We start from the raw sequence: 137013 nt of genomic DNA on the forward strand, positions 1-137013 counted from the left end.
TGGGCTTTGGGCCGGTTCCATCTCACCCCAACACCATTTGTGTGCCTTGCCTAAAAAATCCTCTCCTGCCCAAGAGCACAAAACTGCCCTCCCCTGTCCCCTTTTGCCCCCTGTCCGGCTTTCTTCCTACCCCCGAATCTCTGAGCCAGCGTGGAATGGAGGGGACGGGACTTTTCAGTAACATTTTCCCCTGTGGACAGCCAATTGTCCAAGATCTTGCATTCAACTTTCCCTGCTTGTTGGAGAGGCCACCCTTACCAACGACAAACTCTCCACCCTATAGGGACTCTGTCCGGGGTCTCCGCACGGGCAGGGGTCGGAGGGGTGCTTCGGGTCTTTTTCCCGGTGCTGACTGTGGCTCCAGCCCGCACCGGGTCTCCAGGCGCTGAGCAGGGCCTGGCTGGGGGACGAGCAGCCAAATGGCAGCCTCGGGCCCTCCCATGGGGGTTCCCAGCCGGCAGTCCCTTCTCGACTGTCTCTGTTCCTCAGGCCACCAGGCCAGTGGGTGGAGGGGCCGCTGACGGAAGGAGGCAGCAGGAAATGTGGGCACATGGAGTTGCTTCGTCTTTCAAGGCGTTTTTCTGCTACAGGGGGGTAATTGTCTGAAAGGAGCTGCCGCAGGCCAGTGCCTCGATTTGGACACCTGTTTTCCTGGTTATGACCTTCACTTGACTTCCTGCTCACCGTGGCGGACCACGGCACTTCCATCTTCTGTCACCAGCCCCACCGCGGTGACAGTAGAAAGGGGGAAGTGAGGCTGTGCGTCCCACCCAGCACAGAAGCGGGGGCTGCACCATCTCTCTGAAGACGCAGGGGCGGGCGTCACGTCCATGCAGAGTCCAGTCCGCGGGGAGGCCCAGGCTGCAGCACAGGCTTGGGAGCAAGGTGGCCTGGCTTTCCCTGAGGGGCCACAGCAGACACTCTTGAGTGGGGACATTCGTGGCTTTGATGAGGCTTGGCACAATGGCATCAGAGACCCAAGAAACGCAAGGGTGATGCCAAGGCCACAGCCTCTGGCAAGGACCTGGCGGGGGTTGTGCCAGCCACAGATATGAAAGGCACCACCCTCCCAGGTGACAAAGGAGGGGCCACCTCCAGGGACACTGCCCAAGCAGGGACAGACTCATGCCTCGCCTTGGCCCTGGGCAGCCATCCACCTCCACCAGAGAGAGTTTGGGAATCGGGACCCAGGCCCACACCCCTCCCGACTCACTCCCCGGCGATGTGGTTCTTAAAAGCCTCTGGCCTCCAGATGTGTGCCTGCGAGCGATTCCCTGGGTTATTTCGGGCTCGGGGCCTTGATCTTCTGCCACTTTGGAAGAAGCGGAGAAACAAAGGGGTCTGCGCTGTTGCTTAATCGCGAGGCTGCTGCCCTCGTGCTGAGCCAGCACTCCCCCGCCCCTCGCAGGGGCCGCTCCGCCCCTCCAACGGTCCAGGCAGGACCCGGAGCTCCCTCTCCTGTCCCCTGCTGGCCAGCTCTCCGCTGTCCTCCTGCTAACAGTGGCCTCCAGAAAACAAGAGGCAAATAACCGCTAGCCTCGTGGTGCCGGCAACAGGTCGCAGCCGGGTGGGGGCCTGGAGCAGCTGGGGCTGCTGGGCCCTGACCCCACTGCCCTCCCTCGAGCTGAAGGTGCAGACTGCGCCCCCACCCCGGGGCCATGCAGCCCTCGTCCCTCCAGAGCTGGCGGCTGAGACCCCAGCTCAGCACACGGACACCTGCTGCCCGGAGGAATCCCAGCTCTGCCTCAGGAAGCCTGCGCCACCCTGTGCGCCCGGCCTATGCATTCACCCCTGCCCCACTCACTCACATGCCCAGCAAACACCCGGAGAGCCACTCTGGCCCGAGCTGTCCCTGGGGAAGAGAGGGCTGTGACAGACTCTGACGGCAGGATGCTGGGGACGTGTGTTCCAACAGGCACAGAGCAGGCTGCTTGCAGACTGACCTCCAAACCGGCCGAGCCTGAAGGACAGAGAAGCCCCTCCAGTGAAGGAAGGGAAGACCAGTCCGGGTGAAGGGCGGGGCCCATGGGGGCCTGGAAGGAGTCCCCTGTGGTCAGAGCAAAACCTGCAACAGGCAGAGGAAAAGATGCAGTGAAGGGGTATCGAGACCCACAGCCCCACGAGGGGGTGGTGTGGTCCTTCGAGCCCAGGGCCACCCGGCCCCTGTGCCTGGGTGCAGCTTCCCTTGGGGGGCCTTAGAGAGCAGGTGCACTCCCAAAGCCCGAGAGGACTGTGAGAACGCCCCCCGTGCCCCCTTATTTCCTTTGCTCCCTCGGAATTAGCCGCACTGTGTGATTCTTCTCAGTACCCTGGTGACCAAAGAATCGCCACAGGTGCCTGGGGTGGGCGCTGAGCCGGGTGGCGAGCAGCTCCCGGCCAGCCCACCCCCCAGTCAGACCTCTGGGTGCTGAGCCCCTCTGTAAAAACGATCCTCTTTGGCACAGCGAGGAGGGAGGGGTGGGGTGCGCCCCACAGCTGTGGGTGTGGGTGTGCACGCGTGCACCAGTGTGAGGGAACGCAGCGACAGACGTGAAATGCGCTTTAGCACCGGAGAGGCAATCGGGGAGGCCTTGCTCAGGGCGGCCAGTCCAACCCTACGAAGCGGCTTCCTCCCGCCCCCTGCCCCCCGCCTCGGGGACTGGGTGGCCCTGCAGACTCAGAGGCTCTCGAAGGAGCCACGTGTGGGCATTAAACTCAACACGTTTCCATTTAAACCTCCCGTGGCTGCAAGGGGCTCTCACACTGTGACAGGCATGGACACCCTGCCGGCCGCTGAGGAGCGGTCACTGATCCAGGCCAGGCCCGCCTGCCCCGCCCACCATCGAGGCCAGGTGCTTCCCCGAAGCGTCTGTGGCTCCAGAGCTGGACCAGCTTTTGGAAGCAGCCACAGCGGTGATGAGAGCGAGCAGGCGCCCTGAGCGGGCAGAGGCGCCGCCCCAGGCACGACCGGCAGGGACCAGCCCTGCTCGTCGGCGCCGACAAACTCCAGGGCGAGCAGGGCTGGTCCACACTGAACAGCGAAAGCAAGAAAAATGGCATCATGAAGCGCTTTATAAAGGATACCATATGTCCTCCCACAAATCATGTCCCCAAACACCCTCTCTCTTATCCGCTCCCACAAAAAAAAAGGGGAAAAGAAAAGATCAAGGACTCAGAAATCAGGAAAACCTGCAACCCCTGAGGGGTGCTCCTTGGGGGCGGGGCGGGGCAGCTGAAGTGCTGAGAGGCCTCCGGGGGCAGAAGGGCGGGCTGAGGGGGGGGGGCACCAGGACGAGGGTTTTGTTCTCGCCGATTTGGGGCAAATGGAAAACCTGGGGAACTGCTGTCTCTCCGAGAGAACAGAAGAACTCCAGCACCTTAACCTGAGACAAATCCAAAATCCAAACCAAATACAGCAGAAAGCAGGTGACAAGAACACTGCCAAAACACTGTCCGAAAAAGTTAAGGTTCATGAGAAAACTAGAAATAAAAAGAAAAAAGAAAACTGCCTCACCTTCTCAAGTAAGTGAAAGAAAATAGGCAAAAACACGTCCGTCTCACTGCCTTTTTTCAAGTGACCTTTTTAGGTCTCCGTCACCGAGCTACCCAACCCTCACATCCCGTGTCATTTCCATTTCACAGAAAAGGAAACCAAGGCCCAAAGGAGCTGACTGGTAATTACGTTAACAACAAATGTAGAGGAGACAGAGTCACTGCTCCGGTGGCCATCTGCTGTGCAACAAGTCACCCTGAGGTCAGGGCGGGCACAGAACCCAGGGCGCCACTCTCTAGTACAGCAGGCGGGGCGTGACCAGGGTGGCCCAGCCACAGTCCTCCGCCGATGCCTGTGTCAAGGCGCGCAGAGCCAGGGGGGAGTTTCCTCCTTCCCCTCCAACACGGCTGCCTTCGGGTCCTGGCTCGCCGTCCACCGGCGCAGGAGGCTTGGCTCCTGGAGGTGGCCTGCCCTCCTTGTCGTCACCCTTCCCCTGGGGCCCCAGCCAGCCCCTACACCTCGAGGTCTCTGACTCCCTGCTGGGGGAGCCAGGAAACAGGCCCCCAGACCCCCAACCACAGGGTCACCACCCTGAACGGGCCGGCAGGCGATTCTGCTCAGCAGAGCGCAGCCGGCCTGCAGCCGAACCTCAGACCAATCTCGACCAGAGAACCACTGTGCCAGACCTGACCTCCAACGACAGGCCCATGAGCCCGAGGCTTTTCAGGGTCGTGAGGAGCTGTACACTCTCTCCCTGCAGGACCCTGCCTGGGGCGTGGGGGTGGGGACAAGAGAGGGTCCCGCAGGGCACGTCCCTGCTCTCCAAGGAGCCCCAGGACATAGCCCGGACAAGGAGGGTGAAGACACAGAAGCAAGACACCAACCCGCACGACCAAGTCAGGGACCCCCCAAACCTCCGGTCACTTTTGGGAGAGGAGGCAGTCCTGTGTGAAACGCGTTTGAGCGGCGGGAAGGAGAGGGATGGCGTCCACTCCCACCCCTGCCTCGAAGGTGCAGCCAAGCAGAAAATAACCCGAGCAAGGGGGTTCAAGGTCAGGACTCATGAAGGGCAGGGGCAGGGTGAGGGCACTTCATTCAGGTTTCAAAGGAAAAGGTGACCCCAGAGGCCAGGGGAGCTTGGGACATGCAGGAGGCAAATATTTGGGTCATTTTTTAGCTCATTCTTGCTTTAGAAATGTTTGGTTTTTTAATAATGTCCTGTTCTGTAGATATATCTTTTTAAATATATTTTATTGATTATGCTATTACAGTTGTCCCATTTTCCCCTCTTCACTCCCCTCCACCCTGCACACCCTCTCCCACCCCCACATCCCCTCCGCCCCTGCCTTTAGTTCATGTCCATGTGTCATAAGTTCTTTGGCTTCACATTTCCCATACTATTCTTGCCCCCCCCCCCACCTATTTTCTACCTACTGTCTCTGCTACTTATTCTCTGTGCCTTTTCCTCATTTCTCCCCCTCCCACTCCCCTATTGCTGGCCCTCCATGGGATCTCCATTTCTGTGATTCTGTTCCTGTTCTAGTTGTTTGCTTAGTTTGTTTCTGTTTTAGGTGTGGTTGTTAATAGTTGTGAGTTTGCTGTCATTTTACTGTCCGCATTTTTATCTTCTTTTTCTCAGATAAGTCCCTTTAACATTTCATATAATAAGGGCTTGGTGATGATGAGCTCCTTGAACTTGACCTTATCTGAGAAGCGCTTTACCTGCCCTTTCCCTTTCGGGCAAGCTGGTCTCAGAGACTCCAAGAGAAGCCACGCGCTAAGGCTGGTGTGGGGCTGACCCCTGGGGCCGTCCCTCTGAGGCCAGACTGGGTCGCCTGCGGGCACCACAGCACATGGGGGACCCAGGGGGTGGACTGCCAGCACTCTGGGCCTGAGATCACCCCCGCGACCGGCCCCACGGCGCTCTGCGGAGCGAAGGCCAGAAGACAAAGAGACAGGTTCCCACCTCATTCTTCACACCAGGCTGTGAAACGGGCTGGGGTGGGGGGGGGCGGCGTTCGGAAGGTGCAACCTGTCTGCATGAGACCCGGGCTCGTGGTTAACAGGTCCCCTGGAACTCGGGGTCACATGCGGCTCCCTGCCCGGCGTGTCTGGACTCTACCACCACCTCCTCCCTGCACCCCGGCCCCTTCACGGCCCCGCGCGCCACGGCCCTGCAGAAAACGCCTTAATAGACTGTGAGTGTTAATGCCCTGCGCAATAAATAAGAGGCAGTTGAATTTTACACAGGGGAGAGAAGTAGGCACTTCAGAGTCGTAAAGATGTAGCTTTTCCACAAGGCCGTCGGCATCAGACACAAGTGGGGAATGACACGGCGCTCGGGTGTGCTCAGTGCATGTGCGCCGGGTGCACACAACGTAACACCCACCTGCGGAGGTTTAGAGTCGATGTGAGGGGCTTTCTTAACACTCTGCCCACTCTGTGGCTCCCCATTCTGTGGGGAGGGGACACAAGGCTTTGTAAGTACCTAGATTCCTCACCCTGCCCCCCAAAAAGTTCAGAGAAAATGCACAAAGGAGGGCAGCCTGGAAGGGGGCCCTGGGACCCTGTGACCCGACCTCCAGGAGGGCGGGGCTGCCCTCCAGGGGGGTCCGACAGCACAGCCCCCCATCCCACCCGCCCTGGTACCCCTTTCTAATTAGGCAGGGGTGCTCACACCGACCACCCTCCCCAGCAGGAACCCCTGGGGGACACTGGGCCGACACACCACCTCTGTGGGTAGAAATTGCAGACAGAGGGTGCACAGTCCCACCCACAGGGCTGAATGAAGAGCCCCCCGCCAAGGCTCGGGTGCAAGGCCAAGGGCAGGGCCCAGCCCTGCCCACTCTCCAGCAGGGGAGGCGAGAGGAGGGGAGTCACGGGGAGGTGGCCCAGTGCCCAGGGCCGCGCCTGGCACCTCGAGGCAGTCCCATCTGACGAGGGGCTGCACTGCAGCTTTGCAGACACAGCTGAGAAAACGCACTGGCTGCAAGAGGGGCGTCATTGGTCTGGAAGCGGAACGGGGTGGGCGTCGGCCCAGACGATGGCAGGCCTTCGACTGGCTCCTCGGAAGCCACTGTCCCTCTGGCTGGCCCCGGTCAACACGCTGGCCTGCGTGTTGGGCTGAAGGTGGTCAGTGAAGGGAACTGGTGGCCACAGCCACAGGCTCTCAGCCAGGAGAGGACCGTGGAAAGGCAAAGCCCCGGACAGAGGCGCCCGGGGCCGGTCCCTGTCTGCGGGAGCCTGGAGGCGGCCAGTCCCAGGACAGTCTCGGCACTTTCACACCGGCTCCACGAGCCTGGAGCACAGGCGGTGACCGGCTGCGGCAGAGGGAGAGTTACGACTTGCGAGTTTGGAAAGCGAGAAGCAGCCGGGCTCCCCCGCCCCCAGAGACACCGGGGTGGGAAGTTCAGGATCAGTTTCAACTGCAAAGACCAAGGTGATTTAGGAGGTAAAACATTGCGTTTGTGTCGGATTTCCACACCTTCCCCTCAGCCCGGCACACAGGGCCTCACCGCATCGCTCACCCTGGCCGACGACAGCCGGCCTCGGGGGCTCCCGTCTGCAGGTTAGAGCCCACGGCCTGCCCTCGCCCGGAGCCTTCCTCAGCCTCGACCCCCCGCCTGTGGTCTCGAGCCCCCACAGGGCCCGGAGCACACACTGCCCCATTGTGCACGAGCCGGGCTGGCCCGAGGCCAGGTGCACTGCTAATACATGTTTCTTAAATCCCCCGTTGATGCGTTTGCCTTGGTGGCTTTGGGCTGACACTGTGCTTAAGTTCACCACCACACTGAGTCTGAGCAAACGGAAAGGAAAACGCACAAACACGGAACAAAGCCTGGCCAGGCTCACGCCTGGGAACAGGTGTTTCCCATCTTCCACACCCTGAGCGCTCCCCCAGGACCAGCCGGGCCCGAGGCATCTCGGCAACAGCTCGGAGGGAACGGGCAGGCCAGGCCCAGCTGGACGGCCCTCGGGGCAGCTGTCTCTTGGGCACCGTAAACCCAGCAGATTGAAGCCAGGCTTTCCACACAGCGACCGTCGAGTCTGCCCGCCACCCCCTGCAGGGGATGGGTAGGGGCCCCGAGGCCACCGGTGGTCCCAGCGAGAGTCTAGACACACTTCGCCGCCCCTCGCCGGGGCTGCTTGCCGCCCCCCATGCCAGAATTGCTCAACAACAGGCGTTTTGGAGGAAGGCGCCGAAAGGGCTCAGTGGCCCAACAAGCAGATCTGCCGGCAAACCCACGGGTTTGGAGCAACTGCTTTCCCTTGGGGCCACGGCAGGGCTGGCCCTGCTCGGGCCAGTGACGGACGCCTGCCAGCAGGTCAGTGTCTCACGTCCTCCCTCCAGATACGAGGAGGGAGGACTCAGGCCAACATCCTAGTCCACCAGGGTGTCACCAGACGGCCGGAGCCCCTCAGGGAGGTGTCCTGCCTCAGGCACCGACCGGCTCCCTGAGTGTGTGACCAGCGAAGCCCCACAGCCAGGTCCCTAAACTCCGAAGGGGACCTGTGCCTGTTAGTCAGGGCTCCACCGTCACTGTCTAGAAACCAGTAACAGTTTCTCTGACTTCGTGATTTGTGAGCCCAGTCTGATGGGACAACAAATCATGGTGCCAGTGAGGGCGGGAGGGCCACACGGGGACAGGGGCCAAGTCCCAGGGTCGGCCCAGGCCCGCGAGGGTCTGCACTTGGGCTGCGTTGAATGGCAAATAAAAAAACACAGCAATGGGTCAAGAAACCACAGGAAAAGCCCTCTTCCTGCTTTTTGAACAAGGGGTCTGTGTTCTCACTTGGCACTGAGGCCCGCAAAGGTGCAGCCGGCCGGGCTCAGCAAGCCAGTGCACGCTGGATGCAGGGGAAAGGTGCCTCGTTGTGGGTGCCGGCGTCAGGGTCCAGGAGAGACCCTGCTGCCTGCCAGCCAGTGTGCGAAGAAAGGCAGGGGAAGGGGGTTGGGGCGGCCACCGGAGAGCCCGGACAGAGGGCGCCAGGCCCGCCCCCAGGCTGCGCAGGGAGGGGCGATGCCGTCCTGGACGATGGGCACGTGGCAGACCCCCTGGGAGAGCAGGGCCCTCTGAGGGCGGGCGCAGCACCAGCACCAGGCACTCGAGGGTCTGCGGGAGCCACCGTGTGAGTGCACGCCCCCAGGGGCTAGGGGAGAGGAGACTCACTTGCTCACGGCGTCTCCCCAGGGCGGGAAACGGGACCTTTGCATGTGTCCTGCACAGTTTCCGAGTCTGCCAGGTCTTCTGCAGGGACGGGCATGGCACTCACTCTCGGGAAAATGAAGTCCCATCCGCGCATGTGTGGTGTGTGTGCATGCAGATCACACACACCTGTGAGACGCACACACTCCCAGTCTGAAGGCTAGCATCCTGGCAGCCCTCCGTCCACACGGGCTCCCAAGTGTGGGCTTGGCACCGGGCTCTGCGTGCGCTGCAGTTGGGGGCTGACCCCCGTGCGTCTGTGTAAGTGGCAACGGGCAGGCACCCTGAGGGCAGGAAGTGGCGGCCACAAGGAGGTGTCTAGTGGGGCTTCTGGAGGACGGCAGCAGCAGGCTCTGCCCGTCTCCCATCCGCCTCTGTGGCCTCCGCCCCTGCGGGCCAAAGGTGGGGCTAAGCACGAGCAACTCTGGGAAGGACTCGGACTGACTGGGTCGGGAAGGGCTCGGCGCCTGGGGCCCTGCAATGCGAACTGGCCCCCCAGGGGCACAGGGGCAGTGGTCCAGACCACAGCCAGGACACTGTCATTACTAAACTTGGACCTTAAACGGTGCCCTTTTACCCCACACACAGCCAGCCCTCTGTCCACCCTCCCCCATCCCAGGTTTTCTAGACTGTTCTCCTCATGAGGGCCATGGGCCCTGGGACACACAGCCAAGTAGGCTGGAATCCGTGTGAACATGTGGCTGAGCCCCTCCGGGGGCCCATATGACAACCAGCGAGACATCCCCGCTGTGTCTTGTCATCTCTTTGCAAGTGACCAGGCTGAACATCCCAGGAGGATGGGTCGGGTCCATCCTGTTTGCCAGGCACTGAGAGCAGCGGCTGGTGACACACTTGTGGGGTTGTCCTTGTCCCCCGGGGCTGCTGTAACACAGGACCACAGGCAGGGGGTGCCCAACAGCAGACTCAGACTGTCTCCGAGGTCAGGAGTCCCGACACCCTGAAGTGAGGCCTCAGCAGGGCTGGGACCTGTCCCGGCCTCCAGTGCCGCCAGGGCCCTTGGGCCCTCAGCACTGCGTCAGGCCCATCCCCACCTCTGCGTCCTGTGTGTCCCAGGTCCAAGTCTCCTACCCCTTCCTCTTCTTCTTCGAAGGACCCCCTGCTGAGCCGTGGGCCCTCAGGCGACCAGGTCCCGGCTCGGACGCCCCTGGAAGCCTGGGCCACGAGTCTCACTTCGGGCTGGGCTAGGTGACAGGGCCTTCCTCGTCATTGTCCCCTTCATCAGGACAACTCCTACTCACCTGCTCCATGGGTGGCCCTTTGCCTTTTACTCCGTGACTTATTTTAGGCAGAAGGACCCCAAGACTCTTCTCCCCAAAGCCCCTGTGTCTCAGTGCCACCGGCACTTCACTCTCTCCTCAATGGCCAGGCCATATCTCCGGGACCTTCCCCAGGGCTCCAGGCCTGGGACCGCCGGAGCAGCACAGGACAAAGCCAGGCCCCGCCCCGGAGGATGAGACGCCAGCCCTCACAGGGCCTGTTCCCTACATGTTCCTCAGGTCAGAGAGGGGTGACAGGTCAAGGTGACGCCAATGTGAACAGCCTTTGAGGGAAAACACATCGTTTCTAGAGTCAAACCAGACACGGGCAATGACCTGTGACCACTGACCCCCACGCCTCCCTCTGGCCCCTTCCTCGTCACAGCTGCATCCAATTCCCACCCCACCTCCCGAGGCTCAGCCCAGAGCCCAGCACCCCCCTCCTGTGAGCCGCCCTGTTGCCTTTGGCCACCCCAGACAAGAGTGGGGGCTGTGTGAGGTGTGCAGCCAGACCCTCCCCGATTTGCAAATGAGGGAAACAGGACCCAGAGCAGACCACCAGTGACCCGCCGGGGCAGTAGGCTCCACAGCGGGGTCTCTGGCCGGCCGGTGCCAGGCTGTGGGTCTCACCCACCGCAGGTGAGCAGGCCCTCCTGTCTGCCTCCACTCGGCTGCCCCTGGTGCTTCCCCCAGCTCCCGCCCCTCGCACCTTCCTCCTGCTTCCGAGCCCCAGGCACTTGCAGGGGCCCGGGGCACCTGCCCCCACCCCTGCTCCTGTGGCTGGGAGAGAACTCACACCCTCTGGCTGTCCTGCCTCCCCTCACGGCGTCGCTCCCTCCATGTCCGAGTTGCTCCCATCCATCTGTTTTCTGGTGAGGTTCTAAAACTACGTTTTCTAACAGTCATCTCAGTGGGTTCACGCTTTTTAAGTGAGAATCCCGGGTCTTTGTGGGGTTTCAGGAAGAGCCCGGCAGCAGCCCCATCGGCCTGTTGGAGGCGGGAGGCGATGACCATGTGGGTTTGCTGTCAGAATGGGGACAGGTGGCATGGGAGCCAAGGCAGGGTCACAGCCGCCACACCGGGGCCACTGAGGCAGGAAGGCCACCTTTTCGGTGGGAGGGCGGCAGAGGGGGCAATGAAGGAGACACCTGAGACAGCAGATACAGAGATGCGCTGGGAGCCACTGGGAAAGGAATGAACATCTTTATTTAGCTTGTCCATCCTGGGTTCACCCCAAAGCTTCACGCCCCCTCCCTGACCCTGTCAAAGTCAGTCATGTGACTGCCAGGCCCAGAACAAGGGGCCCCGCCCGCGGTCCCCTGCCTCCCACCCCACAGGGCACAGCAGGGCAGTCATCTGGCCGGGAAGCGTGGGTTTCGAACACCGAGGAGCTCACACTCCGCAGACCAGAGCCCCACGGTGTGCAACGGCTCTCCCAGCTGCTGACATCCGTGCAGCCTACCAGGCACCTCCACAGAGCAGGTGACACGCCTATTCCAAATGAGACCTTCTCTGGATCGGCGGGCACTGCCCAGAGAGCCGAGGCTCCCACCTGAACCGCGGACATGGACGTTTTACCTAACCAGCTGTATGAAATAAACAGCCCACGAAATGAAGGCACAGGGGGGCGTCCTGGGGGAGCAAGCATTTAGCAAAGTCACGGCAGCACACAGAAGGCCGTCCAGCGTACGTCTGCGAACTCCTGGCCAGGTGCAAGTACAAGAACAAGAACAGCGGGTCCCCGCACCTGCGCCCCCCGACAGGACAGAGCCAAGGAAGTCGCCGAGGCCGCGCACCCCTCCTGCTTGGCCCGCCCCAGGCGCCGAGCCCACAATGGGCCGAGGACGCTGCTGGCCCCGCCCCCGCAGCGTGCTGCTGTGTGGCACCACGCCGACAGGGGCGGGGTTTCGGCACATCGGTACACTACTTGGTGGGGATCCGAAATCAAAGCCACTGACACTGACGCCCCCCCCATGCCCCCAGACAGGAAGCAATCCATCCCACAGCAGCCGAGGCCACCCTGTGCCCCGCCCACTTCACCCTATGACCCAACCAGGCCATATGGGACCCAGTCCGCCATCACTGCACCTCAAAACTGGCACGTCCCTCCGTTCCTCCCACGGAGGTCTCCTGAATGTGCTCCCATGAACCACGTGTGTGCGTGTCAACTCTATTCCACACCACGGGAGCCGGTGGGGGGGGGCTCCTCCAGGAGGGAGAGTGGAGCTGGCAGAGAACCCAGGACACCCAGGACTGGCCACCGACCACCAGGGCGGTGCCCAAGGACCGAACCCCCGGGGACCGAAGGCCCCTGTACCCAGGCCGGGGCTCAGGCCGCGCCTCTCAGAGAAGCCGCACCAGCTGCCTGGGAGAGTCTCACGGATTCGGATTCGCCAGCAGGCCAACCTGCCGGGACACCGGCTCTGTCCTCACCGGGACACGCGCACACCTCCCAGCTCGCACGCGGGGTCCCAATCGGCGCTCCTTCGCGGCCGACTAGCAGCAGCGGCCCCGTGACGAGGCCCTGCGACGGCGTCCAGGCTGACTCTAGAACCCGGGAGGAACCCCGCCCCATCACGTCAACACCCACAGGAGCCAGACGGGGAAGCCCAACTGCAGGGCCCGGAGACGGCAGACCGGAGACGGCAGACCTGACAGCAGGCAGCCGAGTCTGTTTCGCTACCAAGATCTCCTTCAGAAAATAAAAATGGTGGCCTCTATCACCCCCTTCACTAAAGGGCACGTGTCACCACATCAGGAAGGAGATAATCTCACAATAAGAGACAGCGCTGTGGGCGGAGCAGACGCAACTTCCTCAGTTACTTAAGGAGTGTCCTCTGACCTGGGACCTGCGGAGGGCCCGCTGTGCCAGGTCTGTGCCGCTGTCCCGGGGGCACAGGTCAAGCCTGATCCCGGAGGTTACAGGCTGCTGCGGCACCACCCTCAATCACCTTGAGTGCACGTCCACTGAGAGGAGGGACAGTGGTCCCGGGACAGCAGGTGACCTGCCCCAGGCACTGCTCAAGGACTGAGTACTTCCCACGAGTCCTGCGTGTCCCCCACAAGCCCCGTGGGACAGGGGCCTCCCAACCAGGCCCCGTGTCCAGGCCTCCCGACCTGGACCTGCCCGGCACAGCACCCCTGACGGGCGCCCCGCCCTCGGCTCAGTCCTGGGCTGGGCCCTTCTCTCCCTGAGCCTTCGGGAAGCATTCGTCCGAGAGCCAGTGTGCGGAAGATGGAGATGGACCCGCAGGCTGGGTCACAGACACGCCCACTGCGCGGGGACATCGCCAACCGCCCTCCTCCCAAAAGCGCCCGATGAGTGAGTGCACTCGCTCACTGCGACCGAGCAGGTGTCCGACGGAGCATCACGACTAAAGCGTCGCCGCCTCAGCCCCTGCCCCAGACAGAGCAGGGCGCAGACGAATACGTGAAAGTGTCAATAAATAGGGGAAAGGCACAAACACGCAACAACAAGCAACACGGACAGGTTTGGAGTCTAAACCCTACCCAGGAAGCCAAAGCTGAGTGCTCAGCGGTGCAGCCCCCCGCCCGGCCCCCCGCCCGGCCCCCTGCCCGGCCCATCTGTCCACAACGGTCTAGGGCCCGAGCCCGGGTCTGTGTTCAACTGCCAGCAGATGGCCCGGCCTGGGACCCGCCTGGGACCAGGCTCCCTTCCCATTGGTCCTGGGAGCCCTGAGGGGAGGCTCCGGGACCAGCAGGGCGCAGCCCCAGCCAGCCCAGCCACATGGCCTCACCGCGTGGGGCTCGTGCACAGCGCTCTGTGGGCCCCCCAACTCCTGCTCTGTGGCCCGCCCTGGCGGCAGAGGAGAATGAAGCTCCAGTCGACTGCCCCTCCAACGCTGTCTTCAGACTCCCGCTGGCAGCTACGAAGTTCCCACGCGGGGGAGCCTCAGCGCTGCCGGGACCCTGAAGAAAACTGCCAGAGGAGCCACCTGTGCTCCGCAAGGACACGCTGAGGCCCCAGCCCCGAGCAGCCTGGAGGCTGAGTTGCCCACCTGGGGCTCCGGGACTGGCAGTGTCCCCAGGGGCTGCTGTCCAGAAGGTCCTAGAGCAGAGCCACCCTCCGCCCGGGTGGGGCTGGGGAGGCACCATCCTTGGTAGGCGGGCCAAGCGGAGAGCGCCTGGCGGGCGGATGTTGGCGCGTGTGGGTCTACACCAAGGCTCTCCCAAGGAAGGCCTGTGCCGATGAATAGGCAGCCGGGGAGGGGGGGCCAGAACTGGAGAAGCTCCCCTCAGCCCCACCCAGCGCCGATGACGTGAAGCCCACCCAGTGCCGGCATCCACCCGTTGACACTCTGAATTCTCTATGGCCCCTGCCGACGTCCAGGCAAGGCCTGCCTCCCACTGTCCCTGCCTAGTCACAGCCCAGCTTCAATCCCGTCCCCCAAGAACACACCTAGGCCCCGGCCCAGCCAAAGCCGCTGGAGCCACTGCAGCCGAAACGGAACAGCCTCCACCAGCACCCACCACCGCAGGGCCTCCCCTCTCACAGACTCCTGATCTGCAAGACCAGACCCAAGCTCGGCCAACAAGGCCCGCGCCCCTCAGGAGCAGTGCACGGCCCGACCTCAGGCCACATCTGGTGACAGCACCAGGCCTGCAACAACTGTGTCCCTCCTGAAACACAGAGGGGCTCCCCTCAGACCCCAGGCAGGGCAGCCCGGCTCCCCAGCTCAGAACCCACCCGGGACACAGGTGGTGGCTTGGAATCCTACCCTCGGGCCCCAGAAGGCCAGGGCCAGACACTGCCTGGGTGGCAAAACCCACAGTGACGTCAGGGCAATTGTTACTGATCACGCTCCTCCTGCTACAGAAAACCAACCAGGTGTGACATCCGCCATCTCTCAACACTTCCAAAGGTCAGAATAACAGGGGTCCACACCACGGCCCTGAGGCCTCGCATGACCAGACGTGGTTTTCCCAGCAACAACAGCACCTGGAGGGGCAGCCCACGCCTGGCTGTTTGGCCCAGGTGTGAGGGAGCCCCACCCACAGCCCCAGATGTCAGGTGCCAACTGCTCAGCTCTCTTCCCAACCCCTGCCCTAGATGGGGAAGACCTGCCTTCACCGACACCCATTTCTTAGGTCCCAGGAGCAACTACAAAGACATCGGGTCCAAAAAGGACAAGCAACTGGCAACCACAGGTGTTTGGTCCACTGATCACAGGCAAGTGACAGCTGGGCAGGTGGTGTCTGCGCCATGTGCAGGGACTGACCAAGAGGCCAGCTGCAGGCCTCCTCACTGGGTCCGGGAGTGAATGCTTCTGGGCAGCCTGGGCCAGGTGGGCGAGCACGGCCAGGCCTCAAGTCACTGGTGTCTTTGAGCCCCCCAGAACGGAGCAGTGGTGAACCCAAGCCCTGTGGGCTACAGGCCAGGCACAGTCGGTACCAGACCAGGAAGAGCCCTGGGGAGCGTCACCTCCTGGCTGTGAACATACTCGGGCCCTCACTGGAGACATGCGGCCTGGAAACCCTCCCGGACCACCCACCCCGGGAGGGAGCGAGGGCCTGGTGAGGAAGGGTGTGCATGTGACAGACGTCTCAGGTCAACCCTGGCACACAGGAAAAACCAGCAAGTCCATGAAATGTGTATCTGTACTCCATGGTTCTTTGCCGAGAACCCCCCTCCACTCGGTGTCAGGAGGAGGAACCCGCCAATCACGGTGGGAAGGGAAGGCGCAGACAGAAGCTCTGGGATGTGCCGGAGTCTCCCCGGGCCCAGCACAGCCCGTACCTGCTCTCGGGCAGAGGCCGCTCACTCACAGGCGGCTGCGAAGACCCAAGACAGACACTTGGGCAGAACGAAGCCCCGGCTGGAGATTTCTGAGGGGGTTACACGCAGAGAACAGGGCCGCCGGCCCCGCCGAGCACCCGGCGAGAGCGAGTCGGCACAGGGCAGGGCTCGCGGGGCAGAACGCGGGCCGACCTCACTGCAGACCACCTCCTGGGCTGCGGCCGGCCGCTGCCCTTGGCTTCTACTCGTACAGCAGGAACTTCTTGATGGGGTCCGGCAGCGGCAGCGAGGGGATCAGATGCAGGCGGTGTTTGCCGAGAGCTCTTCTCACGGCCACGCGGCACAGGTTCAGCAAGGCCCTGGGGACACCTGGACACCAGGGGGAGAAAGGGGGGACAGAAGCAAGGGGTTAACTCCCCTCCTCACTCTGCGACCAACAGGCACGGATGGCTGTGTGGTTTCAGAGCGCGGCGCACGAGCCCCGCTGAGAAACCCCCCTCGCCCGAGGCGCCAGGTCGCAGTGACAGCGTCTCCTCGCCCACATCCTGCCCCAGAGAGAGCAGAGATGGCCCATGAGGAGGACAGGCTGACGGTCTCGCTCCGGGCGGCCCGGCTGCGCCGTGTCAGCGCCTCGTGCAGCAGGCGTGAGCCCAGGCAGCGCGGCCCCAGCGGCTCCGCTCCGACCACCCACTGACCAGGGCCTCTGGGGGAGGCAGCCACTGGCTACGGGGCCACTGGCTGCTCCAGGCCAAGGTGCCAAGGGACACCCCAACTACACTCTGCGGGAGGGGCCATGCACTGTCTGTCCCCTCGGACGCGCTCCAAAGGCAGGTGGCAGCAAGCCCCGGGGCAGGACAGAGGGGCCTTGACGTCTACATCGGAGAGCGAGCCCCCACCAGGACCCGGCCCACCAGCTGCAGCCTCACTGCCTGTCCTGTGTGAGGCCTTCACTCGCGAACGAGCAGACTGTAGACTTTCTAACGGAGAGGGGTCCTCTCACCCAGTCCCAAGCCAAGGGGAGAAGTGGGGGACCCGAGAAAACGGGCCTGTGACTTGCTTAAGGCAAGCATTCAAGACTCAGACAAGAGTGAAAGAATTTGGGGCCGAAGAGCAGAGACTGCGACTTCCAGAACCTGGAGGACACATGCTTTCCTCCATTTCCTGGTAGCGACTACTGGTACCCAGGGTTATTTTCAAAGAGAAGACCAACCCAGAAGACTGTTCTGGAAGGTTCCTGGCCCTAACTGTGGATGCTGACCAGGTGCTTGGCCGCACCGTGGTTCACCGCACTGACCCGGCCGAGTGCAGGCCAGGGTGGACTCAGGTCCTTACTTCTGGCCTCTTCGAAGAGCTGCAGGGCCTCCGGGTCCACCTTCCTCCGGCCTCGGGCCTCCGGGCCCAGGGACTCCCACCGGACCAGGCTCAGGTTGGCTCCGAAGTCTATGAGCAGGCTCACGAAGGCAGCCTCGCAGCCGTGCCGCAGGACGGCATCCATGACGCAGCCAGGCGCACCCCTGGAGAAGCCCTGCGTGTTGACGGGCCCATTGCAGTTGAAGTCGGGGTTCGCCCCCGCCTGCAGCAGCAGCCGGAAGCACTGCAGGTTGTGGTAGGCCGCGCTGATGTACAGCGGGCAGACCACCAGGGAGGTGAGGCGCCGGGAGAAGGGGGGCCGGAGGTCAGGGATCACGTGGTGGTTGATGTCGACATCCGCCCCATACCTGCAGGGAGCACAGGGACAGTCAGACCTCGAAGTGGCTCACGGAGCACGACAGCTCGCCCCGGCCAGCAGGCAGCAGTGGTTCGGGACCTGTGAACCAGGTGCAGAGCCGGCGAGGGGCTCTTCCGAACCCTTCCGGGCTCGACAGCCCACAGCCACTTGGACACCTGAAAGGACGGCGTCCAAATTCATCACCAAACCAGCAATCCCAAAACCCACAAAAGGCCACACACACCATAAAGAAAACGACCAACTAACGTCACTTCCGCACATCAACTTAGCCCCCAGCAAAACGTCAGCAAAGACAACCCAATCACTAAGGACGTGCCGAGCCCCAGCCTCACGGGAGCAGGTGGCCACCCCAACATCAGAGACTCTATGAGCGTCTCCTGTCGAGTGCAGGGGTCTAAGGAACGAGCGTGACCGTCTCCACAGACGCGAATGCAGGCGTGTGATGGAACCCAGTACTCACGCTCGTTCAAAAATACTCAGAAAAAGAGTAGGTGACAGGTATCTCCTAGACACGAAAAAATACATCCTCAACCCAGAAGTTAGCATCTTGCCCATCGTGAGCCACTGGGCTATCCTGCTAAGCCAGGCGCAACACACACCCCCACCTGCTGACTCCCTATTTTAAAGGTGTTTTAAATAAAGTAACTGTTAGTGCAATTAGACAATTAACTGAGAGAGAAGGCAAAGAAAGGTAAAACTTCCCACTTTCAGAGGCTGTGCCCATGTCTGGAAAACCCTAAATCAACAAAAATACAACTACCAAGCAATGAGAGGTTTACTGAAGGAACACAAAATCAGCCCTGGCTGGTGTAGCTCAGTGGACTGAGCATCCACAGTTCCGCGTGTCCCGGGGAGCCAGCGCTGCTGCTCAGAGCGGCGCGGGTGGGGAGACGCCACCAGCCCCCTCACTGACACCACAGTGGGCACCATCCAACACTCGAACGCCAAGATGGCCCTCCGAGGCAGGTATGCCTCCCCCTGGGAGGGACGAGGGAGACATTCTGGAACACACACTAACCCAGCAAACTTGTTTCACCTCCCACACTCGACCACCTACGGGAAGGAGAACTGCTCTGCAAGCACTAGCATTTTCCCTCATTCTTAGGGTCTGTCTCCCGAAGTGTTTGCAATTTTGGGCAATATGACAGCCCCGCATCCACTCATAAAAATACACTGGATGCGATCCAGTTCATTTTAATCCTGAAGAGTTTCCAAAATTCTCCCCCGCTTTTAATATCACTGGCAAGGATCCCTGGGGAAAGCTCAGTAAATCAACATAACGTTTGCACACAGAGAAACACTGCCCCTCACCTTTTTTAAAAAAACCTGAGCAGCCCCTATCAAGGCAGTCTGTAAGAAACAAGATGGAGTTTACTTGCAGATGCAGTGGTTAAACATGTAAGAAAAATGAGAGGGGGGCGCTGCACGGCGCACGGCACACTGCACAGCACACGGTGACGGAGAGCCCTGCGGGGAGGGGATGCACAGGAGGCAGGGGCGTGCACTCTGCGCCCCCTTCCCCGCCAGTCAGCTGCCCCTTCAGAGGACACCGCATTCCCTGACAGAGCAGTGCGTACAGCCACGCTGTGCCCCTGCAGCCGGGAGGGACAGAGGTCTCGACGACTGTCCTCCAAAGGGACGCCGTGCGCCCTCTCAAAGTCAGGCCTGACCCCTCGCACAGCAGCGGCACGCCGCAAGCCGACGGGGACGCCCCAGAAGCCCCAGGCGGTTTCTGGAACGGAGGTGGAATCTCCCAGACAGACCCACTGGGAACATTCTGAGTGAGTGATAACTCGCATCCCCCACGAGGCAGCTGCGTGGGGCTCAGGCTGCTCTGCCCTTGCCCCACCCCCCAACAGGACAGCCACACCCCCACACTCACCTTTCCAGAAGCCAACCTCACAGCCAGGCAGACACAGAGCCTCTGACGGCACAAGTACGGTCCCAGGGCCTCGTTTCAAACCCACATTCTCTGCTGGGCGGGGGGACACCAGGTCCCTGCCTTCGAACCGCCCACCCCACTGCGGCCCATCACCACGGAACCCTTGCCTGGTCCCTGGACACGGAGAACCCGCTCCCTGCACTGCACTCTGACCCCCTCTGTGGGGGGGCGGCCTCTGGAGCCAGGGAGTGGGATGGGCACCCTGGGCAGAAAGGGGCCACCGGGTGGGCAACGGGAACTTGGTCCGGCTCCCCATGGAGAAAGGTCACCCGAAGTCCAATCAAAGGAAGACCCCAAACCACTCCAACCCAGAGGAAGGCAAGCAAAGGAAGCACAGGGCGTGAAACACGGACACAAAAGGAGCAATTAAGAAACAAAAAGAGACCTACCAGCAGCTACAGCAAAATTCTTTTTTTTTAAAAGAAAAAGCATCCCAGACAGCCAAATAACAAAGGTTGACCCAGGGAACGACTCCAACCCAGGAAGAGTAGGGCTGCAGCCGTGACACCGTACGGAGCTTCCAGGAAGCCAGTAGGTTTCTCACTCAACAAAACCTTTCGTGTTGATAAAGATCAGTAAGCAAGCACTTTTATGAGCTAAATCAGCACCCAGTACAGAACACAGAATCTACCAGAAATACCGGGGAGCCACACCCCACAGCTGAGACCAGTGCTCACAGTCTCTGAGGTCCGGGCCAGCCCCCTGGTTAGAAACGTCAGAGAATAGTAACCTGACCGAGGCCACCCAACTGCACCCCGTGGACAGAAACCCCACGGCCACGCAGCCAGGACGTGCGTCCACGACGACGGAAACGAGATGGTTGCTCTATCCAAACACAACACAGTAAAGTTAGATGCAACTTTCTCCTCCGTGACGACTTCACCTGTTTAAAAGTGAGGAAAGCGCTTAGTGGCTACGGCCAAGGCTATAAACAAAGACAAATTAATAACCTTGAATATTCACATTGCTACAGAAAACAATGAATAACCACTCAACTCAAAAGTTATGAAGAAAATTTTAAAAAGTATTTTTAAAAGAGAAAAAAGTAGCAGTTAGTAAAAATAACAAAAGGACTGAAAAACCTAAGTAGTACCTCTTTTCAATGACCAATAAACTAAACAAACCCTCTGACAAGTCTGACTGGAGAGAGAAAAGGCAACGCAGACCACAAGGAGCCAGGCCCCGGCTGACACGCCACGTGCCCCGCCACCTGAGGAAGGCCCCAGGACCACGGTGGCCCGGCCGTGGTACTGACCTGATGAGGGCCTGCAGGATGTCGGCCCTGCCCACCCGAGAGGCGTGGTAGACAGGGGTGCTGCGGTGGTGCCGGCTGCCGTTGGGGTCGGCACCAGCCTCCAGGAGAATCTGGGTGCTCTCCAGGTGCCCGTTCACTACGGCCACGTACAGGGCCGTCTGTCCCTTCACGTCCACCAGGTCCACCTCGGCCCCCTTCCGGATCAGGAAGTCCACGCAGTTCCCGTGGCCGGCAGTGGCCGCGATGCGCAGCGGGGTGCAGGGCAGCCAGCCACAGCACCAGACGGACTTCTCGTTGATACGGCTGGGAGAGAGCACAGGGCGGCCGGCGCTGAGGGCGGCACCGGGAGACCAACGAGAGGCCCCGCCTGCCCTGGGACGGGGCCCGGGAAGCGGAGGGCAGGGCTGGCCCATCAGCCGGCTGCCCGGGGCTGCGACCGTGCTCCAGGGAGCGTTCTCTGTGCACATCCTCACCATGCTGGGCCCGGGCCCGAGGCAGGACGGCAACTACAGGCCCATTCTACGAAGAAGCAACCCCACCCTGGCTGGCGTGGCTCAGTGGATTGAGAACCAGCCTGCCAACCAAAAGGCTACCCGTTGGATTCCCAGTCAGGGCACATGCCTGGGTTTCGGGCCAGGTCCCCAGTTTCGGGCACACAAGAGGCAGCCACACACTGATGTTTCTCTCTCTCCCCTCTTCCCTTCCCCTTGGTCTAAAACTAAACAAAATCTGAGAAAGAAGAAAAGAGGGAAGGAAAGAAACCCCTTCGGGAGCCACCCAGAGGTACAATGAGACACAGCATCGGCACCGGGGCAAGCAGGAAGACAGGAAAAGCAGGGGCAGCCCTGGGGGCGGGGCCTCACATCTGGCTGGGCCCCCACAAGAGAAGACTGTGAGCTCTCCCTGGTGCCCCAGGCGGGGAGAAGGGACAGCAGGCTCTTCTTCGGGGAAGGAAGGGCTGGAGCCACCCTGGAAGGACCGGAGGACTGGGCAGGCAAGCGGCAACAAAATGGAGCAAGGATCGGAGCCCCCGGCACACACACAGGCCAGCACGACGGACAGCGTCCATCGGAGACAGATGACTGGGGACCTAAGAAGCCAGACAAGAGTACACCAGGAATGATGCCACATATGGGCCACTAGGGGGTTGGGACCCCAGGCCAAGGAGGCCAAATTCAGGCGCACAGCCTCGGATACAGAGCCACAAGAGCCCTTCAAAGGGGCGAGGCCACCCACTAATGAAGAGGGTGATGGTGCCACCTCAGTACTGTCAAGGAAGCCAACCCAGAGAGGCCAGAAGCCACCAGAAAACATAAAGGTCAAATGACAGTGGTGGCGGTGGACTTGAACTCAGTCCTGACTGCACCACCTGGCCGTGCACTACGAGTCTGGCCGTTCTCCTTCGGCTCCTTCGCTCCCTGCCCTCTAAGATGGGAAAGCCTCCACCACAGGCTGGGCAGAGCACCCCCCATCCAGGGCACGGGCCTCAGCCTCGGGCGGCCCGGGGCAGCCAGGCCCACCTGCGGTAGCCCTCCTCCTGCAGCAGGCTCCGGAGGGTCTGCAGGTCCCCCACGTAGGCGGCGTCATGGAGCCTGGTGTCCTCACAGCGCTCCAGTGGGTGGTCGCAGAACTGCTCCCTCAGCCACTCCTTCAGATTGGGACCTGCGCTGGAGAGAGGGGCTCCTGTCAGCCAGAAGGGGGTGCCACCCGCAGCCACCCCCCACCCCCACCCACAAAGAAATCGCTCCCATGCTCTAGACTTCCAGAGCACAGAAAAATATAGCAAGTTCCCTTAATGAAAGTAGCGCATTCCTGACACCGAACCTGACGTGAACAGTACTTTCAGACATGTTGGTGGGATGGGGGACCATGAACCAAACCCACTTAACACAGACAATCCCAACCAAACAAGGGATCTGTGAGCAGGAAAGACACCAACCCCAGGCTGCCTTCGACCAGGTTTGGGGGTAAAGCTCGCCCCTCCCAGGCACCGTCCCCAGCACTGAAGTCGCTTTTCACATTCTAGTCAGACCTGGCGGAGGCGAACACAGAAGGCCACAGGCCACTGCACAGGCTGCAGGGCTCACAGATGCACGGGCCACACACCCAGGCCTGCGGGTCAGCAGGCTGGCATCGAGGACCCTGTGGGACCACCACCCAGGGCCCCACTCCAGCCACGCCGTAGTTTCACCCCAGGACAAGTTCGAGGAGGGGGTGAGACTGAGAGCGTGGAGGGTGAAGACAGACAGGTGAGCGGGAGCCGTGGTGTCTGCTGGGCCTCCCTGGGCCTCGCACCACCCCACCATCCGGGGCAGCCCCTCTTCGCCAGCTGCAGGCCAACGGCCACTGCAGTCTGTGTTTTGCCGCTCAGTTTCTCCAGTGACAGCTGTCACCCCACGGGCGTGCCAGTGCCAGGTGGGCTTCTTTGGGGTAACTCCCAGGCCTGCAACCCACTAGGTGACGAGACAGCGCCTGCGTGGAGCAGGGCAGCGCCGACCTGCCTTCCACAGGATTCCCCTCCTGACTGAGAGGTGGCTGCCGTCCTTTGTCCAGTCGACACCTCTCGTTCCATCCCTCACCCACATGGGATCACCTCCCGAACCCCCAGGTCCTGGCTGTCCCTGGTGTCAAAGCCAGTACCAGCCAAACCCCAGGACGCAAGGGGCTTTGGCTTGTTCACTGGGGTGTCCCAGCTTCAGCCAAGTCCAGCCAATCCTGGGTCCTTGGTGACCGCTTGCTGGAGCGAGGGAAGGAGGGTTCCAAAGTGTTACTTGCCAGGGTCTCCAAGTCAACATCATATCTTAAATCAAGGCGCACTTAAGAGTAACAAGCTTCTTGGTATACTAGTCAAGACGAATCATCTCTTTGGAGGGATATCCCTCCAAAGATACCCAGGAGCAGGGAAGGCCCAGGGCACAGAGAAGCGGTTGGTACACAGGCAGATTTAGACGAAAGGCGAGGGAATCCCACCGCAGGTTCAAAGGGAGGCGATCCCGCACCCCAGGGAAGGAGGCTCGACCCCTGCATAGCCACTCGTGCGGAGCAGGGACATTTCGAAGGGAGACCCTACGTCTCATGGCGACTTTGGGTGGTGGGCGTGAGCCCTTCCAGCCGCCTAAACAAAGTGCCAGAGCCGCCGCCTCTGCCGGCGGGGCGGGGCCAGGCCTGCTGTGTCACTGACTGCGCTACAGTCGTCTGCGGGGGCAGGTGGACAAGAGGTCCCTGCGTGCCCGGGGGTCCAGTTCTGGGGCTTTCCTGACCGGCGCCCGCAAGAGCCGGAGGGCGGCCCGTGTCCCATGTTTACAGTCGAGTCCTAACGGGCTGACAGTTAAAACGCAGGTTCCCTAGGAACGGAAACCAGCACGAGGGCTTCGCGCGAGCCCTAGGAGCGCGGTGACCGCAGCGGCCGGCCAGACAGACCCCCGGACGAAGACACAGCGGCCTGGCCCCCGCCGCCGCGCCCCGGCGGCGGCGCGTACGTTACCTGCGGGCCCCGGTCCGGCCCGACCGTCGGGACCGCCGCCCTCCGCCATGCGCGACCCCACCTCCGGCCGGTCCGCTGCCGGCCTCCCAGGTCCGAGAGCGCCCCGCAGACCGGAACCCGCGCGACAGCGACCACTTCCGGCGCCGCGGCAGGTGGGTCGCGCCGGAGGAGCGACTTCCGGGAGCGCGCCCGTCCCGCTCGGGCGTCCGCAGCGCCGCGCAGGGCTCCGGGGCCACGTCTCGCCTCGCTTCCTGAGGGGAGCGCGAGCGAGCCCCGAAACCGGGGCGCGCTGTCGGTCCGGGGTGCAGGGCCAGAGCACCGTGGCGGCGGGGGCGGCTGGGAAAACAAGCTCGCCGGGGGCGGAGCCGGATTCGCCTGCCCTGGGAGCCCCGGTTGGTCAGGCCGGTCCCCGCCCCCGGGGGGAGGGCGTGACCTCCCCTGGAGGTTGTGGGCGGGGCCGGGGGCCGAAGTCCAGCTGGAGGTCGTCCTCGCCCAGTGGCTGGTGCCCAAGAGTGACTGTGGGGTGAGGCGTGCGCCCACAGCGGCGGCCCGGCTCTACGTGTCCACGCTCAGCTGTGGGCTCGGAGCAGCCCCCAGAGCGTGGACCTGAAGCTACGGGACGCCCAGCTCTGTTCCCCTCAGCAGGCTGGGTTGGAGGGGTACCGCAGCGCGGGGCTTCTTTAATGGGGTATTCGGCGCATGCTTCCCCGAAACTCTTTGCACGAACTGCTGTTAAACCACGCGTATTGAGTTGGTGCTTGAGCAGGGGTTCCCTGTGGCTCCTTCCACGACCCCCAGCCGCCCCCGCAAACCAGACAGCGTGCATGGTTTCTGCGGGAGGAGGAGCCTGGGGCCCCAGGGGATAGATGGACAGGGAGGGAGCGCGGACAGTCGAAGGGCGGCTCTGGGTTTCAGAGGCGAAGTGGGAGATAGTGCGGGGGGCGGGGCCCTGACTAGTGTGAGGCCAGACCCCCCAAAAACTGTGCATGTGACTCGCTGGCCTTTCTTGCGTTGCAGTAACAAGGCCAGGCTGGAATAAGGGGAGCCACAAAGGGGAACTGGTGTCCCGGCGATGAGCCGGCCCAGATGCCCTGGGTGGCACCACCCAAGCTGTAGACCCGGCAGGCCGGGCTGGGTGTTGGTGGGGAAAGGGTGCTTCGTGCATCGCTGTGTGGGCTTGATAAGAACAGAGTGCACCCTTGGCACCAGGACCAGGGTGACGCCCACGGTCCCACCCTGCAAGGGGGCCAGGCAGCCCCCACTGAGCTGCACACAGAAACATCTGGTATCTTTGAAAACAGGGGAGCCTGGCCCTGGCTGGGCAGCTCAGCTGCCTGGAGCATCATCCCCATACACTGAAAGATTGTGGGTTGGATTCCCAGTCAGGACACATATCCAGGCGGCAGGTGCTCCGTCCATACAGGGGGCTAGTGCTCAGCCTGGGAAAGGACGACATCCTGCTGCAACACGGGCGACCCTTGGGGACATTGTGCAGGATGAAACCCGTCACAAAAAGGACAAGTGCACAGAGGTTCCTAACGCAGTCAGATTCACAGAAGGGTGGGTGCCTGGGGCTGGGTGGGAATGAGGAATTTTTAAAGATTGTATTTATTTTTAGAGAGAGGGAGAGAAAATAACTGGTTGCCTCTCAAACACCCCCAGACGGGAGGTGGAACCCGCAACCCAGGCATGTGCCCTGAGCAGGAATCAAACCAGTAACCTTTCGGTTCACAGGCTGATGTTCAATCCACCGAGCCGAACCAGCCAGGGCGAGTCATTGTTTAATGAACAGTTTCAGGACAGGGAGATGATCAAGTTCCGGAGTTCAGTCGCACTGCAGTGTGAATGTGCTTAACACTACAGAACGGTACACTTTACAAAGGGAAGACAGTGTTTATTATGTTTACATTACTACAACAGAGAAAGGGGAGCCTGGCCCCCGTGCCCCCACCCCCGTGGTGCTGGCCCAGCCCTGGACTCGGAGGTCTCCGAGGCTTTCGGGTGACTCTCACACGCAGCCCTGCTGGGAACCCACCCCCGGCTGCAGCTGCGAGGCCTGCCCTCAGCACCTTTGCTCAGAGTGGGCTCCGTGGCCTGAGTAGGGGGTCATTGGGCCATTCCTGGCTCTGAAGCAGCCTGGGGGATCCTGTCTGTTGGGGAAGAACCTGCAGCTCCAGTGGGTCTATGACATCCCCCCTTCCTAAGTGCCCAGTGGGCTCAGGGCAGTGCCCTCAACACCAGCAGGTGCTGAGAGTGGCACTAACCCCTCCCCATTGTGAGGTCAGGGGGCACCCGCTGTGCCCAGAATGCACAGTGGCAGAGAAGGAACTCAAACTGCGGCCAGTCCAGCCCTGTGGTGTCTCTCCTCAAGCCTCACCTTCTATCCAGGCTCCCACCACCTCCTCTGGGCCCTGTGAGCCCCAAACACCCAGCAACTACCCGGCTGCCCGGTGAGCGCTGCACGTGGGCCACATTCCGATCACGTGACCTGCAGCCAATAGGAATGTGCCCCAGTTATCACGGCCGTGAAGGGCCCGGCCCCAACAGATGCAGGGCACATGCTGCCTCAGGCAAAGTGGGGGTGGCCCCGGCCCCCCACATCCCACTGGCACCCTCGCCTTTGCCCAGTTGCCCCATCGCTTCCTCCTTGAAACGCCCCCTAGTCCTGTTGCCATCTGACAGCTCAAGCATCTCCTGCTTGTCTGTATCCCCAAAATAAAAAGCCCAGCACCCCCTAACGACCCCCTTGGAGTCCAGCCCAATCTTTCTGGAGCATAGCTTGGCATAAAGTGCTCATAATCCTTCATTAGAAATTCCTCTTCTAAACATTTATTTTAAGGCAGCCGCCCACCGTGTGAGAGATTCAGCTGCAGTGACGCTTGTTAAACACAACTTTTACAGCAATGACGCTCAGCGGCTGTTCTCTGGCTCAGGTCTGAGAAGGAGTCAGGAGCCCTCGTCCATAGGGCTCCTCCTGTGGCTCCCAGCCGGGGACCCCTTCTGCTGGCAGCACGGTGTGCAGGGCGGCAGGAGGCCTGAGCTGCGGGAGGCAAGGGCCTGGCCCAGAGCCTGGGCTGCTGGCGCCACCTGCAGTGGACCCCACAGCCCAGCCCCAGGGATCAGGCATTTCCGTCCAGCCACCCTGCAGGACGGAAGCAGGCAGCTCTCTGGCCCACGGCCCCTGCATTTGGGGCAGCTCCTCCCAGGACACCCCGGGCCTCCCTCCTTTTCAGAGGTCTCTCCTTTCCCCCATCCCGTTCCTCTTCTGCCCTCGGCCTCCCAGGAGGGAGCTGGGGGGCCCCAATGTTCAGGTTCACCCCAAGGAGGCCACGAAGCCAGGGCAACCAGTGCTCCAGGCTTCGCCTTCCTCCAAGCCTCGGTCAACTCCTCCAGGCCTCTGTCTCTCGTCTGTGAAATGGAACCAGGGACAGCTGCTCACAGGGTTGCTGAGACGAAGGCACCCCTTGGAAGGTGCCACGTGCTTCGTGGCATGAGAGAGCCTCAGACCAAAATGGGCATCTGCTGAGTGGGGCTGCCAGAAGCTAAATGGGCTGGTGCCACCCCCTCTTGCGCCTCATCCCCCAGTGGGAAGACACCTCCCCTCCACTGCCCCACCGGGGGAGAGGCAGCGACCGAAGCCAGGGAGGTGAGTGGGCATCGTGGCCCGAGAAGCTTCCCACGCCAGCCACCCCAGCCAGAGCCAGGAAACGTGCAGCCCACAGGCTGACTTGCAGGGCTGCTGAGGACATCCCTGGCATTCGGCACCCTCTGTGTGTGCCCCACAGGTACCTACCGGGAGGCCATAGACCAGGCTGAGACCTGTGTGGGTGCCTACTGTGCACTGTGACTGGGGAGTGGGGGCAGGCATTCGGAATCGGAGGAGGGGACGCCTGACCCCACATCTGTTGCTCACAGGGAAGTGGCAGGTTCTTTGGGACCGACCCCCACCTCAGGTGACCACCCACCTCAGTGCACCTGGGACAGAGGGGGCTCCAGAATGCAGGACTCCCTGTTCAAAACCAGCATGGGTGGGACCCTGCCCTGCCCCTTGGGGTAGCGCCCCACCCCTCCGGCCTTGCCCCTGCCCCGCCCTTCACCACCAGGTTAGTTTTTTCCTGCCAGTTAACACACACCATCTCTGCCACTCAGGCAGACAGCTCCTGAAGCAGCCTGGAACACCCTGTGTCCTTCAGCTGGGCGTTGGGTCCTTTGCACAGACGCACACCCCAGCCTCCCCACCCCACCGCTCCCTGCACCCTGTTCTAGAGCCTCCGTCTGCACCCACGAGGCCCCTCGGCCCCTCGGCCCGACACCCCAGCCCTGGACCGACCAAGCTCCTCCCCGCCAGCCTCCCCCCACCAGCCTCCAGTATCGGCCTATCACCCCAATTTCCTTCCGCAGGGGCTGTCCCACCCTGTCTGCCCTGGCAGACGTGTCCCTTCCTAGAAAGACAATTCTGGTCACACAGATAGTTCGATTCTGCCTGGAATCACCAGGGCTCATGACTGCACAAACAGGCCCAGTCACTGGACAGCCCCACATGCGGGCACCGTGCCTGGTCTGGGGTGCAGGGGTGGCCCAGGGTCTGGTGGGGGGGCAACTGTCCCCAGAGGAGCCTGTTCCCCAGCCTCTGCAGGCATATTTAGGGGCCTCCGCCCTCCTCTCTGTTCCCCTAAGCTTGGCTCTCTCCCTCCGTGACTCCTGAGCGCTGTGCCGTTCTGTCCGCCACTCTTGGCTCACCAGCGTCACCCCTACCTGTTCCAGTGCGAGCCCGCGCCCACCCCCTCTGAGCTCCTGCCCCTGTGACGGGTCACGCCAAGTGGCCATGGTCAGCTTCCCCCAGCCCAGGGGCCCGTGTGCAGCCCAGACTGCAGGCTGCATGTGCAGCAGACGTTTGGCCCCAGGGCGCCTCACAGACCTGCATTTCCATCAGCATCCAGGCGCGACCCTCCCCCCGCAGGAAGATTGAGCCTTGCTGAAGGCCCAGGTGAGGGTCAGCGTTTCCTAGTTAACGACAGCATGTTAAGGTCAAGGTGCATGCAGGCAGCCCTCGCAGGTGTTGCGAGTTGGGCTGCAGACCATGGCAGGAAAGCACACAGCACAATAATGCAAGTCACTCGGTTCCCTTTTGTTCCCCGTGGGTATGAAAGTCACGTTCACGTGCTCCAGGAAGTCTGCAAGAGTGTTCTCCGCCCAACGCAGTGGGCACACCGTTATCCAAGAGGCCCGGGTGCCTGGGACAGCGGGCGAGTCTGAAACCCAGCCTGAAAGCTCCACGAGTTGATGTCAGTCTGGAGTCGGTCGAAAAGCCTGCTGGCAGACTGGCAGCCCAGACGGAGGCGGGTCTGCATTGCAGCTGGGCGGTGAGCTGTTTATGTCCTTGCGGCCTCAGGTGACCAGGCAGGGCCCGCCCAGATGGTTAGGGCAAGAGCCTCAGTTCAGAGCTGCCAGCCTGCAGAGGTCAGTCCCATCTACGAAGCAGCCTCCCAGCAGCACGGTGCGGGCCTGGCCGAGCAACCAGCACTGAGGTCAAGTGCAACCATCCTGCCCGCTAAGACATCTGCAGAACCGGGCTGTCCAGGACGGGTGGTCTTCAGGCACGGCTGGACCCAGGGGCTCAAAGTCTGGCCCTAGGTCTCATCCATCTCCAGACCCGCTGGCCTCGGTGTGCGGCTGCTGCTGGGACAGTGACCTCCGTGTGGCCTGGCACTGCCACAGGGGCCCTGGTGGGCGGGACGGGTCCCCAACACGGACCAGAGGGGAACAAGTAGAGGTGGAAGGACAAGGCCCAGCCACGTGGCCACTCCAGGCTGTGCTGCCTGAAAGCACGTGGCTTTGGGAACTTTTTTCCCCCAGAAATTAACTTTTCTGATGTTTGAAGACCGAATAAGTTTATTTTTTTATTTTCTCAAAGGTCATAAGCCAGAAAAGCACCAGCCATTCCACCCTGGATGGAAGTTGCGACGGTGGCCTCCATGCAGGCTTGGCACACAGGGCCACCTCCTTGGGGTTCCGAAGCAGCGGTCACCCTGGGGTCGGGCCCCGGGCCCAAGGAACGGCTGCTTCTGCGAGCACACCCGCGGTAACCGAATGCCCGGGGTCACACTTAATAAAGATCATTGTTACCAGCCACGAACAAAGCCAGCCTTCATTCCTTTACTGGTGGCCCATTTGCTGAAGCGCTTAAGAGGCGCCCAGGCCAACATACACATCGAGTGGTTTTAATTACATCCTGTGAATTTATTTTTCCAGAGAGAAATATTTCTTGGGGAAATGTCCATAAAAGCGGAGCAGTGGCCGTGGGAGGGCGCGCATTTCCTGGAGGAAGTCTGTTGAGTTTACCCCCAGCCCGAGCACACCTTCCACGAAGACAGGGGTAGGGCCCCCCAGGTGGCGATGGCACAGTGCCGGCCACAGGTGGGGGCAGGGGCAGGGCATCATGGGACAGCCTCTCCCGCTAACAGTCCAGCAGTGTGAGGGCGGGTCGCCCAGCAGACCACCACCCGGTGACCTTCTGTGGGTGTGCGGTGTGTCGGGGGGCCCATGCCAGCTGCCTCTGGGTCCCAGAGAACCACTTCTACAAGGCCCATTTTAGAAAGAAAGAAAGGACCCCAGATAGGGCCGAGGTAGAAACAGCAATAAGCAGGTGTGTTAAGCATGTGAATAAATTTGAACAAAGCTTGGCCGCCTAAACAGCAGCACAAGCTGTAAGTCGAGAGCTAAGAACCAGGTAAAACTCCAGATACTAAAGTGTATCAGTTGGGGCTGTATTATTGAGCAAAAACCAGAGGTCTGGATTAATCTCAGACTTTGTGAACCATCAGTATTAAAGTTGGCAGCCACCAAAATAACAACCGTGTAAGGCACAGGTGGCAGACACGAGGCCGTCGGGGCAGCCCTCCGCCTTGTTTCATCCGGCCCAGCGCCTTGTTTCTACCCGGCGGCAGCACCGAGCTCCCGTGAGTTAAGGAGCAGTCACATTCATTCAGTCCTAAAATTCCATTCGGCCCTTCGAGGGCAACTGCAAGGCTGATGAGGCCCCCGGTGACAATGAGTCCACACCCCCAGATAATGCATCCTTTCCAAACCAGACAGATCTAAAAACAGACAGAAAATGAATAGGAAAAAATGTTTTCTTTTTCCAAAACAAGGCCCAACAAAGTGAGTCTGAGAAAAGCAGACAGCGGGGAGCACAAGGGTCAATCAGGAAGACAGAACAACAAAGCCACAGGGAATGAACTCTCCGAGTTGGGACAGAGACCCAGTGTCTACAAGACACAACTGAAGTACAAGGATTCAGGGAGATCTCAAGACCAAGGATGGAAACATTCATCGAGGAGAAGTGAACGAACCTTCACAGGGGCAGGGAGGTGCTGACACCCCCTCGCTGGGTGATGGCCCCAGGAGGACGGCGCGTGGCCTGGCAACCCACGAGGCCATGAGCCAGGGCGACACAGACCTCGCGGGCTGCCCCAGCATCGGAAAGTACGGATTTAAAGAGAAATCACATGGAACACAAAGGTAGCAAGTGTGGCAGGGGGCAACAGGCCCCTCGTGCACGGCTGTGGGGAACGAAGAAGGGAAGGCGGGGACGCACGGAGCTGTGCACTCACCCTGTCCATAGCGGCGTCCGCTGCAGCGGCCTGAGGTGAGCACGGCCAGGGCTGGTGGGTGGGGAAGGGGACCCACAGGCAGTGCGGCTTGGAAGGAAGACAGTTCCAGAGCTCGCGCCCACGGGAACGGCCCTCGAAGTAGCTGCCACACTGAACTAGGCCCTGGAGACAAATACCGAGTGGGAGGGCCTCACAGCAGCCAGAGCCATCAAGAGCAAGAGCGAGAAAGGAGATGGCCTGGGGCTGCAGGGTGGGGGGGGGGGGGTTTCAGGGACAGAGGCTCTGTGTGGGAGGGTGGAACTGTGCACTGAACGGTGGTTAGAATGACACCTTAGGTCGTGTCTATTTCACCACGACAAAAACGGGGGCCGGGGGGGGAAATGACATGTCCCAATATTAACAGCCCAATAAAGTGGTAACATTGTGAAATAAATTCTATGGGCCTCTCATGAAAGGGACAGCGTGCTAGGCCACAGTGGGGGTGGGGGGCAGGGGCACCTTCAATGGCCGAAGCAGGAACCATTACAGAACAAGAATTCATTTGCAGCCGAAGCAACGCAAGGCGCCAGTTCGGTGACCTTGCATGCCCCTGTCCGAGTTGTGCCAAGAGAACAGAGCACATGCGCGTGTGTGCACAGGGACAAGATCACAGGGAAGCCTGCGGGATGAGAAAACACGCACACCCGTGGGCAGCGTGTAAACTGCAGCTGAGTCAGGAAGGGCCCTGCGGGTCACACTTATTCCTGGGTCGGGTCCCTTTTCTCGGTGGGCGAGCCGGGGAGCCGGGAGCCAGAACGGAGGTCACTGATGCGGAGGTCACTGAGGAGATGCAGCCATCTTGGGCGGGCGGGGGATGGGGAACCACCAGCCCTTCGACCCCACCATTGGGTCCACTCCATCAGGACCAACCACAGGGCACTGGGTGTGGGGGGGAGGCCGAGACCGCCGCCTTTGTCCCCCGGGTGAGGGGTGCCGCCGCCCGGGAGGACCTTGGGGGGCAGCCTGGCTCTGCCCGGCCAGCACCAGCCCTCCTCCCCACCCACCCCTCCCCCAGTCTGCGGGCTCCAGACGTGCGAACCCCCCAGCACCTCAGTGCCCTGAAGCCACTAAATTGAGGGGACCCAGCCCTTTCTGAAGCCCCTAAATGCACCCATTCTAGAAAACAGCCTGAAGGAGCCGTAACCTCAAGTGGCTGTTCTGTCGGGAAGGGGGACAGGTGTGGTCCCTTGGAAAGCGGGGCCCTCCCTGGTGCCACACACCTGCCCCCACAGGGGCCTGGGGACTCAGGGGAAACTCCACAGGCTGCCAAGGAAGGAGACCGTCTTAGAAGGGGGGACAAAGCCCCAGCAACGAGACAGGAACACCAGGGCTGCCCTGGCGTAAGGGGAGGGCAGGCTTCTCCAGGGTGGGCTGAGCACCCCCCCGGGACACTGGGGACACCCCCCCGGCCCCAGCAGGCGCCTCCTGCTCCGTCCAGGGGAGGTGGGTCATCCACATTCTCAATGACCCAACACATAATGTACTCTGAAAATATTCGTGATGTAAAGATGTGTAGCCTGCACTTCCCACACCATCAGCTAGAGGGCGCTCTTTCCTGTGCCACGTGCACAGAAATTACTCCTGGCTTCTGCCAGCCTGGGCTGACCTCCTGGGTCCTCGCCGCCCAAAGGGCCAGCTCTGACCGCTATGACGGGTAATCCCGCCAATCCCTCACTTGCTTTAACAAGTAAGAGGAGAGCGGGAGCCAAGGAGACTTCACTTGCTTGTCCACAGCGAGTGGCTTCTCTGCTGGACGGTTGTGACCCCTGGGAGGAATTTCCTCAGCTTTCAGGGTGACATCGCTCCACACCCTCTCCCAGCCTCCGGGGTGGGAACACTCCCTCTGGCCACAAGTGACTGAGCTGCCCTGTGTGGGGAGGATGGGCACGAAGGATTTCCACCCTGGGACACAAGACACCGATGACCTCAAGGGAGTAGGTAACAGTAAGATTAATTTTGAAAATAGTGATGACTTTTCAGTATCCATTGCTTTTAACATAATGGCTTGAAAAATCCCTGGAAGTTAAAGTTGCTGGTCTGAGCACTGTGATAGGGGTCCCGGGCACAGGCCCAGGGAGCCACGGTCTGGGGCGGGGCCTGGGGCTCGGTCACAGGGGCGGGGCAAGCATGGACTTGAGGTGCCCCACAGGGTGGGCACTGGGGGGCCATGATGAGGGGACCCCCCAGCACTGTCCCACTCACCCAGGGACCACTTTGCTCGTTATGAATCGTGACCTTGTTCGTTGGTGGGGGTCCAAGAATTCACTCTAATCCCACAAACGGTTGTTTTGGCAGGTGCGGCAGGAGGGGTGTGCAGTTTTACGGGCGGCAGGGGCGGCAGGAGCGGCTCTCGGCTGGGGCGCCGTGGCTGCCGGCGCCAAGTGCCCGCGCACCACCCACATGAGCTTAGTGCTCCAAACCCCTGGTTTAGGGGTTTTATTTGGAAATTCTATTTTTAATGCATCCCAGTGTTAGTACTGAAGCTGCCCCAAAGACGCCTTCCTTCTGAGTCCTGAGCCCTGAGCCCTGGAAACGAGAAACCCGCCGGAAGTTCTCGGGCTCGGCTCTGCTGCCTTGGCCCCGGTTGCAGAGCACGGTGAGGTCACCTCCATGGTGGGTCCTGCCCAGGGACAGGCTTGGGTTGCATGATGGCCCGGGTCACCTGTGCCCATGCTCCGAAGAGAGTGTGAAAAATTCACTTCTCAACTGCGTTGACAGAAAGGCAGATATAGTAACATTACATCCTAAAACATTTACTTTGAGCTAAAAGTTTGCTTTTTCCTGCTGAGTTTACACTTTCACGAGCCCCCAAAGTGCCATGGGCGCTGCCACTGCGCTCATCCATCCACATGAGGGGTGGCAGAGGCAGAACAAGCAGGGTGGGTGCAGACCTGGGGCAGGCGGGGGGGGTCCATTCCTTGTGGGGGCGGGCAGCCTCAGCAGGACCCCACTGGCCTCCCGAGAGGCGGTTGGCCAGCCCCTGCCAGTGCTCCTCCCGTGACGGCGAGCTCCCGTGCTACTAGGCCGTCCACGTGCCTCCGGAGCGTTCTGTCTGCGTGGGGACCCAGAGCCAGAGTCTCAGGTCCCCCTATCTCACCCATGGCCAGTTCCTGGCCACAGAGGCAGGTCCACCCCACCTCTGCCTACCTTTGTGTGAGGACAGTGGTCACGTCCCAGCTTCAGCTGTCACTTCTGTCAACAAAATAGCCCCGTTTTCCGCCATGAGAAGCACTCCCGAAACACCCTCCCAACCACCGAACTCACACCACATCCGCATCACTCAGTGTGTTACCATCTCCTTTACGTCTGCCAGTCGGAAACATGGGCTCAGGACTTAGTTCACGAACTGTGACAAGTGGCCAGTCCTTACACACGGGGCATCTCAGAGCCAGTTACTGATCCTGGTATTTATTTATTTTTAAGGATTTTATTTATTTATTTTTAGAGACAGGAAAGAGGGAGGAGAGAGGGAGAGAAATATCAACGTGTGGTTGGTTGCCTCTCACACATCCCCTATTGGGGACCTGGCCTGCAACCCAGGCAAGTGCCCTGACTGGGAATCGAACCAGCGACCTTGCGGTTTGCAGCCCATGCTCAATCCACTAAGCCACCCGAGCCAGGGCTGACCTTGGTATTCATAACCGGTGAGGCACTCCCACACTCTGCCCCGTTCTACTTGGTTTTCATGTGCTGCCTGACACATCTTTCCTCTGCCACTCAGTGGCTTGTATTTCCTCCTCCATTAAAAATCAGGGGTGGAAACGGGAGGGAGGTGGGGAGGGCTGGGGTGTTGGCCTGTGGTGGGGGAAAAGGCAAAAAACTGTACTTGAACAATTTTTAAAAAAGAACTCAAAGAAAAAATCTTTGTCTCTTCGTTAGAGACGTTGCAAATAGTTCTTTTGGTGGTTGTTCACTTGTTCACTTTTGCTTGGCTATATAGAAAAGTTTAAATTTCTATAAAGCAAGTATTCATCTTTTTCATCTACAATCTCTGAAAAATCTCTTTCAGGAAGTTCTTCACCCCAAAGGGATTCAGCTCTTACTACACTATCTTCTGCGTGCTCCCTGCCCATACACTCCACTGCCTCAGAGGTGTTCTGGCTGGTGTGGCTCAGTGGCCTGAGCGCGGGCCTGCGAACCAAAGGGTCACTGGTTTGATTCCCAGTCAGGGCACTTGCCAGGGCTGTGGGCCAGGTCCCCAGTAGGGGGCGTGCAAGAGGCAACCACACACTGATGTTTCTTTTCCTCTCTCCCTCCCTTCCCCTCTGTCTAAAAACAAAAAACAAAAAAATACTTCAAACCCCACTTCTCACCTGAAAGACGGACTTGCTCAGCTTAAGAAGCTGATGATTTGGAACTCAGCTCTAAATGTGGACTTTAGAATTTGTTTTATAGTTTAAAAAGCCATTTAATTGTCTTTTTTCTTGCCGCATTAAAGTCAAGTCCTTTCCAATCGCCCTTTATGAAAACACACAGAACAGGCGAGACGGGACCTTCTGGGGGCCGCTTAAGCCCCTGTAGGGCTCATGTGAACTCCACTTCCCAGAGGCCTGTTAGAAAGACACAAAACCGTTCTGCTGGCAAAGCCGTCACAGTGGGGATCAACCCGGAGCCCACCTCAAGTCTCTGGGGTGGGGCCGGGGGACCCTGGAGGGAGGCAGGAGGCGGTCTGCTCTCCGTCCTCTGGGTGTGGGCGGGGACTCCAGGGCCCGCAGCGCAGTGCGGCTGCTGGGATTCCCCCGCTGGTGGGCACACCTGGGCCCAGACCGTGTGCACCCGCCTCATTCTGCAGCCGAGTCTGGTGGAAGCTCAAGCAAATGGCTTGTCCTGAGCCTGGGACCGTGGACAGCGGGCTGTTATCCAAAAGCTGGTAAAGGGCAGGCCATCTTTCTGTTTTTAAATTGACTTTAGAGAGAGAGGAAGGGGGAGAGACAGAAACACCCACTTGTTGTTCCTCTTGTGCACGTATTCATTGGTTGATGCTCGGACATGCCCTAAGCAGGGATCGAACCCACAGTGCTCTAACCCACCGAGCGACCCTGCTGGGGCCGCCCTGGGCCAGCTTGTCCCTCCTGGAAGGTCAGGCTCAGTCGGGTCAGGGCACCTTGGACAAGAAGTCCGGCGATGCATTGGGGGCCGCTGCCAACACGCTGGACAGAGCGCCAGACCCCTGAGACCCGGCCTACTCTCAGCTCACCGAGGGTGAGGGACTGCATCTCTCTTCGTAGATGTCAGCCATTGTTATTTTGAAGTTCTTTGTTGAAAAGAAAAAGTACAAATACCACCAAGTGGAAAGCTTAATTTTTTTAGTCTTGAATCATTTGTTCCAAAGGTTTACACATCTCCTTTGAATATGTTAGCATCAGCTCCACTTTTAAACTAAAATTTCTGATGACTCCAGTACTTCCTAAAAACCTAGAAACCGACATAGAGAAAACAGTGCATAATCGCATCTGTGTATTTTATCAAAATAGTAAGTAGCCCTGGTGGGACTCGTCTGCAATCACATCAGAGGCTCCCACAGCCCCACAGACGGCCTTACAGTTTGACGAGTGCTTACCTGCCTCAGAAGGATCCCATTTAGACGAAACAGGGACAGGTGTCCCTTCCCTGAACTTCCTTTGGAGAAACACAAAATGCACCTTCAAAAATGAAAAAACCCAAATGCTACAAATTTTTTCCAGGTGTGAACTGAATTGTACAACCCATACACTTATAGAAAAAATATGTGAATATTTTTAATGATTTATGTATAAAAGAAAAAATAAACTTTATGATACAATTTGATAGACTACTTCATACAAAATTTTACCCACATACAATAATTTTTGCAACATAAAATTTCTAGCTGTGTATACAAATTCCAAAAAGGCAGACACATTAACCTGAAGCAAAGCGGCGCCATTTGGGTCGCGGCTAAGCACACGAAGGACCAGCTGACTAAAACACCTCCCTTCCTCCAGTAAGGGGCCCAGTGCAACCTGACCAGGCAGGACCACAGCGCAGGCAGAAAGACCGGTGTTTCTAAACGGTGGGTCTCAGTGATTGGATCCTGAGCTCAGCTTCAAAAAGCATGTAGCTCCCCCAGGGAAAGGCTGACTGTAGAAGCCACACTAAGGGAACCCCAGCCGTGCAAGGCGAGCTGACCCGCACAGACACACAACTCCCACAGGCAGCCCTGACACTGCACACGGCGCCCTTGGTTACGTAACAGACACACCATCCAGAATTTATAGTATGCGGACCGGCAGGTGTGTCTCCCAATGGAATCCGTACACACACGACTGGAGACTTAAGTATGCAGAGTTATGTGTACGTGAAAAACTAAATATAAACCATGTTTTTTTATAAAAAATGTTTTAAATAATCTCCTCCCCAAAATGGCAACATCACACACTGTCGTGAATCAGCGCTTCCCTTCCTCAGCAACTGAGGAAGGGGACCACCTCAGTTGTCCCCTTCGGGGACACCTGAGGGCAGGTGCACAGGTCGGGCAGGTGCACAGGTGCGAAGCTCTGCGAAGCGGAGGGCCAGCCAGGGAGGGGAGGGCAAGGCCCCCTCAGACTCTCAGGAGCACCCACCAGGGCACTGGACAGACGCCAAACAAAAGCGAGGGCAGCCAGGATGAGCTCACGTCCAGACGGTGCCGTGAGGGCCGCACAGAACCTCCTGAAACTTGTGAACTTGAAGGGTGAGGAACACGAGCCACCGACAGCAGGACTGCTGAGAAAACCACACCCAGAAGCGTGCACAGCTACGGAGGGTGACCACAAGCGCCCATCCCCCCTTATAAGACACAGGCTGCAATCTCCCCTTTTCAAGAGCAAATGAACCAAAAATGGAATCCGTTCCTGCTCAGGCTTCGCTCCCTGGACTAAGTGCCTCCACAGGCAGTCCTCTGCATTCAGGGCCGACCCCGGGAACGTCTGTGCCTGCTGCTCACCTGGCGGCCCAGCGGCAGGGTGCAAGGGTTCGGGAAGAGAATAGACGGGACAGGCCCCTGCAGGCACACGGAACAGGCTGCAAGGAGTCCCCAGAGGGCGTTCGGAAGCAAGTCCTCCTGCCAGGGGACTCTCCACACCTGAGCAGGCCCACAGCTTTACGGCGCGGGACCCTGGCTGCATGAGGTTCGTTGTTAACCGTTCACTTTCTCTGCAAACTGACACTCAGAGTGATGCTGCTCCACCCTCCTTTTTATTTTCAGACTCTGAATCACTGAAACCAGAGGTTCACCGTCTCGAACTCAAATTGAGACCGTACACCATTTTCTGGATTTTCTCCTCGTTCCTCAGAATGGCGGCCTTGACGGCGCAGATCCTGTCCTGCTGGTCCCTGATCAGCTGCTCCAGCTCCGCCAGCTCCGCCCGCAGGGGCTCCACGGCGCCCTCGGTGATGCTGAGGAGAGAAGGCAGCAGCCGTGAGGGGCTGCCCTGTCTCAGACGTGCCGCCGTTGCTCCGTCTGGAATCCACCTACTTTTAGTCAGGACAGCTGTCCCTTCTCATCCCTCTGCACCTCCAGCCACTCCGCCCCTCTCCCAGGGTGTGCCCTTTCCACAGTCGAGTCCAAAGGGAGGGGCGGGGACACGGGCGTGTACCACGGTGCTGACGGGACAAACACCTCCCATCTGGTTAAGTGTGCGGGGCTCATCCCCCATCACAGCCCAAGGGCAGCTGAACGTGAAACTGACACAAAGGAAGCTAATATTCCCCAAAGCCCTGGAATCGCTGGTGTTGCCCAAGGCTGGGGGCACCGCAGGGAGCTGAGCAGTAAGGCCTGCCACCACCCAGAAGCGCCCCCGGGACAGCCTGGCACAGCCTGGCACAGCCCCACCTGCCTCGGTGTGGGGCCCCAGCCTCCAGGACAGGCTCACCCTCCTCAGTGGTCCCCACTGAGGCCCATCCCACTCCCTGTTCAAGGCGGCGGCGGGGGGGGGGGGGGGGGNGGGGGGGGGGGGGGGCCTCTCACTAGGGGTCAGACTCTGGGGTAGCAGGGGTCGGTGGGAGGGCCAATCCGACCTGCCTTTCCCTGTGGGGGTCTGCGCGCAGGGGCGCACAGGGACACAGTGCGCAGCCGCCCCACCGCAAAGTGGAGTGGGGCATCTTCAGGAAGAAAAGTCTGGATGATGGTTTCAGCATATTAAGCCAAAACATAACAAGGGCCAGGCCGAGCCAGGCTCTGTCGCTTCTGGAAAACTCCTGTTCCAACCTTCGCGTTCACCCAGGGCTGAGTTAGTGCCTGCTCGCTGACCTGAAGGCATCCAAAGAGGGTTCTCGCTTTTCCAAAAAGAGGCAAAGAGCAAGCCGGCGGCGCCCCGAGCAGGCCGCCACACTCGGGGCCCAGCATCAGCCACTAGCACTCTGGCCTGTGTCTGAGTCCGGGGCCTCAGCTCGCCTCCCCCTGCAGGGCCCAGAGACAGCGGGTCCTCGGTGTATCAGGACAGCCTAGGAGGGCGTGCGAGGGTGGTAAGCAGAGCATCCCCCTGGACACCACCAAGCGACCTGACCGTGGTGAACAAAACCCCGAAGACTGTGCAGGTACCGACTTGGCCGGGGTTGGCGCCTACAGAGGGGACCCTGACAGCTGCCAGCGTGCCCGTGTTGGTTCTGCTGGCGGCAAAGGGGCGCTTTAGCCAGCACCAGGGGCACCAGGGGCACCAGGAGCGCACAAAACGAGTCCCGCTGTAGCGGACTGGTGCGTGTGCGGAGCGTGCTGTTTAATCGCATCATGCCTGCTTTCTAGACACGAGTTACTCAGGCCTCACGTCCGAGTGCGTGCGCTCTGCCGGGTTCTTCCCCACAAACGTGGCTGTAATAATCGCTGCTTCACCCTGGCCCTGTGGCTCTGTGGGCACGCTGTCTGGTAGACCCTGGAAAGGGCTGGCAGTTTAGGGGCTCTCCTGACCACCCCCACCTACCGTGACCCCGGTTCACCACGCCCCCGTCCCTGCCCCGCCCCCCACGCCCCACCTCTGCTCCCGGCGCAGGGCCTGTGCGTGCTGCCGGCTCTCGCTGCGCCACAGCTGCAGCTCGTTCTGCATGGTGTCCACGTCCTCCTGCAGGTAGTCCATGATCTTGCCCAGGGGAAGCGCGCTCTTGCACAGGGTCTGGATGGACACCCGCAACTTCTCTATCTCCTTGGAGACGACGTCCTTCTCCTTCTTCCACGCTGACTCGAAGACAAGCGACTTCTCCTGCCGTCAAGGAGAGATGTGGAGAGAGGAGGATGCTCAGTCCTGGGGCAGGAGGTCGGGGAGCGGGAACAGCGCTGCCGGAGGGTCCCGCCCCACCCCAAAGGGTGCGGGAGTCTCTTACTGTGGTCCTGTCACAGGAGCTCGGGAAGGGGACCTGACCCTGCATGCACGCCACCACACCCCCTCCCCCACTCAGACGCCGAGGAACCTAGCTCACCAGGCGACAGGGAGGACAGACCCTGGAGAGGGCAAGCTGGGGACCTGGGGCGGCATGCAGGGAGGGAGGCTGCCCACCTGCCCTCGGACAGCGAGGCCGTGGCCAGCAGCACCACGCTGGGGGATGCAGACGAGGCTGCCACAGCAGCCAGGCAATTAAAGAGGGAGGCCCACTCAGGACCCGTGATACGGCTACAGTGATGGCGACGGCGTGACAACAGACCAGTGCAACAGGACACAGAGTCCAGAAACAGACCCTCCCCGGAGCCCACCCACCCGCTTTCTGACAGAGCGCAGAAACAGCTCATTTAGGGAACCGGCCTTTCAGCACACGGCACGGACCAGCGGGTCAGCCGGCAGGGAAGGCTCAGGCGAAACAGAAACCAGCTCCCAGTGGGTCGTGCGCTGCCACAAAACCTCCAATGCCTCAGGAAGAAGCCTTCGCAATCGTGGGCCAGGCACAGAGTTGGACAGCAAAACAGCTTGGAAAACGGCCCGAGGGGCCTCTAGGAAAACGACAACCATGGCGAAGCGAGAGACCCCGCTGAGCGGGCGAAAGGCGAGTCAGAGGGTGACGGAATATTCTTTCAGACCCGACGGCTGACAAAGAACTGGTGTCGAGCATACACAGACTCTCAAAACTTAACAGCAAAAAGGCCAAGTACCCAGTTAGAAAACGGAGAAAAGACACCCACCCACACCCCACCGAAGGGGAGGCACCGGCAGCCGACAAGCCCAGGAAACGACGCTCAGCACCCTCGCTGTCGGGAACGGGGAAGGGAGGCCACGCCTGTCAGAGTGGCCCACATGGCGCGGTGCCCCTACCTCCTGCCCAGCGGCTCTCACAGACCTGCGGCCCCAGACAACCTCAGCGCGTGCCAGGACACCAGCACGGGGCCTGGCCCGGAAGGGCAGTGTGCGGCCCGAGGGCACACCCAGCTCAGCGCTAGGCCGCAGCGTCAGTTTCCGGAGGACTGCACCCCAGCAGACCCTGAGGCGGCCGCCGCCTGACGCGGTGTCATATTCGCACGACGGGGAAAGCACACCCAGTCCCGTGGCCGCCACCGCGTGATGGGTGCAGGTGAGGAGCACGCGGGAGGACACGTGAACCGCCTTCCCGGGGACACCACCTGCTCGGGAAGCTACTGCAGACAGACACGCACTCGGGCCACTCCCAACCTCTGCGACCCGCCCTCCACCTCACTTGCACAAGGCAGCTTTCGAGCCTCAGTTTCCTCGCCTAGAGAATGGGGGAGCACCTGTCTCAGAGGCTGCTTGCGGATTACACAAAGCGGCGCCGGCAAGTCTTTCTCTCCGTAAGCGTCAGCTTCTGGAGCCTGCAGGGACGGATGGCCGACAGGCAGGTTTCGCCCAGAGGAGAGGCAGAGGGGGCACCTGTGGGCAGCTGGGGTGGGTCCCGCAGAGTCAGCGGCCTGGACCAGCAGCGCGGCCCCGCAGAGGCCCGAGAGCTGTCTCCGCAGCCTGGGCCCAGGGTGGCTATGGCTGAGGCAGAGGTCAGCGCACGGCACAGAGAGGACGGGAGTCAGACCGCCCTTCTGCACCAACCCGAGAAACGGACACACACTAAGGATGGTCGCCTCACACGGACAACGTGCAGGGGACACGCGGGGCCCGCGTTCTCAGCAAAAGTGCTCCCTTCTCTGCCCACAGTGACCGCTAAGAACGAGGCGTGGCTGGCCCGACACGGGCTTTTGCAAACATTTTTATGAAGCGCTGTCCCCACGTATTTATCTTCCAGAGGAACTTCCGAATACTCTTGGCCAAGTTCCCGAGCCCGCCCCGAGCGGTTACGGGAATCACACTGCATGTGTGAGTGAGTTTCAGGGACAGGACGTGACCACGAGGCTGAGTTTCCCATCCAGGAACACAACATCTTGGTTTTTTCCAGACCATTTCTGCTTCTTGGAAGACTCCTTGGCTTCTCGATCTAGTTACCAGAAGGGTCCTGCTAGAGGCACGCACGGCACCAGCATGGGTGTCCCAGCTCTGCAGGGGAGCACTGTCCCCGCCATCGCCAGCCGGCTGCCAGCCTCTGCGGAGCCACGGCCCCCCGTTCGCCTCGAGCTCTTCTGCTGACAGGTCTCGCCCTGGGGGCTGACTGACCTGACAGGCTGCCGTCACCTTCCAACACAGTGTCCCCCCCAAACGAAACCTCACTTCTCTCGGCGCTAGCTGCAACCTGCGGACGACCTCAGCAGGACTGCACTGCCCGTCCCCGTCCCCGAGTCTGCGGGGAGTCCCTGCGTCCCCGGACCTGGCGGCCAGTTCCAAGTACCGCTCTTCCCAGCTCCCGAGCAGCCCCTCTGACGGACACAGGGCCGCACACCGGCCTCGTCTCCCGGAGAGATGACACCCTCACTGGTGGGTGTTCGGTTCCACGTGACAAGCACGAGCCATGTTCCACAGGTGCTACAACCGGCTTGATTTTTTAACAATGGACTCTTCGCCAGATGTGGCAGCACAAATGAGGACAAAACCAACAATTCAAGGAGACAGATGAGACTACATTTGTCTAACAAGGAAGTTTTCAGTCCTAGACTATATCCCACTTTGCTATTAATTACTTAACAAAATATGTGCTTTAGTAATTCCTAGGCCTGACTTTTGTTCTTCCAGAACAGGCAGAGTAAAACGAAGGAAATTTTTTAAAAGTTGGGGATATCAGTGAAAAGAAAAACAAAGCTACAAAAGAGAAAACCAACAAAACCAAAAGTTGGTGGTTTAAAAAATGATTTAAAACAAAAAAAACACAAATAAGCAGTATAATAAAGAGAGCAAAACTATAAATAGAGCCACATTTAAAAGAATTCTGCCAAGACAATGAACTTGACCACTTTTAAAGGAATTGATAACTGAAACTGACGTAAGAGCCAGGAAGCCTGAGCACCCCCGCAGTCGACAGAAAAGTGAGAGCGGTCTGAGTGTCCCCACGAGGAAACACGGCGCTCAGACGCCTCACGGAGCAGCCGCCCTGCCAGGGCGCAGGCCCCGCGCCCACAGCTCGCCCTGAGGAAAGGAGAGAACTCTCTCCATTCACACTTTTAAATGCATGTCTCCTCACTCTCAGAAGCCTTTTTAAAAATTCATCTTAGACAGAGAAGGAGGGAGGGAGAGACATCCATCTGCTGCCCCGCCCATTTATGCGCTCACGGGCTGACTCCGCGCGATCCCGCCCGCCACTGAACCTGCCCCGCTGGCTCGGTGGGAGGACACTCTAGTCGGTGGAGCCCCTGGGCCAGAGCCTCCCATTCATCCCTAACCGGGGCTAAGCCCAGACCAGGGTCCCAGGAAGAACACCAGGGCCGTCTCACCACGAATGTAAGTGGGAAAACACTCCTGAGCACCGAGAACCTAGTGGCGAATGGATAAAAAGACAACACGGCACAGTGACACTGGTTTTGTCCCCAGAACGTAAGAGTAGCTGAGGTTAGAAAAGCTGTATGTGGCCCCTAGGGAACTGGGTGTGAGCGGATCACGTCGATCGCAGCAGAAAAAGCAGGACGGCAGCCCGCACCCAGTCGCAGCCGGGCCCACACCGGGGAGTGGACTCTGTGTGTGTGTGTGTGTGTGTGTGCGCGCGCACGCGCTGCCACGAGTGTCAGAACGGGGTCAGCCCCACAGCAGCCCCGAGGAAAAGCAGGAGGGAAAGGTGTGGCGGGCCGTCAGGCAACCCCAGGGAGGCCGAGGACTGGGCAGGCGGGCCTGAAGGTGTGACTCGGGTGTGCTCAGGGCCAGGGCACGGCCTGGGGGTGAACCCGAGGCCGGCTCACCGGTTCCTGGTCGGGTCGGCCTGGGATGAGTCCCTTCACGTCCTTGCGCCCCACCTGCATCTGACGCTTAGCCGGTCAGTGTCTAGCCACTGCCACAGTAGAGAAATGGAAGAATCAACAGGCACAGCTTGAAAACAATCAGTTCATCAATGAGCTGGTTGTAAATTCCCACCCACGGGCAGCAAGCAGAACAGACTGACAACACTCAGCATCTGCAAGAGCAGAATAAGCTCCAGGGCGCAAGGATACGCTGTCACTGAGGACATGGGCCCCGCAGTGCGCTGGCCACAGTGCTTGCTGGCGGTGAGAGGACCGGCCAGAACCCCACCGGACGCGGGGCCTGGGGACGTGCGCCCCGAGCAGTTCACACCTTTAAGTGGTTAATACGGTGTGTCGGCAAATTCCCATCTCGGCACCTGCAGATCGTTTGCCTGGAACCGGGAACACGCACCCCTCGGGGCGCTGTCCACAAGGGCACCCCAGACCCAGACAACAGGGGCCAGAGAGCCAGCGCCCAGCTGGAAATCCAGACCACCTGACCCTTCCCGAGGAAGCCTGCAGACTCCTGGTCAAGCGAATCCTGAGAGAGCGCCCATGGTGGACGAGTGTGGAAAGGGGGAAACACCGCCGTTGCACACGGCACAGGGCGACAGACTCCGGGTGTGCGAGGGCCTTAACAAGAGTGAGGGCCACCCTGTCCGCTGGGCTTGGGTAGCCGGCTGTGGCGACTTTGGGTGGCCCTGATGGTCACACTCCAGATGACTGGCCCTCTCTAGGAGCTTCGCCCCTCAGCCCAGTCTGACCGGCCTCGGCCTGAACTCCAGTCCTCACCCCAACGTCCACCCCGGGGCCAGCAGGACGTGGCCCCCATGCGTCCACCAGGGTGTCACAGTCCATCCGCCTAAGCCCCGGGGTCTGCGGTGCGGAGCAGCTGAAGTCGCGCCTACAGACCCGCACTGTCCACAAGGGCCAGACTGAAAACGTTTTCTGTGCAGAGCACACAGACGGCACCGCCGGAACCGGGGCCGAGACGACCCGTTAGCCAGGAGTGGCTAACACCTAAAAACGTGGTAAGTACATCGTGTGAGTTTGAAGTTGAAGTTTTGAGTAAAAACTCGGGTCTTCATTCTCATACTACCATTCACTGAGTAAACGTACTGAACAAAAGATGACCACTCAACTCGGAAATGTTTCTAAGACTACAGCTAATTGCACATTCGCAATCCAGTTTCCTTAAGTCATAGGGTTTTGGGGGTTTCTTTTCAGGTAAAAGTACTCTGATATTTCTGCCCTGGCTGGAGTGGCTCAGTGGATTGAGCACTGGCCTGCGACAGGGGTGTCACTGGTTTGATTCCCACTCGGGGCAGGTGCCTGGGTGGCATCAGGTCCCCAGTAGGGGGCACACCAGAGGCAACCACACACTGATGTTTCTCTCCCTCTCTTTCTCCCTCCCTTCCCCTCTGTCTAAAATAAATGAATACAACTTTTTAAAAAAGTACTCTGATGTGCCATCCATATCGCAGCCTTTGTCGACACACAAGGAGCCCATTTGCTCACAGCCACCTTCGCCAAGTTCACGCGCGTGTGCCGTGACGGCACGGTTTCCACGCCGGTCTCAGGGTCTGGAACAGAGCCACGGCACAGGAGTGCAGGTATTTTTAAGTGGAACTGGGGATAACTTGCTTGTGACAGTTCCACACCCGAAACTCAAAACCTGGGCTTGAGTGTCCTGGAAGACACTGTGTTACTTGGGGCCGTCAAACTCTCACCTTATTTCCTGAAATAATGACAACAACGACTTTTAGTCGTTGAAATCGGCCAGCGGTCCCCAGGTAGCCTCCGCGGCGTCTGCCCCTTTCACTCTGACTCGGGGACCACAAACACCCAAGCTGAAGCCACGTGGGTCGAGTGCAAGCGGCAGAGCTCTGAGCTGCACTTCCCAACCAGGTTAAAGTATTTGTGCTGAAACTGCACCACCTAGCTATCAAAATAAGGAATAACTTAGAGCTACTTAAATCAACCAAATAAAGGAGAGTAAGACTGAAACCCCTGACTTTCCTAAGAACTTAGCTACTGTTTGCTACATGCTAATTACTATAATTAAAATGTGACATGTCCATGATAAGATCATTTTATCCATCCAGAGGCATTTGAAGAGACAGCAGTTCCAGTCCCCAGCCGATGCTCCCTGAAAACCGTAGCCGCCCCCCTCACCACCAGGGCCCTCGCCATGAGACAGGCAGCAAGATGGGCGTGTGCAGATAAACCGTGCGCACACCCACGGGCCCACCTGAGGGGAGTCGGGGCCACCAGCACGGAGAGGGCGAGGAGTGAGACCACAGACAGAGAGAAACGGGAGGAGAAAGACACCTACACAGGGAGACACTCTCCATCTGCTTGAAAAGGACAAACGCACGCAAACAGAGCCCGTGTCTGGGATTTATGTCCAGTCGGAAGAGAGGGTCGGGGCCAAGAGCAGGAAGATGAGGGGGAAGGAGGAGCTGAGAGCCAGGAGGCAGGAACCTTCACACGGCCCTTTACAGTGACGGAGCCGCCTTGGAAACGGCAGGCCATCACTCTGAAGCTCCTTCATTTAAAACGTTTAAAAAGCAAGTACTTTTAAAGCATAAGAAACACTAATAAAAGTGCTTTTCTGGTTGTTTATTAAAAACTTCATAAGTCTGAAGGGAAAAATGTTGGCATGAACTAGTATCTTACTATTAACAAAGTTTAATATTTCCTCTTGAAAAGAGAACAAATGGGTCAGGATAATAAAAAACGGCTCGGAGCGGTCTGAGTCACACATTTACTCTGTAACGCATTATGCAACCCACAGCACAACAAGAAACGGCTTTTCTTCCAAGGCAACTTCAAAGTCAGGCTGGAGAGATGCCCGGGTTACAGACTCGCACTTCCTCAGCATTGAAACAAAGGCCCCAAGGGGAGAAGGGCCAAGGCCACGGGCACCGCCGACCACGGGCACCGCCGCTCAGGTACAGAGCAGAGCAAACATCCGCTCTTTGAGCTTCCGAGTGAGGTGGAGAGAAGCCGAGCCACTGATGTTAAAGCCACTTGTGTACGTGGATAATAAGAGGCAGGCACAAGGGACCTTTGCTTCAGGTGCGTGACAGCCACCTCTGGGGGACGAGGACGGGGTGCAGGAAGCAGAGATGCCCTGCCCTGCGCACCCACTGGAGCGCGCGCGAACACGACCGCGGTGAGGCCACCAGTCGGAGTCACGCAGACCGCGCTGTTCGCACGTGCAGCTTCGGTGCCAGTAAAGAGGCTTTTCCAAAACTCTTCACTTGAAAGCTAAAGAACAGAAACCTAAGTAGCCCACATGTTTAAAAGAAGTAACAAAGGACTTTACATTAAAATTCAAGAAATTTTAATATTTAACATTAACTTATTATTCAAGGAATTTAAAGCTTAAGGACAAAGCATGCTTAAAATGTAAAGTCTTAAATATGTTAATTTTTAAAATGACATTCTACAGATAAATGAGCTAATGAGCTTTACACAAGAAGCCAGAAAAAGTGAGTACCTCGAGAAATTAAAAGGAAAAATGAAGAGTAGAAATCAATGAAATTAAAGCGATCAGGAAAGTGATCGTCTACAAAATCAAAAGTTGATTCCTTCCTAGAGGGTGTCTATTTCAACAGTTTTTAAAAAGTCTCATCAGGGAGGTGGGGAACACTGGGGGGAGGGGCAGGGCTGGAAATATAAGACAGAAAACTGTACTTGAACAAGAAGTTTTTAAAAAGTCTCATCAAGGGTAAAGAAAAGATGGCACTTCTGAAATAAAGGAAAACTATAGCTACAATGTATTTTTAAAACCAGAACATGGACTTTAAACATCTTCACGCCATGACTTCGTAAAATGTGAATGAAACGAACTGTTTCCTAGAGAAACGCCGTGAGACTGGTGGCCGACCCGTTTCTGCTCACGGAAGCTCCCTGCCGCCAAGGGCAGCCCACGCGCAGCAGACAAGGTCCAGAACCCTGCAGCCCCTGACGGTGGGCAGCCTCCTCTACTCACCCACGTGGCTGGCCAACATCGCCGTTTTCTGAGCTTGCCAGGTAGCAAGAAACCCGGCAACCTCCAGTCTGTGTTCATGGAACTTGACTGTTTGCTGAGCCAGTGATGCCTGGAATGAAGATTCACCTCTCGGTTCCCTCAGTGACAAGGGCCGGGAGGGGGTGTGCACAGCCCCCAGAGGACAGCCGGAAAGAAGAGGGGTGGGCTCTGTGGGCCCTGCCCCGGCCCGCCTTCCCGCAGGCCCGACTGGCTGGAGAGCAGAGGGGAGGTGCAAGGCCACTCTGGGCGGCAGCACACAAGCGGAAGCACTTCCTGCTGCATGGAAGCCACCACTGTTCTAGATCTTTCCTTCCCTCGCAGGTAAACCTAATCCTTACTGATTCACGTGTTAGCCACCAAAAAGGAACTCAGACAGAAATTGGGAGAGGACCACGCCCACTAGAGAAGTGGGCAGAAAGGGCAGCATCTGGACGCCCAGCACCGAGAGCGAGGAGGAGGGGCCAAGTGGACAATGACTGGGCGCGGCCGGGGAAAGGTACGGTGAAACCAACGGGAAACCCCAAGGCTAAGGAAGCGAGCGGACCACAACCTTCCCACACTGCTGGCTGGAAAGTGTTGGGCGGGCCAAGAAGTCCGTTTAGTTTTTTTCCATAAAACGGAAGACACATTTTTTATTTTCACCAATAACTTCATTCATTTGGGTATTTTGAGTATACTGGCTATCTCCCATGTGGCAGAATGTTGATTTTTCTCCATTAATGTCTCGATTTGACCGCTATCAACCTCAGCTGGTCCACCTGACCCTGGAGCATCGTCCAGCCAGGAACCTCCAGCACGAAACTGCACAAACCACTTCTGACACGTTCGGTCACAGCACCTTCTCCACGCACTGCACAAGTCCTTTCTTTTTCGTGTTACAGTTGCATTTTTACCTTTCTTGACACAACAAAGCATAATACACGGAAAATGTTGTATATTTTCTTCCATCGTCAATATTAAAATGGCTGCACAAAATTTCACCAGTTTTGATAAGGTTTTTAGTGCACACTGACATGACAGCTGTCACAACACAATCCAACACAATTGTTTCAAGTGCAGCTAAGGACAACTAAGAGCCACCGTGCAGGAATAAAAAAAAAGGAACTCTTTGGTCGACCCAATATAATAGTGGAACCACTCAGGAGAACAGGCTGATGTCTCCGGTCACGGCGAACACACATTTGCCCTGTGACCCAGCAGCCCTACCGGCGGACAGCAATGTCCGTCCGCCCAGTGGCCGGTCCGCACGCCTGCCGCGCTCCGGGAGTCCCAAGCACCAGCTGCCCAGCGGCGCCCTGGCTAGTGAGCAGATGAGCGCACAGTGGGGCCGCCGGCACCACGACCACAACCACGACGACGGCAGCTCAGCAGAGCAAGGAACTAGCCGGGTCCATCCGCGCTGCTCCCCACAGAAGCCTCCGCATGGGCGGGACACACAGCAGCCAGCCCGCAAGCAAGTGCACGGCACGACGCCACTCGGACGCAGTTCTCAGAAATGCCCGCTAGAGGGCAGAGGCGCGCGGCGCGAGGGGCTGCCGGGGTGGGGCACGGAGAGAGGAGGGAAGAAGGGATTCTGGAGGGTGATGGACGTGACCCTGCCTGGACCGTGACTGGCACATGTGTGTGCTCTGACTTTCACCCACAGGCAGAGGAAACGGCGCAGCCGCCATGCAGAGCACTCAGCTGCTGCTGTGAAGGGGTCGCAGGCGACAGCCCCAGGCTGGGTCCTGTGGGGAGCACAGCGTCCTCAACACCAGCCCGCACACGCCCGACTGCTGTCCCCGCTGCCTGCCGCACCGACTCCGAGCCGGGCACGCTTGCCACCTGACCCTCGACAGAGAGCCCCGGGGACGGCGGCTGGAAGCCCGCCGACTCCCGTGGGCTGGCAGCCACGGACAGCGCCCACAGAAGCGTGGATTCTGCAGCGAACAGCGGGAGGAGCCTGAACGTCGCCAGTAAAGGAATTAATGAACAGACTCATCAATTAAAATGAACAGACTGGAGCTGCAAGTGTCAAGACCGGAGTGTCTCGGGGACAACACGCTGCACAGCCACAGGGTGGCAGGCGCCTCGCGGAGCAACCCGGGCGTGCAGCAGCCGGGGGCACGTGTGCGTGGGCGGGCGGCTGGGGACGGGGAGGCTGGGGCCAGGGCGAGAATGACTGCAACTTCCCCTGTACACTTTAATTTCTTGTATTTAAAAAGAAATTGCGGGGTTTTTTTGAAGACCAGTGGTGAGATGCAAATCTGGCGTTCACCAACCCACTGAGGAAAGCCGCGCCGGCCACGCCCCTCCCCCCGCTGCAGCCTCGCAACCCACCTGGAAACATTTACGGGCTTGCCTCCTTCCAGCAGTTAAGTGCGCTTTTCCTTCTTTTATCTTCTAAAGTCAAAAGACCCAGCCCTCTGACACGCACCCTTCAGAAGAAACTCTGAAACCCGGCCTAGTGTGCATAAAAATCAGAGCCGCAAAACTGAAACCAACTGAGGCCTCAGAGATCGCCACAGAAACAGCCCAAAGGCAGCGACTCCTGCTCAGGGCGACAGACACCCAGCCAGGGAGGCGGCGACCCTGCATCTGTGGAGAGGGCCCTGACGCAGGACGCTCTCCCCTGGGCTACGCCAGGCCGGGCTCCAGGACAAAGCAGGCCACTGGAAGCAGGACGGACACAGCAAGTAGCCACTAGTGGATATGTGTGTGGAGAAGACACGGGGGCTGTGGCTGGTGATAAAACGCCTCAGGGCACCGCCTTCTGTCAGAAACCCACAGCCAACACTTATTGTCAGGCCGCCTGGCCTGCAGGTGCCCCGCAGCGCCCCATGCCCAAGCGAAGCACTGACAGGAGGCCCAGGTCTCAGTAAAACCACAGTGCACGCTGGAGAGAGACAGGGGGAGCCCGGAGCTGGGAGCCCCATTTGTAAGAGCCAGACTTGAAAGCCCGGCCCCTCACTCTGCAACCAGCGGGGGCTGGGCAGCCGGCTCCACCTGCTGTGAAACAGGGGCTTCAGGGTCAGTGCAGGGCAGACGTCTGGCCTGGACTCCTGAGCCCCCAAGGGAGGCTGCTGCCCACCCAGGACAGGGCTGGCGCAGGGTCCAGGGAGGTCACGTGACTCGGCGAGTGTCTGTCCTCCCACTGAGGGGGCGCCACCCTGAAATCATCACAGCGTCCCAGGGGGCGGGCAAGGCTCCAGCGTGAGCCTGAGAGACAGAGCGCAGAGGTGCCGGCGGCAGCAGACAGAGCCTCACCTTCCCCCCAGGTCTGGGGGGCAGCTGCAACGTCTCATAATCCCTCTTGGTCTCCAGAATCTTCGTGACAAGTCCCCCTGTGGAAAAGCAGCGGCTTTAGGTCCCGGGGGTGCCCCGCGCTGGGAAGCTGCTCTGCTCTGTGGGGGCTGGGAAGCGAATGGAGCCCTCACTCGGCCCCCTTCCACACTGAAAATAGCGCCCAGCACCTCTGTTTGGTAAAGGACAGCCTGCAGCAAGGGGACACAGCCACTGGTGCTGGAAACCAACTCTACCATCTCACAGAGTGTCAAAGAAACCAGCTCCTCGAAAGGCGAGAGAAACAAAAACTTTAGCCCTGGCTGGCGTGGCTCAGTGGATTGAGCGCAACCACAGTTGCCGGTTCGGCACCCAGTCAGGGCACATGCCTGGGTTGTGGGCCAGTTCCCAGTAAAGGGCGAGTAAGAGGCAACCACATAGTGATGTTTCTCTCTCTCTCTGAAAGTAAGTAAAATCTTAAAAAAAAAACTTTAGAAATAAATAGATTTTCCATTACCACAAGTTTAAAAACAAAGCAGATGAGCATGTAAAACAATGACAAATATGGGAACTGTGAACTGCCTCTGAGCAGCCTCAGAGGACTAACACTCCCCACCCGGGGGTGAACTGTAAGGCATGGGGACGAGAGCACACAGTAGGCCAGGCCTGCTGCTCTGGGGATGCCCCGCGATGCTGCATGACCCCAAGTAACCACACACTAAGAACAGGGGTCCCCCAGAGCAGAGCTCTCGGCTGGCCCCAGGGTGCAGGGTGCCCACAAGTCCCCTAAGGATGGGGCAGCGCCCACTGGCTCCTAGGACAGAAAGCCCCACGCTCAGAGGGACCCGTGCCTGCCCGGCACACACTCGAGGCCTGCCGGAGCCAAGTCTGCCGCGCTCCCCCGCCGGGACTCACCGTGCTTCTCGTCCTCATCCAGCTCCACAGCCTGCACCTGCGCGGGAAAGGAAGGGCGAAAACGGGGACCCGGGTTTGCCGAGTCCTCCAAATCCTGCTTTTGAGGAGCATGTCAGAGGAGCAATGAGATCAGAGAGGGCGGAAAACTGACTGAGAAACCAGAGGGAACCCTCCACCCACACCCGAATGCCCGAGTGCAAGGGCAGCTACGAAACCCCCAGGCCACACACTGACCCCTTCCTGCTCCGGCGCCTCGGGCAGCTGGGGCGCGGCCTCCACCACAAACTGGTCGTCCTCATCCTCAGAGACCTGGGCGTCTATGATCACGCTGGAGACAGCTTTACTGCTCCCGGTCCTGAACAGAAGGAAGTCGGAGCCGGTCAGAAATGTTACGGGGGCGGGGGGGGGCCCGGGATTGGGAGGACGCTGAGTGAAGCCCCTGGACCCAGGTCCTGGGGCCCCACCCTCTGCCAGCCCCTCCCATCACAGGTGTGCAGATGCGTCCTGCACCGTCCACACCCTGACCTGCCCCTCCCCTGGCCGCCTCTCAGGGAGACCCAGCTGTCACCCCTCACAAGAGGGGCCTACCTCCCACGGCACAAGTGCCAGGGTCAGTGGCTAGGGTGGCCCCGCCAGCCCCCTGCCCCTCAGTGTCACTTGAGAGCAGCAGCTTCCTTGGGACCCTCCCGCTGACCCCCAGCCCCTGACCTGAGTGCGTCCCTGCCCAGCACCCGTACCCCACCCCCGCTAGGCACCAGGTCCTGCCTTTGCTCTGGGCCACCAGCTGGAGCACCGGCCCTCCATCCCAGAGCTCTCTCAGGCCCCCAGTGACCCCCGCTGGGACCTCCCCACCCACCGCCACCCTGCAGGCCAAGCCAGTGTCCCCGGCATAGGCACTGCCTCCACCACACCAGACCCTTGGCCGCGCCCCTGGCCTCCATGTCCTGCCCACTCACCTCTCCTGTGAACGGCCTCCACTCCCTGCCCTATTGTCAGCCGGGCGACACCCACACATGCTCACACACACATGCGTGCGCGTGCATGCGAGCCACTCCCGTGTTTCAGTGCAGGGCACAAGGTCAGGAGGGGTCCAGGCACCAGGTCAAGAGCGCTCACGCACCCTTGGTCAATTACCCTGCCCTGAGGCCCACCTCTCCCAGGACCAACCTCACTCACCCCCTCACCCCTCACACTCAGCACCCCTATTCCCCACCCTCCCAGCTCTCTGGCCTCACCCCCTTCTGCGAAGGTCCCCCCACCCCTGCCTGCTATCCGGGAGAACGGTCACTCTGGGGGCGGTGGCACTCCTGGCCCCAACCCCCCATTACATGCCAAGAACCTCCCCCACCTCCTCCCCAGTCACGATGCTCCCTCTCCACACATGGCCCAAGGTCCCCAACATTCAGGGGGTGGGAGTGGCCCCCAGGTGAGAACTCCCCCTGCCAACACTCCACCGGCCACCTCCCCACTCCTGCCCCTACCCCCCAGACCAGCTCCTGGTGCATGAGGGGCATGAAGCCCAGACAGGACGCCCCTCCCAGAGGCACCCCCACGGGCTGTGCACAAGCCCCCACCCGACCAGGGATTCTGTCCCCACGCCCCCAGCCTGCTTCTCCCACACCTCCACACCTGCGCCCACCGGGCCACCCACCACCGGAGTGTACCGGTCCCCTCTTCTGGAAAACAGGAGCTGGGGATGCCCCCCGCCCCCACCTGCCTTCCCTCTGTTTCCCTTCGCCTCTGCAACTGAGCCTCAGGCCCACGTGAATGGCCCCCCAGCGGTCTCCAAGCCCAGCCTCCGGCTGCACCTGGCTGCACCTGGCTGCACCTGGCTGCACCTGGAACCCCCAACCCAGCCTGCTGACCTTCCGCATCCACAGACAGGTCTGCCTGTGACCTGCTCACCATGCTTGGTTTTTACTTTCTGTGCAATCAGCCTCTAAATCTCTTTTCCTATTTTCTCCTCATTGTTTTTATGCTTAGAAAACCCTCTATCTGGAGGTCAGAGAACAGCGCGCCGCCTCTTCCCGTGTTTTCAACGTTCCCTGGACATGCGCGAACGCCAGTGCACTCGCTGATCTGAAACGCGAGGGCGCGTGCGGATCCAGGCCAGGGTCTCCCCCAGTTTGCTTTCTCTGGACAGCAGGCTTCCCCAGCACCAGCCGCAGCCCCCACCCAGCACCGCCGCCGCCCGCCACCCCACCCACCTGGAGGAGCTCCTGCAGCTCCGTTCAGAGCCCGCCTCACCTGTCAGCTGCCAACACCTCCGTGCTGTCCTGCCGCTTCACCCGAGGCGGTGCCGGCCTGGCGCTCCCGGGCCGAGGGAGCCTTCTAGAGCGGACAATGGGAAACCAAAACAGGGCGTAAGCACCTCTCTGCACAAACGCTGCTGCGGAACTCAGCTCTTGCCAGAAACCAAGATAGCAGAGACGGGAGAGTTGGGGGGCGCGGGGGGAGGGGGGCGAGCACGGACCTGGCATCTGGCGGGAGGTCCGTGGGGACCTCGGAATCCTCAGGCCCCGGGGGCTTGTCCTGACTGGCGGGTCCCACGTCTCCTTCTGAAGGGACGGTGCCCCGGCCAGCAGTTTGCAAAGGAAAGAACACGGGCAAAAGACACACACTGGAGAAGGTGACGACCACACAGCTACAGGCACAAAGGGACACCCCTCACCTGTCGCTCCCAGGAAGACAGAGTGGATGCTTGGGGCTGAGTCTGGGGGTGACAAGGGGCTCGCTGTCTCAGGAAAGAAAACTCAGAAGACGGGACCGTGGGCAACTCCCGGGTGCCCAGGGCTCCCCTGGAGGGGACACAGCATCGCCACGCCATCATCCTCCGCTGTCATCCTCACACGGGAGTGACAGAGCCCGTCCCAGGCCTACTCACTATGCAGGCACACAGGGGCGCCAGAGGGCGGCGGGGGGCCTCCGTGTGCCCTTCAAACAGGCCCCACTTTGGTGCGGACCCTGTGGTGTTTACAAGCTGACCAGTTTCTTCACTTCGATAAAGAGAGGTTTAATCACAGGAAATACAAGTCCGTGCCATTAAGGCCACTCCACTGGTTACAGTGAAAGAGTTTTAAACTTCAGAAAATAGAGAAAACCCACCAGAATTCGACTGCTGAAAATACACTTTGTCCTCGGGGGGAAAAACCTGAAATGTATTCTCTTGACACAAAGAGCAAATTAAATCTTAAAGTGGCATCCTCATTGTGTCTCACTGACCCCGTCTGCAACACCCACACCAGAGCGCACACGCCCACACTTCTCACCCACGGGCACACACCGCCCCTCCTCACCTGCGTCGCTCGGGGAGTCGCCTGCGAAAGACAAAGAATGTCAGCAATTCCCGTCTGCGTCCGGCCTGCCGGGCACGCAGGACAGGCCTGGCGCTGACTTCGGTGGACCCAGCCTCCCTCTCGGCCCTCTCCCGTCGCCTACAGGCACCGTCTGGTCCACAGGGCGGAAAAGGCGTGGAGACAGTGCCCCAGGACGTGCTGGCGACGGGGACAGGAAACGGGGGCCTGAGGAGAGTGTCGGAGACGAGGAAGCAGGACAGGTGCCCATGGAGCCGGGGGTGCGGGCACCGCCCGTGGCGCTCCCTCATTAGGGCAAAGCGCGAGGCAGCGATCTCCACACGGGCCGCCTTGCGCGTCGCCAGGACCCCTGGTCAGGCGCAGCTTTCGGGGCGGCCACAGGCACCTGAGCAGAAGCAGGACAAGGTGGGGGGCTCACCCGAAGGTGGGCTGTCCTTTCCTGTGCGACCCTCTCCGGACGCGCAAACACAGCTGCGGAGAGCCGGGCCGCCCGCACCCACAGGGGTCCTGGGAGCCAACGCAGGGCAAGGAGCGCTCTCGCACCCATGGTCTGTCCGCCATCCACAGGAGGAGGCGAACTCTGCACTGACTGTGAGCGCCCAGCAGAGAGCCGGGGGAGTGCCCCCGCAGGGACCTCACCCAGCAACATGGCAGAGGGCAGGCCTGGCGCCCACGGGGAGGGGTGGCGGTGGGGAGGAGCCCCAACAGTGTGGTTCCCGGTGGCACCAAGGCATGGGAACGTGTGCACAGGGGTCTCTGTCCCAGGCCAGGGACAGGCCCTGTGGGCGAGGTGGCGGCTCACAGAAGGCGTGGGGAGAACTGGCGCCTGGAGTGGCGGCGGAGCCCATGGCCAGGACCCCAGACCCCATCCGTCCACAGCACTCACGCCGGCCATGCTGGGGGCAGACTGGGAGCTCAGACAAGGTGCTGAGAGGTGGGGAGGCAGTATCATGTGACCAACACACAGATGGTGAGGGTGCAGAGCAGCGCTCACCCTGAAAGACGCGTCCCTGACCCCTCGTACCCCCACATCGAGTCCGCACCGCCGCCCCGTAGCCGGTTCCACCCCACCTACGTGTCCGTCTGGTCCAGCTGTCTCCTCAGACCGTGGGGCTGCATCTGCCCTGGCACCCGGGCCTCTAGAACCTGCCCGGTCCCCCTCTGCCCATCGGTCCCCAGTCCAGGCCGCTCTCTGCCAGACTACTTAGCCAAGCCTCCCAAGGTCAGCTGGTACAAAGATGACAAAGCCACCCCTGGAATCACACAGCTCCCTGGTGCTCAACTCCCCTCGTGGCCACGGTGCCACTGTCCCCAGCTGGCCCCTGCATTTCCAAGCTTCCTAGCAGCCGGCCCACCTGCCTCCCCAGACTGGATGGCTGCCCCCAACCAGGTGGCAAAGCCCCTTCTGCCCCACACCCGCTCCGCCCTCAGTGTGCGTGGCCACACTCCAGTCCAGGTTCCGCACACCAGTGCACTCACTGCGCACTGACCCCGGGGCCTTCGACAGCCCTCGGTTTGAGCGGATGGGCGAAGATCAGCGGCACGCCCCGCTGCCCCAGGCCAGCCCGGCTGCCCGCCCCCACACACACAGCCCTGGCCCTGGGGCACTTGGAGAGGCCCCTGCCCCGAAGCATGTTAGGAGCTCCAGGGCTTAGAAGACAGACACTGAATGTGCAATTTAACACAACTTTTACAGAAACACTGAGAAAACTACGGCAAAAGCAGACACGAACCATGGGCACTTGGTTAGAGGCTCGGTGAGTGCTGTGGATGGAGACATCACAGCCATGAGAGGGGCTGGGCTGCCGGAAGTCCGCTCCCAACACAGAGGCGGGGGACGGCTCAGCCTGCGGGAGCCCAGCAGCCACTGCCAGGTGTCACCCCTACTGGGGGACCCTGCCGCTCCGCCACCCAGGAGAGAATTCCACCACACGGGGATCCAGGGCTGTCTCGCCATGACTGGCATATCCCCCTCAATTATATAAAGAGGAGCTGGCAGTGGCCACAGCCAGCTCTGGTGCATGAGAATGAGGGACAGGACTCCGTGTGGGTCACAGACCAAGAGGAACCTGGGGCGCTGGGGGAGCTCCAAAGTGGGAGGTGCCCACAGCCAACCTTACGTTGGGGCCTCAATCTCCCCACCGGAACGGAGAGAGAGGGCAGCCCTCACCTTTCTGCCTCACTGCTGGTTCTGGCTCAGGGCCGTCCCGCCACAGGCTGGCTGAGCCGCCGTCTGAAAGGCCAGCTGAGCTGGCAGCAGCGTCCTTTGGTCCTGACAGGAGACAGTTCCGAGCGGGCGGCTCAGGCTGGCGGCTTCGTTAGTGCAGAGCCCCCAGCTGGTGGCCCGCGGTTCACAGCAGACACACCAGAGGCGGCCTTTGAGAACAGGCTCCAAAATCAGTGCCCAGGTGTGGCTCTGGGGCCGGAGGGGTGGGGTGCTGCCTGCAGGCGGAGGCCTGGCCCCCGCAGCCAAAGCAGTCCAGCCCCACACCTCCCCTTCTAGAACCGCCTCCCACTGCCACGGGGCCCGGAGGCCAAGAAGCGCAGATGACGGGCAGTGACTTCAGGGAGGCAGAGAAGGAACATGCTTTCGGCATGGCGCACAGGCCCACACGCACTGAAAGGTCCCAGACACTTGGTTACTACCGACGACTGACCGACCGATGGGCCGGCGTTCCCAAAATTAGAAGAGAAAGTCGAGCGTGTGAGAAATGCTTTTCCTGTTGAAAACAAACAGGGCAGGAGGCGCCGCAGGGACGGGCCCTGGTCGGCAGCGAGCCCTGCAGGACCCTCCCCGCTGTGCAGAGAGGCTCTGGAGGCAGAACCAAGTTGGAGACCACCCCGTCCCCCAACACACCTGATGGCGTCTCAAAAGTGTTCACAGAAACCGTTCACACCGACCTGCCTTCCAAGAATTAAAATAAAACTAGAACAATTAAATATAAAAGTGGGCCACAAAACACAAAATCTTCGCAGACACCTCTCGCGTCTGCGGACAAACCACAATAAAAACAAGACAAAGACCGGCAGCTTCCAGACCTGGCAGCACAAAAAGTAAACGCTCAGGCGACTAATGGAAACGAACACACACGTCGCAGAGCCCTGGCAGGCATCCTCAGTGGACGCAGACGTCCTGCAGGTTGGGGCTGAGGACCCCGGAAGGGCGATGGGGACTCCCAGGGGCCTCCCTGGGGGCGGAGCAGGGCCGAGGGCCCAAGGGGCCACACAGCGGGAACCCTGGTACCGGCGCGGACCCTCGTGGGGGCCATCCCACAGACAGAGACATGTCCACTGAACAACTGTGCATCTCGGTGGGAGAGGGGTGCGCCCCCCAAGTCTCCTTTCTACACGAAAACTCCGAAGATTACATTCTTGCCAGACCTCAACTGGCACAGCTGGGAGAAAGGGTGCCCCTCGGACACCGCGGCTGCTCCCAGCAGCTACGCCCTGCCCCACCGCTCGCCACGCTGGCCGCCTCTCCCACTGGGTCTGCCCATGGGCAAGCCCCGGCCAGGCCGGGCCCCTGTGCCCCAGTGCCAGTGTGACCCCCAGGGACAACTGCTGCACAGAAGCCAGCTGTCTCGGGGCAGAAGGCTTCTCATGCCTGACCTGCGCCGGGACCAAACTCAGCCTGTCAGGCCAAAGACAAGTCACCAAAATGTGGGTAACGCTCCAGTGACAAGTTTCTCAATAACTAAAGTCTGACCACATCTTTCAGGCTGCAACACAGACACCCAGCAGGGTGCTCTCTGCCCAGTGTCACGAGCCCACACGCATGGGTGCCCGCGTGTGTGTGCGTGCAAGAGCCACAAAGCGTCACCACCCCCATCCCCCGGGGCAGGTCTGGCTTTGAGCCGCAGGAACACTTCCCTACTAGACGCCTTGACTATGGCAAAGAAGCAAAGCTCCCGTCTGCAGCCGCCACGCAGCAAAGGGCGCAGTACCTTCCCCTGAGGTCCTCAACCGCCGTCTGGACGTCTTCACTGTCACGGACCCAAATGCCCTGGGGGAGGCCTCCGTCTTGGGGGAGAGAGAACAAGAAGAGTTAACTGTCACCTCATCCAGAGACACCGAGAGCAGATTCACGATTTGAGCGCCACTCGAGGAAGGCGAGGGGACAGAAGGAGGCCACCCACGCTCTTGGCTGGGACGCACACCAACTCGGGCGTCGGGGCGCCCAAGGAGGAGTCAGAGGGCGGTTGAACCCGCTTTCACTCTCTAGTCAGAATTCCATCCTCTTGTGGGGCTGGGAAGCAGCCCGCCATCTGCCAGGCCACGTGACTCGACTGCCACCGCTGGACACTGAGCCTCGCCCCCGGACAGCTGTGAGCGCTGGCCAGGGGGCACGGCCCGTCCCATCCCCGACCCTGGCAGCTCCTGCCTCACCACTGCCCTCAGGACCAGGACAGCCTCCACCCCACCCCACGCCTCGTGTCCGTCCCCTTGCAGCTGCCTGCACCTCCCTAAAACGCAAGCTGCATTCTGGGTGCTGCATTCTGGGCCTGAGCATCCTAGGGTGACCCACCTGGAAGAGATGGAGCCCGGCCTCAGCCGTCCCCACCCCCCAGCCCCTGCCACCGGGGATGCTGCAGGGCCCTGCACGGGCCAGAGCTGGCTGGGCTCGCTTGAGCTGGGCCTCCCTGTCCCTGTGTGCCTGGTGACTCAATCCTCTCCCAGATTCATCCCAATTGTCACCTCCCCCTCCCCCAAACGACCGCCCAATCCCTGGGAACACCATGCATCTCACCTGCCACGGGAAGCCGCAGGGAAACCCAGCAGTCCGCCCCAGGAACCAGAGGGCAGCGCCGGGCTGCGTGACCAGGCAGCCCGCCACGCAGGCCCTCGCTTTCACAGCAGCCTGAGAGGGCCCTCTGGCCCACGCCCCACACCCCCGTCTTGGGCCGAGAAGGGCCCCCACCCAGCGGCTCTGGCTCAGCACAGCAGCGGGCTTGCACCTCTGAGCGGTGCTTTTGGGAGCTCACCTCAGCTTCAGCTCTGGAGTCTTTGAACAGTCCATCTGACGACTTCTTAGACACCTCCCCGGAGCTCGATGACTACAAAAAAATGTTTTCCTTGCCTTCAAATTCTAGAACCACTCCGATCTGCGACGTCTGAGAAGCCACCCGGACGCTGTCTCTAGCTGACCGACAGCGGGACACCCTCCCCAGTCCCGGTTCGAGTGGACTCGGGGCCGTGGCCCACCTGGACCCCACAGGACCACCCAAGCACGCCCACCCAGGGCGACACTGGACAGGTGGGAGAGCTCGTGGGCGGCGCCTCTTGGCCGGGCCACCAGGCCACACCTCTCAGGAACATCCTGGCGGGACCGGGGACTCTGGCACCAGGGAGGGCGAGCACAGAGACCCAGTGCCAGCCACCCCCACCCCGCTCAGGGGACAACCCCTTTCTAAGGTCTGGCCCCTGGGAGCAGAGGCCCGGACACAGCAGCAGGATGGCACTCTCAGGACAAGAGACAAGAGGGCCACAGCACCACCCCCGAGCTGGCGCCAGTTCCCCAAGAGACGCATGTCACTGTAAAGAGGGGAGACATGGTCACCAAGCTGTCCCTCCGTGAGGGCAGAGGGGCGCAGGCTCCCGCCCGCTGCCTCACCCCAAATGTCCCCATCAAGACGTCCTGCAGCAGGGCCCTGCATGGGCCACCCCAGTGCCAGGCACCAGCTGTCCACTCAGAGGGGACAGGGTGCTGTGCCCACAGACGTCCCAGTCCCTCACCCCACACACCTGTCACTCTGCCGGCCTCTCAGAGCAGCCCACACCCACCATGTTGCCCTCTCTCTGCCATCCCCGGAGGGAGGCCGGGCAAGCCAGCGTCCCTGCAGACCGGCAGGTGCAGACAAGTGAAGGGACACCCACCCCACCCCCCCCAGCCACCATCACACAGATGTGGCAGCTGGTGTGTGTCTCCCCCTGGCGGCCGAGCAGGGACCACCCTCTACCCTGGCCTCACACCCGTTCACAGGAAACCTTGCCCAACATGGCTCCAACAGGCCCCGCATCCACACGCAGAGCCACGCTTCACAACAGTCTCCCCACAAAACACGAGGCAGGGTGGCAGCGAGTGCAGGGGACAGTGTGGTGGGGACACGGGGCCCCGAGAGCTGGGATGGCAGTCCCTCTCCAGCCACCATGCACAGCAAGACACTCCCGAGCACACCAGCACCCGAGGAAAACCAGGGCAGGGGGAGACACGCAAGACACAGGGACACCGGCGTGGCCCTGACCGCTGCAGGAACCCGGTTCCCACAGCACCCAGCACAGAGCACAGGACTCCAGGCCGTGGGGGACCCCGAGGCCCCAGAACACAAACTCAGTCACAGTCCATACCCAGTGTGCAGCTCCCAGGACTCCATGGGGCCCAAAAGGCCGGCCATGGGACCCCAAGAAGCAATGAGACACCACGCCACACCCCAAAGGGCTGCCGAGGAAAAGGCCCAGCTCAGGCCTCACTCCGGCCCCTCCTCCCCGGGACACAAGGCAGTATACACTGTCCCCACGAGAACAGGTGGTGTACCGCCCACGCGGGCTTCAGAACCACCCCCTCCCATGGCCCAGAGTGAACAGGGACCCCCAGACACAGCACTGCGTCCTCCCGGTGCTGCTGGGATCCCAGGTGGTCCAAACTCAAAAATGGCGCTGAAGAGACCGCTCTCCAATCACACAGTACGAAAACCCAATTTCCTGGGCACGCTCCGCTAAAGACAACGACCATTCTGAGGCACCCAGACTCGGCGGTGGGGCTCCCACATTCAGGAAGGACCCACCTTCTTGTCCGGTTTATCCTGTTCTCGGTTCCTCTCCCGGCCGGGGTCCCGGGCACGCTCCCCGTTCTTCGCCCGCCGCCGGTCCCGGTCCCTGCCCTTGTCTCGCTCACGCTCTTTCTCCCGGTCTTTCCACCGCTCCTTTCCCCTTCCTCCCTCACTCCTCCTCTCTCGCGCGCGGTCCGAGTCCTTGTCCCGGTCCCTGTCCGCCCTGGCCCGGGTTCTGGCCCTCTCTCTCTCGCCTTCACGGCCCCTGTCTCTCTCAGGGTCTCTCTGCTGATCGCGGTCACTCTCCCTGGCCTTGGCCTTGTCCCTCTCCTTGTCCCTCTCCTCGGCCCTCGGTTTGCTGTCTTCCTTCAGTTCTCTCTGCCTTCCGTCTCTGCTTGCACTTCCCTCGTTCATTTCAGAAGTTCCCGTTCCCTGAAAAAAAGAAAAGGTCAAACACCGGATCACTCACAGCACCTTTGCCTGAACTACAGCAGGGCTCGCTGTCCCGTGTCCCAGCACACTGCCCTCCAGTCACCTCCTTATCTCTGGGGACCCTGGGCTCCTCGTCCCTCGAGCTCCTGTCGTCCGACTCCTGAGGCTTCGCCGTCAGTGCGGCCCGCCCTTTCGTGCCCCCCTTCTCTCCGGCCAGCACTCTCTTCACCGCGTCCTCACTGGACAGCTTGTCGCCCCAGCAGGAGGGAGGAAATGCAGGGGGAAGTGGGATCAGCCCGGGAGACGGACACCAGAAGCCTCATTCAGAGGCAGCTCGGGACCCAGGCTCTTGTCCCTCGCGAGATTCGGATGCGGCGTTGGGGGAGGCGCTGTCACGCCAGGCACAGCGCAGCACCCTCGGGGCCCTCCCGGCACCTGCGCTGCAGGGGGGACCATGGTGCCCGCCCACACGCCACACATCCCGCGCATGGCTGCACTGTTTGAGGACAACCCCACGAATGCCTCCTCCTGCCACAGGGTCAGGAGAGCCGGCAGGAAAGGGCCCGGGAGGGAGGACGGAACTTGCTCCTAGAATGAGAGGCCCCCTCAGCAGCACACGAGCGCCACGTGGAGCCAACGTGCAGCTCCACACAGGAGTCCACTCCCAACACACACTCGCTCTCCCCACGGAGGCCCCGAGTGACCCTGAGACCCCAGGCACTAGGCCTGGGCCGAGGACACGCTGCACACTGGGGGACTCAGCCAAACACAACAGTCAAACGGCCATGGGCTACGGGAGCACGCCAGGGCACCTAAGTCAACCTGGGGGTAGGGAAAGGCTAGCGGGCCCACACCACTCCAGACGAAGCCGGGAGCAGGGAGCCTGACCAGGGCAGGAGACCCTGGGGTGGGCACAGGAAGCAGCAGCAGGTCTTGGGGCCTCACCAGCCACGGCACAGGGCTGCCTGTGCACTGCGGCTCCCACCCGGGGCAGCAAGGGGCTTCCAGGGGTTCAATGGGGCAGACAGGGGTCGTCTGCTTTTCAGAGAGAGGACAGAGCGAAGGCCGCGGGGCGGGGGTTGGGAGCGGGGCGGGGGTTGGGAACAGAGCCCGGGCCCGGCTACTACAGGGAACAACGACTACAGGGAACAACGAGGGTGGGCGTGGCCCACCAGGGACACAAAGGGCTTCATCGGCTCCGCCTGACACAGGCCCAACCCCGCTCCCTGGAGGCGCCCTGGCTCCCACAAAAGAGGCGGCCCTGGGGGGGCGGCCTTCTCCAGGACAGTCTGCGCCTGTGGCCCTCGATGAGGACCTCAGTGAGTTGCAGTCCAGTCCCCAGACACTGAGACAGTGTGTCTCTGAAGGCAGCAGCACTCTGCCAACAGCCGGGGCGGGGGGGGGGGNGGGGCGGGGGGGGAGCTGGAGAGAAGGATGGAGGGGAGGGGCTGGACAGGAAGGCAGAGAACAGGGGTCTCCATGGGCCCCAAAGAGGAAAAGCAGCTCCTCCACCCACCTGGGCCCTGGCTGGAACGCCCCGAAAGGAGGAATACAGGGCCTGGGCACCTGGGCGCGTCCCCTCTGGCCACCAGCCCCGATGCCAAGTGCCAGGGGGTCCCCACTCTACGCTGCGAGCCCGTGGAACTAGGGCGCCTGTTTCCTCTTCCTCTGTGGCTCCAGAACAGGTGGGACCACACCGAAAGCCCAGCGACCAGCACCCACCGCCTGGAACTCTGCCCCGTCGCCGCCCCTCGTGCGGGCAGGGCCGGCCGGCCGCAGGGTTACCTGGCCGAGGCAGCACCTTCCGATTCTCTGCAGGAGCTCATTCGTCCTCTCTGGCTCGTGCCCCGCCACGACGCGAGCCGGCTTCACCGCCAGCGGCTCGCCCGAGACCAGGACCACCACGTCTATGGCTTTCTGCAGGAAGCTGATCTTCGAGTCTTTATCCTGGAAATTTTCCGTTTAAAATACAAATAATAAGATCGTTCAAAAAAAAGTGTGTTGACCACAGTATGTTCAACAGACACAGTTCCTATGTGCAGAAAAAGCTATTTTCAGAAGTCCAATTTAGAAATACTATAACGAAACAAAAACAATTCAATAAAGTTTTTGACTTTATTGAACGGACTTTATTGAACTTTATTGGACGGGCTAGCACTACCCTTTACAACCCAATCCGATTTCTCAGTGCATAAAATTAGCACGAATGCAGTTACCAAAAATAAAACAACAAGAGAGGACATGGCAATCCACACATTAGTCAGGCTTGCAGCCCAACCACAACCAGCACGGGAATGGGACTCACCACACGCAGAGCTCACGAAGCCCACCCCTGCGCAGGGCCCCCACCCACCTTCACATTGTCCGACTTCATCTCGGCGTCTGTGTACAGGCCCTTCATGAAGCCTGTCATCCGAATCACCTTCAACAGGGAAAGCAAAGCCACGGTCAGTGCCCTGCGGGACAGCGTTGCCCCCGGCCCCATCCGCTGCACCCCATGCGCCAGGTCTGTCCGGGTCTGTCGGCACCCAGGACCGAATTCAGGCCCTCACTCGACGGATGTGGGTCTCCCATGTAGAAGCCAGCCCAGCTGTGGGCACAGGTGACATCACAGGGACTTGCAGGATGGTGAGGGATCAGGCATCGGCACCTGGCCCACACTCAGGAGAGGGAGGGGTGTCAGGGAACACGGCCCAGGAGCAGGCAGGTCTGAAGGGAAACTGGAGGCAGGTCTAGAGGACAAGAGCTGGGGGAGGGGCTGGCGAGAGGGGCGCCACTGGGCTGAACAAAACAGTCCTGGAGGGTCGGGGTGAAGCAGCACGGGGCCGCTGCCCTTCCCAGGGCTGCAGGAGGAGGAGCCCAGACAGCCCCTCGGAAGTGTGGGAAATCCCACTGAGTTTTAAGCATGATTGGGGTTTTTAGCACAGGGACACACGTTATAAACTAACAACAGCATGAAGAAAGCACAGATCGTGGAAGAGTAAAACGCCCAATCTGGGGCAAAGAGTGAGAAAGGGCATTTGGGGACCAGCATGGGTTGAGGTCGGGAGTCCCTGGGAGTCCCCACGTCCAAACTGCGTCCTCAGCCCAGGGAGCACATCCAGTCCCCCGAGGCATCCCAGGTGCCCCATGGAGGCGGGCACAGCCCCCGAGTTACCAAGGGCCTTGACAGACCCCAGGTAACAGTGAATGTCTGTGAGCACCTCCCGTGCACCTGGCCAGGGCAGCTCACCCAGGACGTGCCAAGGAACAGGTCACAGTCCCCTCCACTCAGCAATTCACCTTCCATGGCAGTGACAACCAATCTCAACCGAGGTGGGCGGTGCCGTGTATCAGCAAATACTAACCTGCTCTTTTGTAGGTCCCCCTCCCAGGGTGCCCCTACAACCACTTCCAGTTAATTCACCCCCAGGGATTCATTAAACATCCAGTATGTGGTGCCCACTGTGCAGAGCCCTGAGGAGGCAGGGGTAAAAATAATTTCCTTCTCCCAGGATTTCTGAGTGCCTCTGCACTCTAGGCACTGAAGAAAAATTTTCCTAGCAACAGCTGCGGCAGGTAGAATGGAAGATGTGGACGTGTTCTAACAGACACAGGGCAGGCTGGAAAGAAATAATGCTTGCTGCCTGCGGGCCCAGGAGACTCCCTGGAGGAGGTGGCCGGCGGGAGCAGGGGTGACAAGGGGTGAGGGCAAGGCACTCAGCGCAGAGACACCGGAGGATTGGGCCCGTGGTCGCGCCTGGAGCCACAGGCCAGCCCAAGGCGGGGGTCCGCGGGCGGGAGCTCCGGGCATAGCCACGCGAGGCCTGACCCTCACTCCAGCCCTCATTGGAACCCCGGCCAAAGACTCCTCCCTCGAACCCTGAGCCCAGACCTCAACCCTGGCTCACACTCGGGCCCGGGCCCTATTCCCAGACCTGCACCTGGGTGCCGACCCCCGACCCCAAACAGCACCTGGGCCCGGATCGGGCCCACACCCGGGCCCAGACACCCAATCCTCGCCCCTGACCCACACTCGGGCCCCAACTCCCAACTAAGCCGCGGTCCTCACCACGACCGGCACTGGCCCCGACTCCCGACCCGCACTCCAGCCCCGGCAGTATTGCCCACCTCCGTGATGATGTCGTGCAGGTAGCGGAACGGGGGCTTGCTCAGCAGCTTCTCCGTCAGCGGCGGCCTCCGAATCACCTTCCCCAGGGCCTCCTGCGTCCGCCTCACCACCGCCGCGTTCATGGCGGCGCCCCAGCCGGCCCGCCGAGCCTAAGCCCCGGGTCTCCACCGAAGTCGCCCTGCGGCCGCCGCCCGCTCTGGCCCGTACGCGCCGCTCCTGGTTTCCATCCCACAGTGCACCGGAGTCCGCCACAGCGCGTGCGCGGGGTCCCGACGCTCGGTCGCCCGGGCAGCGCGGCCTTGGCAACGGACGCGCCGCGGCGCCCCGCCCCTGCCCCGGCTGCGCGCGCACGCAGGGCGAGGGTCTGCGGTGGGGCGCGCTCGCCTCCGTGTGGAAGGGCCGGTCGCCTTCTCGCTGGATCCTCTTAACGGCCTCGGGGAGTAGGTGCTCGCCCCGGCTTAGAGATGCCGCCCGGGGACTGCTAACAGCGACACTGCTTCCGAGATCTGTGTTGCCTGTTTCACGCATTCCAAGGGGACTGGACTAAGCTCAGAAATCACGCGATAGAAAATGCCCGATCCTGCCCGTTACTTAATACGGCTTCTTGCGCAAATCACTGTTTCCTCTGAGAATACGTTTTGATTCCCACACCACAAAGCAGGGACAGTATGTGACAGCCTCCCTAACTCCCAGGGTGGTGAGGACCCAGCCTCGCGCCAGCGCTCGGTTACGCCCCCGAGGTTGGGCCAGGTGCCTGCGGTTCTGCCGCGCCGGTCTCCTCCACCTACCTCCATACGCCTGCGCAGGCTCACTGCAGAGACCCTTCCAGCAATCTGGAAGCCTGCAGTTCATCTAGTGAATACCTTCACAACTCCTACATTTCTTTTTGCCATTTTCAGTGCCCTTCGTTCTTGCAAAGACCCGCATTTTCACGTGGTGCCATGCCCCTCCCGCCCGAAGACCTTCCCTTAACTACTACTTTGAGCACAGGTCACCTGGCAGTGAACGCTCGCAGCTTTTGTTCGTCTGAAAGTCTTCACTGGGCTTTCACATTGGAAAGGGGTTTCCCTGACTGGAATTCCGGGTGAGTTTTCTCTCTCAGAACTCTAAAGGTTTGGCTCTATGGCTTCTGGACCACAGAGTCTTTGAAGAGAAGTCTGCTGTCATTCTCACCTTCCTTCTGTCCATTGTGTGTCTGGCTGCCATCAAGGTGTTCTTTTGATCATCGGTTTTCATAAGTTTGTCCATGATGTAGGTATGAAGTTTGGGGGCTTTTTCTTTACTTACAATTTGTATTTGATTGTTACTAGCATACAATAAAATGCTCCCGTGTTAAGTGTGCAGGCAGATGCATTTTGGTCGGTACGGACAATTGTCACACCGCCACCGCAGTCCTGCACGCCCCAGCGTTCTCCCTGCCCGTCCACAACTTATTCCCGACTCCAGCCCGGGGCAGCCACTGGCTCGGTTTCTGTCATCACAATTTTGACTTTTCAGAGTTTCATATGAATGGAATCATATAGAACGTATCTTTTGTGTGTTTATTCCTCTTACAATGTTTGTTTTAATATTTTACTTTACTTTTAGAGAGGGGAAGGGAGAGAGAAAGAGAGGTAGAGAAATATCAATGTGTGGTTGCCTCTTGAGCGCCCCCCACTGGGGACCTGGCCCACAACCCAGGCATGTGCCCTAGACTGGGGACTGACCCTTCGGGAGAGTCCCTCCTGTTATTGACCCTGTTCCCCACCCTCCTTGGCCAAAGCACCTCCTTCCTCTGAGCCCTTCCAGACAGTTCCTGGTCAGACTCACACCCAAGGCCTTGGCAGGCAGGAGAGCAAACTGTGACATCTGGCACTTTGGTCCCTTGGAACAGTCCAGGGTGATGGTCAATGCTGTGAACGAGGCTCTTGCTGTAATTGGAAAAGACACCGGTGTTTGGGCTGCCTGTCATTACCAGATCCAATAAGCAATGACAGTGACTGAATCTTTTATGGGCGCTTTATTTAGATGGCCAGCGATCCAAGAAGATAGTAGGTTCATACCCTAACAGACCATCTTCCCTTCTCTTTCCTGGCCAGACTTTTTATAGGGGGGTGGGGGAGGACAAACAAGGTGCGGTGAGGGCTCTGAGATTCAGAAGCTGCAACACTCCTGCCCTGGGCAGGGAGCTGTTCGCAGGGGCGATGGTCCTCTGTCTCTCCCTGGAACACAAAGGCCCGGATGCCTCCACTTGTCCCCAGGCGGTGATCTCCAGCAGTGCCCCAGAGGGCTAGCTGTTCCCCAGGAGCCAGGGTGGGCCTTATCTGTAGTTTCTGAAACAAAAGCTTTAACATACACATGACTTGCTAGACTTACAACTTTTTACCTTAAGCTAAAATTTTCCGAGTCTTGAGTCCCCTGTCACTTCCAGGTCTCCCAGAGTCCTGTTCCTTCCTTACTGTCCATGTGCTTATCTTTGTCACATAAGTGTCCTGCTTCCCAAGAACAAACATTCACCCTGAAACAGTTCATCAGACCCCATAAAAATAAACCAGCTTCCGATCGACCTAGTCACCCCGAACCTGCACGCCCACCTGAAATGAACTCTGCCCACCTGCAGGGAGACGAGCGCTGTGGCCTGCCCTTTCCCTGGCCTGCCCGCCTGGTGGCCCCACCCCAGGCTCCCAGAAGGGCTTTTTTAAATAGGCTTTATTTATTTTTTAGAGAGAGGGGAAGGATGGAAAAAGAGAGGAGAGAAACATCCATGCAGGGTTGCCTCTCATGTACTCCCCACTGGGGGCTTGGCCCACAACTCAGGCATGTGCCCTGACTGGGAATCAAACCAGCGACCCTTCAGTTCACAGGCTGGCACTCAATCCACTGAGCCACAGCAGCCAGGGGTCAGAAAGCCTTTAGAAGGGGGGTCACAGGGGACCACATACTTCCTTGGGGCGGGGCCCTTGCTCCAGAAAGCTAGCCCGGAGCTCTGAGGGGTTGGGGCCGTGAGAGGAGGCTGCAGCATCCCACTGTCCAGGTGCTAGGGAGAGCGGGCCGGCGGCATTCTCTCGGGATGCCCAGGTGGAGCCCTCAGAGGGTGCTCTGGTGTCTGAGGGCCGGAACACTGGCCACGCCCAGCTGGGGACCCAGAGGTTGCTGTGAGGAGCACCCACCTCTGAGCTCTGAACGCTGGCGGGGGGGCAGCCTGAGCAGGGGCTGGAGGGTGCACTACAGGGGGTCACTGACCCTTGCCTCTCACCCCAAGAGCCCTGCCTTCTCAAGAGACAGACCTCCCCTCCCCTCCCCCCACCCCAGACCATGCACAGCTGGGGCAGTGGGGTCAGCAAAAGGCTTGTGTTCGAGCCTCAGGGAAGGTGTGCGTGGCCATGGAGAGCCCTCTGTCCCCTGAGGTTCCACTGAGGATCCCAGCCAGTGCCGCTGTGGGGAGGCAGAGTCCAGTTTCCCCTACAGCTGGCAGAGCACAGGGGGCGATCTCAGCCAGCAGAGGCCCTAGGGCTCTGGCCTACTGTACTCTGGGGGACCTCGAGTCTATGAAAGAGGGTCTGTGAGGATCTGCGACCAGGGAGCAGAGCTCCTGACCCCAGTGAAGGCCTGTCTTGGGGGAGGTGGCCTTGGAGGGGACCTGTCCCTGGAGGTTGTAGCCCTAACACTGCCTATAAGCAAATGCACACTGTCCACTCCAGCAGGTGTTCTGGTGCCTAGAAAGCAGTGGCCGACAGTGCAAGTGAAGGTGCTCCACTCCAGAAAAGGGGCCTGGGACCTGGGCCATGGAGCGTGGGGCATCAGAGGCCAGTCTGGAGCCTCCAGTTCTGGGAGCTGGAGGGGGGTGTGGACGGGGGTGGGAGCTGGGCTCTGCAGCCTGAATTACCCCTGAGCTCCTCAGAGTCCTGAAAGGATTAAAGGAAAAGGCAGAAAACATAAAGAGTCATTCATAAAAAAAGATAATTGGTCAAATAACTGTAGAAAATCATAGCACAGAAACTTGTTTGAAACATAGAAGGCTGGCAGGAGAGGCTTTTGAAATAAGCAGTTTCTGAATGAATGGAGGAGATGACCATGACCATGACTCACCCCAGGAGATGGGGCCCCACAAAGCCAGGCAGCCTCCAGGCTCCCCCTCCCCGCCCTCCCCTAGGAGAAAAGCGTTCCCAGGGACAAAGGCCCGGGGGAGCTTGTCACCTGTGAAGAGCCCAGGATGTGGGTCAGCCTGTGAGGGGGCTGGGATGGCCAGTGCCAGGCAGGAGAAGGGGCCCAGAGCCTGGGGACAGCCTCACCAGCCCTGGATCCAAGGCTGGACTCCCCGACAGGCTCAGAGGCTGGTCAAGTGCCCTGCTGTGCGTGGCATCATCTAAGCTAGGAGGAGGCTGACCCCCTTCTGTGAAACCTGAGGGCCTTCCTGGGGGGGCTCATCCCCCTCCCCCAGTGAAGACCGAGCCTCAGGTCCCCTTAGCTGAGTAAGAACAGGCCCCCAATCCTCACAGGCTGGATCCTGGGCCTGATGCGGGGCTCAGCTCACCTGTGACAGCCTCAGGAGCAGACGGGGTCTGAACTCTCCAGCTGGAGGTCATTACTCCCTTCGAGACCCTCTGTGAAGTAATTATTTATTCGTACCACCTTTTTGTTTTCTGTCCCTGTCTCCCCCCGCCCCGTCACCCCTGGAAAGTGAGCTCCATGAGCCAGTGGCCTGGTTGATTTGCTCCCCTGAGCCCCTCCCCTCCTTACCTCCCGTGTTGTCGAACACGCGTGGGTGCTCTGCAGCCACATGTTGAATACATTGTGCTCTTGCTAAAACTGCTCTTTCCAACAGCCTCTTAATAATGTGGTTTGCTTACATAACAATTTTAGATTTTAAAAAATCAGACTGTAATGCAGACAAAATGATCTCTGTGGTGTTCAATATCTCTGTGTGTGTGTGAGAGTGTGTGTGTGTGTGTGAGAGAGAGTGAGTGTGTCATTGTGTCCGTGTGGGTCTGTGAGAGTGTGAGCCTGTTTGTCAAGGTTTCACAGATTATCTAGGAGTCAGGATGACAGGAGGTTTCTTCCGCTTTTTACATCCCATTGTTTCTTAGACTTATTTCTCAATAAAAACTTCTCAGTCAGTGACAAAAGTTAAAAGGTAAGTGTCAGAGGAGACCTCCACTTGGTGAAAACCAGGGTACTGCCGCCCTGCTGGCAGCCGAGTCTGGGCGCCCTGGCACAGCTCCCCTGTCTCCCCGTGTCCACCAGGCGTGGGGGCGCCGGCAGTCTGCCCGGTGCAGTGGCCGACTCCCCAAATTAGCATTAGGGGAGCAGCCTGAGGGCAGCCAGCTCGGGCGTTGGTCAATTCTGGCCTCTCCAGCCCTCAGCAATTTCACCAGGAAGCATTTGAATGAAGCTCGGACGTCTCTTACAAGACCTGTTCCTAGTGACAAGCGCCCAGAGCAACTCCCTGCAGAAGCCCTGGTGGCAAAGGCCAGCAACCCCCGACAACTGCCCCACACCGGACTCTCTCAGATCTGAAGCAGGGCCGGTCACTCCCCAAATCAGGGGCAGCATAATTGCGCCAGGGCCCTTCCTGCTTTCTTCCTGCATAGGCCAAGGGCTGCTTCCCAAATGCGGGGTGGGGGGAGAATCAGCTCCCGGGGGAGCCCCAAGCCAGCCCTTCCCAGCCCATTCGCTCATGTCCAAAGTCAACTCCATTTGCTCTTTCTGAAGGTAGATGAGGCCAAGACACACCTGTGGATTTGGGGCTTTCTGCCCGAGTAGGTGTCAACAGGCAGGCCGATAGGCAGGTGAGAGCGGAGAGAGGTCCACCTGGGCAGGTGCCAAGTCCTATGGACCTCAGCTCCCGGCACAGCAATGGGCCTCAGAGAGCTGCTGAAGGCACAGCTTCCTGTGGAATTACATACACACTGAGTTCTGCCAGAGGGCTGGGGGTGGGGGCTGAGTGAGAAAGGTGAAGGGCTTAGGAAATACAAATGGGCAGTTACAAAATAGTCCTGGGCACGTGAAGTAAGGCACAGGTGATATAGCCAATAATAGTTAACAAGCATACGGTGCCACTCGGGCGCTAGACTTATCGGGGTGATCACTTCGCGAGGTATATAGATGTCTGACCACTACACTGTACGCTTGGAACTAATATCGCATGTCAACTGTCACCGAAACAATTTTTTTAAATCTGACTTCTTGCCCTGGCTGGTGTGGCTCAGCGGATGGAGCGCAGACCTGCAAACCAAAGGGTCGCTGGTTTGATTCCCACTCAGGGCGCATGCCTGGGTTGCATCAGGTCCCCAGTGGGGGGTGAGCGGGAGGCAACCATGCATTGATGTTTCCCCGTCTTTCGCCCTTCCCCTCTCTCTAAAAATGAATAAATAAAATTCTTTTTAAAAGCCCAAGTTCTCCTGCCCAAACTACCCCCACTTGCCACCTCCACAACCCTATATTCATCACCCACTGACCCAAGGGTCCCCCTGAGGGGCCTCCCTGGCCTCTGTCAGATGCCCCTCTGGCCCCCTTTAATGGCAGGCTGTAACTGGTTGTGCGATGCCCCCTTCCTACTAGAACACCGCTCCAGGCAGCAGGAGCCCATTTTCTGGCTCCCCAGGGCACCCAGTGAACCCCCACTGTGCTGCCCACAGGACGACACGTGAGCCACGGCAGTGTGTCCAGCCAGGACACTGTGCCCAGCCACGCAGGTGCCCCTGGAGAGCGAGGCTCGCTCCAAAGGGAGTGTCGGTCCTTGTCAGTCACTGCTAAGTTCCTCTCTGGGGACACCTCACCCCTGGGGCCTACCTGCCTGCCCTGCTCGGGGCAGCCCCCATGGCAGGACTGATGGAGGTGGAAGTCCAAACCCAGTCTCCCAGGGCCTCCCACCTAAGAGGGTTGCTCCTGAGAATAGTCTGTGGAAGCAGCAGCTACCCTGAGATTTGGGGAACCGAATCCCCACGATTGGTGTGGAGGGGAGAATTGAACTCCAGTGCTGTAATTAAACCAGCGTAGAAACGCCTGGGGCAGTGAGATGGACCGTGAGTCCAGCAGGGGGCGCTCCGTCGGTCCCACGGCTGCCAGTTCACAGCCCTGGGGGTGGGGGGTCCTTGGAGTCCTCAGCTGCACCTGCTGCTCAGGCCTCCCTTCCCCTACCTGCCTGCTTCGCCCTCTGTGGGGGCTTCTCCTGAGAGCTCTTCCCTCCATCCCTGCACGGGAGGCCCCGCCAAAGACTACCAGGCGAAACGGCGCACATGAGAACTCAACCTGAAGCGACGCAAACTGGGATTTGGGGATAACAGGGCAAAACCCAAAAGCAACCCATCTGTGCTGAGAAGAAAGCACAAGTGAAAAACAGGCAGGCAGCAGGAGGCAGGGCCGTGTCACGGGGGGGGGTGGGTGTTGGATGGGCAAGTGCACGGCCCCCGGACTGACCAGACCAGCCGGCCACGTCCCCTCTCTGGACCCCGGGCGTAGGCGCAGCGCACACCCCAGGAGGGCAGCTGGTCGGGCAGTGTCCACAGCGTTTGCTTTCTTTTCTGGGCAGTGGCTTTTTCTCTGCCTCCTGTGGAAGGTTGGGAGAGTCGCCGAGGGTGCTGCTTGTTTGTTCACTGTTGGTTTGATTCGAAGGCGAGTGCATCAGAGAGAACGAGTACCGCCTCTTGTTCAGAAAGCAATAAACAGGTGTGTTTTCGGGGGGGGGGGGCGGTCACAGACCAGCCTGATGGGCAAAGGGGAAAGAAAAAGAGAGGGGGTGGGTGGGGAGGGGGCAGTGCGGGCCAGGGGTGCAGCCTTGCATGATGGGGGTAGGGGGTGGGGAAGAAGGCAGAACTCACCATCAAAGTGGCCCCCAGGGTGTGGCCTGAGAAAGGGGCTGGGTGGGCCCGTGGACCTGGGAGTTGAAGGCCTTTCCACAGATACCAGCCTCTGGTCATTCTCCAACATGTTTTTATTTATTTTTTTTTTAAGATTTTATTTATTTATTTATCTTTAGAGGGGAAGGAGAGAGGGAGAGAAACATCAATGTATGGTTGCCTTTTGTGCGTCCCCTGCTGGGAGTTGGCCTGCAAGGAACCCGCCTGCAACCCAGGCATGTGCCCTGACTGGGAATCGAACCGCGATCGTCTGGTTCGCAGGCCTGCGCTCAATCCACTGAGCTACGCCAGCCAGGGCCTATTTTTTTATCTTATTTAAAAATGTACATTGTGGCTGGCCCTGGCTAGTATAGCTCAGTGGATTGAGCACGAGCTGTGAACCAAAGGATCGCCAGTTTGATTCCCAGTCAGGGCACAGGCCTGGGTTTTGAGCCAGGTCCCCAGTAGGGGGCGCATGAAAGGCAGCTCCACATTGGTGTGTCTCTTCCTCTCTTTCTCCCACCCTTCCTCTCTCTAAAAGTAAATAGATAAATTTTTTAAAGTGTATGTTGTGTATACGGTACAGAACAGTGGCTTGGGTTCCATAATTTCATGTAGCCAACCCTATAGCTTACTTAAAAGGTTATTTTAAAAGTTTGATCACTTTTTCTAACATTCCCCTTTGTTTTGGTTCGGGGAGGTCAGATGTCACATTGGGACCCTGTGCCCCCAGACACAGAGTGGCAGCTGTGTGATAGGAGGGTCTGGGGAGGGGGCCAGTAAGGGGCCCTGAGGCAGGGACACAGTCCAGCCTGGGTCAGGGCTGAGATGGGGAAAGAGTGAGGCTGAAGGATGCTGGAGAGGTGGAGGGAAGGGCACAAGGCCTGGGAGTCTGTGGGGAGGGGGAGAGGGGCGGGGGCTGCTGCCAATCTCTGGCCGCCATCCTCCGAGAAGCAGTGTTTGGAGCGCGACTGCTTCGTGCGTCAGGAAACCTAAGAACCGACGTGCGTGGGGCCCTGGCTGGCTGTGTTCCAGACACCGAGCAAAGCGTGTTTCATTGCTCCTAAGTCCCCAGAACAACCTCCAAAACAGCTCAACTCCAAACAACGGTGGACAAAGGACTCCAACAGACATTATTCCAAAGGTGATAAGCAAATGGCCCATAAGCACATGGAGGCTTAAAATTCTTTAATCATTAAGGAAATACAAATCAAAACCACAATCGGATGCCACCTCATACTCATTAGGATGGCCACCATCCAAAAACAAACAGAGCAAATAACAAGTACTGACGAAGACATGGAGAAATGGAAACTTCTGTGCACTGCTGGTGGGCATGCAACATGGTGCGGCCGCTGTGGAAAATAGTATGGCAGTTCCTCAAAAAACTGGAAATAGCCCTGGCCGGTGTGGCTCAGTGGGTTGAGCGTGGGCTTTGAACCAAGGGTGGCCCGTTGGATTTCCAATCAGGGCACAGGCCTGGGTTGTGGGCCAGCTCCCCAGTAGGGGCCGCGTGAGAGGCAGCCACACATTGATGTTTCTCTCCCTCTCTTTCTCCTTCCTTTCCCCTCTCTCTAAAAATAAATAAATAAAATCTTTTTAAAAAATTGAAACTAGAACTGGCGTAAGACCCAGCAATCCCACCTCTGTGCATATAGAGAAAAGAATTGGAAGCAGGGTCTCAAAGAGATATTTGTGCACCTACGTTCACAGCAGCACTATTTACAACAGTCAAAGCGACCCAGTGTCCGCAGGCAGGTGAGTGGATAAACAGCACGTGGCCGTCCATCCAGGGGAACAGCGCTCTGCCCTGAAAAGGAAGGAGCTTCTGCACCTGCCACAGCATGGGTGACCCTGGAGGACACTGCGCTGCGTGAAATCAGCCTGTCACAGAAGGAAAAACGCCGTGTGACTCCACTGTCGCGAGGGACCTACTGTCATCAAATTCCTACAGACGGACTGAGGGAGGGAAAAACAGGGTGGTGTATCACGGGTGCCAATTTTCGGTTTCACCAGGTGAAAACAGTTCTGGAGGTTGCGGCGCAACAGTGAGACTGTACCGAACACGAGCAAACCGGATACTTAGAAACAGTCAAGCCCCGCCCTGGCTGGACTGTGCACAGGCCCGAGAACCAAAGGGTCGGGGCGCCTGCCTGGGTTACAGGCCAGGTCCCCAGTAGAGGGCGCGCGAGAGGCAACGACACATTAAAAAAAAAAAAAAGGTTAAGCCCTGGCCAGGTGGCTCAGTTGGTTGGAGTGCCCTCCCCTGCAGCTGCAAGGTTGCAGGTGCACCCAGTCAGGTTGATGCCCAGTCAGGGCGGCACTCTGTACGCGCCCAGGGTGCGTACAGAGGCATCCGATGGACATTTCTCTCACACATCAGTGTTCCTCTCTCTGTCTCCCTCTCACTCTCTAAAATCAGTAAGCATATCCTTGGATGGGTGAGGATTTTAAAAAGTAGTTAAGGTGGTAAGTTTTATGTTATGTGTATTTTACTACAATCTAAACATTACAAAAATTTTTTAAAAAACACCCAAAACCCCAGTCCCTGACTGGCATGGCTCAGTGGATTGAGTGTCTGCCTGCAAACTAAAGGGTCACCAGTTCTATTCCCACTCAGGGCACATGCCTGGGTTTCGGGCAGGGTCCCAGCGGCAGAGGGCAGTGTGAGAGGCAACCACATATTGATATCTCTCTCCCTCTCTTTCTCCCTCCCTTCCCCTTTCTCGAAAAATAAATAAATAAAATATTTACAAAAAAAACAACCCCTCAGAGAGGTGTCTTGGCTAACCTCATTTTCTGGAAGAGAACACCAAGCCTCCAGCCCATCCCCAGGCCCTGGGGCTAGTCCTTGCTGGGCTGGGCTGGGCTGCCACAGCATTGCTCCTGACCGGTTGGAACCTCGCCCGTAGGTCGCCCCAAAGGAGGGGGCGCACACCCATTTCTGGGTCCTCACTGAAACTGGGGGTCAGGTACAGTGAGTTTCTTTAGAAACTAGGCGACATTTGGCTAACAATCTAGGCATTAGTCCTGTCCATTCCCTCTGTTCAGTCGACACAGGTGAATTTCGCATCATGCCAACCATCGTGGTGAATTGGGGCAGGTGATAGGAGGCCCGAAGCCAGCAGCTCCGGGGAGAAAGCTGGGCTGCGCCAGTGCAGGCCACGCCCAGCACCGGGCCCTGCACACCTGCCGGAGGTCCACGGCTGGTTAGGAGTTTAAGCAACTGTTTTCTTCATGTTTGGCTTGCTGGGACTCTGTCCTAGGCTCTCAACACACGCCGAGTGTCCTTGGCTCGTCTTGCCTCCAAGCTCCCTTTCGAGGGTGGGGCTCAGCTGTGTGAAGGCGCAGAGCCTGGGGGCCACCATGCCCCCCCTCGACGCCAGAGGCTTTCATGGCCAACCCAGCCCCATTCACCAGTCGGGGTCACGAGCTCGGGGTATTCCCATTGTCCACTCTTGACTTTGTGTCTAAAGAGAGGTTTAAATTATGGCTGACAAGAAGAAATTCTCCAGAAAGGAAAGAGGTGAGAGCCACGGTCACACGTCCTCCCCACCCGCTGAGCGCCCACCGCTTCCCTCACAGTCGCCGTCCAGGTGCCCACACGCACGGAACAAAGGCCTCCCCGGCTGCCAGAAGGTGGTTACTGAAAATGGGTCACTCTTTTGATGCCAGTGAAAGATGCTGGTCCCTGCTGATAGGCACAACACACACACACACACGGCCATGAACCTGGAGGCCCGGAGCCACCAGGAAGCAACTCAGCTGTTCCAGGTGTCCCGAGGCCTTGTCCTGGGCACGGTCCAAAAGCCTGGAGGGGCAATTCCAAGTTTTCGGAAGCTCCGCCTGCAGCCCCCAGCGTGTTCCTTCCCTGGATGGGCAGGAGTGCCTCAGAAGACGGTTCATCTCCCCAGGCGCAGAAACTTGGCCTGAAATCTTGGTGACCCGAATAGTGAGGGGGAGGGAAGGGAAGTGGAGATAAAAGAGGAAAGAGAGTCCTTCAACAGGGCGAAGTGAAGGGCATCCTAGGAAAAAGGGGAAGTCATTCTTATCTGGCACAGTTCGAAAGGGTGGGGTGAACATTCTTAACCCAGAATCCCAGGGCTGGGTGGAGGAATTAGTCTCTAAGAGTAGAAACGTCTTGCTTCACTGTCCCAGGTGTGGACCCCACCCAAAGGGGCCGGGAGAGGGCAGTCGGGTATGAGTTCTGTGATTTAAAGAACTCCAGAGTCCTGAGCGGTGAAGACAGTGAGGGGGCAGGAATGGAAGCTGGAGCCCAGAGAGGGTGGCGTACCCAGTGGCCCTGTCTGGGCACAGGCGGAACCTGAGCACTGGGGACAGGTGGAGACTTTCCGAATCGGGTGATCTCCAGGACAGGCACTGATGAGCCCCACCCAGTGCTGAGTGACAGGGTTATTTCCAGGCTCTGAGTCCTCCCCTCACCATGGCAGGCGTATTGAAGGTGAGCAGGGCAGCACCACCTTCAAACCGGGCGCCTGTGGGTGCTGGAGGAGGAAGGGGCTACAGAGTGACCCAAAGCCTTGTGGGAGCCTCGCTGGGCGGTAGTGTCCAGGGCTGTGGTGTCCAGGGCTGTGAGCAGGGGGCGGAGGGAGAGGGGAGGCGAGCTCACCCAGCCCCACAAGGGCACACCGGGCACACCCACCCACGGGCCCCGGCTGGTCAGCAGGGGCCTGACGCCAGCCCTCTGCCTCTGCGGCCTGACACCCCACTCGGGAGAGATGTGAAGACTGCAAGCAAACCTCCTTACGAGGTTTTCTACGTTTTCATCCATGTCAAACCGAGCGTCGGAATCAGTGACTCGGCACCCTGGGTCCTTCGTTCGGACCAAGCAGGAAGGCCACACGGGGAGCAGGGGAGACAGGGAGGAAAATACTTTCACTCCACCTGCGGCCCCCGCCCGGTGTTCCCAGATCCTGCACAGACAGGATCCTGCCCTGGGGGGCTGGACGGGAAGGTACGTCCCCCAGGGCACGGGTTCCAACCGTCCTCCGGCCCAGGCCCAGGTCTGCCCCTTTTGGCTCCACAGAACGTACAAGCCCATGGCTGCGAGTCTGACCTTCCCGTGGCGCCGCTGGCCATTCTGACTCGACCCTTCCCCGCAAGACCCCGCTGTGTCCCCCGACCTGAGGGCCCGCAGCCCCGTTTCTTTTTTTTGTTCATTGCCGTCACGGTCACACCTGCCCCACATCTGTCACCTGTTTTTTTGGCGGTTTGTTTATAGTTTTATCATCTGCCTTCTGCTCTGTCAACCATTTGTTTACAACGTCTGCAAAGGTCTGCATGATAAGCGTCAGCCTGGTAGACGTCCAGGCCAGGGCTGCGCAACATGGCGTAAAACTCCTGCTTGTCTCACTGCCAAGGCAAGCCCTGGAAGGCGAATGGGAGTCAGACACAAACGTACCGACTTCTCAGTCTGGAGAGTTCAGTGCTTTTGATTTTGCCTGCTCTGGCCCCAAACCCCAGCCCCGCCGACACGGCCCAGGCCACAGAGCAAGCGGCTTTACACCGATACTAAACATCACATTCAAAACTAATTTTTATTTTACATTTAGTAGACTATAACATATGAAGTGATGCTTTTCTGCTGACGTCTACTCTAATGCATAAACAGATTACACAGCATTTACAATCTGTGTATACAGAGTATGGAATGTGCACCATGTACTATAGAATGAATGAAGAAAGAAATGCCACCCACGCTCCACAATGACCGCCACTGCCACGAACCCGACCAGAACCAAGAATTGGCCTGTGGCAGACCCTCACACCGGTAGCCAGGGCTCTCCATCACCTGAAGGCATCTTTAGGGTGAACACTTTACCGAGATTAGTTGGTACCAAGGGCCCTTTTTTAAAGTTTCTGATTAAAGAGTTTGGAAAAGCTGTCTCCCAGGCGTTGGACTATGGGACACCCCCCTCTCCACATAACTGAGCAGACCCAGGCCCTCTGGTCAGCAGAAACACTTACATTGGCCGGGTGGAGTGGGCCGGGCCTGGAACTGGGCCCTGGGGGTGAGGGGCAGGATGGGCCTCCTCCCTTCATGCCTTTGACCTTGACATTGCCACTCTCATAAGAATGGTGGTGCACAACTGTTCGTGGTGGGAGCGTTTATACCACAGAAATCGGCAATGGCTACCCATCCCATTTCCCCGTGTCAAGTGGTGTGGACGCACCCCTAGAGTCGTCTCGAGAAGAGAGCAGAGCCGGTCCCCGGCACCTTTGACAGGACACCGAGTTCTTTTTCTTTTTTTTAAGATTTTACTTCTTTATTTTTATTTTTTTTTAAGATTTTATTTATTTATTTTTAGAGGGGAAAGGAAGGAGAGAGAGAGAAATATCAATGTATGGTTGCCTCTGGTGTGTCCCCTGCCGGGAACTGGCCTGCAACCCAAGCATGTGCCCTGACTGGGAATCAAACCGCGATAGTGTGGTTCGCAGGCCCGGGCTCAATCCACTGAGCCACGCCAGCCAGGGCAGGACACTGAGTTCTAAAGCACAGGTGAGCGTCCTGCCCCTGAGTTTCTCCCCCAGGCCCCAGTCTGGCCTTACAGTCGCCCCCGAGACGCCCTAAAGACCACTATCCCAAGTCCCGCAGGCCTGCCGGCGCACATTAGCCAGGCCTACAGGCCCTTTGGTGTGCAGGCTCGTCCCCCCCAGAGCAGGGCTTCCATTCTCTGCTCTGGCTGCACTGAGGCCTGACACGGTTTTAGGCCTGGGGTGAAAGGAGGTGCCGAGGGCAGGTCTTGAGGAGGACGAGCAACAGGGTGCTGCCCCAGGGGAGACACCAGTGAGGACAGTCCGCTCTCTGGCGAGGGGGAAGGCATTGCTTCTGCCAACTAGGGGGTCCTGAGAAGGTGGCCCTTTGGCAGTGTCAGCTCATCTTCCCGGCTGCCCACATCCATGGCCCAGAGTCATTCCCTATGTTACTCCTGACCTTGGCATTGGTCTCCTCTGCAGCTCTAGGATCAGAGTGCGGGCCTGCCTTCCGTCGGTCTGCCAGGGGGCGGGGACCGGGGCGGCATCCCAGGCTCGCAGAGTGGGTCTGAAGCTGGCCTCTCGTTCTCTCTTTTCGGGACATTCTCACTCCTCCGGGGCTGAGGTCGTGACTGCTGCCCTCCCCGGATGGGGCCTCGAACCTGCTCCATCCCAGTGCCTTGCTCTCTGCCTGCGCCCCGTCTGACTGAGCAGCGGGCACAGCCTCAGTACCAGCCATGCCACTGCCTGACAGGGTAGCCGGGGGGTCAGCAGGCTCTCGCTGCAAAGGGCCAGGCAGAAGAGCGTCTCGGCTTTGTGGGCCTTGTGTGATCTCTGTGGCACACTCCTTGGCTCTTTTTTTCCTCGCCTTTCCCTGTAACAATGTAGAAAGCATCTTAGTTCAAGGCCCATGCAAAAATGAGGCAAGGCTGGACCGGTCAGACCTCTTTGTTGCTCCCAAAAAGCTTTGGTCTGGGGACAAGTGGCATTTTTCCACTTTGGGCTCCAGGGAGAAGCTGGTGAGCAGGAACCAACACCCCAGGTGGCACATGTGACACTCGGGTTGGCCCGGGGCAGAGTCTCCGGGAGGGAAACAGGCAGAGACTCGGGCAGAGGCAGGAGGGACGCTGGGAGCAGAGGGGGGTGGGGCTGGGGCGGGCCGTCCCCATCTGGGAGCCCCAGCCACTCACGCAGCAGAGGGAGGCAGCAGGGGAGGGGAATGTTCCAGAACAAGAGGAACACTGGGCTTTGGACTCTGGCCACCTTATTCCCAGGCCCTGCAGGGGCGGGGAGGGCTGAGGGTGGCCACAAGGTCACTCTGCAGACAAGGGTTGCCTTTGCTCGTGACCTGGGCCCAGCCCCACACGACTCCTTACTGCACTGCTGCTTCCAGGGTGTTTTTTACAAAGGGGCCGGGGGACCTGGACCCAGGCCGTGTGGAGTGGTGGAGATTAAACAAGAGAATTCACGGAAATGGCTGAGTGTGGTGCTTAGTGCGCACACATGCTACATCACAGCTCGTCTGGGGTGAGGGGCACCCTGGGAACCTCGGCTCCGCGGAGGGTCAGATGCCCTGACAGGGAGGGGCCTTGTTGACTCCCAGTTCCTGACACTGCCCAGGACTTCTACGGAGGAGGGGTGCCAGCTGGGATCCCCCCTAAGCCCCAGCCTCAGCAATGCAGGCAGAACGAAGCTGAGGTGACAGCTTTGGGGACATACACCAGGCAGAAAGGGACAGGGCAGCAGATTCTTCAGGGCCCTCCCCAGTCCAGGTCCAGGGCCCGGAGCTGGATGACACACCAAGGGAAGAGAGGTCATTCTGGCCTCTGAAGGGTCGCCTCAGACGAGGGTGTCGCCTCAGCCAGAGGCAGCCCCAAGGAAAAGCTGCCTCTCCTCGCCCGCCACCAGTGCCACCAGAGTGAGGGCGGTGGTAGCCCAGGGACCCTGGGAAGGGGCCGAAGCCGCCGGAGACCAGAGAAGCCACCCCATACGTCGGCCCTCAAGCCCGGCGACGCTCTGACCCCAACTGACCCTGCCCACCACCTCACCCTCTCCCTCACCAAGGGGCTGAGCTCTCTCATCTCATTGGATCCTTGGTTTTTTGTCTTATGGCCCCAGGACCAGGAAGTTTAATCTTCCTCAGGCGACACAGTAGCAAACAGTTTTTTTGGCTTCTGTCAAAATCATACCTTTTATTTGAAAAACTGATAGTAAGTCAGTTGGATGCACATCTAATCATTGGATTCTTGTGGCAATAAAGAGGAAACTGACAACTTAGAAAAGGCAGGGCCTCGGGCACTGATTTTTAATTTACTTTTTTTAGGTACATGATGAAGTAAGCAAGTCTATAGAGAGTGCTGTATCACGGACACAAAGCTGTGTGATTCCAATTATTTGCAGATCTGCAAAATAATAGGTTAGATTTATTTGGAGGAAATACTTTCAAATAATAATTACCACAGATTAAAAGCCAATTGCCCCATTGCCTAATTTTATAAAAAGGCTCTCAGCAAACTGTCACAGAAAGAAACCTCCACGTGACAAAGGACAGCTGCAAAAATCCACACCGCTGTGGCTGACGTCCACTTCACGAGGAAGTATGAGGCACTTTCTCCCGCAGACCCGGAACGGGGCGGGGTGTGCATGCTCACCGCCTCCATTCACCAAAGGCTCCAGCCTCTGCCAGCGCACTGCGCTGTCCAGACGCCCTCGTGAAGGGACAGGGAGGAGACGGCCAAGTGGCACTGTGCGAGGACGCGCTCAGGTCCCTCGTAGAGCAACTTCTCCCGGGTTGTGGCGGGGCAGACGGAGCCTGCTTGCTGCAGGGGCTTTGACCTCCGACCTCCTGGGGAAGACCCATGACCACACAACACGCACATGTCGCCCCCAAACAAAGAACAGCCTTCCCTGAATCTGTACTTAGTTTAAAAAGCAAAATCCCTCAGCAGCAGGTGGCTGGCCCCAGCAAAGATGCCTTCTCCACCCTGGTCCATGCACCCGGCACAGCAGAGGCACCAGCTCTCTGGGCAGTGCTGGTTCAGAGCCTTCCTGACCGCGGGGAACTTCCGTGTCTGCAGCCCCTAGACACAGCTGCCCGTGCTTATGGGCCCCCCCACTGAGGGTGTCCCTGCCAGGAGCTGCCACGGTCCCTGGCCTGCAGCTGTGCAAGGGCACCGGGCACACGGGAGGCTAGAGAGTGAGGGTCGGCATCAGGCATTCTCATCCCCAATGTCCCTGAACCCAGGAAGGGGACTCTGCGGCTAGAGGACCAGACAGATTGGCAGCGTCCCCTCTGTCTCCTTAGAGAGGTCAGGCTAGCCACGCTGTTTACAGATATAATTCTCTTCCCAGGCCCTGTCCTCTGCCTCCCCAGCTCGTGCGCCAGCTGGCTGACCCACAAACCTTGTGATCGCGAGAAGAGGAGGCAATGGCCAGCAAAATGTGTGCCATACAGTAGTCGCCCGATAAATAGCTGGCTGCCCGCATGAGCGAACGAGAGAGCCAGCGAGTGGCCTGGCAAGGGCATGGAGACCTGGGTGCGGTGGGGCCCTGCAGGCAGGGGCCAGGCATGGGTGGAAACGGACCAGGGAGGGACTGGGCCAGAGCAGCCTTTGACTGGAAAGGCAGGGGGGAAGGCTGAGACCGGAGGCCAGCCACCTCCAGAGCAGCATTCTGCAGGCAGCTGGGGAACTGGTTTACCACCCCACCCCCAGGCTTCCTTCTCGCCAGCCTGCCTCCCTTGGTGCCAACAGCCATTCATCTGGCCAAGCCCTCTGTGTTAGAGGTGACAGCTAATCCCAACACACTAGCAGGTCGGTGTAGGCTGGCCAGGAAAGGATCCACTCCACCCGCCACCTGAGTGCCCGGCACACATACACGCACTCACTCGCCACCTTGCTCAGGGCGAATGGCGCCCTCGGGCTCGGCCTGGTCCTGGGGGTTTGCCCCCCTCAGTGTTCTTCTGTTGGGGTAGGAGTGCAGGCTTCCACTTAGGCCTGCCCTGTTTTCCCGGGACTCACACCCTATCGTAGGTGAAACTGCCTCCAAACCCACCTCCCCACTCCTACGCCACAAACCCTGAGAAGCCAGGGGTCCAGAAAGAGGCAGGTTTGCATGCCCCTTAACTCAGTGTTGGCTGATGTTTGTGCAGTGAATGGGAGGGCCCGATAACCGGGCAAAGAAGCTCACCACGAGACACTGAACGTAAGTTAGGTTCTGGAGAGTTCTAGAAACCTATGACATTTTCTTTCTAAAGTAATTGCTTTGATCTTTTCATTATCGAAATAGGAAAGGCTAAATTTGGGGAGGAAATGTGGCTTTAGGCTGTAGGCTGAACAAGAAGGAAGGCCAGGGAAAGTTGAGCGGCAGAATCTCTCTGCCTGGATGAGCTGTCTGTTTACACTGGTTTCCAGAACAATGGGGCTCACCATTGACGTCAATATACAGTGAAGAAACAAAAGGACCTGTGGGTGTGTTCCTGCAGCTGGCTCTGGATTTGCTTGGGTGTGTGTATGTGTGTGTGTGAGTGAGGGAGCAGGGTGGGGAGTGTGTCCTGGTGTCCATGGCAGAGAAGCAGGAGGAGGGGACAGTCACACAGTGGAGTGCGAGCCACACAGCGGGCCTCCCGGGGCCTATGGGGGAAGACTTGCCCCAGTGAACTTGGCACTTGCCCTAGTTTGCCCCTGTGTCTGACCAAGTCACACCCACTTGTCAAGAAGAGGAAAAGAAGTGGTAAGAATTCCTGAATGTGGGTTTGGCTACAGCCAGCCAGATTGTAACCCCTTCTTCCCTTCCATCCCGACAGAAGAGCCCAGGAACAAGAATGGGACACGTGCGGGGAGAAGCTGCCAGCCCCGCTTCCGGGACAGCTAGTGTCTCCTCAGCCCCTCAGGGACAGCCTCACACTCCCCCCAGACCCTGCACTGCAGAGGCTGCTGCAGCCCCACTGCCTGGAGCCTGCACGTGAGTCCTGTCCTACGTGCAGTTCTTGGTCCACTACTAGGTCACTCCCAACACTTCCCAGGGGTGTCCAGTGGCATCTCGGGGCCACACTAGAAGAAGAGTTGTCTTGGGCCACACATTAAATACACAAACACTAGTGAACACTGGTGAACAAAAAAAAAAGGCTTTAAGTAAATTTACAACTTTGCGCTGAGCCACAATCATAGCCATCCCGGGATGCGTGCGGTCTGCGGGCCACAGGTTGGACACCCCTGATAGACAGAAGGCTGGGGGCTGAACAGGCTCCAAACAGCGTCTACTGAAAGAACAAATGGCCTCGGCCGCCGTGCTCCAGGGACTAGCGCGCTGCGTCTGTGGCTTGTGCCTTCCTTCCTCCGGAGAGTTGTCCTCACTCACACCTCACGGAGCCTCTGGGGGTGACCCCGGGGCTGGTGAATCTACCATCCACAACGCCCAATTCAGTATTTGATTAAGTTCCCCTTCTCAGAGAGCTGGTTCCTTTCTTCCTAATGATGTGGTTGGGGTCAGGGACATCGTTCATTCCATACCTAGGTACCTCCGGAGTTCGAATATTCCTATTTCCTGAACCCAAAACAGAGACACACAGTCTGAAAAATAAGAAAGGTCTCTTGGAAACCAATAGTCCTGGGGCAAGTCTGGGACAAATGTAAGCATTGGTGGCCTGGTTGGGCATGCCTCGGGAGTTCAGGCAGGGTGTCGGTCCCCTGGGCAGCCTAGCGCCTAGTAGCGATGAATGAGTGAGTGAATGAATGTGAAACGTGAATGAGAGATGTCCTCCGGGAGTTTCTCGAGGCCGTGGCCGCTGAGGACACGCCTCTGGCCTTTCGCCAAACGTGGCAGCCTCCCGGACCCTGGGCTGCAGCAGGAGTTCGTCTGCCGCTCAGCCTGAACCGAGGTGCGTAGGAGCCGGTCCCCGTCCCCTGCCCCGCGGTGGTACGCTCCACTCCGCGCTCCCCGAGCCCGCTGACGCGGGCTGTCTTGAATGGAAGACGCCGAGGCCGGAAGTGGAAGGGACCACTTGCGAGGACGAGGAGGGGGAAACGAGCGCGCCGGGTCTTCATTGAGGAACCGACACCGTGAACATGGAGTTCCATGTGCGTCTTATGTAAAGAGAGCGACAGGCACCGTAGCCAATGGACACGCGACACTCGCAGGCCCAGCCTCCCTGTATGCAAATGAAGCAGCATCGCGACCAATGGGGGGCGTCGGGGGCGGGCACCGCGCGCGCGGTCACGTTTTCCACTATGTGACAGCGACCAGTCAGCGGCAGCGGCGACGGCGGCGGCTGTGGCGGGCTGCGCTGGGGACGACGGGCTGCTCTCGGCGGCTGCGACAGCGAGAGCGGGTCCGCGGACAGACGCGCGGGCTGACCAGGAGACAGGCGAGGACGCAGCTCCATGGTGAGTGCGCGGCAGGGAGGACCGGTGCCGGGCTGGGGCGGTCAGTAGTGCAGCCGCCGCCGGCTCGCTGGTTACGTAACCGCCGCCGGCCGGTGCGGCTCCGGGCCGGCGGGCGGACGAGTCTGGGGTACTGGCAGGTGGTCTCCGGGGACGGCGGCGGCTCTGCCAGCCCACGGAAGCGCGATCCCGGAGATTCCCGGGTCATGGGAATCCTAGACTTGAAACTGGCCTGGAGGGTGAGGGATGAGTGGGTACTGTTATCCCCATTGCAAAGATCAAGAAACTGAGGTTCAGAGAGGTTAGGAAACTTGTCTCGGGTCACAGAGCAGCTGTGGCCACCACACCAGCCTGTCCTTCTACAGATCATTTTCTTTCATGACCCTTCCCTCGCCCAATGGGGAGAGGGCAGGGAAAGGTCGAGGCAACCAAGGGCCAGTGCAACTGTTTCTGGGAACACAGGGGAGCCCCTAGGGGACCGGTTGCTTGCTCTGAGGCCAGAGAGCCACCTCTCCAGCTGGGGAAGGGCCACGGGTGGGTGCTAGTCTACAAGCCCTGCCTGGACAGTCCAGGGGTCCCCTGAGGTGGTGAGCGAGAGACTAGAAGGCCTGTGAGCTGGAAGGCACACCTCATGTGCCCCTGTGCCCACACTGAACTCCCCCGTCTTACTCTCTCTCCCCAGGTTTGGTAGATGGAGGGGGCCCCACTTTGTGATACAGCAATCTCACCATCCTTCTGGGGTGTCCCTTGGCTGCCAAGTACTGTCCATCGACAGGGGTGGGGGGCAGGTGCCAGCCTGCTATACTCTTCCGGAAGGCCAGGTTGAGGGATGACAACTCTGTTGCCATGGTTTCTGTAACCCACGCAAATAAACCCGTGTGGTAAGCTGATTCATACCCAAAGAACAACAGAGTCGGAAGGTACCCTGGAAATCGTCCAGGGCAGCCCCTCGCCTGGATGGACGAGGACACTGAAGCCCAGACACCTGCTGGGCGCACATCTCGCAGGGCTGTCCCCAGCCCAGGGGCTGCAGGGCTTCCCTTCGTCCTGAGGGTCCTGATCTGGGACAGGGTGAGTTGCTGAGGTTCTCTGGAAGCCTGAAAGTGGGTGCTAACTCCTGAGTGGGTGGGGATATTAGGGGGAGGGCCCTCAGGTCCCTCAAATGTTAAGAACCCCCGGCAGCCCAGCAGAAGCCTCCGTGAGTACCTCCAACCTCCCTGGCGGACAGAGCAGCGCCCCTGACTGCTCCCTGGCTGCAAACCAGTGCCCCGACCCCTACCCCAGGGTTTCTGGTCCCAGGCAGGGTTTGACCAAGAAGGCGATGGGACTCTGCCTGGGCCTTTAAATGGCCATTGCGTTTTTAAGTACAAGGCTAATCACTTTTTACAAGGCGTGTGGGTGAGATGGGAATGGAGCTTTTCCTTTTTAAGTGGAAAGCGACGTGATATGCCTACACAGGGATGGTGCTGTGGGTGTCAGTGTTACCTGTCACTGTCGTCTTGGTGTGACTCACTGGTGCAGAACCAGCACAGCCCAGGCTGTCTGTGGAGGCCGGATGCTGGATGGGGGGAGGCCTGCCCTGCTGCCAACCAGCGGCTGTTGCTGAGTGACTCAGCCCCCCCCCCCCCGCCTCAGTTTCCTTATCGGTGAGAAGGGGTCAGGTGAGGCCATCTTTGAGGTCTGTTTCAAGGACTCCCCAGGCAACTCCATGGGCTTCCACATGTCTTGCCTCCAGACCTGGTACGGTTGGTCTGTACGGCATGTTCCCATGAAGACAGAAGGAAATAGAAAGGGTTCTTTTCATTCGTACTATTTCTCAAGCATATACTTTACTTTTAGAAAAACCCTGGCCTCTGTTTTTAAATGGTGACGTGACTTCACTGGCCTCAGCAAACCTCAGGCTCTGTCGGGTCAGTGAGTGGCTGGCAGGACTCTCCGAGTTCAGTCAGAAGAGTGACGCTGATAACTACGTCCTCGGCAGAACTCACTAGAAATACACAGCCCCAGAGCTATGCAGACACCCCGTGGCCCACCCTGGTGGACACTGGCCCACCTGTGCCCCCCAGCGGGGGGCCTGAAGGTCCTGATGGGGCCTCTATTAACTCTTTATGCTCCTTTCTGCACACCTGTAACAGGTTTGTTACTGTAACTCCAAGTCTAGTGCAAATCAGTGGCAGTGAGTGAGCAGGCGAGCCGTCACTGGTTAAGGGCAGGGGTCATGGCCACTGGCCATGCCGAAGGCTGAGCGGGCTCCAGCCCTTCAAGAAGTCCTTGAGGGTTCCTAGTGCCAGAGGGTTCCTTCTGACTGGACCAGAGAGACATAGGGACAGCTCGGAGTTCGCAGGCCCCAGGGCAGCTCCTGGGCTGCAGCGAGGCAGCTGGGGCTCAGCCTTATCGTCCTTTGGGATCTGTGCTGGCCGGTGTCTGCGAGTCCCAGGCAGAACTCAGAGTGCTGGAGGGTCTGGAGAGGCCGGGACACGCTGCACCCCAGCCGCCCTCCCCTCACAGCTGGCCAGCCACAGTCACATTTTCCTCTGTTACCCAGCTGTTGCCATGGAGAGCGCGGTGTTTGTTGAGCAGGACAAACATTTTCTTCAGATTACAGCCGGCTGGCTCCTGGGTCTTGGCTCCTACCAGGAAGAAGCAGACGGGCTATAAATCTGGGTTGAGAACACCGCCAGCTTGTGGCCGCGCGCACAGGCTCCAGGATCCTGCTGCTTAAAGTGCCCAGAGAGGCAGGGTCAGCCAGGCAGGGAGGAGTCCGGCAGGTCAGGACCAGGCGGGCGGTGGCCCAGTGGGTCGCCCGGGCCCCTGGGGGGCTGGGGGCTGGGAACACAGTTGCTCAATTTGTGGACGTACATCAAGCTGTGACCTTATGACTTGGGACTTGTCTGCTTGTATTTATACTTCTGTGTCAAAAAGTTGATCACCTTCAGTGATTGAACTGATGTCTGATTTCCACAAGGAAATGAACTTGAACTTCCCCCTTTGGCTCAAGCCTCCTGGGCCAGAGCAGCCTTTATCCATCCTGGGGGTGACTGTGGCAGGTGGAACTGGGGCCCAGGCTGTGCTTGTGTTTCTTTCTTTCTCTCTCTCTTTCTTTCTTTTTCACTATTTATTATGGAAACTCTGAATATATGTGACAGTGGAGAGGACAGTGTAAGGAACCCATGAACCTATCAGCTTCAAAGAATTTCAGCCTTGGTCCCCACCTGCTCTCCACCCCGCCTCCTCCACCTCCCATGTTCCTGGGAAGCCCGGCCCAGATGGTGACCTCAGCACAGTCCACACTTTGCCCAAGCAGCCCTCTGTCCGGCTGTCCTCTGTACCAAAGGTATGGAGGAATGGCCAGAGTCCAGGCCCGAGATTAGCTCCTTTCCCTGGGTCTGACTGTCCTCCAGGGCCAGAGCCCGTGTGTGAGCACCTGGGAAGGGGACAGCAGAGGGGCCTCGAGGGGCAGCCCTGGCAGCCCCTTTCCTTCCCGGGCCCAGGAGCACCGCCCCCGGGGCTGGGAGTCTGGGCCCAGGGCCGGGCAGTGCGGGCACAGGTGGGTGTTGTGTAAACATCCGTGGAAGGTGGGAGGCAGCCTGCTTTGCCAGGCACATTGGTTTGCCGACTTGGCAGTGTGGGGTTGGCCTGTTAGGGCCGTCAGTGCTGAGTGACACGTCTTCTGGAGTGATGAAGTTTGGGGTGATTTAGTTTGGTTTGCTGTTTCACGTTTCTGCCATGCTTGCATGACCTTCTCTGCGAAGAGACTGTCTTCCACTGAGGGGGTCCTGTCCCTCCTTCTCAGTGAGCCCTGCTTGGACAGGCTGCCAGGGGACCCACGAGGGGCCAGGCCAAGCTCCCAGGGTATGACAGCAGCCTCGCACGGTGCCTGCCCCCTCCTTCCCGAGGAGGTCCGTGTGCCTGGGGGCCCGCCGCTCTGAGTCCTTTCCACCCCACCGGCTCCCCTGGCAGTGAGATTCCTCCTTTTACAACAAACAACGTCTCTTACCACGTCTGCCCCTGTCCTGGTTGGCAGCGATGACGGAAACTGGCCTCTGGGGGACACTGGCCGCACCCTGACACCTTGCACAGCCGGGTCACTAGGCCCCTGTCCCCTGTCATCCCAGCAGCCGGTCGGAGGCGGATGCTGCTGTGGCCCTGTATGTCAGATGAGGAGGCAGACACAGGAGGCTCAGGCACTTGCTCAGGACCACACGGCCAGGAAGTGGGGGGCCGCTGAAGCCCCTGCCATCCAGGGGCTGCTTGCTAGCCACTCAGCCTTCATGATCCGCTCAGCAGGAAGGACCTGCCCTGTGCTAGGGGCTGCAGAGTGACATGGGAGGGGTCTAGGAAGTTGGGTGGGCAGCCCCTTGGAGGAGGGCAGCCCCCACCCTGCAGCCCTGTTAAGGTGTGGGCCAGCTCTTGCCCAGAACTCTCCAGCAGTTCCCCACCCCGCAATGCAGCCCACCCAGACCCACCGCACTCAAGTGCTGGGACTGGCCCATCGCCCCGCTCATGCGCATTTTCTTGAAGGGGGCACCTGCTGTCCATAGCCACACCCTCCCCAAAGCCTTCCCGACTCTCAGCTTCATCTCAGGGGTCTCCCCCTGCCCACTTCCTGGCTTCAGGGTCTCCCATGGCTTGTAATGGCCAAGATTTCTGAGTCCAGTTGCCCCCACCCATCTGGGCAGATCCCAGACAACCTGCAGGGTTCTGGCCCCGCCAGCCACTCAGTGAGAGTCTGTGTATTCCCCAAAGTCCCCTCTGCTAAGCGGCAGCCAATGCTCCGTCAGCCACTGGAGGTCAGGGGCAGAGGCTGCCCAGTCCCACTGCCTCCCTGGTTCATGGCCGATGGTCCTCCCTGACTGAGGACAAATGAGAAAGCCCGGCGATGCCCACAGGTGGCCGGCAACCACCTGCTTACTTGGCAAACCAGAGAGAAGGCCCCCCGCCGGGCGGCCCTGTGATATCGGCAGTGACCACAGCGCATTTTCCAGCTGACGATGTGTCTCTCCTCTGCCAGCTTTCTTCAGGGCCACCATGAATGAGTTTGCCAGCTTTGCCCCCAGCCCCAGCAGCCCCACCAAGGAGCCCACGGAACCCACACCTAGCCAGGCCCTACTCCCAGAGGACGTGGACATGAGCGGTGGCTTGAGTGGGACTGAGGCCACCGAGAACAGCTCCATGGGACGGGACTCGCAGGGCAGCGACTGTGACGACAGCGGCAAGGAGCTGAGGATGCTAGTGGGGCCGCCGGACACCCACTGCAGGTAGGGCCCCGGGCGCTGAGGTCAGGCCCCATTTGTCTCCTCGGGGCCTTGCTTCTGCCATCATCCGGCGTCTTTGCCATCTTTAAATCGTGAGGACTGACTTTTCTCCAGATTTTTAAAAATCTCATTAACTTAGAGTGACTAAAACAGCCCAGGGCCTGCCCCTCCTCATCCTGCTGCCACAGCTGGTGTGGTGGGGCCACCCGCCCACGGAGCGACGGCGGCGGCGTGGTGAGCGGGCAGCCGGCTGGCCTGTGCGTGCCGCAGACGGCATGGGCTTGCTCCCTTAGCCTTGGGTCCCTGAAGGTCTTACGTTCCCGTTGGGCCTTGACCGCATGTCTCCTGTGGTGGGGGGACGCGGTGCAGGGTCTCTGAGCTCTGTCTTTGTTTCCCACCCCTGCAGTCCGGACGCCTTCAGCCTGATGCTGGCGAAGTCCCAGCAACACACTTCTACCAGCGGCTGCAGGTGAGGCCCCCGAGACCTGTCGTCGGAGGTCCAGTTTTGGGGGGACGTGACTTGTTTATGCTTCTGCTAGAACCTGTTAGCCCCTCAGACACTGGCTGTCTGTCCCCAAGTGCTGCCCAGAGCCCCCCATGCTGCCCTGGGTCTGTCCAGCTCTACCCTAGCAGGCCTTGTGTGCATCTGAGGTGCGTCCACCCGGAACACCCTCACCCTGTGGAGGTGTTGGTGACAAATGCACCCTTAGTTTCCTACCCACAGACATTGTCACAGCCTGCTGGAACAACGGCCAGCTCTCAGTCCTGGGCACAGGGCACTTTGCCGTCACCCAGCCCCTGGAGAGTGTCCGCTGCTCTCTCAGTGCCTTCTGCGCTGCACGGGCCCGCCTCCCTCAGCGGGCTCCTGCCTGCCCTGTCTCCCCGTCTCTGCTCCTTCAGTCCGAGGGTCCTTCTTTCCATCTCCTCCTCCCTTGGGGGCTTGCTCACGCCCCATCACGCCATTGCTGCCCTCTGCGGTCAGCATCACGTGACCCTTTTCTAGCCGAGACAGACAGGGAGGGCCCAGCTTGGCCAGGTGGTGGGTCAACCAGCGGGCCTTTCTGGGCACAGGGAGGACCCCACTCGGGGGAGAAGAGCCAGCTGAAGGGGCATCTGACTTGTCACTTGGGTTAAAGCAGTGGTTCCCCCAGGGGCAAGTCTTTGTCGAGAGACACTTTTTATTGTCACAACCGGTGAGGGTGCTGCTGGCGCCCAGTAGGTGTTAACCTAAAAATAAAAGGCTGGAGCGAGAGGTGAGGGTGGTCATTTGAGAGTGCAGAGAACAGCTGTCAGGACGCACCGATGCCTGCAGAAACCCAAAGTGCCCCGAGCGGGGGGCAAAGGCCAGGGCCGTTTGTGAGGGGGGGAGGGAGCAATCACATCGACTGAGGGACTGCGGTCCTCTCTGGCAGGTGGGCCTGGTGGTGCTAACTCGAAAGAGTGTCTTCGCCTCCAGCCTGGTAGCTGTGCCCCCTGCTGTCTGTGTCCATCTTTGGGAGCAGCGCTCCGGGACCGTGTCACCTGTTTGAGCACTGCCGAGGCCCGGGGTGCGAGCGAGCACTGGCGGTTCCTTTGCCATGGCAGCTCTGAGTCCACGTTCAAGCAGCTCTGTTTACATCGCTGCTCACGGGGGCAAGGCCGGGGGTGCCGCGAGGAACCACGTGGACCGAAATGTCCTGGGCCTGGTGGAGAAATCGGGCCAGATGCGAGTTTCTGCAGAAAAGGGCCCAAGGCAAGTGTCTGACCGCCTCTTTGTCTGCCTTCGCAGCAGCGAGCAGTCTGCCAAAGCCGACACGCACAAGGAGCTGATCCGGACGCTCAAGGAGCTGAAGGTCCACCTCCCCGCAGACAAGAAGGCCAAGGGGAAAGCCAGCACGCTGGCGACCTTGAAGTACGCCCTGAGGAGCGTGAAGCAGGTGAAAGGTACGTCTGCCCGGTGGGTCTGTTCCAACCTGCAGATGCAGCTTCACACCCAGATGGGAGTTCGCCCCGGGCGGGCCTTGGAGCCCAGCTGATGCGGAGGGAGGGGTTTCGGAGTGTGGGAAGCTGCCCTGATGGGGAGCCTCCACCCACGGGAGCCTGACTCAGAGGGGAAAGGACAAGCAGGGAGAGCACCAGCTGATCAGTAAACGGAACCCATTTACCATACGCCACTTTGGTGCTCCGGGCTGGGGCCGGGGCACGGCAAGGACAGCGCTGTGCTCTGGCCGGAGACGGTGGCCCCTGATGGCCTGGCAATGGGAGTGGCTGGGGATGGAACTGAAGCAGCCCCTCCCCACCCCCAGCAGCTGACTGAGGACCGCCCGCCTGGGAAATGGGTGTGAGGGCCCCAAGGCAGTGCCCACACGCGTGTCCTGGGAAGGCAGCGTCTTGGAGCTGCTTCATGGGGGACCTCAGGCTGTCCGTTTTTGCTCTGTGGGGGGCCCCTGAGCTGCCCTGGCAGCAGTCTTCGGGCAGGTGGGCACAGTGCCCCTCCCACCGCAGGTGCACACGGAAATGGACCTCCACAGACCAACCCCCACCCACTGGAGGGCATCCATCCATCCGCCTGTGTCCTGGGTCTCAGTCCCCATAGTGCCTCTGTCCCCAGGCTGGGTCCCCTGTGCACCTGTGCTCATGGGCAGGCCACCGGGAGGCAGAGCAGGAGCTGCCGCAGCTGACCTGTGTGGGAGCGGAGACGCAGCCCCGGACTGACGCCTCGTAGGGCATAGCGCACGCACAGGGTGGAACTCGGCACCGTGTTGTTTGAGATGATGTGTACCTCCTGTTGAAAAACTGGTCACCAAAGGCTTTCTGATTTCCAGGGGGAAACCCCAGGTTTCTGTTGGTCTTGCCCCCACCGCTCTCCCGGGTGCAGGGAGGGGGTTCCTCACCCACGTGTCATGGAACTGTACCTGGTCTCTCCCACAGCCAATGAGGAGTACTACCAGCTGCTCATGTCCAGCGAGAAGCCTGCGTGCGGTGCAGACGTGCCCTCCTACACCCTGGAGGAGATCCAGAGTGTCACCTCCGAGTTCATTGTGAAGAATGGGGTGAGTCTTCCTTCTGCTGAGCCCCGCCCCCTGGCCACTGGCTCTGGGGCAGGGCGGGGGGTGTGGAGTCTCAGGAAGTGAGTTCAGACCTTAAGGCAAAGACTGTGAAGTCAGTGGTCCAGAGCAGAGCCCCCGCGCAGACGTCTCTGAGAAGCTGTTCCCTCCTGGCCACTCTGCCCTGTGCCTCCCACGTGGGAGGGCAACCCCACCTCGATCAAGCGCCTTGCCCTTCAGGGTGAGGACACCCCGGGGGATGTTTGGTCACTGTTTGGGCTTCGTGGGTGGTGCCCCGGGACTGGAAGTCAGCTTCAGGAGGCTGCAAAGCTCATGCATTCAGCAGTTCATGAAGGAGGGGCCTCGGAGGTCTGGGCTGGCCGTGCCCTGAGCCCCCAGGTCTCAGTGAGCAGAGCCCAGGGCAGGCAAAGCTGGTGACTGGGCTCCTGCACTGCCCACCCCCTTCCTCCAGCACCCCCTGCCCCCCGCAGCCCTGAGCTCAAAGGGCCCGGAGCCCCCAGCAGCCCCCGGCACCTCAGGGGAGGAACACGCCAGCCCAGGTGACTGAGGGAGAGGGGAGCGTGGCCCTTCCCCCTCAAATCAGCCAGCCCTGGCACTGCGGGCTCCATGCCCAAGAGTCCTGAATGGGCATCTCTGGGGGATTGGCAACCCTGGGTTCCTTTTCACAGTGGAACCCCGATGTTCTTCAAACAGTACTGTTTGGACCCCACTACACAGGCGGGAAGCAGGGTTATTCTGGTCAGGACTGAGGGAGGGGCCCAGGACCCGCCCCATCAGCGCCCTTCCTTTCACGCCCCTCCCACTCACCAGCAGCGTGTGCGTCCTTCCAGGACATGTTCGCTGCAGCTGTGTCCCTGGTCACCGGGAAAGTCCTGTACGTGTCCGACCAGGTGGCCTCCATCTTCCACTGCAAGAGGGACATCTTCCGTGACGCCAAGTTTGTGGAGTTCTTGGCGCCCCACGATGTCAGCGTGTTCCACAGCTCCACCACGCCGTACAGGCTCCCGCCCTGGAGCGTCCGCAACGGGGCAGGTGCGGCCCGGGTGCAGGCAGGGGGCACAGGCCACCTCTCCTCGGCCAGAGACCAGGCCACTGCCATCGCCACCCTCTGTCCTCAGCGAGAGGTCCAGAGGTGTTTGTTCAGAGTCGATCTAGGGAGCAAGGTCGTCTTCTCACACATTTCAGAGAGTGGGGAACGTCTCGGAGGCTCCTGAGATGCAGGAGGCCTTGGCCCGTGAGGTGGCTTTGAGCAGCAGGCGTGCGGCCTGGTCTACGGAGTGTGGGTGGGCTGGGGCACATCTGGGGGTGTCCACAGAGGGGGCTCCCACTGCTAACTATGTGTGCCCGTGGCTGCCTCCAGCGGGACAGTGGGACTGTGGGACTGAGTCCGGAAATCTTGGGCACTATCCCCGGCACCCATACGGGTCTTGCCCGTAGGAGGTGTGGGGGACTAGGTGACCAGACAGGACTCAGCAGAAACCTGGTTCAGGGCCCTGGCAGCAGGGACCGCAGGAGGGCGGCCCCCGCTCCAGCCCGGGCTGTCCCCACAGCCCCTCTGGCTTGCAGTGCCCAGAGTGGCCAGTGGGCACACCCCAGTGAAGTGTCGGCCCCGCTGGGCTCAGACTGCAGAGCTGAGGGCAGATGAGGTGCAGAATCTCCAAGGTGCCCAGAGGGGCAGACAGGAGGCAGATGAGGCTCAGTTGTAAATGTGGCCCAGGGGCCAGCTTTTCTGTGCCACCGCTGCAGTGGGACGGCAGCCCCTGCCCCAGGCCCAGAAGCGCAGTCACCCTTGGGTGACTGGCAGGCAGAGGACACTCGCTTTTGGCTCCAGATGGAGAGCCATCCCCTTGCTCCCAAAATGCCACCCGAGGACTGTCTGGCCAGATCGCTGGAGCACGCAGGGCATGTCCGGGGGGGCCTCTGTCCCTGAGGGGTGTGACGAGCTTTTGCCCGAGTAAGAGAGAAAGGCCCGGTGACGTCTTGGAGGCCTGTCCCGGCCTGTCATTTTGTATAGCTTCCCTGTCTGGTGACTGCACTACTTTCCCTCATTTTTGCGGCGTAGGGGAGACGACTGAATGAGTGGTCGGCATCTGAACGCCCTTCGTTCCGGAAACCCTTCCCCTCGCTGTGCTGGGGTCGCCCTGTTGACCCCTGTTCCTGCTGGGCATGTTGTTAAAGAAGTTAGTGAGAGGACTGATGTAAGCTGTGGAAATCTGGCCGCTCTTTCTATCAGAACTGAATACCCCCCCAGAGAGATGGGTCGCCATGTTTACGGCTTTGTGTGCGAAGGGTCTGCCTGTCAGGCAGAGCGTCTCGCAGAGTTCAGTGGTCAATCAGCGCGTCTGCGGCGGCTTCGGTGCCAACCCCAAAGTGGCAGACTCCTGCCTGCCCCTGGGACGCGACACACTCCTGAAACGACTCCCCTATAGCCAGAGCTGGGAGGGAGCGCCCCAAGGCCCCAAGCTGGGCGGGTCAGCCCGCACCTGGGCTCTGACTGTGGCGGGCGTGGGGGCAGGGGACACAGGGCGCCAGCTGGGCTTCCACAGCTGCCAGTCTGACACAGGGCGCCAGTCTTGGGTGCTGACTTGGGGGTTTTCTCCCAGATTCCTTCGCTCAGGAGCGTGTGGAGGAGAAGTCTTTCTTCTGCCGTATCAGGTAAGCCCAGCTTCCTAAACTGGAAATGGAACGGCCATTTCGTCCCAAGGCCCTGGTGGGAGGTGGAGGGGGCCCAGGCGTCTCCCCACACCCCTGCTTCGCCGGAGTTGGGAAGGGCCCCGAGCTCACCTGCACCTGGTTTTGGGGGCCGGGGGGGCCACGCAGCACGTGGATGCCTGCAAAGTGGGTGGAAGCACCTGGTCGAGCTGCTGCATCTTAAATGTGTGGGGCTAAGATGGCGCATCACCCCTGCAGCCCTCCAGCCCCGTCCACCCTGAGCTCCCCGCGGGGCCTGCGGAGACTGGCTTTGCCATCCGGCACCTGGGAAAGGGCCAGAGGGCCTCGCCTGGGGAGGCGTGTGCACCCGGAGGACCCCCGGAGTGTGTGCAGGCTTTGCTCCACGTGTGCGTGTTTTGAAAAGGCGCATTTTCCTGGGAAAGCCCAGGAGCTTCCCCAGCAGGCTTTTGGCCCAAAATGGGGAACCGGCTGAGCACCTCACCACAGTGTCAGAGGGCCGCCCCCCCAACACACACTCTGGGGCCCTCAGAAGTTGGGCTGGGACCCCACTGCTGGAGCAGCGTCCCTCCCCCCTTAAAATGCAAATGGCTCCAGAGATGGGCTCAAAGGCTTGCTCACTGCCCAGGGCTGGTAACTCAGGCTTGCACATCACGGGGACTCCGAGGGCGGGACAGAGGCGCACGGTAGCAGCCCAGCTCCTCAGTGGGGAGGGACACAGACTGCAGTCCCAGGCAGCTGTCCAGCTCCACCTGGCGGGCATCTGCACCACCAGTGCAGGGGTTGCTGAGAGGTGACAGCCAGCACTAAGGGACGTTCCTCCTGTCCTGACTCCACCCTCTAATGGCGCCCTTCTCTCCAGCGTCAGGAAGAGCGATGAGAACGAGGTCCGATACCACCCGTTCCGCATGACGCCGTACCTGGTCCAGGTGCCGGAGCAGCGGGGCACCGAGAACCAGCTGTGCTGCGTGCTGCTGGCCGAGAGGGTGCACTCAGGCTACGAAGGTGATGGCAGGCCTGGGCCGCCTGGGCTCCTCTGGGCCCCAGCCCCTCCCGCGGGTCAGACCCTTGTCTGTGGGAGGCTCTGCCCAGCTCCCCAGCCCTGGGCAGAGCCTCCTGTCCCTCGACACTTAGCACGCCCGCCCGTGTCACCCACCCTTCCTGGCCACCCCCCACACAGTCACGGGCCTGCATGCTGACACTTGTCACCCATGCTCAGACCGTCACCATAACTGTGGGTCCTTTGCCTTCCCCAGTCACTGCCTTCCGTCCGTGTAGGGGCAGCAGCCCTGACAGGTCTGGTGCCCAAGTCCCTGCCACTCCTGTGCCCCCCAGGCCTCATCCCTGGGCCCTCCGTGCCGGGGACACCAGCACCACTGAGAACTCCACCCCACCCCCACCCCTAAGCGAGAAAGTTTGAGCCTCCACCTGCCCTCCTTGGCCGGTCCCGCCTTTACCAGGTCTGCCGGCTCCTGCCCGAAGGCCACCCCAGACCCCCAAGCTTTGCTCCTGCTGTGCCCCATCCCCGCCTGTAACCACCCAGTCACCACAGCGGGGTCTCTCACCAGGTGTCCTTTCCCAGCCCTGCTAACTCCACTGGCCACCTCCTGCCCCCAAAAACCCAGATCTGGGTTCTTTGAGGCACTTTGCCATCCTGATCCCACCCTCCCGGTGACCCTTCCAAGTAGCTTGCGACAGGTTTCAAACCAGCCACAGCTCCTGGCCAAGAGCCACAGGTCTCGCTGTGGCAGCTCAGCAAAGCCTGGGACCTCAGAGTCCCAGGATGGCGGGGCCTCGCCTCACTGTGCCTCGGCGCTCCCCGCGCGGTGGTGGCTGTGCCTCCCACAAGGGTGTTTTCCCAGCAGTAGGAATGTCCTGGGTGTGCGCCATTCTGTCAGCTCGAGGGGACCCTGCGTACAGAGTGTTGTCTTCCGAACATCCCAGCAAGGGTCACAGGGTCACTTAGATTCCAGCAGGTTATTCCCCTAAATGATCAGAGTCTCCTTCATGAATGGAACAGCTAGGATTTTGAATGTTTCATCCATGAGTCTGGGGGTTGAGTGGAGATCTGGATGTGTGATTCTGTCGTGCACGCTGCCTTTGCCCACCTTGGGGACGGCGAGTCCCGACACGGGGACGGTGGCTGAGAAGTTCGAGTCCACGCGCTGAACTCAATGTCACAAAAGAGTTTGTCCAGCTCATCTCGAAGGACCTTAAAAGCCTCGGCGTGGGCCTGGCCGCCGGGTTCCCCAAGAGGCCAACGTGAACTGGCCTCCTGGCCGCCCGGGCCCGGCTGGTCCCCAGAGCGGTGGGCGGCTGCCAAGCCCCCGTCCCCTTCGAGTGGCACTGGTCACTTGGAGGCTACGTGGCCTCCGGTCGTCATCCTGTCACCACTTGGCGTACGTGTTTCTCAGAGTCAGACATTTGAGCCGAATTCTGTTCTCTCAGCCCCTAGGATTCCTCCAGAAAAGAGGGTTTTCACGACCACACACACACCCAGCTGTGTGTTCCAGGACGTGGACGAAAGGTAAGCCCCAGGGCACTGTCCCTGCCCCTGCGCACTCGTGACACGCATGTCTCAGAGCCAGCCCGGCGCCCTCAGGCCCGCAGGCCCCTCCCCAGACACTCGGTGTGTGGCCTTGTCTCGGCGGTCACTTCAGGACGAAGGAAGCTCAGTGAACCTGGTACTGGGCCTGCGCGTTCCTCGTGGTAGCCAACAGAAACGCCCATGTGCACTTAGGCAATGAGCTACTTGGGGATCACACCAAAAGCCTCCCAAGACGTGACCCCGAGAACCAGACACTTGGGAGGGGGCCTCTCGTTTCCAAGTTGGACGCGACTGCGCCCCGGTGCGGGTGGGGATGGCACGCCTGGGATGGCCACACATGCGTGGGTGCCCCGCGCCCAGGCCCCTCCATGGATGTCACAGCCAGGACGCTGCAGCTGGTCCGAGAGCACAGACACCTGAGGGCCTGGTGTGCTGCCCCTGGCTCCTCCGGCAGGAATGCGGGGAGACAGAAAGCGCCGCAGGCTGTGGGCCCTGGTCAGGGCAGGGAGTTCTCGGCCTATGCACGGGAAGTGGCCTGAGCAGCGCCAGCACACTGAGCTCTCTGCAACGGGCCCAGGTCACCTCCACAGGTGCTGTCCAGGGGCAGGTCCTCCCCACTTCCCAGCCCTGGGTGCAGGCCACAGGGCCTCCTGGGAAAGTTCCGGTCTCGGGTAGCCAGGGACCAGCAGCCTCCAGCTCCTTGCTGCTTAGGGGCACGTCACCGGCCACCTGTGGCAGGACTGGGCAGAGGCAGCTTGGAGGCCCAGGTCCCCAGGCCCCACCAGCCCTGCCTGACAAGGGTCCCCAAGGGTGGAGCTGCATTTGCAGGGCAACCCGGGAAAACTTCTGTTCCTCCAAAAATCCGAGAATTGTCTGCAACCCAGCCTGGGAGTCTACTCAGTCTCGTGCAGGAAGGAGGGTTGGCAACCCCTTGTGTGGGAGGCTATAGGCGCCCCCCCATGGCCACACCCAGCAAAGCTGCGCCTCCTCCCCCTCTTCCTCCTTTTCCTCCTCCCCCTCTCTCCCTGCCCTTTCCCCTTCTTTCTTCTTCTGTTACCGAGCCCCCCGCCCCCATGGGCCAGGCCTGCAGCCCGGAGGACATCAGGAACACTCTGTACATCCGGCCAAAGGAAAACACAGGCCTGAGAGACTTCCGCACCACGGGGAGTGGGGGGTGGGGGCCGGGGGCACATTCCGACTCTCACAGGAGAGTGTCCTTCCACGTGAGCAGAAGAGTTTGGAAATCTGTGTGGACTCAAGGACTAGCCGGGAAGAAGGCTGAGCTGCAGCTCACGAGAAGGGGAGGGCACGGGACAGCAGAGGGGCCGGGACCCAGCACAGGCAGGAAGGCTCTGCAGAAGTTCGACACGCAGTGTTTCCCAGAAAACAAACTGAGACAGCTCCTACCAGACCAGTGGGCACAGAGGACGCCCCTCCAGGCCAGAACAGTGACGCCAGGGAAGCCCCCATGGAGGGACGAGAGTGGGAAACCCTCCTGAGCTGGACGGAGACGTGGTCTCCAGGTGCAGGCAAAACTCGTTAAAAACAACCCCGCCAGGCCACGTCTGGCCAAACTTAGGAAACACAGAGAAGAGAAGGGTCTGCAGAGCAGAAAAAGGAAAGCTCGTTTACAATGGATTCTTCCTGGAGCTGAGCTGTGACGTGGGGTGCTCGGCTCCCGCCTGCAGGGCCGCCTGGGGCCCCGGTGCTGTCTTCCAGGCCCCGGGGGCACTGTCCTCTTTCCTGGGGCCATGGAGTCAAAGGCTATTGCTCTGTTGGCCTGATCCCCAAATTCCGATCCCTGGGGAGCCTGCGGCCTGCTTCTCTCCCCATAAACAGATGGGTGGTTTCGGAGTGGTCAGCTGGCCCGTTGGGACGCTGCACTCGGATGTGTCCTGGAGCGTGGCTGCAGCGGTGACCCCCATGTGCACTTCCCTTGCAGGGCAGTCCCCCTCCTGGGCTACCTACCTCAGGACCTGATGGAGACCCCAGTGCTGCTGCAGCTGCACCCCAGTGACAGGCCCCTGATGCTCACCATCCACAGAAAGAGTAGGGCCCCTTCACGCTGTCCCCCACCCCCAGGGTTTTGACAAAAGCGGCACATGCCCGGGTGTGTCCTGGGGTCAGTGCTCGGCAGGGATGGGTCCGACCGGCTCACAGCGTATGGGCGATGGGCACTGCCACCCACCCCAGTCCCGGCACTGTCTGTGGCTTCCTTTGTGGTCCACAGCCCAAGCAGCACCTCACTCTCGCTGCTGGTGTCCCTGGCAGGTGGGAGAAGGGGTCCCAGGGCCCACCTTGGCGGGAAGGGAAAGGCCAAGTTGGGGTGGTGGACAACCGGTGTGCCCCCACGCCCAGGCCTTGCAGACCCAGGCGGCGCTTGGAGAAGTCCAGCCGCAGCTGGCAGTGCGTGGGCTCCTGACATGGAGGACGCTGCTGGCAACCGCCCTTTGCTGTGGCTGAAAGCTGAACGGGAGCGGGGTGGTGTTGGCGGCCCCAGAGTTGGCACCCCAGCAGGTCTCCTCTCTCGGGCCTGGCTGCCGCCCGCCCCAGACGCTGTCTTTTTTCCCAGTCGTGCAGGCCGGTGGGCAGCCCTTTGACTACTCGCCCCTCCGGTTCCGCGCCCGCAATGGGGAGTACGTCACGCTGGACAGCAGCTGGTCCAGCTTCGTCAACCCCTGGAGCCGGAAGATCTCCTTCATCATTGGGCGGCACCGAGTCAGAGTGTGCGTGCTCCCCGGGCCCCGGGCCGCACTGGGGGACCACCCCGGGGGGCCTGTCCCTGCCCCTGCCCCAGGTTGTGGCATAGCTGGGGGGGCGGGGCAGGCCCACAGGGTGTGCAGGGTGGCCTGATGGACGGTGGAACCCACACAGGGGCCCTTTGAACGAGGACGTGTTCGCGCCCCCACGTGCAGAGGAGCAGCTTCCCCACGCGGGCGTCCATGAGCTCACAGAGCAGATCCATCGGCTGCTGCTGCAGGTGGGCGCCCTGCTGACCACAGCACCCCCTGGCGGGCCCCGTGAGCACTGCCCTGGGTCTCACCCAGCCTTGCCCCACCCTGCACCCCGGGGCCTGTTCTCTCTCCCGCAGTGTGGGGGCTTGGGGTGGAGTCCGTGCCAGGTCTGGACAGCCGTCGCGCCCACAGTCAAGTCTGGGTGGCCCCAGCCTTGCACTTCTGGGGGGGGTGTCTCTGACCTGCAGTCCCTGGCTGGCAGCTGCAGGACCCCCTCTCCGCTCCCCAGCTCAGCCCGCAGGTCCTGGGCTCAGACCCCAAGGCTGAATGGAGTTCCTCTCAGTGGGGTCTCCCCACTAACTGGAGTCCAGGGACCTGGTGCTTCAGGTGGAGGCTGAGAGGCTGGTGCAGCCTGACCCTGGGCCCCCATGCAGCGCAGCACCACCTCGCCCAGCGCCCCCAGGTGGCTCCTGGCCTCCCTGTGCCCCTGGCCATGGGGGACAACCCCAAGCGCCCCGAGCCCTGGACCCACGCCTCCTGTCTGCTCCCCGCAGCCCGTGCCCCACTGCGGCTCCAGCGGCTACGGCAGCCTGGGCAGCAATGGCTCCCACGAGCACCTCATGAGCCAGACCTCCTCCAGCGACAGCAACGGCCACGAGGAGGCGCACCGGCGGAGAGTCGTAGGTCCCTCTCTGTGGTCCCCACCCCCACCCCACAGACCGGCCCCTCACGCTGCTCCTAGACTCTGTGCTCGGGGCTGACTCCATCGTCTCTTGAGAGCCGAAGCAGCTAGACCTGCAGTGGAAGTTTTGAGTGAAAATCTCTGAAAGCAGGCAGAGGGAGCAGAGGGCATCTCCCTGCGGGAGGGGGCACGTTCTGCTCCACGCATGTTACAGCTGGCGAGGTCCGACCCGTCCTCCAAGTCTCCCCAGAACCTCCCCTCGGCGAGGGGCTGGGGTGGGGCCTCGGGGTCTCTGATGGAAAGTGATGTGTTCATTTCGGTTTTCTTCAAGGCAATTCCCAAAAATGGTCACAAGGTCAAAACCAAAAGTCATTATTCTGATGAATCTGGAGAACAGAAAAAGTCTGCTACAGGTAAAAAAAACTGCTTGTTTCCTTTAGTGAAACTGTAGTCTGGCAAGGCCTTCCTGGCTGTCACCTCCACCGTGGTCAGGGAGGAGGGCACCTTTTACCCACGTGGGGATCCCCCGTCCCTCGGGCGGCAGGGCCCTGCCCCTTCCCCACGAAGCTCCGTGTTCCCGTGTGGACCCTGGTGCCCTGCAGTGCGGCCAGGGGCCCGGTGCCTGGTGCAGGTGAGCCCACGCCCACACATGCACAGGAGCACCCCAGGGGGCTCTTACTTGCCCTCCGTGCTCGGGCCACCCTCCTCCCAGAAGCTTCCCGTGAGAACCTGGGGCCAGAGCTCGCCTCTGCCAGGGCTCTTGGCCTTCGGGATGCGCAGGCCCGCGCCTGCCTCTGCTGCTGGGCCTTGGGGACACTAATGAGCGAGGCCCCGGGGAGCAGCGTGCAGGGTGCGTGCCGAGGGCAAGGACTGCAGGGCCCTCAGGCCGCTGTACCTCTCCTCACTCCTGGGGCCGGGCTGTGCCAGGCCTGACGGACCTCTGAGAGCTGGGGGAGGCTGACTAACCGTACGGCCCCCAGAGTTCCAGGAGCACAAGCAAGACCTGGCCTTTCCCACTGCCAGTCCCTGACCCCGGGCCCAGCCCAGACCAAGTGCCACTGAGCTCGGGCCCTCGACCACCGCCTCAGGCCCCTCCTCAGACAGCCCAGTGGCTCCTGCCCCTCGGGGCTTTGGTGTCTGCCACACCCGGTCTGGACTCCAGCCTCACCTTTAGGTAGAAATACTCGGAGGGTTTTCTTTGGGGACAACAAGTATTGACCGGAAGCAATGTTGCCGTTGTAGATGCACAGAGTGGGTCCCCCACTCAGGCGACAGCCTTCCGGGACGTGGAGAAGGACAGCCCAGGCGTCAGCCCACCCAAAGCTGCCTTTGCAGAAGAGCTGGCCGGCAAGGGCCAGCCAGCCGGCTCCTATCAGCAGATTAGCTGCCTGGACAGCGTCATCAGGTGCGGGCGCCTCCCACTGCCCCCTGGAGGTCACCGTCCTCCAGTCTCGGCCAGCTGTGGGGCGAAGCTGTCTGTGACCTACCCCCTCACCCTGCAGGTACCTGGAGAGCTGCAATGAGACCACCACCCTGAAGAGGAAGTGTGAGTCCCCAGGGAGCGTGCCCACACAGGCCAGTGACAAGCGGAAGGCCAGAGGCAGCCCCGGGCCCCCTCCTGCAGGTACGGGGTTTAGGGCTTGGCCGTAAAGTGGCTTGTGTAGACCCCACGGTGACAGCCAGCATCACAGGAGGCTTTGAGTCCCCTTTGGCCCTCCCACTGGCTCACCAGCGGTGGGGGGTGGGGGGGGACACAGTGGTGGGTGCAGGCTCTTTGGGAAATGACCGAAGTGCTGAGACAACAGCAAGTTTTCTGCCAAGAGAGGTGACGGTGGCTCTGGACTCTGAAACAGGAGCCCTGGGGGCCGGCCGCCCGAGGCCCGGGGCCCCAAAGGCGTTTCCGGCAGGCCACTTCCTGTGTCTGGGGGTTAGCTCAGGCTGACTACCTCTCAGGCCACTCAAATGGTGTTCGTGTCCCTGGCGGTCATCGCCATAGTTGGAAATCGGGCCCCACTGTGACAGAAGCATGGGCGGCTGGACAGTCACGCTGTGACAGGCAGTCTGTGCCCACCCACAGGGAGGGGGAGCTGGCTTCTGGCTGCCTGGGGGGCTCCTCCCCACAGGCCTTCCAGGCCCTGGGCTCCCAGCAGCACGGTGGCCCGGCCCAGCCCAGCTGCCCGCCCCCCAGACACCCCCGGGGGTGAGAGCTGAGTTGCTCCCGTTGAGGCATGTTCTTGCCACCTTCCCCAGCGCGCATTAGCACCCGGGGACTACTTGCCATGCGCCACGGTGTGTGCAGACCATCGCTTCTCCTGGGTCCTGGGCCCGGCAAGCCGGGGGCATTTCTTACGAGGAAGGGTTGCTGTACTGCATCCGTGTGTCTCCCGTGCTCTCTCACAGAGGCAGCAGTGCCCCCCAGGGTGGACAGACACGCAGACGTCGGTGCGCACCTGACCTCACTGCCGCTGCCGGGCAGGGCGGAGAGCGTGGTGTCGCTCACCAGCCAGTGCAGCTACAGCAGCACCATCGTGCACGTGGGTGACAAGAAGCCTCAGCCGGAGCTAGGTACGCCGACCGGGGTGTGGATGGCATGAAGGGCCATCTGTGTTCACAGTGTAACTGGAAGCTCTGGCCGCCACCCTAAAAAGTTCTTTTCGTGTAGGCACGTGCAGGAGAACCCTACCACAGCCTAGCTCGAGGGGGTCTGAGGACAAGTCGGGCAGGCGGGGCTCCCCCCTCCTGATCCCTGCGTGCTCTGGCGCCACCTGCTGGCCGTTTCTGTTCAGGTGTAAATACACACAGTGGTGGGGTGGGGGGGGCGGAGCTCAGGCCTCCCAGGACCCTGCAGGGCCCTCAGACTCTCCCTTTGTTGGGCGCTGGGCCGACACGGCCCTGGGAACTTGTGTCCTCGTCCCTGCTTGCCTTGCTGGGCCTAACCCGCCCCTTCAGCAGTGTCTCCGCTTTCCTGTGCAAGGGCGGGAAGGGGCCATGTACGGGTCTGCAGGGAGGCACAGCCGAGGGCTGCCTATGTGCGTGGCTGGCTCCCCAGGGTGCCCCAGGAGGACCCGGGACTGGCTGTGCCGGGAAGAGGGAGATGGCCAGGAAGAGAGCATGTGTCACAGTTGGTGTCCAGTCCCCTCCCAGGGCGGTCGTCACATCCACCTGCCTCGTCCTGTCTAGGCCCCAGTTCCTGGTGACCTGGCCACCATGCGTGGTCTGAAACAGGGTGGGGACACACAGCAGCCTCAGACTGCTGTGCTGTAGAAGCCAAGGACAGCCAGGGAGTGCCCTGTCATCAGAGATCAAAGCCCAAGATGCCTAAGGAGCCCAGCCCCGGAGCCCGGACAGTGGGCTGTCTGTCATCGTGGTCTCCCTTTGGTTGTGGGCTCTCAGAAGGCCACAGGGATGTGCCCTGGGTTCTGCCCCGCGAGGGCTTGTCAGTGTCAGAGGTCTCAGTGTGGGGCCCTCAGTTGCTCCCTAACGCCATGTGCACGGCCCTTGCTGATGGACGGTCTGTGTCCCCTCCCACAGAGATGGTGGACGACGCTGTGAGTGGGCCTGAGTCTCCGGACTGCCTGGGGGGTGCTGCCCCGCCCTGCGGCCTCGGCCCGGAGAAGGAGCCCTTCAGGAGGCTGGGCCTCACCAAGGAGGTGCTGGCTGCCCACACCCAGAAGGAGGAGCAGAACTTCCTGCTCAAGTTCAAGGAAACAAGGAAACTCAATGTCCTCCACTCTCGCTGCCGCTACTACTTACAAGAAAGGTCCAGGGGGCAGGCGAAGGACAGAGGTAGGTGGTGGTACCTGAATGGAATGGGGATTGAAAAAAAGGGAGCTTTTTCTTAGTGGTGCTCAGTCCAGTGTGGCTTTCAGAGTATGAAGTGTCCCCAGAACACCTGAGTTTGTCAGACAGCTGGGGGGACTTTGCCATTTCATGTCCCCACGGGAATGGCGCTGTAAACAGCGGTGACAGTCGCAGGCCAGCCCTGTGGAGTGCCGGGCAGTGGTTTCAGTTCAGCCACCCAGACAGGGCTCCCAGAGGCCCAGGCAGGCCGCAGCCGACACTGCAGAAACAGTGAGCACGGTGCTGAGGGGTGTTTGGGGCTGGCCCCTGAGGGAGGGGGGAGCCCAGGCTGACGCTGGCAGACAGCCCCTCCTGGCTGGGCTGACAGCCCCAGGCTGCAGCCTCTGAAGCCAGACAGAACCTGTGGGTGCATGCAGCTGCCCTTTAGGCCAAGAGCAACCAAGGGGTTGAAGGGCAAGGGATGAGGGAGCACAGACTGGCTTCTTCACACCTTTTCTGGTCCAGGAGCCTGGCTCTGACCCCAGCCACTTCCAGACCCCACAGACGGGGTGGAGCCAATCAAAGCCACCGCCTTTTCCCTGGGCTTCCAGGGCCTGGCCCAGACTGAGGGCTGGCGAGCTGGGCGACAAGCAGCAGAGGGCCGCCCCGCTGCTCTGGGTCTCGGGGCAGACACCACGGAGTGAGTGTCTGCCCAGTGAGAGAGGCCGACACCCCCTACCCCCCCAGACCTGGGGTGACTGCCAGGCCCCAGGGAACACCTGAGGAAATCACAGACAAGCGTTGCCCCCAGCCCTGGGCAGACCCCCCAGTGGGCCTGGCTTGGTACAGAGTCCCAGCTCCTTGCCCCCAGACTCTGGGCTGGGGTCCCAAGGGCCCAGAGCCCTAGCCACTGATCTCAATAGGGGACACTCTTCTCATTGGAAGAATGCCCACCAGAGGGCCTAAACTGCAAGACACCACCCTCCAAGCAGCTTGCCTCTGCCTGGCTCTCTCACCTGCAGCCCGTAGCAAAGGGGTGGGGCCCCCAGCACAGCTGACAGGTGTCCCCACACACCTGCTCCGGGAGCCCCGAGTCACCCTGCGTGCTTCGAGAGAAGAAACTCCTGGCACCCACCCCATTGCCCATCTCGGCCAGGCTTGGTGTGACCACCCCCACCCCAGTCGACAGGACTCCTGGTGCCGGCCCAGGCCGGGCAAACGTGCCCAAAGTCCCTCCTGTTACCGGGCGAGGCCCTCTAGCCTGCTAGAGAAGGCTTATCCCAGCCATTTGTCATCAGAGAAGCAGATACTGGTTCCGAGGCCAGTGCCACTGAGCCCCTCTGGCTGGCCCTGTCCAACGGGTGGAGCAGGGAGCAGCCCTGTGGGGACTCTCAGTGGGGAAGCTGAGGACACTGACCAATCGGCTTTGACGACCTCAGGTTTCACAAGCCAGTACTGGGGGACAGTGCAGAATGGCCAGCTTTTTAACTTCCTTTGGACAAATAAGGCCATTTTGATTCCACATGTCATGGCCATTATTTCATAAAGGAAATGACATTTTACTTGCAGAAGAAAACAAGAAATGTGATCTTACAATTAACAGTGGTCCTTTAAATTGATTGAGTCTGGTTTCGTAAAAACTTAGCGTTTTGCCCTGACTTTTCTCACGGCAGTGAGTGTCAGGGGAACCCTATGGTGTGCCTGGTGTGCCCAGGCTGACATCTGGGGACAGGGGCTGTTGAACTAGCAGGCGCCTTCCAGCTGTGGAGTGTGCAAGTCTCTGAGAGCTGGCATGACAGGAACCAGGTGCACGCTCACCTTTTCACACTGCGTGTTTTTCCGTCACTGCAGCCGCTCCCAGGCCGAGGAGCAGCTCTGGGGTAGACCCGTCTTGGAAGAAAACCAGCAAGAGCAGGAAACTGAAGCCCAAACGGGCCAAGCCCCGAGACTCCTCTGAGAGCACTGGCTCTGGGGGGCCCGTACCCCACCGGCCCCCCCTGGTGGGCCTCAGCACCACAGCCTGGTCGCCGTCGGACACCTCCCAGTCCAGCTGCCCCTCGACGCCCTTCCCCGGACCCGGGCCAACCTACTCCTTGCCAGTGTTCCCGGCCCCTGGCATCCTGCCAGCGCCTGGGGCGGTGATGGCGACACCGATGGAGGCCCACGCCAGCTTTGGGGTGCCCGCTCTGCCGACAGACGCTCATCATGAGTTTGCAGTCCAGCCCCCGCCGTTCGCTGCCCCCCTGGCCCCAGTCATGGCCTTGGTGTTACCCAGCTATCCCTTCCCCCCAGTGACCCCGAACCTGCCGCCAGCCTTCCTCCCCAGCCAGATGGTCCCTGCCCCTCAGCCTGAGTTCCCTGGTCGGACCTCACCCCACAAACAGCCCTGCCCTTGTCCTCGGGCAGAGCGTGGGCCACCTGTGTCCCGTGTGGCCACACCGGCTACCCCACCGTCAGCCACCGGGCCCTCTGGTCGGGCCTCCCCGCCACTTTTCCAGTCCCGCAGCAGCTCACCCCTGCAGCTCAACCTGCTACAGCTGGAGGAGGCCCCCGAGGGCAGCACCGGGGCTGCAGGGGCCTCGGGGGCAGCGGGGGCGGGACCGGACTGCAAACCCAGCACGTCTTGGAACTGGCCACTGGTGGTGCCACCGACCACAAGGACTCCCTGCCGCGCTTTCTCCGCAGCGGGCGGCCCCGCAGCCCCCGCGGTAGGTCTGCCTCTCCGATGAAGGTGTTTTCTAGACTGAGGGTCCCACCAGGTGTTTCAGTTTGACATGACTACGTGATTAATGTTTTCCAGTTAAACGCCCCTGTAGAGGAGACGGGGATGGGGGGCGCTTTGTATCGTCTTGGGGTCTAAATGAAGGGAGATTGATTGATGGTGAGTGCAAGATCCACATGGCCCAGGTGACTTGGCAGCTTGTTGTCACAGGCCTTGAGATTTCAAGTGAAAGCCGTGGGGACAAAGCGCAGTTGGGCTAAATGTCAGGACTCGGCTCCTCTGAGGTCGTGGGGGCAGTGGTTCTCGTGGGACATGTCGCTCTAAAGCCGGCGGCTGCCCCATCCTGCCGCGCCTCCAGGGCGCCGCTGCGCTGCTCCTATCTGTCCCTGGAATGCTGGTTTCCCGTGGGCCTGCCGCCCTCCCCGCTCCGCTGTGTGGCAGCCTGAGTGGCTGTGGCAGTGCCTCCGTGGGTGCCGCACAGAGGGCGTGTGCGCTCCCCTGCCTGTGCCCCCAGGAAGGGAGGGAGACCCAGGAAGCACAGCTCGGCCTACCAGTGTGCCTGCTGCCCTCCCCGCTCCTATTGCTGGGGTCTGGCCCATAGGCCCAGTTCCAGGGGGACCCCAGGAGCAGGAAGCCAGGGCCCTGCCCCCAGGGGCGGCCTCTTCCTGTCTTCCCAGCTGCTCTGCGGGAGGAACAAGCGTAAGGCCTCCCCCCACCCCCCACCCCCCGCCTGGATCCACGTGTGACTCTCTCAAAACCCCGTGGAAGTAGGTGGCATCTCACTGTAGTCCACACGGCTGTGGCCGGCTCACCTGGCTGCAAAGACCGCGCTCTGTCCCTGAGCAACCTTGTGCAGGCAGTCACCCTGAGCTGGTCCTGACTGGGCCCCGCCTGGTGTCTTCCCCGTGTCCCCAAAGTGCCAGGAGCCCTCAGACGCCCAGAACAGCGACGGCCTCTCCACAGCCAGCGACCTGCTTGACCTCCTGCTGCGAGAGGACCTCTGCTCGGCCAAGGGGTCGGCCCTGTCACGGAGCGGGGCCTCCGCCACCTCCGAGTCCCTGGGCTCCAGCTCACCGGGCTGCAGCGTGTCCAGAAGTGGGACAGGTCTGTGGGCGGCGCTGGGAGCCTGGGTCCTGGGGTTGGGGTGCGTTTTGAAGACTCCCCGGGCCCCCCTGGACAGCCTGCACCTCCCCCACTCTGTGGGGCCCAGCTGCACCAGAGCCACCAGGCCCATGGGCGCCAGCTCAGGGCCCCCCTGTTCTGATGGGCAGGCAGGTGCTCTGCCCCCAGGGGGTGGGCGGGCCCTCCCCAGTCACAGCTGTCCCTCACACCTGCTCACCTCCATGTCACCCACGGCAGGACTTGAACCTCTGCTTGCCTGGAGGGCCAGTCAGGGTTCCTCTTGAGCTGGTTCTCTCTGGGGAGCCTGGTGTCTGGATCACATGCTGTACCCACCGGGTCGCTGGAGTGTGATCTGGACCCGCTCTACGGGACAGGTGCCCTCCCCACATTCCAAGGCCCTGCTGTCCCCAGTGAGCCTCCCCTTCTCCGGCGCCCCTGGCCTTGCCCCCTCCAGGGGCTCTTGCTGACGAAGCCAAACCAGCATCTCCATGGCCTGGCTTGGTGCGAGGGGCTGAGTGCAAGGGAAGGCCTAGCCCTCCTCATTTCTAGGATGGGCTCCACCAGGGCTGCTTCAGCCTCCCCAGGAGAGCCCCCTCTGTGGCACCAGCCGGTGTCCCCTGTTCGTAGTCCAGGCCATCTGAGAACTGGGGAGGGGGCAGCCCCCCTGCACAGGCGCACCTCTCCAAACAGGCCTCTCTGCACCCGACCCGGCCTGTGTCTGCCCACACGCACGCCCTGTGAGGTCGGCCTCGGCGTCTGTGGTCTGAGCCTCCACCCCCGTTTCCAAAGGCAGCAGCAACACCAGCCGCACCAGCAGGTACTTCGGCAGCGTCGACTCCTCGGAAAAGAATCACAGGGCAGACGTGAAGGCGGACGTGCGGGAGGGCGAGCGCCTCCTCAAACGAGTCCTCCAGGACCCCGTCTGGCTGTTGATGGGCGACGTGGACGACAGCATCATGATGACGTACCAGATGCCTTCCCGGTAACTGCCCACCGCCCTTTCCTGGGGACACGGGCAGGGCTGGGTTAGGGGGTCCCCAAACCAGGCCACCAGTGGGGGGCTTCCCTCTGGAAGCCTCTCAGACTGAATGGAGTGACTCAGGCCTCTGGCGACCCCCCCCACCCCCCCCCCGCCCAGGGCTGCACTTGACACTGATGAAGTGTTTGTGCCACCTCTGCCTCCTTGGCTCTGCTGCCCCGTAACCCTGCGGGGTGAAGGGGGTGTGGGTGTCAGAGAGGCAGAACACAGGTGTCAAGGCAGGTGACCAGCCCGTGGCCGCCAGCCACCCCATAGTGAGTCTGGGGCTGGGCCCCAGCCATGACTCCAGCTCAGGCTGCTGTGAGCAACACTCAGGGCCCCTGCCCCGTGGAGCCCTGCCCCGTGGAGCCCTGCCCCGAGGCAGGGCAGCCAGGCCCCTGAGGGGGGGCGGGGCGTGCTGGCAGTGGGCAAGGGAAGCTAGTCTCCCCACCACCTCCTGGTGGGAACCTCCCAGACTCACCACCCTGTGCAGAGAACCAAGTGCCTGCGGACAGCCAGCTCCCGTGAGTTTAAAGTGAAAGTAGAATCCGCACTGGGACTGGTTTTCCCAGAACCACAGGCTGTGCACTTGGGATGTTAAGTTACCTTAACGGGAGCGACCTGTTGTAAACGAAAAGGAAATCTGCAGGAAATAAAAGGTTCCGAGACTGCACTGTTAACAGTGAAAGAAAGAGTGTTCTTGAGAGAAGCACAGAGACTGCCGAGTCCTAAAGCGCTCTCGTTTCTCTACGCACGGAGCAGAGATCCGGAAGCCGTCCTGCAGGAGGACAGGGCGAGGCTGAGGCTGCTGCAGAAGCTGCAGCCCCGCTTCACCGAGGGGCAGAAGCAGGAGCTGCAGGAGGTGCACCCATGGGTGCGCGCTGGCGGCCTGCCTGAGGCCGTGGACGTGATGGTAAGCTCGCCGCCCGGCCTCTGGGGGGGGCGTCCCGATGGGCTGCGTGGGCGCGCTTGGCGCTCTGCGCGCAGCCGGCCCCTGCACGGGAACGCGCCAAGGTTCACACTGCTGAGGGGGGAGGGGACACTGCTGCGCTGTCAGTCTGCCTCGGAGAACCCCTCCCGTCGTTCCCAGAGGTCTTCCGACCCCCACTGTGTGCTGAAGTTTGAATTTTTCTTTCAAATGTTTCCCATTTTAAAAAAGAACACTTCTATCATGAACCCTAACACCCAGGTGGGCCGCTCAGAAACAGCAGGAGTGTTAAATCTCTGCTCCTTATACCTGCCCAACTCCACTGCCCCTTCTGTCTCTGTTCCTTCCCGAGTCGCCCAGGATGCGGGTTCGATCCCCGGTCAGGGCACATCCAAGAACCAGCCAGTGAACGCATCAATAAGTGGAACAACAGCTTGCTCGCTCTCTCTTAAATCAGTTCACAGAGTGTTTTGAGTCCCTGTCTGCACCCATGTGCCCACTCCTGTCGGGTCCCAGTGTCCTCCAGCCACTGGAACGCCGCCGTTCCTGCTCCGTCTGCCCTGCATAGCCCAACCTCAGCTTCGTGGGGGATGAGGTCCCCCTTATGTTGTTGGGTCCCCAGTTCACGGAAGAGAAGACCTAGGCTGGTCACTGAACTCCCGGCCTAAGGGGCGGGGGCGGGGTGGGGGGGGCTGGTAAAGCAGAGGCACAGGGCGGAGCTTGATAGAGGGGCGGAGCCTGTGTCTATGCAAAGCCGCCTCTCCTCCCATCAGGGCCCAGACTCCCCAGGGCCCAGACTCCCCAGGGCCAGCCTCCAGGGTGGTGGGTCGCAGGGGCCCCGGGAGTGGGGCTGGCCTCCTCCCAGAGCAGGGGGCTCCCTCTGCAGAGGGGTCCCCTCAGCGGGTGCCGGCCCACCTCCGCGGCCTCATGGCTCACACCCGGTCACCCGCACCTCACTCAGTGTGAACGACATTTTCGTTTGTGCTGACTTCATGTTCTTTTCTCCTAAGGAATGTGTTTACTGTGAGAGCAGGGGAAACGATGACTTCCGTCTGCCGTACGAGGAAGACAGCCCTCCCCTGGGACTCGGCGAAGCCACAGACCCCGAAGGGAAGGAAAATGGACCCGCCCTGAGCCCCAGAAATGAGGGGCAGACGTAACTCCCAGCACTCCTCCAGGCTGATGGAAGAGGACAGAGCTTGACATCAGTTTCTAAGGAGATGGACGGACATACTTTTTGTTGTTTGTTTGTTTTAGACAAAGAAACAGTTTTTTGGAGGGGTGACTTAAAACTGTGGAGGGAGGGAAGGGTTTGGAAAGAAATACATTTTTATATTTAAAATGTAAATGTGGACTTGGAGGGGCGGGGAAGACAGTTTGCTGGGATACAACTTCAGACTGAATCCGCCCTTGTAAGCGCCGGGGAGGCCGTCTGGGCATTACGGGAGCCCGAAGGCCACACTGAGCTTCCATGGGGTGTCCCCAGACATCACGCCAGGCCACACCCACCCGGGGCTTCGCCGGGGATGTGTGTGCAGTTCAAATCCTGTCCTCTCTTGGGGCTGCTTTTTATCTCAAGTATCATCTAGTCAAACTAGATGTTTTTAAAACTACTCAGTGAAGATGACAGCCTCTCCTGACTTGCTTTCCAAATGCGTCGCATCGAAAGGTGTGAAGCAAACCGATAGCTCTGTCTTCAGGAGCAGTAGTGGCAGCCGTCTGGGCAGGCCGGCTCCGGATGAGGCCGGTGGTCTGCGTGACTAGCTCCCTCAGACCCACGTGCGCCCTGGCCCTCCTGGGTGCCTGTGTCATCCTTGGCTCCATTTCGGACCCCAGCCAGCACGTCCATGGAAACAGGTGGTCGGCCATCCCTTTGCAGAGGCGATTTCGTCTGCAGGCTAGGCTTTGAGGACCCACTCGTGTTCTCTAGCTAAGACGCCCCAGACACCCGCTCTGGCCCTGGCAGAGCTGCCACCAACCCAGGGAGCCCTCGGGATGGTGTCTGTGCTGCCGGTGCAATGAGCTTGCCTCTCCCGCCCCAGCCTTTCCATGAGCCTTCCTTCACTCGGCAAGGCTTCCTGTCTCTGCAGTGGTGTCCCCCAGGGCCTCTGGCACCTTCAGGCCTTGGGGACCCTTGGGGAAGAGGGAGGGCATTCTGCCCGGCTGTTTGCAGAGCCTCATGTTGGGCCATATGCTCCAGAGACTGTGTGGGAGAAACAGCATCGGTCCCTGGAATGAAGAGAAGCACCCGCTGATGAGACAGTGGGTCTTCCCCGCACTGAGCGTAGGGACCCACCAGGCGGCAGGCTCCCCTGCTCCCGGATGGGGAAGCCGCAGCCAGGACCACGGAGCCGCCTTCCAGCCAGGTGGCTCTCCTAGTCAAGCCGTCCTGCTCCTGAATGAGTCCTCTTCCTCAGAAACTCAAACGCGAAACACTGTCTAGCTTTTTTTACGAAGTACTCTCACCTCCAGGTGCCCACATTCCTGCCTGCGTGTGGGAATGAGACGCTGCCAACTGCGTCCTGCCTTCCACGGAAGTCGGGCCGTCACCCGGGGACGGGTGTCCCGCAAACACCACCTGCCAAAACCTCCTCTACCGTCGTGAATGTTTACCGTCAGCGCTACGCACCCACCTCCGCGCACTGCGCAGCGCCGGCGAGCGCAGAGGCCGGCCCTAGGAGCATTTTGTGGCGTTGTTTACACGGCGCCATGTCTCAAGTCGTCTTTCCTTTGTCTGTGAGCTTACACGGGTGTTCTGAAAACGTCCTCGATTTTAAACTGAGCCTTTTTTTTTAACTACATTCCCTCGGAGACGTAAAAGGCCTCCGAGGCCGCGTGGCGACTCCTGGCCTGGCCTCACCACGCTCCGCTCCTGCGCAAACCAAGCTTCCTCCGCCCAGTGCAATCCCTGGTTTGGCTGCTTGTGTCTTTTTATGACTTTCTGCCTTTTAGAAAATTGGTAAATAAAGCGAGTATATTTTTATTTTTATTTGTCTGAGTCTTTAAAGTAACGCTGGGGGGAAACTGAATAGAGACGATTAAAGATGATAGGAAGATTTTTTAGAACAGAACTTCCCATTCCGCGTTTGGGACTCTCCTTTCACAGCGGCCCCCTCGCCGCCCTGCTGGCCACTCCCCTGCGCAGCGCGCTTCCTGCGCCCCGCTGTCCCTTCCGGTCTGATGCGTCTGGGACGCGCACACTTCCCGCAGGCCCTGCCCCGTGGACTTGCTTTCCCCGTGGAAACCGACGCTTGTGACCTGGACTAGATTTCTCCTGGGCCCTGCCCTTGCAGGTAGGGTGGGATTGGGGTGCTCTGCTCAGCCCCTGGAGCTCCTCCCGGCTCTGCAGGCCCCCAGGCCCCCACTAGGGTGTCTGGCCACGTGGGCTGGCGGCAGGGCCAGGGCGGCCTCCATCAGAGGTGATCGGGCAGCACAGCGCCATCACCCCCCACCCCACGGGCCCTGGCCTGCCTTCCGCCATGATGGAGCTATCGGGGGGCCTGGTCAGAATAGGAGAGAACGTCGTCGGGGGTCCGGGAACGGTCAGAGCAGGAAGATGACCGGGGCCTGGACCCAGGGCCCAGCCTTCCAGAAGCTCTCCGAGCAGTAAGGAGGGCTTGGCTCCACCTCCTGGCCCGGATCCCGAAATCCAGGTGGTAAGAGGGGAAGGGGAACAATGACTCAGTCCTCCCGGTGAGCAGAGCCCCTCAGTGGCCACATGTGGCCGTTGCGCCGGACTTCTGAGTGCCTTTGGAGACACCTTACTAGATTTTTATTGACCATAGAACCCAAGAGCACAAACTAAAAGGAGCTTCTCAGAGGCCCCCGGGCCGAGGGCCCACAAGTGACGTAGATGTCCGCAGGCTGCCCCCTGCCTTCGTGCCCCCGGGGTTTACGGGCTGCCGCCACTGCCAGAGCTGTTGCTGTCTGGTCCCCTGTGGCCACCACAGCCCTGCCCAGCGCCTGCTGGTCTCTGTCCCTGCATCTGAGGGGCTCAGAGGGCTCAGATGCTCAGGAGGTCTCTGGGCAGGCAGACTTTGAGGTGGGGGCAGTCTAAGGGGCAGGCGGCAGGCAGGCCACGTGAAGCAGGGAGTGGGGGCATGGTGCCCTCACTACGGGCAGGCAGGCGTCTGGAAGGAAACAGCCAAGCCCGCCGAACAGTGGGCCCACTGAGGGAGACTGAGGCTGACCTCAAAGACAGGGCCCTGGGCGACTTCCAGGCCAGTCAAGGGCTCGCCAGCCCTCGCCTTGTACTTCCCAAGGGCCCTCGCTCGCTGAGCCCTACCCAGCACGTAGTTTCTCCTTCCTTCAACTCATGGTGTCATTCCTGAACCCGCGCCCTCCCCCCACTCCAGACAAGGCCCCCAGGTCCCAGCCCTCCCTTCATTCCTCCCTTCCCTGGCAATGGCCACCTGTCATTGGTTTCTGCGGCCGACTTTATATCGGGTCCTGTGACTGTCAGGAAGCCTTCCTTGCTTGGCTGCGGATGGGTGCTAAAAGTTGACCCCTACGAACTGTGCCGTGGCTGGGACAGCAGCGGCTGCCGAGTGGGATGACGCGCCAACATCACATTCTGTTCCTGGGCTCCTGTTTGCATTTCCTGGAGTTCCCTGTGACCTTTCATTTTTTGCTCACACTGTTAGCCTTTGTCACCTTGTCTCCCAGCGCCCCTCTCGGCACCCTGTCCAGTCAGGTGTTCTGTCCGTCTTTGCCCTGAGGCCTCCCCTGGCATCCTGACTGTCCTGTACCAATGTGAACTATGTTCCATGGAGAGCATTCTAGAACACGTTTGGCCTTGTTCAAATAATATACTAGCCAAAGAGAGGTGTAGGGAACAGTATAAGAGAGATCACTGAGTTTATTTTTCCATTTCTCAAAGTAGTGAAAACTCACCTGTAGTTACATGTGTGGGGGGCTTGGGGTGTCTCCTTCCCTGAGGTGGTGTGTAAATGGCAAGGAAGAGTAAAGATATAGGCCAACTAGGGGTCCACCTCCCCGACCCCCGTTAGTGCCCCCAGTAGGTGTGGGGGATGGAAGGGCAGTTGGTCTCTGAGAAACCAGGGGAGGGCAGCAGGGAGACTGAAGAAAGGACCAGGTGCACGCCTGGGTGAGCAGTGCTGGTCTAAGGAAGCCGCAGGGCCCTGCTCACGAAAGGCCCCCAAGGGGCACAGACCAGGGGTAGGTGAGAGTCAGCACAAGGGGCCCCCAGGGATGCCCAGAATTTAGTGAAGTGTCTTGGGGGGCCTTCAGATCTCTCACTAAACTTGCCCTGCCTGTGGAGGTCTCTCTGGTGGGGACCCTGAAGTGAAACAGCCACCTGGAGACCTGCCAGATCTCTCTGGCAGGTCGTCCCCTGGTCATCCCTTAAGACCCCAGGGCTCCTACAACTGCCAGATCTCTCTGGCAGGTCGTCCCCTGGTCATCCCTTAAGACCCCAGGGCTCCTACAAGACCAGGTGGATGGGGGTCCTACATGGGACTGTCCCCTTGACCAGGCGTAGAGGCTGCCAGCTGGACCCTGACAGTCCTAATCCTGTGTGAGTAGTGGGCCTGTGGGGCACAGCACTCCCACAGGGTAAATGAGGGAAACTGAGGCCTGAACAGGGAGGAAACAGCCATGGAAGGTAGAGGCAGAAGAGTGTTCCAGGCAGAAGGTGAAGGCCAGAAGGCATCTTGGCTTTCCCGCCCTCCCCAGCTGCGCGGAAGTAGGCTGTAGGCAGGTGGACCAGGGGTCAGACCCAGGTCCCCAGGGTGCTACCCAAGGGCGCGGCTCCACTGTTCGCACCCCCACCCGATGGGAGGCCAGGCAGGCAGATGGGCGCCCGCGGCGGGGGTGGCGGCTGTCTGTCGGACAGAGGCGCGCCCGCTGCCCGCCCGCGGGACAAAGGCGTCAGAGACAAAAGAGCGGCCAACACCTGTCTCTCTTGGCGCGGCTGCCGCTTTTCTCCGCCGAAGCGGCTGCAGCTGCCAACTGTCACGGGCATCAAGTTACGGGGTCCAGACGGCAGCCTCCAGGAGCCTGGAGCGGCGGGGGGGGGGGGGGGGGGGGNGGGGGGGGGGGAGTTGCTGAGGGGTAAAGGGAGCCGAAGGGGGACGTGGCGGGGGGCATGAAGGGGACTAGAGGGAGGGGGGCAGGGCGAACGAGCAGGAGTGGGGACCAGGGAAGGGCGGGCGGTGGTGGGTAACGGGAGGGGTGTATGGGGAGCAGGGAAAGACGGGGGAGGGAGCAATGGGACTGGGAAAGAGCGTGGAGCCAAGGGGGGAAGGGGAGGTCAAAGGGGGACCACAGGAGCGAAGGGCGTTCGGGGAAGGTGAGGGCTTAGAGCGGTGATGGGAATGAGGACCAGGAAAGAACGGGTAGATGTGGAGGGTGGGGCGGAGGGGGAAAGGACGGGGGCACAGGGGCATGACCAGAGAAGGGGAGCCCAAAGGAGCAGGGCACGGCGGCCGAGAACCGCGCCCCGCTCGGATCCCAGAACAGGGTGAAGGCTTCCGAAGGGGGTGCGGCATCCGGACACAGGAACCCGCAAGGAACTCGAGGGGGCCACGGGCTCGCTCCCACCCCCGTTGCCACATGAGCTCCCACCTCCCCGAAGCTCTGCAGCCCCCACCAGACCAGACCCAGGGTCCCATCCAGACTGGAGACCGCGGACTTGACTGGCTTTGCTCCACTTGGTTCGGGACCTAGCGCGCCCGCGCACAACACTCCTTTGGGGAGGCATCTGGGAACCCAAATGGAGATGGACGGGTGCCTGAGCTGCTCGCACGCTCAGCTGACCTGGGGGCTCTGCTCCGGGTGCGGAAGGAAACCAGCGTACCCAAGAGCCACCGCCCCCGGCGAGGGTCACGCTGAGGCCCGGCTGGCGTCCACGCCCGCCGGCCACGCCCCACCAGCTGCTGATCGTGGCTGGCGGAGGGGCTGGACAAAGCGCACCGCTTCAATTGGCTGCGGTGAGCCTCCAGCCAGCCACTCCCGGAGTACGCGGCCAATCCGCGCATCGAGATGCAAATGGAGCGCTATAAAGGGGCGGGGCCCAGGGCCGGCGGCGGCGGCAACAACTGCGGGGCGAGGGGCGCGGCCGCTGAGGGGGTTCCCTGTGCTTTGGGTGGTGCGGATCATGGCCCTGTCCCCGGCGTCTGGCGTCCGGGGGTGGGACCGTGCGGACCGGGAGAATGACGACGGCTGGGAGACACGAGCGGACCGCAAGGTGCTGGCCGGGGCCGTGGGCGAGTGAGCCTGTGGGGGGCGGCGCGGTGCTGGGGCTCAGTTACCGGCTTCCCGCAGGCCCGGAAGCCCCTGGTGGAGAAGAAGCGCCGCGCGCGGATCAACGAGAGTCTGCAGGAACTACGGCTGCTGCTGGCCGGCACCGAGGTGAGGCGAGCGGGCGGGCAGGTGCCCAGGGACAGCCGAGTGGGCGGGTAGGGGTCGCGGCGCTCCCCTCACTGCCTCTCCCCACCTGGCGTCCCCGCCGCCACTGCCGTAGGTACAGGCCAAACTGGAGAACGCCGAGGTGCTGGAGCTGACGGTGCGGCGCGTGCAGGGCGCGCTGCGGGGCTGGGCGCGCGGTGAGTGGAGGCGGGACAGCGGGCTGGGACGCCGGGCGCGTTCGCCCACCTGCCCCTGGCGGGGGCGTGGGATTTCTAGGCCCGGCGCCCCTGTGCTGTCGGCATCTCAAGTTCATCCAGGAGCAGGGCATGCCCCGGCGTCTCCTGGGTGAGCCGGGTCACTGCTGGCCGGGCGGGTGGGGACATGGCTCTCTCCCTCCCATCCCTGGGCGCAGGGCTGGAGCAGCTGCAGGCAGAAGCCAGCGAGCGCTTCGCCGCCGGCTACATCCAGTGCATGCATGAGGTGCACACGTTCGTGTCTACGTGCCACGCCATCGACGCCACCGTTGCCGCCGAGCTCCTGAACCATCTGCTGGAGTCCATGCCTCTGCACGAGGGCAGCAGCTTCCGGGATCTGTTGGGGGACGCTCTGGCAGGGCCCCAGGGACCCCCTAGGAGAAGCAGCTGGCTCACAGGAGGGGCCCCAGGGTCCCCACTACCCAGCCCTCCACCCTCTGGGGACGACCCGTGTTCCGACCTGGAGGAGGCCCCCGAGGCTGAACTGAGCCTAGCACCTGCCGAGGGGCTGGATTTGGTCCCCGAGGCCCTGGGTGGCCTTACCACTGCCCACGTAGTCCAGAGCATTTGGAGGCCTTGGTGACCAATGCCAGCCAGCCAGGGTTGGGCCCAGCCTTCCCACCTCTAGACCCTCCTCCCTGGGGTCCAGATGTGGTAGGGCAGGGCCCCGGATATACGCCCTCCTAGTGGATGGCCAGTCCAGCCAGGTCCCTTGCCCTGTTCTTCAGGGAGTAACTTCTGGTGTCCCATCTCTGGGAGGGGGGAGGGGGGAGCTACAGGCAGGAGGAAGAATGTTCCAGGGCTCCCCAGGGTTCACCTGTCCCAGACTTTCAGGCACTGTGGAGGAGCGGGGCAGAGGTGACCACAGTGGAGCTGAGCCTCTCCTTGGCGTTGGGAACAAGTGTCCAGGCAGAGGGAGACCTCAGACCCTTGGAAGCCCTGCCTGGGCAGAAGCTCGAACTTGCTGCTTCAGCTAGGACACAGTGGAAACACGTGCAGAACTGCCCCCAGCTGCCGGAGAGAAGCCAGGCTTTTCTGTGCGCCTTGCATTTGACACACCTGAGTTTGTTAGGCTGCTATCCAATGTTCCAGTCTATTAAATAAAGGACTTCAGAGTGTTAGTTACTTTCTGCAGTATGACTGAACGAGGTGGTGTCATTAATGTGTCAGATATATGAATAGTAAACTGAGTATGTTTTTTCTGTATTTAATGCTCACCCTGGTCAGTGGAGACAGGACACCTCACCGCACAGTGGGCAGTGCTCCTGCTGCCCTGGGGCCAGCAGTACCTCATGGGTTTCCCCTGTGGGTCCTCAGGCCTGGCCTGCTCAGCCTGGAGTGTGTGAGGCCTGGGGGTGGGTACCACAGGCAGGAGGATCATCTGCAGAGCAACCAAGCAATAGGGAAGCAGCCTGTCCCAGGCCTTTCTCCAGTTCGAGAGTCCCCAGGAACAAACTAATGCCTAACTGGTAGCCATGTGGTCTGGAAGTTTCTTTCAAAAACCTGTGTTAGGATCTGTGAGCAGGATGTCAGCCCACTTGGGTTGTCACTTCCCTTAATGGAGAGGGAGCTTCCACCATTGCCAGTGACCTTGGTAACCCAGTTCATGGCTTGAAGAGAGGTCACCATAGCTGCAGGCCACTTGGATTGGAGGTCAGAAACTTTGGGAGGAGGATGCTGGATTGGCAGCCGGGGTGTTGGGGGACTGCCCTGGGCTGGACCAGGCCTGCAGCTGACATGCGGTCAATTAGCCTGGTCACTGCCACCCATAGCCTTGCCCCTCATCTGCCTCAGGGCCCCAAAGCAGCTTTTCTCTCTTTGGGTCAGCAGTGCCTGGGCTGGGGAAGAGGTGTGACGATATAGGGTTGACACCCGCATCGCCTGTCTAGTGAACCTTTGCATCCAGAACAACTTTTCCAACAGCCCTCTTACAAGGGGCCCCCAGGGGCTGACAAGCAGGGGTGTGTCACAGCGGGTCCCCTGTGATCTAGTCTTAGGCCTCAGCTGCCAGATGCAGCTTAATTTTAGTGACCGAGGGTGAGCTGTTGAGAGGGGGTGAGGGACACAGATGCGTCAGACATGGCTTGAGAGGGTGGCATGGTTATTCCCTCGACTATTTTCATTGCCCCACAGATGTAGGACCTGTTCACAGGGACACAGAAGAGCAAGCCACTGCAGTGAGCTCTGATGCCATGGGAGAGGGTCAGCCAGGGACCGTTCCCTCTCCTCCCCTCACGTGTCACATCCTCCACTGTCAGCTCTCTTTGGCTGCCGTAAACTGCCATGAACTTGGTGGTTTAAAGCACCCCCCATATATCACCTTGCAGGTGGAATTTACTATAGTAAAATCGAGGCAGGTCTGCCCTCCTTTCTGGAGGACTGAGAGTAAACGACTCTTTCCTGCTTCCGAGGTGCTCACATCCCTCGGCTAGTGGCCCTTCCCCGCTCTTCAAAGTCAGCAGCATCTACCTGACCCTTCTTCCATGGTCACACCTCCTCTGACCCTCCTCTCCCCTCCTTTTAAGGCCCCTGGTGATGCCATCCAGCCAACAAGGGTAATCCAGGAGACCCTCTCTATCTGGAGGTCCTGAGTCCTTAGTCAGATTTGCAGAGCTTCTCGCCATGCAAGGCAACATTCACAGGTTCTGGGAACGAAGGAGTGCACGTCCTCGGGGGCATTATTCTGCTGACTGCCCTGCCCTGGCCACTGCCTGGGCGTTCTGCCTTCTGGGTGATGCCCTGTGGCCCCAACGCCCCCCGAGGGCACTGGTTTGGGCCCCCTCTGACCATAGTAACTCTGCTCTCTTCACTGCATCGTGAATGTTGCTTCCCATTGGTGGGTCATTCCCACCGTCCTACAAACAGGCTGTAATAATCTCGGTCTGGAAAAAGGAGAGAGGGGACCTCGCTGGCCCCAACGTGCCCTGTCAGCCTGGGCATCCTTTCTCTTTTCTAAAGCAGAATTTCTCGAAAGTGTCATCTCCACTCACCGCCTCCACTTCCTTCACCCCTTTCCTTCCTCTCCCACCCAGCTGTTGCTCCCACCCCTCCACTGAAACCGCCCTCGTCAAGAGGCACATCCATGTCTCCAAATCCAGGGGTCATGTCCCTAAGTTTCACCACAGCAGAGCACTCCGCGGCGTCATCGCTCTCCTCCTCCGGGAACTCTCCGTCTTCAGGACGCCCAGCCCTCAGGTGGGCCCACCTCACTGGCCAGTCTCAGCCTTTACTAGATGCCCCTTCCCTGCCGACCTCTGAAGGTGGGTTCGTCCAAGGCTGAGTGCCCGGAACCCCCAACCGGCCCATTTGGCCTGTTTGCTCCAGGCACCCTCGATCCAGAGCCCACCTCCATCCTTGTTGTTCTCCCTCTATGTTGTGCACTCAGTGTCTCCACTTCGGCGCCTGAAGGACATCACAAACCGGAGGGAAAAAGAAGCACGACCGATTTTCACCCCTCAAACACGCTGTGACTGTCCCTGTCGCTGCCACTTCCCGGCATTCCATTGATAAGGGGGGGAAAATCTAGAAGTCACCCTCGATTTCTCCCTTTTCTGTCGTCCCACTTCCACCCAACCAGGTCCAGGAGCTCCAGCTCTGCGTTTGGGTCATCTTCCCCACCGACCGAATCCAGCACACTCATCTCATCCCTAACCTGACTTGGGCAGCAGACCTAGCTCGCCCCCCCACTTCCACGCGGAGCGCCTGTCCGCGGCCTTCGAGGCTCTCTGCCTGAACTCCCTTCAGCAGCTCTGCTCTAGGCTCCGGCCTTTGCCAGCCACCTGACAGCGGGGATCCGGTCAGGGTAGCTCAGCGCCACGAACCGGCACATGGACTTCCTGGAGGCTGCACTGCGGCAGGCGGAGGGATTTAGGAAAGGGTGAGGATCTGCAAAAGCCGGCGAGCGGTGGTAGAGCCGCGGCTGAAGCTTGGAGTTGTTAGGCGCCAGGGCTTGCGTAGGTTTGGGCCACGCCCCCTCACGGGGACCTGCGCCTTGGACCGTGGCCACGCCCCGTCTTTCCCACCGTGCCCGAGGTGGGCTGCAGGGCCTCCTGGGAGTTGTAGTTCACACTATTTCGTTTCCTTTTTCTCCGAGGCCGCTTCAGGCCAAGCCCGGACTGCGATTCCCAGAAGTCTCCCTGAACCGGAAGCTACATTTTTCCGCCACTGGGAGCTCCGTGCGGATGGTGCCAACCGAGGTCAAGGGCGGATCAGTGACGGCTCCCCCAGCTCCCTAGCGCCCGCTAGCGTGGGCTGCGTTCTCTCCAACGTCCGCGGCACCGGGAGGGGAAGCGATAAAGGCGCCCGCTCCTCGCAGCTCGGACCCTCCGCAGCTGGAGCCGCCTGTTCTGCGCATGAGGAGGCGAAGGCGAGAGGGCTCCCTGGTCGCCAGACCTACCTGCGCTGGCTCCAGCCTGGGGCCCCTGGGTCGGGCCCACCGCCGGACCAGAGGCACCGACCGCGGGTTACGGGCAGCCGGCACGTCGGGGTATTAAAACCTCCCCAGACAGTTCGAAAGCCAACTGCGGCTGATGATCATGAAAGGAGTGGGTCTTAATAAAGTATAAAAAGTTTCTTGGGGAATATTTTCCTGGTTAAGCTTCAGAAAACGTCTGATTAAATATCATTTGCGAGCCCTAGGTGGGATGAGTCGATCCGTAAACGGAAAGGATGCGGGTTGGATTGTGGGTCAGGGCATATGCCCGGGTTGCTGGTTCGGTCTTAGTGCACCTATGATGTTTCTCTCTCTGTCCTTGCCTTCTCCTCTCTAAAAAAATAAATTTTTTAAAATTGACAATATTAAAAAGTATTTTATTATCAAAAAAGATAATAAAGTAAGTAGAAGTAAATAACGTGTGAAAAGTGCAATACTATATTCATAAGTAAAATTTGTATTGCTCACCCAAGTGCCTGAGATGGGGGCCCAGGAAAGCAAGGAATCCAGGGGCCTGGGCCACAGTCCAGAGGGCGGACATCCCTGAGCAGGTGGGATCAAGCATGGCAAGGCAAGGAGTTTGAATTTCATTCTAATTAGATAGGAAGTGCCCAGGCTGGTGTGGCTCAGGTGACTGAGCACAGGCCTGCGAACCTAAGGGTTCCTGGTTGATTCCCAGTCGGTGCACGTGCCTGGGTTGCGGGCCAGGTCACACTGGAGAGGCAACCACACATTGATGTTTCTCTCCCTCCTTCCTTCTCTCTAAAAATAAATAAAATCTTATACAATAAAAAAGAAAGTACTGATTTTTAAAAAAAGTTGAGCTTCAAATTAAAAAATATTAAACAGGAAGAAATTCAAGAACTTAAAGCAGGGGAGGGCAATGGACTGAGTTATGTTTTTAAAATATCCTTCCCTCTTTTGGGGGGAAATCAACCGTAGAAGGACAAGAGTGACAAGAGGCAGTCCTATTTGTTGGGGAAGGAAATACAGGGCCTTGGCCTGGGGTCACGGGCAGAAAAGGATGTGGAGATATTTTGGAGGTAGAACAGGCAAGACCTTCCTGAATTAGACCCCAGGGAGTGCTTCGTGTGTAGGCGGAGAGGCCCCAGGGCCCCCTAGGGCCCGCCTCTGGGCAATAGAAAAAGTAGCAACACAGGGATGGAGAGTTCTTTTGCATATCAGTAACCGTAGCCTAGTCTTCTAGCCAGAATGGAGCTAGAAGGTATGCATAACTTTGGCCGGTGGTGTAGCTGGATGGTAGCTCCTCCTGGTTATAGCGCCTGCGCCAGAGCTTGGAGACGGTTGGCTCCGCGCCACAGGGCCACGCCTGCCCGCGCTCACTCTGGCAGCCCAGAAAGGCAGAGAACAGGAGAGTATTGGCAGGTGTAGCCAATTGTGGGAGGAGTCGGAAATGGCGTTACCAGGAGGTTCCAGGCTGGGATTTAAGCTAAAAGGCGGGCCGCCAGGTGGGACTGGAGACAATGCGTGGCCCGCGCACAGGTCAATAGGGGGTGAAGGGACTCTTGCCAGCCGGCCATGAGGAGGTGCCACGTGGTTTGGGATTAAGAACTGGAGACCGTGATCTCCGCGACACAGCTGGTGGTGCTGGGAACCACGGGAGACCTGCCAGCCCAGCACGGACGACTGGGAGGAGTGAGCTGCGGACTTGTGCTCTGTTTCCTTCTGGAAGGTGGTACTTCTGACTGGCACGCTCTGAGACTGGCCCGACCGGGCAGAGGGGGAGGGCAGGACTGTGTGTGTGGGTGTATCTCCGTTTCTACAGGGAGTGAGATTTAATGTCCGAATCCCGCCATTGTTCTAAACCTGTATAACTTTTAATTAAACAGTTCCTTTCCTTTTTACCAGCTCTGGCATTGAGAGCCCCTGTTCTTCCCGGCGGTGGGCAGGGCAAGGAAGAGCCATAGAACAAAGGACCCTGGGTTGGGGGTTGTTTCTGTAACAGGAGGAAAAGGCAGGAGTCCAGGGTGGCACCTAGGTTTGGTGGGAGCCCCTGGGTGGTCGGTGTTTGAGAGTGGCCAGGGAGCGCTGGTGTTCCCAGAGGCTGCAGTTGTAATTGGCATAGGTTTCATCTGAGTCACCGGTTAAGACACCCGGGAGGAGGGGAGGCTGAGGAGACAGTTAGGGCTGGATGTGTGTCGAGTGCCCGGAAGAGAAACGAGATATGCACGAATGTGTCGGCAGAACACAGGTGTATCTAACGCCGAAGAACTGAATGAGGGTGACTACAGAAGAGAGTAAGTCTGGGACGACCTAGCACTGGGCCCCGGGGCACACCATGTTTTGATGAGGAGAAGCCAGTAAAACTGAGTCTGGAAAAAAGGTTCAGAGCAGGCTCGTTGCCCCACTCACGTAAAGAGGGGTAGTGCCGGGCCTCGGGGCCCTTTCTGCTGTGACATTGGCTGGGTCTGTACCTGTGGAAAATGACTATAGATTGCTGAGGGGGTGGCAGCATGGGAGGGTGTGCCTTTTGGGGACCCCTGAGTTTTTCCCTAGCTGCAGAAAATGGCTCCAGCATTGAGCTAAACTCACGGTCTTGGGGTTTGAGATCCTAGTGAAATGACCCCACCCCAACTGTTCAGCCACCCACCTAACTTGTCTCTGTCCCTTACAGAGGCGGGGCAGCCCCACATCCTTGCCTTCTGCCCCACCCTCAACCCCAAAGGAAGCCCCTGGGGGGTTCTGTGGGTATCGGGTGCAAGTGCCCTCAGAATCTTTGCTTCTTTGCATTCCACATGTGCACTGGTGCCTGGGTGCAAACACATGTCCCATGTACTATGAGGTTTTTCCACTCTGGCTCGTGGGTGTAGGAACTATGCATTAATAGTCGTAGACTTCTCTCTGGTGCTAACTGGATCTCACCTGAGGTTCCAGGGGAAGCTCCTGCAGACCCATCAGGCAGGATCATTCTAGAGGCTGCTGAGAGATTACATCAAGTTAACACTCGCAAATCACCGAACTAGTGCCTGGCCCCAAACTGGCACGCAGCATTCTGGGTCCTCTGCCCTGATGGAGGGAACGTCCAGCCGTAGGAAAGCCTTACAAGTTTACATGAGCCAAGTGTTGGAGCACATACCCAGAAGTGAAGTCTCAACAGACTGAGATTATGCCCTGGGGAAGGGCAGTTCCACATCTTATTTTAAACATTAGAATCAAAGGAGGAGAGGTGAGGGGTGGGGTGGGTTATGGGGAATCGGCGGTAAATCAAGGAGGTAGAAGAAGGGGAAATGGAGCAATACACTTGGACGCTGGTGGGGGCAGGCCGGCTGATACACAGCACATAGAGGGGCTGCGTGGGGAAGGACAACGTGCTCTCTGGTGCTGGAGGCTGTGACTTCAAGGGACAAAAGGGAAATAACTGATGTGTTACCTTAGATGCGAAAGAAAAATGGGCAGGGCTCCCTGAAGTTCAAGATCAACCTTTGCCTGGGACAGGACAGCCCACCACTGACTGCCCAGGTAGGGATTTGTGATCCGACCACTCGGTGTGGTTATGTTGGGTCACTGAGCTGGTCAGGCCTGCCATGTGGCCCCAGGGCTTGTCAGGTTTATGCCACGGCTGCCTTTTTCGCTCACAGTTCCTTAAAGGACATGGCTCTCCATGAGCACGACACCATTGATGAACTTGGCACAGCGTGAGACTCTGCAGTTATGCAAACTTCCCCAGGCCGGGGCTGCTACCCAACCCCTCTCCCCATTGCCATGGGAAACAAGTTATTGGTCACTGTTGTCTCTTTCAACACCCATCACACAAAATGAGCCTGTGTGACAGCTAGTTAGGTTATTGCTGCATTCTAGGTACCTGAAAGTCCAGCAGTTTACACCACTTCATGTTGGTCATTTTGTGGGTCAGGAATTCATTAAATGCTCAGCAGGCCTTGCCTGGGGCTTCTCATGAGGTCAGGGGTTGCCTGGGGCTGGGGCCATCTGAGGATGCACAAGGCGTCTCACCCAGCAAGGCAGGGACAGCAGTCGGTGGCTCGGCAGGAGTGGCTGAGCACAGTGGGGGGGGGGGGGGGGGGGGGGGGGGGGGGGGGGGGGGGGGGGGGGGGGGGGGGGGGGGGGGGGGGGGGGCGGGGGGGGGGGGGGGGCGGCGTGCCCCCCCCCCCCCCCCCCCCCCCCCGCGTAGTTCTCCAGCACAGCGGCCTCAGCCATAGAACTTACGAGGCGCGGTGAGTGACCTTGCCCAGAGCAACTGTCTCCAGACAATCATGCCAAAGCTCTTGGCCTTGGACGACCTTGCCTTGGAAGTCATAACTTGAACCTCTTCCACTCTCTGGTTCAAGGGGCAGACTCAGCTGCCTCTTGATGGGAGAAGTGACGAGGACATGTTTCGGAAGAGCATGTAGGATGAGCACTATTGTTGCAGGAAACTTTGGGAAACACCACCCGCCACATAGATGCTTTCCTTGAGCTCCAATCAGAACTAGATGATCGCTTCGTAAGAGCAAACTAGCAAGCTTCGTTTCGGCAGCTCTGAGCACCCTCAGCTCTCCCCTTCCGGATACACTGGAGGTGGGAGGGCTGTGTCGTGTCCTTCGGGCATCAAAAAATGGACACACTCATCTATTCACTTATTCACTCATCCAAGCAATCAATTTATGTATCTCTTACATGCCAGATGCTGGGGGAAGTTTTGCAGCTTGTGGATGTATAAAGGGGGTTACGGGCAATCCACTGGTGGTAGATTAGGGCGCTTGTAAGCGCCCTAATCTAATAAAGGGGAGCCTCTGGAACAATAAAAACCAGAGACGCGTGCTTCACTTACACTGGTGTGTACAGGGCAGGTAACAGTCAACATTTACAACACGCAGGACAGCGTGCGGGGAGCAAACCTGGAGGGAGGCTGCGTCCCGAGGGATCTGGGAAAGAAGGCACTGCCCCGAGTACCCTGATACTCCAAAGCTATGTCAGCACACCTGCACGAAGACGACAGGCTCAGTTAAGGGAAAGTCTGACCGTTGTCAGGGAAGACACCCACCTAGGACATGTCTACCTACCATGACTTGTTTTTGGTTAAGTTTTCATTTCGGACCACCCCGTGTGGTTACTCGAGGTCTCTGAGTTTTGGGAGGCCGCCAGGCAGGCCTCCCGAGCTTCTCAGGTTTAACACGTGGCCCCTCTTCCTGCACACTTGGATAGGCGAACAGCCCTCTGCCCTTTTCTGCAACACCTCCCGAAAGCCGCTCTTTCCTGCTCCCCCCACCTTCCGGAGGAATGCCTCCTGTCCATCCTGCATCTTAGCTGGTTTCAGTCCTAACGCGCCGGGCCGCTCTATCTGGCCTCGGTTTCACCATTGCTGCAATGAATAGGCCAGGAACGGAGGCTCGTCCCCGTAAGGGGGAGGAAGACCGGGCGGACGCACGTGAAAAGCTCCACGGAAGTTGCCCAGACATCTGGGCTCACTATAGAGGCTCTTGAGCGCAGGCATTTCTCTTTGGGCCGGCCTTCAATGAGCAGACACCACGGCCACGGAAGACCGGGGGACCGCAGGTCAGGGGGAAAAATGGTAGCCGGGAAGTCCGCTCCGCGGCCCCAGCGTTCTGCGCGCCTGCGCTCCGCCCCCCTCACCGCCCCGCCTCTCTCGCGCGCAGGACTCTGGGGTGGCCGGCCCACGCCGAGTGCTGATTGGCGGCGTTCCTGGCCCGCCTTCGGGTGATTGACGGCGCCCAGGCCGCCGCCGCCCCGCCGACGCTGCCGCAGCCGCTGCCACCGGGTGTGGAGGCCGCCGCCGCTCTCAGGCTGCGCGTCTGTCTCCGCCGCCGCCCAGCCCTCCGCCATGGACCTGTTCGGGGACCTTCCAGAGCCCGAGCGTTCGCTGCGCCCTCCTGCCGGTAAGCCAGTGGCCGCCCTGCTGGCGAGGGGAAGGGGGCAGGCGACAGAGTGGACCAGCGGCCGCATGGAGGCCCGCGGCGCCGGAGGCGGGCGGAGCGGGAGAGCGAGCGCGGCCTGCCCCCGGGCGGCCCAGCGCGCGTACCCGGAGCCCCGGAGCCTCGGAGCCTCCGCCATGTTCACTGCGTAGGAAGAAAGGGCTCGCTCGGGGCACGGGCCGAGGGCAGCGCCGGCCGCCGCGGCCTTTGTGTGCGGCCCCCCGCGCCGTTCGCCCAGCTCCAGGCCCGCCACCCTTGGGCCCCGCGCGGGGTCCGCAGCCTTCGCACGTGGCGCGCGGTCCGGGCCCTGCCCGCCGGCCTGCGTCCAAACCGCTGTCCCTCGTACAGCGCGATTCCGCGTGGGCGTGGGTTCAGGGTTTTGTTGTGCTTTGTTTTTACCCCACAGATGGAAGGGATCACCAGCGTCATCCTTCGCGGTTTTGAGGCATGCTCTGTACCTCTGGTTTTTCGGTTGGTGGTAGTTTCCCGTGTCTCTCAGGTCACAGGAAGCCCCTCTCTGCCCAGAGCCGGGGGCGCGGGCCAGGCCCTCCATCAGCCACGGCCCCGACCACGGGTGCGACCCCTGCGGTTGGGGTGGGAGCCCCACGCACCAGCCGGGCGAAACCAGTGCCTTTGTGAGTGCTGTATGTCCGGTGGATTACGACCACCCTAGGTGTGATCCGGCAAGGCCTGTTCACGTTTCCGTGCTTATTTCCAAACCTAACTTGGTGGTAGAAAACCTGGGACGCTTAAAAAACAAATTCGGGTTTTTCGGAACTGCTGCCAGGGCGCTGGGGTGAACGAGACCGTCCTTTCCTTTCTGAGAACTGAGTTCTCAGTGCACACGATGGAGATAGACGGACCAACGCAGGGGGCCCCGGGAGCTGCCGAGGGCTGGAGCAATGCTTGTGCCTGGATAGAGGCCGGAATGCGGCGGTGCGAGACTTAGGTCTCAGGAGATGCGCGCAGTTGCAATGGGCAGAGACCCCAGGCAGAGCAACGAAGTGCTCCGAGACGTTCCGCTCGTTCTTCACTTTGCCTGAGCGCCCTGCGTGGAGTAGTACTGCGCCCTGGGGCCCCGCAGAGAAGGTGGCTCTGCCCTCCTCCACGCGTGGGTGCAGGCCTGTGGGCCTAGCCAGTCTCTGCCATTGTTCCCAGTAATGGCACTAGCGCGGTCCTGCCCTCACTGACCGTTCTGCTGGTGCAGAAATGCCTGAGTAAATGGTGCTGGAGCCCCTGAGTCTGGCCATTGGTTTTCTAGGTGGTTCTAGTTGGGCATGAAGCTGGCTTTGTAACTGTTGGTGAGGACAAGTCGTATCCGAGTATTTGGGCCAGAATTTAGCTTTGCAGGTGTGCCTATAAGCTTATCATTTACAAAAGAATCTCCATAACTTTCTACCCGAAATCTGTTTGGGTCTATTTAGAGCAGGGGTGTCAGACTCATTTTCACGGGGCCACATCAGGGCCCAATGAAACTTTAGGACAGTGTAAATGTAACTACTGCTCAACAGGGAGAGCTCAGTGCTGCCACTGGGTAGAAACAAGGGGGGGGGGCTGGATGAAACCAGGTGGGGGGCTGGATGGGGCCCCTTGGCCTTGTGGTTGACACCTGTGGCGTAGAGGGAGGCATCCTTGGGATGGTGCAACACCTGATGGCCTTTTACGATTTTTTTAAATTACAGTTGACATCAGTATTGTTAGTTTCAGGTGTACGACATAGTGATCAGGTGTTTATATGCCTTACGAAGTGGCCCGTCCCCACCTGTAAGTCTTACAGCCGCCCAGCACCGTGCGTGTAGGTACCTGGTTCTCTCCATATGACTGCATTGTACCTTTCACCCTGGTGAGAAGCCTGGGACCAGAAGCAGGGCACTCCAGCCCCCTCCCCTGGAGGGGCCGAGACACCCTCGCTGCCTTCTGGGGGCACCAGCCCCGTCACAGGCCCTCCTGGCTGGGAGTGCCTTTAAAAACAAGGTGTATGTGTTGGTAGGTGGTGGGCACCTGGGAGTGCGGGCACTCGGTAGCCACAGGCTTGGGGTCCAAAGTCCCCTGACGGGTAGTCAGTTGCCGCCACCAGCGTGCGGTTTCACAGGGTGAAACAGTCATTTGGATTAGAACCGCATCTGATATCACAACCTGTGGCAATGCCATGATATTTGAAAATTAAGTGCCATACTTGTTTCAGAAAACTGATGGTATCGACTGATAAAATAAAAAATGGAGAACGTGAATGGAAAATAAGGTTGGCATCGCATTGTGGGCCCAAGGATGAGGCGGAACTGCACCACAGCAACCCTCATACGGAGGGGGGGGGGGCGGGTGCCACAAACCTCTGAGCTGAGGCAGGAAACGGGAGTCTTCTGGGACTCAGACTCCAGCCAGTCCCCCCTGCCAACTCGCTGTCCCCCACTCACAGCTGCGGGGCTTGGTAGGGGTGCTTGGTAGGGGTGCGGCGCGTGCCCAGTGCGGGCTCCTGCGTGCGGGGTGAACTCCAATGGCTGTTTAAACGGGAAATGCGCTCTGAGTGGATTTCACAGAAACACTTCAGCATCCAGTGGGAGGAAATGGCACACCGCTCAGATACATCAGGTGTGTTGTGTTGTGTTGTTTGTTTGGTGTGTACATCATATCTGATGCCCCAGCTTCCAAACCTCTGACACGTTTATGGTTTGAAGAGAGGCATAGAAGGACTACAGCACAGCCTCAGAGCAGTTTCAGGCACAGGCCAGGGTGCAGAGTGTCTCGCCGACGTGAGTCGTGGTTCTGCAGGTGGAGGGTCTTGCCTTCAGTTGGTGAAGACAGTGACGCCTCTGAAGTGTGGTGACGGGGAGCAGAGCAAAGCAAGGTGTGCTTGTGCGGGTTTTCAGGTTCTGTGCAAAGTCAGCACTGTTCGCCCGTGCCTTGCAGGTGTGTGATGGCTGAATCGAGCTGACACACACAGTCGACCCTCAGCCCCTGCAGAGGTTGGGCGCCGACCTCTCGCCCAGTGGGAGTCCGCTGCCACGACATACGTGACTGCAGCCTCTCTGCGGGGACTCCCAACCGTGGTGGTGACCCTCAAACTGTTCCGGTTGATGGGAAGGAAAATTTGTGTGTGAATGGACCTGCGCAAGTCACATCCGTAGAGGCCGGGTGTCCAGTCTGTCTAGAAGAGGAAGTGCATTTGCTCGTATCAGGCAGAAATGGAACTCTCGGGGCTCCTCCGCCTGGCGTCCTGGCTCAGTGGTGTCTTTAGGCTGGACAGCTTGTGCTTGGTGCGCCGGACGAGGGGAGGGTCCCAGTGCAGAGCCACAGGCGGCGGCCGCAGCTGGCCTAGGCCTGTGCTTGCAGGTCACCCTAAAGCATGGCTTCTAAAGTTAGACCTGTAAGTATTAAGTAATGTTAAGGTATTAGGAAACCTAGGCTAGTTATAAAACTTCAAGGTTAAGCAAGAAAAAAATTGAGTCATAAAAAATGAAAATGGATTTAACTATATAAAACTAAAAAATTCCTTCAGGGCAAAATAACATGAGGCAAAAGTTGAAATGAGAGAAAATACTTGTAATCCGTATTACTAAAGGCTGCTGTTGGTGATAAGGGAGAGGCTCGTAGGAATTAGTAAGAAAAGACAGTGGCCCACTGGAAAAGTGGTGCCAGGCTGTATCCGGACAGCCCGCCGCCTGCGCGCGCACAGCACCGCCCGTGTGCTGGAGAGGCCGTCCAGAAATGGCCGCTCTCTGGAGTGTGCAGGGAGCTGCCCCTCGCTTGGCTTTCCCAGGAGCAGGCAGCCCTCCGCCCGTGCCAGAGCCCAGGCATGCA

At 60.0% G+C, this 137013-nt stretch overlaps 5 protein-coding genes across 9 annotated transcripts in view; 3 read left to right on the top strand and 2 right to left on the bottom strand.

Moving 5' to 3' along the window:
- Positions 1–15593: 15593 nt before the first annotated feature.
- Positions 15594–24263, bottom strand: ASB1 (ankyrin repeat and SOCS box containing 1). The gene is made up of 5 exons (XM_037069193.1): positions 24125–24263; positions 22161–22302; positions 20641–20943; positions 17047–17432; positions 15594–16083 (listed from the first exon to the last, which is right to left on the bottom strand). Exons 1-5 carry the CDS (start codon positions 24171–24173, stop codon positions 15956–15958), a joined length of 1008 nt encoding a protein of 335 aa, XP_036925088.1. The 5' UTR covers positions 24174–24263; the 3' UTR covers positions 15594–15955.
- Positions 24264–38256: 13993 nt separating this feature from the next.
- Positions 38257–68357, bottom strand: IFT54 (intraflagellar transport 54). Of its 4 annotated transcripts, none has more exons than XM_037069195.1 (16): positions 67852–68357; positions 66095–66163; positions 65527–65688; positions 63845–63988; positions 63325–63741; positions 61525–61596; positions 60487–60562; positions 58713–58814; positions 56498–56545; positions 55702–55786; positions 55476–55559; positions 53463–53583; positions 53229–53265; positions 52299–52375; positions 40744–40967; positions 38257–39171 (listed from the first exon to the last, which is right to left on the bottom strand). In XM_037069195.1, exons 1-16 carry the CDS (start codon positions 67972–67974, stop codon positions 39006–39008), a joined length of 2007 nt encoding a protein of 668 aa, XP_036925090.1. In that variant the 5' UTR covers positions 67975–68357; the 3' UTR covers positions 38257–39005. The 4 variants fall into 4 exon arrangements, with proteins under 4 accessions (XP_036925090.1, XP_036925091.1, XP_036925092.1 ...); XM_037069196.1 differs by having other exon boundaries at positions 56525–56545; positions 67852–68356; XM_037069197.1 differs by lacking the exon at positions 58713–58814 and having other exon boundaries at positions 67852–68356.
- Positions 68358–88419: 20062 nt separating this feature from the next.
- Positions 88420–118259, top strand: PER2 (period circadian regulator 2). Its single transcript, XM_037069192.1, has 23 exons — positions 88420–88547; positions 93556–93802; positions 94206–94268; positions 95568–95722; positions 96710–96831; positions 97677–97878; positions 99450–99501; positions 100379–100521; positions 101965–102043; positions 104007–104113; positions 104637–104790; positions 104939–105044; positions 105573–105698; positions 106032–106113; positions 106943–107105; positions 107203–107324; positions 108101–108265; positions 109232–109486; positions 111332–112188; positions 113120–113306; positions 114114–114306; positions 115105–115255; positions 116281–118259. The coding sequence occupies exons 2-23, from the start codon at positions 93573–93575 to the stop codon at positions 116428–116430; spliced, it is 3864 nt and encodes a 1287-aa protein (XP_036925087.1). The 5' UTR covers positions 88420–88547; positions 93556–93572; the 3' UTR covers positions 116431–118259.
- Positions 118260–122313: 4054 nt separating this feature from the next.
- On the top strand, positions 122314–124002 carry HES6 (hes family bHLH transcription factor 6). Of its 2 annotated transcripts, none has more exons than XM_037069252.1 (4): positions 122314–122477; positions 122555–122641; positions 122754–122835; positions 123051–124002. In XM_037069252.1, the coding sequence occupies exons 1-4, from the start codon at positions 122388–122390 to the stop codon at positions 123473–123475; spliced, it is 684 nt and encodes a 227-aa protein (XP_036925147.1). In that variant the 5' UTR covers positions 122314–122387; the 3' UTR covers positions 123476–124002. The 2 variants fall into 2 exon arrangements, with proteins under 2 accessions (XP_036925147.1, XP_036925148.1); XM_037069253.1 differs by having other exon boundaries at positions 122754–122795; positions 123051–123179.
- A 9017-nt stretch (positions 124003–133019) lies between these two features.
- The window catches only part of ILKAP (ILK associated serine/threonine phosphatase), an 18646-nt gene continuing 14652 nt past the window's right edge, over positions 133020–137013 (top strand). Inside the window, exon 1 of the mRNA XM_037069202.1 lies at positions 133020–133179. Coding sequence (XP_036925097.1) covers positions 133125–133179 — 55 coding nt within the window. The 5' untranslated portion in view covers positions 133020–133124. The remainder of the gene's footprint in view (positions 133180–137013) is intronic.

The sequence above is a fragment of the Sturnira hondurensis genome, unplaced genomic scaffold (assembly GCF_014824575.4).
Source record: "Sturnira hondurensis isolate 20B ecotype Veracruz unplaced genomic scaffold, ASM1482457v3 Scaffold0018493, whole genome shotgun sequence".
NCBI lineage: Eukaryota > Metazoa > Chordata > Mammalia > Chiroptera > Phyllostomidae > Sturnira > Sturnira hondurensis.

Excerpts from the sequence above, each read along its gene's own strand:
- ASB1 (XM_037069193.1), bottom strand. The coding sequence starts at position 24,173 with ATGGCGGAGGGCGGCGGTCCCGACGGTCGGGCCGGACCGGGGCCCGCA. Across the intron at positions 20,944-22,160 it reads CAGGAGGAGGGCTACCGCAG|CCGTATCAACGAGAAGTCCG; the intron begins GTGGGCCTGGCT and ends GCTCTCTCCCAG. Across the intron at positions 16,084-17,046 it reads GCTCTTCGAAGAGGCCAGAA|GTGTCCCCAGGGCCTTGCTG; the intron begins GTAAGGACCTGA and ends CCTGGTGTCCAG.
- IFT54 (XM_037069195.1), bottom strand. The coding sequence starts at position 67,974 with ATGAACGCGGCGGTGGTGAGGCGGACGCAGGAGGCCCTGGGGAAGGTG. Across the intron at positions 63,742-63,844 it reads GGGTCCCCAGAGATAAGGAG|GGAACGGGAACTTCTGAAAT; the intron begins GTGACTGGAGGG and ends TCTTTTTTTCAG. Across the intron at positions 55,560-55,701 it reads GACCTCCCGCCAGATGCCAG|AAGGCTCCCTCGGCCCGGGA; the intron begins GTCCGTGCTCGC and ends TGTCCGCTCTAG.
- PER2 (XM_037069192.1), top strand. The coding sequence starts at position 93,573 with ATGAATGAGTTTGCCAGCTTTGCCCCCAGCCCCAGCAGCCCCACCAAG. Across the intron at positions 96,832-97,676 it reads AGTTCATTGTGAAGAATGGG|GACATGTTCGCTGCAGCTGT; the intron begins GTGAGTCTTCCT and ends GCGTCCTTCCAG. Across the intron at positions 97,879-99,449 it reads GAGCGTCCGCAACGGGGCAG|ATTCCTTCGCTCAGGAGCGT; the intron begins GTGCGGCCCGGG and ends GTTTTCTCCCAG.
- HES6 (XM_037069252.1), top strand. The coding sequence starts at position 122,388 with ATGGCCCTGTCCCCGGCGTCTGGCGTCCGGGGGTGGGACCGTGCGGAC. Across the intron at positions 122,478-122,554 it reads AGACACGAGCGGACCGCAAG|GCCCGGAAGCCCCTGGTGGA; the intron begins GTGCTGGCCGGG and ends GGCTTCCCGCAG. Across the intron at positions 122,642-122,753 it reads TGCTGCTGGCCGGCACCGAG|GTACAGGCCAAACTGGAGAA; the intron begins GTGAGGCGAGCG and ends CCACTGCCGTAG.